This window comes from Spea bombifrons, chromosome 13 (genome assembly GCF_027358695.1).
Source record: "Spea bombifrons isolate aSpeBom1 chromosome 13, aSpeBom1.2.pri, whole genome shotgun sequence".
Lineage (NCBI taxonomy): Eukaryota > Metazoa > Chordata > Amphibia > Anura > Pelobatidae > Spea > Spea bombifrons.
In genome coordinates this window covers 16,021,606-16,145,448 of record NC_071099.1, presented here as the reverse complement: position 1 = coordinate 16,145,448, position 123,843 = coordinate 16,021,606, and the positions used below count along the sequence as shown (strand labels likewise).

The 123,843-nt window shown below is 42.5% G+C and overlaps 9 protein-coding genes across 13 annotated transcripts; 3 read left to right on the top strand and 6 right to left on the bottom strand.

Moving 5' to 3' along the window:
* Nucleotides 1–12,855: 12,855 nt before the first annotated feature.
* Nucleotides 12,856–14,847, bottom strand: CCDC103 (coiled-coil domain containing 103). Its single transcript, XM_053453722.1, has 4 exons — nucleotides 14,770–14,847; nucleotides 14,094–14,248; nucleotides 13,740–13,872; nucleotides 12,856–13,436 (listed from the first exon to the last, which is right to left on the bottom strand). The coding sequence occupies exons 2-4, from the start codon at nucleotides 14,234–14,236 to the stop codon at nucleotides 13,026–13,028; spliced, it is 687 nt and encodes a 228-aa protein (XP_053309697.1). The 5' UTR covers nucleotides 14,237–14,248; nucleotides 14,770–14,847; the 3' UTR covers nucleotides 12,856–13,025.
* Nucleotides 14,848–15,150: 303 nt separating this feature from the next.
* On the top strand, nucleotides 15,151–25,664 carry EFTUD2 (elongation factor Tu GTP binding domain containing 2). 2 transcript variants are annotated; one of them, XM_053453315.1, is made up of 28 exons: nucleotides 15,151–15,213; nucleotides 15,680–15,801; nucleotides 16,037–16,202; nucleotides 16,998–17,076; nucleotides 17,156–17,231; nucleotides 17,406–17,471; nucleotides 17,604–17,639; nucleotides 17,726–17,816; nucleotides 17,932–18,014; nucleotides 18,262–18,428; nucleotides 18,865–18,989; nucleotides 19,502–19,565; nucleotides 19,726–19,816; nucleotides 19,903–20,038; nucleotides 20,310–20,437; nucleotides 20,527–20,720; nucleotides 20,840–20,951; nucleotides 21,359–21,499; nucleotides 21,827–21,928; nucleotides 22,007–22,089; nucleotides 22,257–22,343; nucleotides 22,652–22,778; nucleotides 23,166–23,253; nucleotides 23,340–23,458; nucleotides 24,458–24,552; nucleotides 24,636–24,789; nucleotides 24,993–25,100; nucleotides 25,258–25,664. In XM_053453315.1, exons 2-28 carry the CDS (start codon nucleotides 15,691–15,693, stop codon nucleotides 25,351–25,353), a joined length of 2,925 nt encoding a protein of 974 aa, XP_053309290.1. In that variant the 5' UTR covers nucleotides 15,151–15,213; nucleotides 15,680–15,690; the 3' UTR covers nucleotides 25,354–25,664. The 2 variants fall into 2 exon arrangements, with proteins under 2 accessions (XP_053309290.1, XP_053309291.1); XM_053453316.1 differs by having other exon boundaries at nucleotides 15,172–15,229.
* A 200-nt stretch (nucleotides 25,665–25,864) lies between these two features.
* On the bottom strand, nucleotides 25,865–30,408 carry HIGD1B (HIG1 hypoxia inducible domain family member 1B). The gene is made up of 4 exons (XM_053453317.1): nucleotides 30,194–30,408; nucleotides 29,629–29,784; nucleotides 27,798–27,932; nucleotides 25,865–26,588 (listed from the first exon to the last, which is right to left on the bottom strand). The coding sequence occupies exons 2-4, from the start codon at nucleotides 29,723–29,725 to the stop codon at nucleotides 26,488–26,490; spliced, it is 333 nt and encodes a 110-aa protein (XP_053309292.1). The 5' UTR covers nucleotides 29,726–29,784; nucleotides 30,194–30,408; the 3' UTR covers nucleotides 25,865–26,487.
* A 3,849-nt stretch (nucleotides 30,409–34,257) lies between these two features.
* Nucleotides 34,258–42,936, top strand: GJC1 (gap junction protein gamma 1). 2 transcript variants are annotated; one of them, XM_053453821.1, is made up of 3 exons: nucleotides 34,258–34,366; nucleotides 40,535–40,608; nucleotides 41,605–42,936. In XM_053453821.1, exon 3 carries the CDS (start codon nucleotides 41,619–41,621, stop codon nucleotides 42,795–42,797), a length of 1,179 nt encoding a protein of 392 aa, XP_053309796.1. In that variant the 5' UTR covers nucleotides 34,258–34,366; nucleotides 40,535–40,608; nucleotides 41,605–41,618; the 3' UTR covers nucleotides 42,798–42,936. The 2 variants fall into 2 exon arrangements, with proteins under 2 accessions (XP_053309796.1, XP_053309797.1); XM_053453822.1 differs by lacking the exon at nucleotides 34,258–34,366 and having other exon boundaries at nucleotides 40,376–40,608.
* Nucleotides 42,937–49,789: 6,853 nt separating this feature from the next.
* Nucleotides 49,790–64,947, bottom strand: ADAM11 (ADAM metallopeptidase domain 11). 3 transcript variants are annotated; one of them, XM_053453567.1, is made up of 27 exons: nucleotides 64,733–64,947; nucleotides 62,630–62,817; nucleotides 61,817–61,893; nucleotides 60,988–61,051; nucleotides 60,456–60,550; nucleotides 60,214–60,274; nucleotides 60,048–60,102; nucleotides 59,107–59,162; nucleotides 58,315–58,389; nucleotides 57,821–57,892; nucleotides 56,910–57,076; nucleotides 56,554–56,638; nucleotides 56,124–56,214; nucleotides 55,985–56,036; nucleotides 55,430–55,529; nucleotides 54,584–54,655; nucleotides 54,183–54,278; nucleotides 53,953–54,033; nucleotides 53,764–53,814; nucleotides 53,023–53,086; nucleotides 52,727–52,826; nucleotides 52,517–52,636; nucleotides 52,015–52,183; nucleotides 51,636–51,750; nucleotides 51,111–51,201; nucleotides 50,755–50,772; nucleotides 49,790–50,290 (listed from the first exon to the last, which is right to left on the bottom strand). In XM_053453567.1, the coding sequence occupies exons 1-27, from the start codon at nucleotides 64,788–64,790 to the stop codon at nucleotides 50,275–50,277; spliced, it is 2,289 nt and encodes a 762-aa protein (XP_053309542.1). In that variant the 5' UTR covers nucleotides 64,791–64,947; the 3' UTR covers nucleotides 49,790–50,274. The 3 variants fall into 3 exon arrangements, with proteins under 3 accessions (XP_053309542.1, XP_053309543.1, XP_053309544.1); XM_053453568.1 differs by having other exon boundaries at nucleotides 62,657–62,817; XM_053453569.1 differs by having other exon boundaries at nucleotides 62,630–62,778.
* A 5,647-nt stretch (nucleotides 64,948–70,594) lies between these two features.
* On the bottom strand, nucleotides 70,595–77,006 carry DBF4B (DBF4 zinc finger B). The gene is made up of 12 exons (XM_053452766.1): nucleotides 76,996–77,006; nucleotides 76,471–76,579; nucleotides 75,929–76,033; nucleotides 75,728–75,781; nucleotides 75,585–75,645; nucleotides 75,226–75,293; nucleotides 74,539–74,575; nucleotides 74,350–74,395; nucleotides 74,145–74,267; nucleotides 73,767–73,860; nucleotides 73,216–73,325; nucleotides 70,595–71,873 (listed from the first exon to the last, which is right to left on the bottom strand). Exons 1-12 carry the CDS (start codon nucleotides 77,004–77,006, stop codon nucleotides 70,604–70,606), a joined length of 2,088 nt encoding a protein of 695 aa, XP_053308741.1. The 3' UTR covers nucleotides 70,595–70,603.
* A 602-nt stretch (nucleotides 77,007–77,608) lies between these two features.
* On the top strand, nucleotides 77,609–81,124 carry CCDC43 (coiled-coil domain containing 43). The gene is made up of 5 exons (XM_053452925.1): nucleotides 77,609–77,833; nucleotides 78,937–79,027; nucleotides 79,382–79,517; nucleotides 79,979–80,034; nucleotides 80,445–81,124. Exons 1-5 carry the CDS (start codon nucleotides 77,651–77,653, stop codon nucleotides 80,630–80,632), a joined length of 654 nt encoding a protein of 217 aa, XP_053308900.1. The 5' UTR covers nucleotides 77,609–77,650; the 3' UTR covers nucleotides 80,633–81,124.
* Nucleotides 81,125–83,117: 1,993 nt separating this feature from the next.
* Nucleotides 83,118–90,266, bottom strand: MEIOC (meiosis specific with coiled-coil domain). Its single transcript, XM_053452765.1, is given in 9 exon segments — nucleotides 83,118–83,423; nucleotides 83,632–83,812; nucleotides 84,820–84,954; nucleotides 85,546–87,193; nucleotides 87,881–87,891; nucleotides 88,260–88,368; nucleotides 88,654–88,835; nucleotides 89,157–89,285; nucleotides 90,261–90,266. Coding segments are annotated over 9 exon segments (2,574 nt in total). The 3' UTR covers nucleotides 83,118–83,250.
* A 27,566-nt stretch (nucleotides 90,267–117,832) lies between these two features.
* FZD2 (frizzled class receptor 2) lies at nucleotides 117,833–120,940 on the bottom strand. Its single transcript, XM_053453635.1, has one exon. The coding sequence runs from the start codon at nucleotides 120,477–120,479 to the stop codon at nucleotides 118,815–118,817; it is 1,665 nt and encodes a 554-aa protein (XP_053309610.1). The 5' UTR covers nucleotides 120,480–120,940; the 3' UTR covers nucleotides 117,833–118,814.
* Nucleotides 120,941–123,843: the final 2,903 nt, after the last annotated feature.

Below are 123,843 nucleotides of genomic sequence, written 5' to 3'. Positions count from 1 at the left end.
GGACAATCTGCCTATAACCCCGGGATGATGTGAAGACCCCGCTACCACAGTCAAGTATCCTTTGCAGTAAATTATAAGATTTGATCACTGTTGCTCAGATCCTCAATGGCTTCAAGCCTTGGTATATGGTGTGTGTTTGTGTCTATGCTAAGACGTGGACTTCTGCTCTGCATCAAATGGACCGACATAGTTCCCAATAACCCCTGCCGGCCGATGACCTCTAAAAACATCTTCTCGTGGACTTTAATGCTTACCTCGCCCATGCCCGATTTGTTTGGTTACCACAGTTTGTTAATAAGTGCATGGAAAGAAACTTGAACTAAGATGTCAACCAAGTTTAGTCAACGTCTAGATCTTAATGGACATGTAACAAACATAAAAACAATGTGAAATAAAATATGAGTAATGTTTAGAAGGGCAATAATGGCAACCGTCACTTGAGTTGCTCCCATTATGCTCTGTTGGCCAAGTTGGCTTTGGTGACTCAAGAAAACCCAACAGATTGCTCGTGTGTTGCAAGCTTTGCCTCTTGTTCTGTAATGTTCTGTGGGATATCAGGAGAGCGAATCCCCTGTAAAATATAATCTCGTTCCCTTCGTTGTACAGGAGTGTGCATTTTCTTTCTCGTGTCTTTTGCTGACATGGCGATATGTACCGGCGTGATTTTGACACAAGTGGAGAGTTTGCTTTATTGGCACGGCCAACAAAATATATTATTTTTTTTAAACTGATGTCTTTGGAGAACAGAAGATTATTGAATGTCCTCCGTATCGGGCTCCTTTTCTGACGCTCAACGGGCCTGGCGCCGTTCCACAAATCATTAACTGCATATTTTAGCTTATTAAGCAAAAAAAAACCTTATTTTAGTCTTTCCTCTAAAACAACATTTATGTTTTTGTTTTTTTTATTTCTATGGCGATACTCGTGGCTGCTTTTGGGTCACACGACTATTAAGTGTTCCCAGCAAAAATATAACTTGGGGTATTGACAAATTTTACATCCTTCCACGATAATTTCTTGGTGTTGAACATTTAAGAGTAAAAAGAATGATGTTTCTAATGCTGTATTTAGTTACAAACGTGTTAAACTCATCAGAGCAGGTGAAACAGCACCTTTAAGGCTCACAAACCATCAGATCACTTTGCTCCAGCATGAGATTGAACGCTTAATCTCTAAACATGTTACTTTAAACAGATTGTTCCTTCCTTTGTCATCAGGGACTGATTCTTTAACCCATTTAACCATCGCGTGATCTACTGGTCTTACCTGTGCGGCTCCACGGTGGAGGGAACCGATCTCGGTGACTTGTTATATTTGTCATGGCCAACAATACCATAAAGGCAAACGGTTTGACTGTGTGACTGCATATGGTGCTGAGCTCCTAGGGAGCTCAAGTGTTGCTTTAACTGCAGTTACAATCAGGGCACAGGTGCCCGGCCTGCCAAAGCAGGTACAAGCAGTCATCAAAATGTTTTTTGCCCAATAATGCAAACAGGACACCAAAAAAAACGCAAACAGTTACCTAACGCGTTTTATCCCAAATGGACTTGATCATAGAAGCCACTCTTAGCCAAGTGGGTTTCACTAAGGGTCCAGCCTTATCCTGTTTGTTGGGCAAAAAAAAAACCCATTTTGATTATTGCTTGCCAATACATAGTATCAAAAAAAGTGTGCACAGGGCTTGGGCATCATAAACATTCTAAAACTACAATTCTGAAACCGTATGACCGGCCCGATCCCCTATACTCCTGAGCTCTGTGCAGCTCCCCAGGTTGGACCCGGAGTCGCCGGATGAAGCCCGGCTTCCACAAGTTTGTTGCTTCTTGGTGTCTTAGGCTAGACACCATGCCAGAGAGAGACAGGTCTCTGATTCCTTGCGGATGGGCACCTTTAAATGTATTAAATGAAATGTGCCGCTGTCATTTGGTAGCCTTCCTCTATATGGGAATGACCTATGCGCCCATTGTTTCAGTAGACCGTTACATAAGCCTGATCCTTTACCTTCAGGTAGACCTGGCCCTCTAATCTACTGTTCCTTTCAATATTCCATTGTCACTATTTCCCTGTGAATGAGAGGAGCTGGCACTTATGTGCTGATGAATTGACAGCCGCTGTGTGCCAGCTCTTTGTCTGGCAGGAGCTGGGGGTGAGGCGCATGTTTGATGTGAGGGGAATGTGAGGACAGCTGGTTTCAGCACCAAACACTGAGGTCTGGGGCGCAGCTGTTGCAAGGAGACAGGGGCACTCTGAAGACGGAGCGCAGACAGTAGTGGAGGGCTCTCCAGGGCGATGAAATATGTGTTGTATGGGGGGGGGTAGGGCAGATCTCTGTCTAATATAGAAAGACAGCTTAATACGTTCGAGACTGTGGTACATGGCTTTAACCCTTAGGTATCTCACCTAGCGGCTATTCTTTAACTATGTCTCAGAACCTTCACCACACGTCGTTATCGTTCCTGTGAGTTTTGTCAGGGCCCATCTGCCTCTATAGTCAATTCCTTTGATTCTCCCCAAACTGTCCCTTTAATCACACATAGAACGTGGTCTGTAGCATCTCCATCTACTTTGTCTGTTGACCTACTACCCCCCCAACATTAATGGCACCATGTTGTGGTCGTAAGGACCATGGACCACTTCCCAGTCCTATGTATTAAGAGATTTGGGTAAATATACCTGTTTAGCAATTCCTTGCAAAGGGATAGACCCCAAACAATCTACTCGATTTCGTGCAATATTAGTAGACTGAAAGTGTTATCGCTAGTTACTAAATAGACGCATCTCCTCAACGTTCTCCACCCTACAATCTGATGATTGTCTCCATCGTTCACTGGTAAGTGGCCTTTGTTGGCAGCTGATGGAGAATTCATTCTGGGGTAATAGAGTTCTGTAGCCAATATATTTAGTGTTTGTATTAAAAATAATGCTTCTGGAGTTAATGGATGACCTCAGGTCCTCATCTGCCAACCACCAGTGAAGATGACCACAGAATAGAAGACTGTATCCTCTAGTTTGCCTTGTACGGATTTTTCAAAGTATTCTGTTATTATTCAAATTCATTTTTAGTCAATTTTCAATAAAAAAGATTGTTTAGATGGCGGTATCAACCGGTTTGTAACATGTATCATGTATGTAACAGTGAAAAACTTTACTAATCCTTCTTTTTTTCTGTTGTTTATTTTCCAATAATTACAGCGTAGGGAGATATCATTAATTCTAGGTTCAAAGGGCAAAATTGTGAACCCAGAAGGCCCGGAGGTCCTTAGGATCCTATCTCCCCTCTGCATGATAGGGGCCTATATTACCTCTTATAATATAGATTTAGACTATATTCTAAATAAAAATGTAATTAAACAGAATACAGTTACTTTTATACTTTCGACAGGTGTCTTCCCCGTCAGCCATGAAGGGCATGGTTTTTGCTTGAGATGGTAGTAGCGCTAACCCTCACATTTTTATTTTCTACTTCCGCATGGTTTATGTTCTAGATAATAACACCTCTTTTGGGTTTCTTTAATTTCCTAATCTATTGGCAACAAATCCTTCAAGGTTCTAAGTTCCGAGTGCAACCACATCTACCAGAATACTTTGAAGCAACCCCCCCCCCATTATGGTTGTCAGATACCAGAAAAACCACAGAGGACATCCAAAAAAACAGATGTTCGCCCCCCCTCCCCATTCCGTTATAGTAGAAAATTCTCACACCTCTATCAGGACCTGTGAAACACAGATGGGTGCGCTCCCCACCCTTCAACACAAGAATCTCACGCACCTCGGCTGCATGCGGAAAAAGTACAGCTAGCGCTTGGGCTCATGGTTCAAGCAGCTCATCTACACAGAATAGACACTATCTCACGAACCGCCATTATTCACGTCTAACTCCAACAGCTTTGTGGGCATCATGGACTCCCACGGAGTCTTCCCTGGGGGGCTGCGGGTGGCTTCTCTCTGGCACATATCAGACACTTACGTAGATTCCTGTTGGGTACAATGTTTTCTCATTCCCCCTCCCTCGAGGCCCAATATTAATTCTTTCCCCAAATATTGTGCCAGGTCCTTGTGCCCATGGTGGGAATTTTGTTGCAAAAAGCTAAAAGTGTAAAGGTAAGCGAGAACATTCCGTTCCTATGGTGTTAAATCCTTATTAAGTAGTTTAATAAAAATATTAATGACCAAAAATTGTAGAGTTTACATTAAGACTGGGTTTTCTAGGCCTATTCCGCGAACCGTAGTAAATACATGAGCCCACCTTGTCTACGGCTGACAAAGGTCTACCCATTAACCCAAAACTTTGATATTTTGGTGTCATAAAACAAAGAAATACTCATTTGTGTCCCAATGGATGATCCACTTTTGCTTGTTACATATTCTGTGTTTATTATATTTAATATATTACCTCTTAACATCTCTTTCAAAACTTCCTATCCTCACCCAGTGGTGTAGAAATAATATAACTGATGCTATTACAGACTATGTAATCAGACACAGCACAGTTGGAAACCATGGCTGCACAAAAACAGAGGTAGCTCCAAATTTTGTAAAAATACACAATGTTTTAAAAGCATCTGCACGGAACCAGCGTCTTCTCCTCAAGCCTCAGCTAAAAATATGGTCTATGGGCAAATTTATCAGGACATTACATTCTAAATACAGAGACATTAATATGTAGTTGGTCCCCCCTTTGCAGCTATAACGGCTTCCGCTCTTCTGAGAAGGCTTTTCACAAGATTTTGGGGCGTTTCTGTGGGATTTTTGCCCATTCATCCAGTAGAGCATTTGTGAGGTCAGACACTGATGTTGGACGAGACGCCTGGCTCACAACCTCCATTCCAGTTCATCCCATAGATGTTTGATGGGGTTGAGGTCGGGGTTTGTGTGGCCGGTCAAGTTCTTCCACACCAAACTCATCCAGCCATGTCTTTATGGAGCTTGCTTTGTGCGCTGGGGCAAAGTCATGCTGGAAAAGAGCCTTCTCCAAACTGGGACCACACAGTTAGAGGCATAGCATTGTCCAAAATGTCTTGGTATGCCCTCAATTGGCCAGATAATGCTGGAATCTTGATCGGACAGGAGCAGAGCAACGGGGGGCCACATCATTCTCAGTGACATGGTCTTTCTTCACTCATCCCACCGCCTCTCTCCCTTCCTCACCGACCCTCTCCTCCCATTTCCCTGCGCCCCATGCCCTCGGCTCACCCTCCATTTCCCTGCCCAGGCCAATCTCTCCCCAATGCCCACTTCTGGGTGGACAGTGGTTTCTCCAGGCCAAACAGTTCCAGTTTCCCCAGCAGGCTGAAGACACCAAGAACCTCGCAGTCCTGCCTTCTGTCCGGGCTCAACATGGCGGTGCTGAAGTCTCGTATATTTATAATAAACACTTAGTACAGCACTTAGTGTCAAATGTTGCCTCTCCTAGCTAACAACCTATTTCCTTCTTATTCAGTTGTATCTTGTTATGTCAATCAGAAGAATTCATGTCAGATTCTTATTTATCTGAATCCTACTTTCTATAAAGGGTTGTAAATTCATTTTTCTGGCAACCTGCAGAGGTGGTAGAACACAGACAACGACAGAGCAGTGTTGGCGTCGTATTAATTAAAGACGCATATCTGAATAAAAGCTAAATTAAATAAAAAGTTATCGTTGTACGGGAAGGGAGGCACCGGGGGGGGGTATCTTCGCATTGTATATTAGTAGTAGCGGGATGAGGATCTCTCTGCATTCTTTCCATGATAGCGTTAAACCCAAACAAACCAATTATAAATGGTTTTAATGCGGTAAAGTAACTCCCCTCCCCCTGCCTGGGTCAGTTCCTCGGATAAAATCACTGAATCCACAGATCTGGAGTCCCAATTAAGAGAATAGGTAGAAATCAGATGGGGAGCGGAGGGTTGGGGGGGGGGCACGCGCGCACCGGTGAGATGAGATGTCAGCCGGAAAATCCGATGGGAAGACAGCAATTACTGACTCAAATCAAGCGTCCTCTATAAACCCTGAACCTGCCCGAAGTGTGCGACTCAGACTGTTCTGCTTCGCGAGGAGGGGGTGACTGTCTGTGTGCGTGCGTGTGTGTGTGTGCGCGCGCAGATCCACCTTTACTTCAGGGCAATAGGGGTAGTTGCTTAGGACCCCAAGCCTCCAATTGGAGCCCCAAGCAGCTGGGCCTTGAGCCCCAACATCATCAGCTTCGCCATTTTGCGCCCCAGGCAACTGTAGCCAGACCTAAGATGCAGTTGGCTTGCGTGATTTATCAAGGGCTTGGCCGCAGTATTCGGGGTGTCTGGCAGAGGGAAAAGGAGCCCCAAGAATCTAACCGGAGTCAGGAGTGGGATTTAAGGAGCCAATAAGAAGAACTGAAAGAAACTTAGGTTATGGCGCTCAAAAGCGGAGTCTCAACCAGCTAACCTCCAAGGAATAACCCCTCAAACCCATGGCCAAGGCCAATGTAGTGATGCAGCATTCAGCCGCCAGCTGGATACACATGGCTGTACGCTATACTGGTGTAAAGGTGTATCGCTCGGCTGTGCGTGTCCAGGAGACACTCGCACACCTCCGATCTACCTGTCCGGTCTCATGCCACATCCCAGTCCCGTCCTAGAGCGTCCCCAGGACCACTTAGGTCCATGCGAATATCCTGTAAAAACAAGTATAAAGCAGAGGTAGAAGTAGAGAGTAGATTAAATCGTTAATGCTGGTGTCTAAGCACTTTAATCAAACCAGGCTTGCTTATGGATCTCAGAAGCTTTGTCTAAACTCCTTAGATGATCCTCAACCAAAACACATTCTCAGACAGAAGACACATTTTTTTGTCTCAGACAGTTGAATGTTTTGATTTAATTCAGGGATTATCTGTACGGATGACGATGGCATAAGTTGAATCATTTCTCTTCCGTGAGGCCTCTGACAGCCAAAGGGTTAAGTGTCCCTGGCTGAGAGTCAAGGTTATTTTAAAGCGATGCCGGTGTCTGTCGCCGAGGGGTTATAAAGAGGTGACATTCTCCCTGGGTAGCGATGTATGTCCGCAAATAGGGCGTTAATTGGAGAAGCAAGACAAGTTTTTGTAGAGTGTTTGGCGGCGAGGAGGTACCCATCTGTTACATCTCCGACATGCAGGCGGAAGGAGATAAAAGTCTAGACCTACTCGGAACTTTCAAATAAAAGCTGTCACATTATAGATACAAGTCGTAGGTTTAGTGGATTAGGTCGTCCTAAAATGGTGGTCGTGTCACAAACACACTTCGCAGGTCAGGACTTCAAAGCAGAGCGAAACGTTTTGGAATGTAGGAGCCAGCATTGAGATCCTAGGATCAGACCTGGAAGGTCTTTAACGTCAGCGTTGGGGATGTTACTTCCAATCTCAGGATGGATGGGCAGCATGGTCAACTGGAGCTGATGCCATCATACTCTACTGTGGAACATGAGCAACCCGGCCAATGTACCCCCCATGGAGTCACAGGTCATCCACTATATATTTGGTAGAAGAATAAGATCAACCCTACAAGCCTCCATCTGTTTAATAAATAATCACTCTTGGTCACAACCACAAAGGATTGAGGAACTGTAGCAACGGCAGAACATTCCAAACCACAAGCAATCCCAACTGAGCTGCTAACCTATTGATTCGATAGACAATATGTCCTCCTACACACACATAGACCTCCGAGGCATTGATACCATCGCAAAGTGACCAGAAGAAGCAGCAGAACTCGTATAGGCAACCAGGGGGTAAGTGTGAGTTCATTAGAGATAGCGGGGTCAAGGGGCCAAGCTTCACACAATTTCTTGGTCCTTGCACAAAAGCCTACTCGATGTCAAGGTGGCCTTTAACCTGGTAGCTACCAACCATTCATGGCCTTGTGGACCTATCACTACCCGTGTCCCCTTTTGTACCATCCCCCATCGTGTATTTGAACTTTGCACATGCACCAGTTGATCTATACACTTATCATGCTCTGTCTTAGAACCAAAGGGTAGAAATAATATTAATAAGTTTGAAGGGACAACCACTCAGTAACCAATGAGCCTGAGAACAACTTAAGGAGCCGACCAGTTCTAGAACGCAGTAATAAATTAAGGAAGCGTGTTCCCTTTTACAGAGTGCTAATAACGACATGTCCGATGTTCAGATATTCCTACAAAGGGCCAGTCCTGGGATCCTATAAGGATTCTTTGAGATTTTAGAAGGTATAAAGGCGCTCTAATAAAAAAAAAAGTCTTATTAAAAGGACTGAGTGGGATGAAGAGATCAAGGAACGTAAATATTTCACTAATTGTTGGTGTTTTGATGTGTTTGAAAAACTGTTAAAAAGGGCAATTCTTACTCATCAAGAAAATGATATTTGATATTCATGGATCCCGTACAAATTAAGAGCTAATTGCTGTTTTCTGTTGTGGGTAGTGACAGCGAATACATACATTTTCTACTCATTAATGAAAAAAGAAATGAATTTCTACGGACAAAATCCTGCTAATAACAGGGATACGTGAAAGGGTCAGTCTGACCTAGAACCATCTACCGAATTCCGTTGAAAACATCTTAATTATAGTCAATATTTAAAGATATTGACCGCAAAATATCCGCACTTTTTATTTAATACACATGCTCAATATAGGGAATTGTATTAAAAAAGTACATATCATGTAAATTTGTAAATGTGTAAAATATGCGCCATAAAACGGAGAGAAAAAAAAACTATTATATTTGATCGTTATTCAAATATGAGTTTTTTTAACCATGTGTGGTTATAGACCAAGGTGTAAGATTTATTCCTATTTGTAGATATTAAAGAGGTTTAAATGATTTGCCATTTATCAACGAAGATAGAGCTAAAATAGTTAAGCTTCAAAAATCAGTATTTTTTGGTAAAGTGCTGAATTACGCCAACCAGTAATTAAGTTGCCCAAGGGAAATGAACCGGTAGCTGTTGGCGCATATGATGGGAACCGAGCATACATTAAATATACTCTTTGCTATATTTTTGTGAATTACATCTGTCTAGTAACATTCTATGGATCTTCTCCTTTATAATATCCTTCCATCTAGTCCTTTGTTTAAACCAGGGGTCCTCAAACTGCGGCCCTCCAGCTGCTGCAGGACTACATCTCCCATACTCCTCAGCCAGCCCCTTAGCTGAAGGAGCATTATGGGAGATGTAGTCCTCCAGCAGCTGGAGGGCCGCAGTTTGAGGACCCCTGGTTTAAACTGTTTGTGTTCTGCCATCTTCCGAGGCCATGGTCAGAAGAAGACCATGTTCAGGAGAACCCAAGAGGCCATAGCCAACTGGTCCCCTTGCTATCCACATGGATTTACCATTATGGCATCCAGACGAGAGCTGCCGTAGAGACACTACGCTCATAGTTTCCTCTCCCACAGAAGTTTCTTGAGGTTCGTGAAGAGCGTATTCAATTATTTGCCCCAGGAGCACATTTCTTAGCTGTGTTAGAATTTGGAGCTGTCCAGCCCCGAAAAGATGGTGTGCCAAACTAAATGAAGTTGGCTCTCGTTTTCAAAGAGACCTCGTATACTCCAGAGAGGAGGAGAGTTGTTTATTTATTATCCTTGCAGCGGAGTCCACCAGAGCGTGACCGAGAGCTTTGAAGAAAAAAAGACGAGATGGGTGATTAGATAGAGACATTCAAATGTATGAAGGCTATTGAGAAAAAGGCTAGCGGGAATAAGGGCTTACACTCCGAACGTAAGAGTGGGCTACTGATTAGGCAACAATAGAAATTAATTTTTTTTAATAAAAGAAAAACCTGATTCTGTAATATTGTCATCAATATTGCCTGCTTCTTGGGTACCGGGATAGTTTATATCAAACGCCAAGGTCAATATGTGTATCGAATGCTATAGTCGAAAGTTCCCCCCCCCAAACTACTAATGTAGTTTATTTAACCCCTTAATGACAAAGCCCGTATATGTACGGGCTCAAAATGCATTGTTTTAAATGGGTTTAGGGACTGCCCATTGTCCTTAAGGGGTTAAACAACTTAAATTGGCTGCATTACTAGAAGAATATTCTCATTCTCGCTCCTCCGAGCTCTCGCTGTATGGCTGCGCTAGTCGAAGGGCACTAACACCGCCATCTGCTGGTGAGAAACTGCGACTGCGCAAACAGACAGACGAAGAAACATTAAAGAGTTAACGGCGTGTAAAGAGTTAAATCCTATTCCACCGAAGGTGTTCTAAAGGTGTATAAATAAATCTAAGATCTTTCATATCAGCTTAAATTAAGTTGAATCATCGTTATTTCTTAAACCAGCTGCTAAGGGCCATTATTGATCTGAGATATTTATCATATCATTTCACATTAATGCAGTTAAAAAGCAAGCAAAACATTATATTTTTGCTACATTCTGCATTAGAGACGGCCCCGATATTTGGTCACTTTGGCCCTTTAAAATTTAGATACATTGGCCACCCTGGTTCAATTGATAGTGACTTTATTGTTTTATATAGCGCCATCAAATTCCGTAGGGCAGTACAATGTGTAGACAGGACACAACAAATAGTATGTAACATAACAATATGACTTACAGAAACAACCAGTGAAGAGGGCCTGGCTCAAAGGAGCTTACAATCTAGTTCTTTTCCTGCTCCCTCCCTTTCCTTAACGGCTCTCTGGCAAGGACAGTGCTAGATACGGGTAAATAAACAATTATTTTGACCCATAGAGTCTCAGATTAACCGCCTAAATTCTAAAACCCCGTTTACTGATAATTTAACGATAATTTGTTGGCGAAAGACAAGCGTAGAGATCGGATTGGATTATTTGCGATCATAAAACGGATGTAGAGTTCATGTAACGCGAACCTCTCTGGCACAGGCAAGGTTAATGTGGCTCACCCCGGGCCAGCAGTGACCCATTTATTAAAGCGCAGTGTATATAACCCTGAGCTAAGCCGGACCTGTAGAGTGTGAGCTCCCGAGATTAGGGCAAATCTCTCTGCCTCGTTACAGAGGAAAGTTGGACTGCGGCAATGAGACGCGAGCAGCTAGGGAAGGGGGGGGGTGAGATAGATACTGACAATGACACAACATACACTGTATGTACATGTAACTGGATATGCATACATGTATCATGATCCCATTATACGAAATACGTCAGGGAAACCAGCAAGATCTCCGTCCTTAGCCATTGATAATTCCACTGTGTTTTGGTTCTTCATCTCAGTCTCTTAATAAAAGGTTAACGCCACGGAAGAATGAAACGGCTTTCTCGCGAGGTCAAATCAGTAGTGGATATTAAACCAATTTCAGAGCGGAGTCCCACATATTACGCAATGACATCGGTGGGCAACTTGGCTGGATTCCAGTTTCCAGTGATGTTTTCTGAATCTAGCAAGGGGGGAAAAAAACAGAAAAAGACAGAAATGTATGTTTTTTGTGACGTTTGGTGTATTAAAGCCAGATATGAAGATGACTTTTCCATTATTAAGTCCATATTTGTTTTGCCAGTTCTGCTAAAGATTTTTTTTATAGTGATCAATTCAATGGTTGTCCTTCTGGTTACTGGCGGTCTGTAGATCTTCTTTTTTAAGCCAAGTGGAAAACAGATACATGATTTGACATCACATTTTATTTATAAAGTATATTAGATAAAGTCGTATTATTATTATGAAAATGGGAATACAAAATGAATCGTTATGTGAACGCATGTTGAGAAATACCGGTACAGAAGGAGAAGAGGGTCTTCCTCTTGTGACCTTAAAATCCATTCGAGGATAATTGGTTCAGTGGTGTCCCCATAAACATTTTGATTCCTCAAAATGTCAGCATAAGGTTTTAATAAAGCGGTATTATTGTGGATGTTGTAGGGTCAGGAAGAATTATGTTGGATGGAGGGTCGGTGTCGATTTGAATTACACATCCCAAGAGTCAAGACCTAAATTCAAATATGTCCCACAGGAGAACATTGGTGGCTACCATCTCTACGGACCAAAAATTGCTCCTTTATGGCATTGCTTAAGTCCCTGAAAATGTGCCGTGGCAGATACTCTCCTTATGACACCTCCTTATGAGCTGTGGAAGAAGGAATGGAAGCTATGGAGATGGAGAAGGATGGGAAAGAATAATATGAGGACAGAAAAGAATAGGAGATGGTCAGCAGTAGGTTGTCCAAGGTCTCAAAGTTAAATGCGTCCTTGTTGCATCCAAATGAAAGTGCAGACAACTAATGGTGCCCCCTGAAAAGGTCTAATAGTGTTTGATCAGTGCTTTGGGGGCCCTTATAGTAAGTCAGAACAGCAAAGGCTACTGCCCGACCAGGTATTTGCCCAGTGTGCCCACCAACACATACAGAAAGTCACAGAAGAAAGGCCTATGAAGGTTTAAAAGGCCTCTTTTCACGCAGCTCTCTGTTTCCCCCTGCTGATAGAAAGGAATTGTAATAGATTTATTACAACAGTCCACTGCCCCGCTATAGTCCTTGTGGTAACTTACCAGTCACCCCCATGAAATGTCAAGCAAAAAAACAAAAAAGAAAAGCCGCGCAGAGACGTGAGAGGTATATAAGTTATACTAGGGACCCCGTACATCAGACACCCCAAAAAACCTTTGCCAGGTTACCCAACATATGTGCTGGTCGTTGAAGGTATAATACACTCAGAATATAATGCAAAAGTAGAGTTTTTTTCCAAATGGTAGGGCTGGCTGTGCAAGTAGAGGAAACTCGGGATGCCTTCCTGAAGTTTTGACTCATTGGTAGGTTTGGGGAAGGGGCTCACTTCATCTTCCTACTCCAAGTAGGGCCAGAAAACCGGACTCAAGTTGTAAAGTGACTCGATAGGAGGGTACAGCTGCCTGGCATTACTAGTATAAGGAGCTACTTGAGGAAAGGAGGTAGAATGCAGTTCTTATTTTGTTTTATTTGTTATTACTGTTTGTTTAGATACATTCTTAATACTATAAAAGCAAACAGAAGCATTCAATAGTGATCATATTCAGCTTTACGATAAAACAGACCGCTCTGATTAAGTCCTGAAGGGGTACGTGCATGGGAGCAGTAAAATGTTCTCTACGAGAAGGGTCAATGCCTTGGATCGCTGACTTTGTAAAGTGCCATTACATTTGTAAACAGTTTGTCCCTTTCAGACATCGCGTCTTCATGGTTCATTTCATGAACTTCCATCAGCCTTATGAATAGCTTTTTGCAGCTTTCTTTCTCACTCCTGCTGAGGAAGATAAGGTTGAGGTCAAAACGTTTCGTTTTCGTTAGGCTTTGCAGAATCTTCAGGACCTCTGCCTGGTGAACGCTCTGGAACTTCTCCTCCAGCGATGTGATGAACTCTCCCAGAAGCCCGGAACAGATTTCTGCCGGGAAGAGTTGGGACAGCTTCTCCGCTCCAAGTTGCAGAAGGAAATCATACCTTTTATCCATTCCCCATCGGCGCCACTCACGGGTAAATTCAAAGGCATTTTTGGGCTCTGCCTCAGATGCCTATGGAACAGAGAGAGACTATTTTACAGATGTATTATGTTTACTGGGCAGTAAAAAAAGGTAAAAGGTTTGCATTTCTTAGTGATTGGATGATTAATTCATTGCTTGCATTAGAGATGGTCCACCATAATTCTTTTCAATTAGGACCCATGCAAGCCTAGTGTTACACCCTCCTTGAACCACTGCCCACTAGAGAAAGCAAACTTTTATTTAGTAATCATTACCTGTTGGTTCCTGGCTATGGTGAGGTGTAATAGAGAATAAAGTTAAATCAACCTTCATCATCGCTCATCGCCTCCTCACCTGCGATACGCTACAGTCTGACTCCTTGGTGGGTCCACTAACTGTGGCAGCCGGGTTCCATGGCTGCTTCCTTTCAGTTCCAATCTTGTCCTTCTTCTCCAAAGGTTTGAGGTTAGCGGCCAAAACAAGGTCTCTGTGATCGACAAGGAAGGGATGATGCGATCAAAGACATGCAAGGTGTAAAAAGCACGGGCATTATCATTTATAACGAGCACAAAGTGGTTAAATTGATTATCGGTTGGAACACAGGTTTAACCAAATCATGATTTGCTATGCAAGCCTTAATCAATCATTAGTTTACGGTCTGGGTTTTTGAGAATTTTTACACATTTTCGGCCCCCAGCCGGCGTATACCTGAATTCCTCATAAGATGAAACTTTCTGATGAATGGCTCTAAACTTGGCGTCATTTTCTCTCTTGTACTTTTCATCAGCGGCCACCGCGACAGCGAGCTCTCGCTCCAACTCCTGGAAATCAATGGATTCTGGGGGATCCATTGCAACCGACACCTGAATACATGAACGAGAAAACAATAAATATTGGCGTTACCAAAAATATGCAATTACGCTACAGAAAAGAGGGATTTTTAACATGGATAAGAAAATAAATGACTTTTCGTTTTTTTATGAGTAGCGTATTTATATATCACATAACCTACACTTTAGAACCTAAACTACTTTAGTAATTGCAGACATCAGGGGTAACTAGGGGTAAGTGGTTTCAAGATACAAAACGACAACGCATAGATATACGTATACGATAGATAACAGCATATAAAACAATTTGCCCTATATAAACCACATATATATATATATATATATATATATATATATATATATATATATATATATACACACACTTCCATAGTACGTTATTATCATGGGGAAAGCCTAGGACAAATGATCAAGCTCCCTACATGTTTAATAATTCATTTAATTGGCTATATTATGTTAATAAAATAAGGAGATGCACATGTTCGCATATAATCAGCTAAAATGTATAGGATATAATTTTGGGGGGTTTTACGCACCAAATTACTTGTCGTAATCCAAGTCTCATCAAAAAGCGTCCTTTGGTCGTCATAGAAACAGAGCTCAATCCTCCCTCCCCTAAAATTATTCATTCCTCAACCAATTGAAATTAGGGAGGATGGCGCTCCACGCGTTCAACCAACTGTTTTGCCTTGGGGTCTTACCATTCAGTCAGATTCTCTTTAGGTGTCTGCTGTAGTGCCTGATACTACATTAATTATCCTGAAATGTCGACACCTGTGAAATTATCAATATGTAATTCGTACTATGATTTATATTATAAACATACATTTGAAAGTGATACGGACATTAGTCTGCAAGTAGGTGTGTAGCTGATTGCATCAGGCGGGGGTGTCCCGTGGAGCAGAACGTACAGGCGACGCGCGGGGTCCTTCGTGCCTGGTGTCGCAGGAAGTGCTGTGTGTGGTGAGCGGCGTGAGCGGGTTAGTTCGGATTACGGTAGAAAACAATATTATTTTAATGCAGTAAATGGTAGGATAGAGAGATTATCTAATAAACTGCATATAATGTATAGGAGGCTGAGAAAAGAGTGGTGAAGTTTTATTGTTTCTGCATAAGGTATAGCTTGTAGCAAGACACAGATAACAAAGGTTGAGATTCTATAGGTACAAGATCTATAAAGGGAGGGTATTTAGTTAGTATTTTTTATTTGTTTCGTTATTTTTTTTTAACCTATTTAAGTAGAAGCATAATATTAGGTTATGGGAATTAATGGTGATGTTCCTGATCTAAATGGGCGCTTGTCTTTTTTTACACGGACGCCTCGGGTGTACTTTTTTAATTAAAAAAATTCAATTGAAGTGCTAAAGTATACCAGCGTTACTCTTATTTTGGATTAATGCCGATTTATGGCACCTATTCTCACCGGCAATCTTCTGTTTCCATTAGAATCTTTAAGCATGGACACCGACCTCTATGATGAGTTTGGCAACTACATTGGACCAGAGTTGGACTCTGATGATGAAAATGATGACGACGACATGGGAAGAGAGGACAGGGAGGCCGATGTGGTAAGAAGTTTTATGAATAAACCATAAGTAGACGCGAGGGCCACTTGAATTCCATGTGCCCTTGCCTGAAAATAAGTAAACTGCATTTTTAGTCAGTATGCCTATGATTAAGCTAGAATATCTTTAAAAAGATAATGTGGCCCCGTTGCACCCCTTGACGTCTGGAGTTGTGCACTTCGGGTGTATAGTTTTCTGAACCTCACACTCTGTTTTTGGGGTGTTACGCTGAGTGCAGGCTGAAGACGATGAGGATGATGAATTAATGGGAGAGGCAGATGAGGAACGCACAGGGATGGAAGTGGTGCTTCATGAGGATAAAAAGTACTACCCCACTGCAGAAGAGGTATACGGCCCGGAGGTGGAGACCATAGTACAGGAGGAGGACACACAGCCCCTCACTGGTGAGTCATGCAGTCTTTTTTTTTTTTTTTTTTTTCTTCTTCAACGTTAATTTATAACATCCAGTGCTTGGAAGCCACCCATCGGTCCACTATTGCACTTTTTCACATCATGCTGATGTGTCAGTTGTGGTATCTACACAGAAACAGGCTGATGGGTTTGGGTCAGGAGTTGTGACCGTACTAGCTGTCTCAGGTTCAAGGATAGGAACTACATATTGCTCCATTATACAACTCACAGCTCTGAGACATGACCATAATATGATGTGATTACTTGTGACTCTTATTTGTTTTCTGTCCCCTCTGTTATACTGCTTAAGTAGATTTATATATTTTTAGCTAATAGTTGACTTAGTGATGCATCTCAAAATATTCAGTAACAGAGGATTTGGGTGTCGTGCTCCCATATAGATCCACTCAGAATCACACTGCAGTGATGTACTGGGAGGCTGACAAGCATGACATTTTCTCACCTTTTTAACAGTTTGTTTTCAAATTAAGGACCATTTTCAGTAAAGATATGCATTGACGATTATGATGTTTTAGGCATACTGTATTTATGATGAACATAAAATTAATCCTAAAACTGGTAATTATTGCATCACTTCATCCCCGGAGATACTAGATCACAATTTATTTCCTGTACTTCATATATTCTTTTTCTAACAGATTATGAATGTGTCGCCCTATTCTTTTATGCAACATTAATTTTAGTCCTAAAAACATGATTTCTGGAGCTACTCACAGTAGATGAACTACTATTTATTATTTTCCTTTATTTATAATCCTTCATTTCAGAGCCAATTATTAAACCTGTGAAGGCTAAAAAGTTTTCTATGATGGAGCAAGGTCTCCCTGCTACAGTGTATGCGATGGAGTAAGTATCTGTTTAGACATCTGACTTGCTTGTTGGTGTTCACTTCCCTCGCTCACCTTTGTTCAACTTATTTGCTTAGCTTCTTGGCTGATCTCATGGATAACTCTGAACTCATCCGAAATGTGACCTTATGCGGACATCTGCACCATGGCAAGGTAAGATGTTTTTTCTAAAATAAACAAACAAAAATCTCCTTCTAGCCTCCTATAGGTAGTGTAGTTAGAGAGAAAATTTGACAACTCATTTGAGAGACGTTATGTTGATTTTGTAACACTTACTGCATCCCTATTATAGTTGCTTGTAGTATATATTTTTTTTCTTCCACCTAGACCTGCTTTGTAGACTGCTTGATTGAACAAACGCACCCGGAGATACGTAAGCGGCATGATCAAGATGTAAGTAACCTCTTTAATGTTTCTTACATTTATAGACAATTTATAGACTATTTGGTCTGATTCTTCTCCAATTTTTTTTTTTTTTTAATGGTACCTGATACTTTTAACAAGCTGTTTTTCCCCCCCTTTCAGCTCTGCTATACAGATATCCTATTCACAGAACAAGAGGTAAGCAACAGAAATATTTGCTGCATCTTAATTCTGTCTGGGTCAAGGAAAGTGAAAATAAAAATGCTTTCTTTTTTTGCTCATAGAGAGGAGTTGGCATTAAGAGTACACCGGTGACCGTCGTTCTTCCTGACACCAAGGAGAAATCATACCTGTTCAATATCATGGACACACCAGGTATTTGTTTAAAACCCCACACACTAGTTTTTACTATATAAGTAGCATATATCCTATGTAGGACTATTGAATCAGAAATGTAACCTTGTTGGGTTCTTCCCTGTACCTCTTCCAGGGCACGTGAATTTCTCGGACGAAGTGACGGCTGGGTTTCGGATCTCAGATGGGATAGTGTTGTTCATTGATGCAGCAGAGGGGGTAAGGAACTTGATAAATAGTATGTTATGCAAACACTGAAATGCTAGAATGTAGGTTTTAATATGGGCTAAAATAGTCAATACCATGTTTACTTGTGTTAGCTTTGGATACTGTGAAGAAAGTTCTTTCCTTCCTCTCTCAGGCTCAGTAGTGGCACAGATTGTAAATGTGTTGAGTTTAATTACGATTCTTTAGTAAAATCAAATGTTTGAAGAAAAAAGACAAGTATTTTTTACACACTTTCCAGGTGATGCTGAACACGGAGCGCCTAATAAAACACGCTGTGCAGGAGCGCCTGGCTGTCACAGTCTGTATCAATAAGATAGACAGACTTATTCTGGAACTCAAACTGCCTCCCACCGATGCTTATTACAAACTGCGGCACATTGTGGATGAGGTTAACGGTCTTCTGAGGTATGCGGCTTTACTTGTTTGTTTTAGTGGAAGTTCTTACCTTTTTTATTGGGACAACATAGAAAAGACGTTAGATAAGCTTTGTGGGTTCTTGGAGGTGTCTTTCAGATGAAATTACAGTTTCAGTCTGAAGAATTGTTTCTCTTACAGACAAACCCTTTTAATCTATGGGGCAATGTCCCGTAATGTCTCTATTTGTGATATGCAGCTGCAGGAGGGACAGTTTGCATGTCCTCACATCATTTGTCCATTCCACCACTAGGTGGCTCGTACCTCCTTATATTTTACATTGTTGTGGATAAGATCTGTCCTTTCCATGTCAGGTCTGTCCGTATATACTCTGCACTCTCCATTTTATAATTGAACTTTATCTGGAAGAGAACTGTGTCCTTTTCCATATTTGTCTCTAAACTACCTTTCTCCCTCTCTCTTCCAGCATGTACTCCACAGATGAGAACATGGTTCTCTCGCCCCTACTTGGCAATGTTTGCTTTGCCAGCTCCCAGTACAGTATCTGTTTCACTTTGGGCTCCTTTGCCAAAATCTATGCTGACACATATGGTGAGTGATTCATGTCATCGGTTGTAATGAAGTAGGACCATAGGATAAGTAAAATTCTCTGCGGATTTCTGATGCAGAAAGCAAAATAAGATATTGCAGTGTAGGTTTTTTTTATAGCTTTTTTTGTTCTTAAGTCATAACTCAAAGGGGTCTGCCTTCTATCTGCTGCTTCTCATTTGAACACAAATCTCACCTTATAATTTTCTTTTGGCAAATGAGAAGATTCAGGGAGATTTTTAATGAGTGCTGTGGCTTAAAAGTCTCAACGCCTGTTAGGAAGAAAATTGAAATGTCCTTCTAATCACATATTTCACTCCACGTCCTTTCAGACGTTCCTGACGTTGTGAACAATCGGGCTGACTTTGGAGTAATTAAGGGTTTTTTTCAAATTTGAGGAACTTTCTTTGTTCTTCATCTCAATCAATACAGTTTAGGAAATTTTAGAAAGATGGTACATCATTGACTTTTTTGCTCTTTCTGTTTTTGCTAATCGATTGTACTGTGACCTGCAGGAGATATAAATTATCAGGAATTTGCGAAGCGGCTGTGGGGTGACATCTACTTTAACCCAAAAACGTAGGTACTTCTTATCAAGAATTAAGTGCTGTTAAATATTAAACGACTGGATCAACCATTTTCTGGCACTAACCGTGATGTCCATCTGCTTTCCCTCCACTTGTATTTGTATATGTGCAACACACACATTTTGGTCCTCATTGGTGTTCTTTCTCTCCAGCCGTAAGTTCACCAAGAAAGCCCCAACCAGCAGCTCTCAGCGCAGTTTTGTGGAGTTCGTTCTGGAGCCTCTGTACAAGATCTTGGCACAGGTCAGCCTCGGGATGCACTTATGTTCTGCGCAGTTCTCCATCCTACCAGTCGGTTGTGTTCTCATTATTTCTCATTCATTATTCAGGTCGTTGGGGATGTAGATACTTCACTGCCACAGACTCTGGAGGAGCTGGGTATTCACCTCACCAAAGAGGAGTTAAAACTAAACATCCGTCCTTTGCTTAGACTTGTCTGCAATCGCTTCTTTGGGGAGTTCACAGGTAAATATATTGGGTTAATTGATTCAGTATAGAGAGAAAGTTTATTGTAGGATTGAGAGAGATGACAATTTTTTAAACTTTGCTCTCCTTGTAGATTTCTTGTGCTCTCCAATCTTAATTCATTTATCTAGAAATTATACCAACCTTTCTATATCTCTTCTTCTGCTGTGTTCACGTGCCTTCAACGTTTGGTCTAGCACCCCACTTCCACATTCTAATATCATTACCGTCCCCTCTACCGGTCTCGGTATAACTTTACTCTATTTTACAGGGTTTGTTGATATGTGCGTCCAGCATATCCCTTCTCCCAAAACCGGTGCTAAAACCAAGGTTGAGCACACTTACACAGGAGGCATTGACTCCGAGCTGGGAGAGACGATGGCTGAATGCGACTCTGATGTGAGTACTGGACACCTTGCGTTCTTGAATCAACGATAGAAAACATTTACGATGGTCTGACGCACAACTTTATTGTCTACTCCTTTTAGGGTCCTCTGATGTGTCACACAACCAAGATGTACAGCACCGATGATGGAGTGCAGTTCCATGCTTTTGGACGGGTTCTAAGTGGAACCATCCATGCTGGGCAACCAGTCAAAGTTCTTGGAGAGAACTACACTCTTGAAGATGAAGAGGACTCGCAGGTCTGCACTGTAGGAAGACTGTGGGTTTCTGTTGCCAGGTGAATATTGTCCTATGAGATGTCTTCTGGACCTGTATGGCTGTGAAACAAACATTTAGTTATCATTCGACTTTTTTTTTATATTTTGGCTTTATGATACACTGTTTTGCTTTGCCCAGGTATCACATTGAAGTGAACAGAGTCCCAGCTGGCAACTGGGTGCTCATTGAGGGAGTGGATCAGCCTATTGTGAAGACTGCGACCATCACTGAACCCCGAGGCAATGAAGAGGTAAGAGAGGACCAGGGGAGTTCTGTTTAAAGCGACATGTGCTACTTAAACTTTATTTTAGTTATTTTAGAGGGCCCTGTGTGCCAGCAAGAAAAAAAATCAGCAGAAATTGCTTTTGGTTCTTTTTTTCTACTTCAAATGTGTGTTGTTTTTCTGATGTATTGGTTGGGTGAAGGGACTCATTTAGAAGTGTAGTATGTGGGTAGGAACAGTCTTCTTATACCGCTACAGTCTGTGTATAGTCTCTTCTATAGTTCTACTGTGAAAACTTGTGTGTTTGGACACTTGATGAGTGACTGGGAAAAAACAAAAGCATGAGTGGATTTCTAGGCTGGCATGGACACCCTAAAACAATCTTTAAAGACCTCCAGCTGAGTGGCAATGTTAACAATATTGTTTTTATTTAGGCTCAGATCTTCCGACCGTTAAAGTTCAATACCACATCTGTAATTAAGATCGCTGTGGAACCCGTAAATCCTTCAGAACTGCCAAAAATGTTGGATGGCCTGAGAAAAGTCAACAAGAGCTACCCATCCCTCACCACCAAGGTACCCTTTCTGATCATCAAGACATCAAACCATTTTATTTTTCTTCTCAGAGCGTACTAAAACAAGACCCTCTTGTCACTGTAGCATTGTTGCCCCCAGATGCACCATAAAGTACCATATTAACATTGTGCTGAGGAGTTAGAATTCTTTCTTTCCTTGGCCTCCGATAGCGGAGGACTATGAGCTGCAGTACTATGAGTCTCCAAAGCCACTTGTCTATGAACCCACAGTCCCTTAACATCCACTTCTCTTTCAGATTATCCTTTCCCTGCCTTTATCTTATGTGCACATTTCTAGGTTTGAAGCCTGTATTTGCTTTGGTTGTAGGTGGAAGAGTCGGGCGAGCATGTCATTTTAGGCACAGGGGAACTGTACTTGGACTGTGTAATGCACGACCTCCGCAAGATGTATTCCGAGATTGACATTAAGGTGAGAATTGGGATGTAGGTTTGTGAAGCACAAAGGGGCGAACCCTCCGGACCCGAATAACCGAGCTGTGTTTTCTAGGTGGCTGATCCTGTGGTCACTTTTTGTGAGACTGTCGTGGAAACCTCTTCCCTGAAGTGCTTTGCTGAGACACCTAATAAGAAGTAAGAGCAGTTTATATGCCCCCACCTTTCTGTGCACATTTAATGGGCAACTTTCCAAATGATCTTCCTGTGATTCTTTACGTTATTTCCCCAGTCCGCACGGTTTAATTTTTGTTGTGCATTTTGACCTCTGCACTATGGCTCAGCTGTCTCTCTCTTGCTCCCAGGAATAAGATTACTATGATTGCGGAGCCGCTGGAGAAGGGGCTGGCAGAAGACATTGAGAATGAAGTGGTGCAAATCTCCTGGAACAGGTAACACTTGGAAGCAGAGATTTGGGCTTGTTCCCTGCGTGGTAGTGTGTGAATGGGGACGGACCTTTTTTGTGCATATTCATATACATTAGTGCATCTTGCCATTGCCTTATTGGCCTTTCATCTGAATCCTGGTCTCTCCCCAGTTAGGATCTGTTGTGACATTTGGTTTGTTGCAAATCTTTGTCTTTGAGGGAGAAGTTTGTGCCTCGTGGAGATTGCCTGTCCTCCCCTTTTACTCTGCTGCAGTCCTGCTCGGCAATGTCTTGTATTTCCGCTCTTTAATGCGTTTTTTTTGTTCCCTGCAGGAAGAAACTTGGAGAGTTTTTCCAGACCAAATACGACTGGGATCTGTTGGCTGCCCGTTCTATCTGGGCATTTGGGCCAGACACTACCGGACCAAACATTCTGGTAGATGACACTCTGCCCTCTGAGGTAGGAGTCGTGTTTAGCTGTATCTGGTAATACATGTGATGACGCTGATAACAGTTTGTGTACGTCTGATACACGGAGAAGACTTAATGATATACATAGCAGGAGCACCAGTTATAATACTGAATTCAACCTCAGTACATGGGCTGCTTCATTCCATTCTCGGCTGCTATGCGTAGGAAGGGTTAGATGTGTTGCGTGTGTATTTTTGAGATTTAGAATACAAGGTGTTCTTGTAAACTGATCTCATATCGTAGCCGTATCACTCTCTTGCCGCATTATGTTTTATGCATGTCTGTTACATGCCAGGTTGTGAATCAGCACTAAGTCCACTGCATGTTTAAAGTGTTTACAACATACATGGTCTGATTTCCCAATACGTCTTTCCAGGTGGATAAAGCCTTGCTGGGCTCCGTCAAGGACAGCATTGTCCAGGGATTTCAGTGGGGAACGAGAGAAGGGCCGCTGTGTGATGAGTGTGAGTATTTTGGCTGATTAGCCTTGATTTAGGCTGTACAAAAAAAATTGTGACTTTAAATTTTTTTTCTCTTCTTCACCTCTCAGTGATCCGAAATGTGAAGTTTAAGATTCTGGATGCTGTGATTGCCCAGGAACCTCTGCATCGTGGCGGGGGGCAGATAATTCCCACGGCGCGCAGAGTAGTGTACTCTGCCTTCTTGATGGTAATTTCACACCGTGGATCTTCTTTCCACCTTACTTTCTACCCTTGCCCTGATATACATTCTGTACATCCATGGGCTGTATTAACACACTGTCCCCAGACCCTCTAACATGTATACAGACCCTCTAACATGTATACAGACTCTTCTGCAAAAGGCACAAGTAATGCTTCATGGGCATCAATTCCCCAGCTGCTGTCAGGTCAATGAGCTGTGTGCTCCCTTGTGCAACATGACATTGAATGTTCAATTCAAACCTTTCTGTTTTCTCTGGAAAAACTCTGAGTAAGACTCAGAGTAATCTATTTCCGAATGAGAAAGTTTGTATATACCTTGTCCCTCTTCCTGTAATAGCTCTTCTCGGTCCACTATATAAATCAGGGACTTAATCGCTTTCATTCTACGCACTCCTCGGTCGTGCTTTATATAACACAAGACTCGTGGGTGCGATCTGTCCTGTGTAATTCTGAACATGTCATCAGAAAGGTAAACAGCGAATACGTATCGCACCCGGGTTCTATGCGTTTAAGTAAACGTTAAGTGTAGCCGAATGTTCTATAAGCCTAAATTAACATGTCATGAAATCCAACAAATATAACTCCCCCTCTCAGATCTTTTCCTTTTCTCTTTTTTGGGTTTACTTTTACTTCCACTTAAACAACCCGCGTCTTTGTTCCACTACTTTGAGGGAAGTTGGTAGGAGAGCTGCAGTTTCCCTGATTTAAGTTGACATTATGAATGGCCGCAGTGAGCTTCTACTCTAAGAATAGGTGCATGGCCCTGTATAAAAGCAAGTTTCCCTGCGTCGCCTCATTCATTGATCTATATATGTTATACAGGGCAAACTCGGTCCTTGCAGAGAAATTATCCAGTAACCACAACTTTTCTGCCAGCTTTTCATTCATCCTATCATTTCCCTCTCTAATCTGTTTGTTTCAACTCTTGTGCTCAGTATATCTTTGCATTGGCGCTAATGCCTGTACTTTGTCTTTCGTTATTCAGGCCACTCCGCGTCTAATGGAACCCTATTACTTTGTGGAGGTGCAAGCCCCGGCTGACTGCGTCTCGGCTGTGTACACTGTGCTGGCCAGGAGGAGGTGGGTGCATCACCTTTCGTTCATTAAACACAAAGTATTTTGCGACAGAGAGATCACCAACTGTGCTTTTCTCTTCTTTGTAGGGGTCACGTCACTCAAGATGCCCCAATTCCAGGCTCACCTTTGTACACGATTAAAGCCTTCATTCCAGCGGTAGACTCGTTTGGGTTTGAGACAGACCTGCGCACGCACACACAGGGTCAGGCATTCTCCCTCTCCGTCTTCCATCACTGGCAGGTATGGTAGAAAGTGTAATATTACCGTAATACGTCAGACTTTGCTTTTTGTGCATGGAATTCTAGAACATACGGACAACTCATTGATCTCGCTGGCAGAAAATCATGGAGTTTGTTCCTCTATATCTGGAGACTCCAGGTTGTTTGCTTTTGTAATGTGTGACATCATGACTGTACTAATCTATTTCTGCATGTTATTGACAGATTGTACCCGGTGACCCCTTGGATAAGAGCATCATCATACGGCCTCTGGAGCCACAGCCAGCTCCACATCTAGCTCGCGAGTTCATGATCAAGACAAGGCGTAGGAAGGTATGGTGGCGCTCGCAGTAGTCTATTACTATTGTTTTTCACTCCATGTTTAACAGGTACCCTTCACAGACCTTGTATGGGTCGACAATTTCCCAGCCCCTACATGGGTTAATTTATTTGATTTGTATATAATGTTGCTCTCTTTCACACTACACAGGGCCTAAGTGAAGATGTAAGCATCAGTAAGTTTTTCGACGACCCTATGTTGCTGGAATTGGCCAAACAGGACGTGGTGCTGAATTACCCCATGTGAGAGACGCCCCCAAAAAAAATCTGTACCCTGTCTTCGTTAGTCCATGGAATAACATACTGCGTCCCCCTGTACTGGGTCACCGCGCTTCTGCCTCAATGATCCCATACCGCCAACGTTCCTCTGCTGGAGTCCGGCCTCGGCATAGAAACGTTATTTCAGCGGATCGTCCTAACAGTCGGATGCTCGGTATGGACCCCCAGCAGTCTTGTTTACTGTGGCGTACAAAATGTAAACTCTTAACCGTCAGAGTTGGGTGATATGTACATATTGTCTATTTTTACATTTTAAAATAAACTTCGCAGTTACCTTCATTGTTTGCCGGCTGTTCCTTCCCCATACAGTAGACCATCCCAGCAGATAAACCCACCTGTCCCATTCTCATGGAATAAGCAATTACATCGGCTGATAACGTATTTGATTATTTAAGGTGGTCCGATGTAGGAAACAATCGCAGGGTAAAATCTAAAAAGACACTAACAGCTTGTGGCGACCCATTCGTGCCGTTGTTGGATTTTTATTTATTTTTTGTAATATATTACGTAAAGCAGTATGTGCAATCATATTTTCTGACAGTAACTTATAGTAGTTTATGAAGAGCATTTATTTACAAGGTTAGTCACGTGTTCAGATAAAAACTATTTGATCACACCTCAACGAAACAAAAACAAAAAAATGAAATTGAGACGGAAAAGGATATTTTTGAGAATCCGAGTTCTGAAAGCTATAAAGCTTTAGCGCAGCCCAAGCCTCTCTACATCACTGTCCTGGCATCAATGCCATGAAGCTGTCCACTTTCATACTAACGTGATATGCACAATCGTGTGCCTCTAACCATTGTGAACAACCATATTGCTTTCTTATAAAAGGTACAGTGCTTCCATCATCTCTGGTTTGGATGACTGAGGTTATGCAAAGATATATATTCAAAAATCCGTTTAACATTGCAATATGGTTGTCGCATATGGGATCTCCATGGAAACTGCCATCTTCCTTGTACATCTAGCAGGTCACACGCTACATTAAAATGTGTTGATGTGGTTCAACAGCCAGAGAAATCTATATACACTTAAATTGAAGAAGATTATCAGTGCGATGAGTCCATCCTCAGCCTTGTTAGGTAGTGAGTGCTGCTGTTCACTTCTCCGATGAGTGTCCTCTCGCCTGCTGCTCGGGGACCATTGACTTCTGCTTTGCCAGTCTCTGCCTGTACTCCTTGTACATGGTGTAGGAAGTCCCTTTGGGAAAGCAGAATTATATATGATCTTTGTCTTTGTGGTGTAAACAGACTCTGGAGAGGTGAAGTATCATCTACGGAGTCCTCTTGGCCAGAGTTCCTTAGCTTTGGCCCTCATGTTTCCGTTAGAGGTTTGCTTTCAGGATCACCTGAGATGGCCACAGGTGGATCCAATAGGTCTGACTTTTTAGATCTGTGGATTTAAATTCTGAAGTGTGCTATTTACAGAGCGAGCTTCTAGGCAGGACAGTTTATATTTATAAAAGACCTTCCATTACGTATAGATGTGTGATTATACTGTAAAATGTTAATGTTTGCCTCAAGCAACCACTGGAAATATTTGAGATACTTATTTTTGGCACCTCGGGGATCATAGGACTTGTAGTCCATCAGTTAGTGGATGCTTACTGAAGACACAACAAGGGCAAGTCTATGGGGGCTGTGTAAGATTGTGTAGTTTTATTAATCTCAAGTCCCTTTGTCCGTTTTATGAGTAGCTGTTGCTCCGTTACAGATGCAATCAATTCAAAGATGTCAGTGGGGTGAATGATGTGAGGGGTGAAAGATAGTTTGTGTTCTGGAGAGCAGACAGTTGACAAGCTTTTCTGATTCATGTATGAAATTCATTATTTGGAGAACCAGAAGCTCCATGTGACGTTAATTCTCACGATATACCCCCACACACGCACACACACGCTTACTTCCTGGAGTTCAGCCTGTTACTTGGTTAATGCCCCAGTTTCCATTTCCTGTGTTTGTGACCTGTGAACTATCCTAACATCCCAGGGGCCGACACAGAGCTTGGGGACTCAGTACTCAGACAGCCCCGTATAAACAGGAACCGTCAAACTGTTTCTCTTAGACGCACAGAATTACATGCAGAGCGTGCGGTGACCTTCATAGACAGACGGACTGTGATGTCAGTGGAATTCACATAACATCCCTCCTATTCATGCATGACCCACTGGCTCGGACTGCACCACTCATTTGGCTTCTATATAGTAGCACCTAAAAGCCAACAACCACATACATTCCACTACTTCCCCCACTGATGTACAGCATCTTCCTTATTGGTTCATTCATACACTCACGCACTCTCATGCAGCCACAGAAATCATTCATGTTCTCACACACAGCAACACACGCTCGCTGTATTGCACCCATATGCCCACAAGTCCCTATCCATCACATATTTCATTCTTAGTCTTACCCAGTGCAGTGGCACCCACAACACATGCCTGAGCAGCGACACGGGTGTGAATGAGGTGCACGGACATCTTCATGTCGCCTCTTCCTTTTAGGCGATACAGTCCATAAGCAGCAACCACAGCAAATCCCACCAGTCCTTTGGAGACAAAGAACTTTGTGTTATATATAGACTGGGGTATAAAATACAGCACTTTTGTAGCTGTGGCATAAACGGTGGCAACAGAGGTCTAGATAGCAGAATTTGTGAAAAGAGTGTTAGCTCCGTGGCTCTGTGACATCCGGACTAAGTGTCTGATAGCCCTAAATGCCATTACTGAGCCGCATCACGGTCACTGCTCTAACCTTTTAAATCATAGGGGCATATACTGATTCAGGATACCCTAGGGATGAAGAAAACCTTGCTTACTCAAATCTGATTGGACAATATAAATCCCGAGAACACTATTTAGGTGACATTATCCCTTTATCTAAGCAAAGAGGTCATTCTAATTAGGTTGGTTTGCGCCTCTCATTCTGGGCCATTAACCCATTGATCTTTTCAATGCCAGAAGCACCATTGACCATTTGACGAGAATAGGGTCTGAATTCATTGATGATGCCGGTGTTAATGAAACTGATGGACCTATTCGTATATATATATATATGTATATATATATATATATATATATGTATATATATATATATATATATAAATAAAATAGACATTGTATATGTGTTTTGCTCAGATTTCATATCAAAACGATGACCTCAAACCCCGTTATAAAGCCACTGACACCCCTAGGCTAGTATACAGCTAGAGCGATTCAGTTTTTGCATTTTATTGAAGCATGTTCGAAGCATCCATGTTCATGTAGTGACGTTCAAAAATGTGTGTTTCGTGGGGAATTTTGCCAAAATGTTTTAATATGGACAATATCTACCCCTTCCATGGTGATGACTGGGGTGCAATGGCCAGTTACAGACATAATGGGTATTATGGAAAAAGGCAAGAAATTGTAACCAAATTGTTGGATGTTTCTGAAACTCATTATGTGAGATTATTTACAAATACAGAGGAATGATTATAAACATCAGCTTCCTCGGATTAACATCAGAAGGTGAAGCTATTGTAGCAGATGGTAAAGTGAGCATTCTGCATCCATCAAGGGGTAAAGAGTAGACAATAATATCCACTTTAAAGCAATTCAAACTTTTAGTTGGGTCCCTATGGCAGCCAAGGGTCCCCTTAACCTAAACATCTCATTCATACGCGAGATAACGTACACAGCCATGAATGAAGACTGACATTACAGCTACCTGTATACACTCAGACGATCCGCAGACAGATCCGGACCGGCAAACAATAAACATCCCGATGTAAGTCAGAGGCTTTGGTATAAACACAAGAATAGAGCTGAGTTCCCACACATGATGGATCTGTTAACCCATCAGACACATTCGGGGGTTTCTAAAAGAGCTATTGTGGTGCCACCTGGGGAACTACTTATTGCCCCCGCTTTTCATTATAACTTATATATGACCTCCTTTGTTCTTGCAGAAACTAACCATTTGGTCTATAAATCATGCATCAACAACATGTAATCTGAGAGGGTGGTAGATAAGTAGAACAGCCTCCTGGCAGAAGTGGTAGAGACTGATTAAGCTCTGAGTCTTTACAGCAGGAAGGACCGGCGGACTAGATGGCTGAATTGTACGGTATGTTTCTATGTCATTGGGTCTGTATTGGTCTGTCCCGTATCACTGTCACTGGGTCGCTTTACTACTGTCCCTTTAAACGGTTAACTACGTCACTGCCATCGAGGCGATATAGCGTCATCTTATATTTCACTCACCGACAGGGACCAGGGGGGACTGTTTCATCTTGCGCTGCAATTTGCTGGTGACGCTCTCCTGATCCTCAGGAACCCAGCGGTCGCTGTCTGCGGACATTCTGTTACTGCGACAAAGAAGTGGCCCTTGTGCATATCAGAAAACCAAGAGCCCGACACCTGGATTAAAAACAGACAGTTAAGAGTTAAATGGCATCAAGAGAGGTCAACCTAAACACTGTATATCTATATCACGGTATATACACAGACCCTGACACCTGTCCTATGCAGAAGTAAACATCCCGGCACACGTGGACAATGCACAGACAAAAACTAAGAAGCCAGACATATATATAGTATAGTATATATATATATATATATATATACACACACACAAATAAATTAATATATATATATAAATAAATAGCCCAGGTAAGAGACATTAATTCTTCACACTCAAAGGTAGGGTCACCTCTTTATAACATCCGGCAGGTCGCCGCTCACCCAATTCTTCATGGTTTTTTTATTCTCTCTAATATCAGATTCTTTCAGTTCCCAAAATTCTAAAGCGTTACTGTTTTCCAGGTACCTGTGATACCATTAAGTCCCGAAGCTAGGAAGGTACTGCAGCTCCATCCAGATCCATCAGAAGTACTCCACCACGGAGTGAGTGAGTGCTCCGCGAGCGATGGAAATCCTCTCCTGCAGCTTCTGCGTCCCCCGGGCTGGGACTGGGCTGCCGATCACGTCGGGGTCCTTTATGTAGAAGGCAGACTGGGCTGTTTTCCATGTAGAGCCTGGGAAGGGTAGCCGGGGTCGCTGGCTGGGACTCCATCACATACATGAAAGAGACGCGAGGCGGGGGGGGGCGAAGCTTGGCACACACCTCACCCCCACTGTCACCCCCACAGCCTCACAGGGAGGCATTAAAGAAACGTCCCATCTGCCCGTACAATGCGGCTGACAGCGCAGAATGCATCTTCAGCTTTAGGGCTTTGTTGACTTAACGGGAGTTAGCGGGAGAGTTGGGGTTTCAGTTATGAACGGTCAACCCTGGCATGGTGGGTGATGCCCGTCGCTTGTAGTGCATGGGTCTGTAGGGTGACCTTCAAAAAATCCTAACAATTTGACTTTATTTATATATATATAAATTTATTTTTTTTAATGTATTTTTAGGTAACGATTTATTTTGGCTCGTGTGATGGATTTCTAGCCGCCATAAATTAAATCGGTCCTCTCTCCATGATGTTGGATATCACCGCCCTGTACCAAGGACAAGTGGCAAGTTTCATGGGCAAGTAATCCTTGGTTTAGGAGAACAAAGAGGTGCTTTATTATCCATCATCCCGAATTCCTTGCACCCGACAGGCGGAATGCATGGCCTCGTCCGCAAATCTGCTATAAAAAAACCATCTCTTTTAGCCCCGAGTTTTAGTCCCTCACATCGAAGGGTTAAGGTGAGGGTCTTTTTCTGCGTGTACGTGCATTAGCAGGAAGGATGCGATACGCAGCCTGTGACCCCCCTCCAGCTGTTATGATCTGATGGTTCCCATCGCGTATGACAGCACGTCGCTTTCTCATGTTTATTTTGTTTTGTTTTTTTCTTTGTTTTTTTTGGGGGGGGGGGATCAGTTATTCCAACCTTCCCACTCATCTCCAAACACAGGAACAAAGGGAGAGGGAGAGAGGACCAGGGACAGGAGAGATAACGGGGGGCACATCCGGGTTTGAGGAACCCCCTAATGAGTGGAAACGTCGGCACGCTGACGATAAGAATGTATGCAGGACTGTTCATTCAGATTAGTCGTATTGAGACCTTATCGTCAACTTGAAGTCCTGCTGGGGCAAACCTGTCCCGGGGGGGGGGGTTCTACGAGGTCAGAGAATATAGGTACAGGAAGGTAAACGTCACACTGATTAAAGCAGCTACGGAATAATTGGAGGTTACATCAGGTCTGGCAGATTAAAAAATAAAAAAAAAGTTTGAGTGTCTCATGAACTTTCTCATGGATAAAACTTTTGGGCCAAAGTTCCTAACCCCGACCTCCAGTTGTCTTTGTAGAAGCCACGTGGCAACCCAAGCGAAAAGGTATGTGTTGATGAGATTTATTGGTACCTTCTTTTGGCACCGTACCTGAGAACTTTCTAAATGAGCTGCCCTTGAGTCTCTTTAAATATTAACCCTTTGATAGGCCATTGTGAGGATTCTATGTAGAGACTCGCCAAATGCGCTACCCGAATGGCTCTAATACCGGCCCCCATGGAAACATTGACTTGTCATTATTTAAAGATACGCTTAATTGAGTCACCTGCATTCAAGCAGAGATATCAACCATAACATACTGGTAGCTAAAGCACCAATATGAACGCAATCTGCTCCTTCGCCGTGAGAACCTGAGACTGGCACAAAAACCCATCGACAACCATGTGTCTGCTGCATTCTCATCGTACTTTCTATAGAATGAGACGGGAAAAGAAGAAAACCCGTTAATGTCATTATTTTTCCAGTGATTGTGCGTAATGTCAAGCTAGCATCTGCAGTGCTGCGGTGACACTTGTGACATGACTGTTGGGTCAAAGGCCAGTCGCTCTCCGTGGGAATCTCCCAAAAACTAACATTCTCAGTGGATTTAAAGAGACTTTCTGTGCTTTAACCCCTTAAGGAGATTCTTGATACATTGTATTGTGACATGTCCTGCTATATGTATGGGTGAGTCAGAGGAGATCAAGATATTGATGGATATCAGGAAAGGGGGGGAAGGTATAGGATCTGTGCAGCTATCCATTCGTCACGCCATTCCCAAAACAGGGCATCTTCATTAGGGAGAGTGTATGTGTGTGCTTGAATGTTTGTGTGTGTGCGTGAATGTATGTGTGCGTCTATGTATGTATGTGCGCCTGTTTGTACGTGAATGTATGTGTGTGTGTGTGTGCGTGAATGTATGTGTGTGTGTGCGTGAATGTATGTGTATGTGTGCTTGAATGTATGTGTGCATCTATGCGCGCCTGTATGTACGTGTGTGTGTGAATGTATGTGTGTGTTTCTCATGCCTGCAAACGGCCGTAATATTTCCAGTAATAGAGGCACTGGGGTGAATGGCATGGGGGGGAGGTAACAGTCTGTCTTACTTCATTACATTAATTGGATTTCTGGGTCCCAGGCCACCCGCTGCGTCCAATGTTCAGTCTCTCTATTATTCTAGGGTATTAACCATTTCATGTAACGGAAGAAATACAAAAACTCAAAAAAAAAAAATAAATAAAACAAAACACATTTTCTCCATGTTTCCCCTACATGGAAAAACAAAATAATAAAATTAACAACAGTGAAATATTTTTCTGAAATGCCCCGGCCCCTGCTTATAAATGTATCTGTGTGTTTGTACACATGTGGGAATTGCACAAAAGATGGAATTAAATAAAATAATATTAAATAGAAACAATCTAAGTATAAAATACACATTTCCACATGTATGACAATCTTGTTTGCAGCCGTGGCACATCTGCTTTTGGGTACTACAACTCCCAGGACTCTCATCGTTATTCTGCCCGAGGGTTTCAGAAGTTTAAGCTGTAGTCAAGACAGTCCTTGCCATATTAAGACTGCTGGCAGCTATGCAGAACATTATATTGTGCCCATGCAGACAGCGTACAAAACGTGGGATGTATAAAGATTGGTATGACGTCACAGATGAAAAGAAATAGCTAAAATATTAATATTTTATTGTTTTATATAGCGCCATCATATTCCGCAGCGGTGTAAAATACTGAGAAAAGCAACAGGGCAGCATTCAGAAACTGTTTGGATGTCTGTGCATGCATGCGCAGCCTTTCTGATGTCAGGGGGCAGTTTCGGGGTAGTTGAACGAGCTGCTGCTTGGATTCCGAGGATGCGGTGATCAGCGAAGCAGCTTCAGGAACGAGAACATTTGTAGGTTACAGGGACGTTCCAGCCGTTATATCCACTTTAGGGCATCTAAACTTAAATAAATCATGGGGAAAAAAAGAAGGGAGAGAAATAACACTTCACAAGTGCCCCTTATATTTTCATGTTGTCCCATTTCCAAATGCCCGGGGGGGGCTGCATGTATTTGCCCCCTTTCCATGCAGGAGATAACTTCGGCCAAACGCACTACCACACTTGGCAAATCCCTTTAATAGCCCATCAAGCTGGGGTATCAACCATGGTAGCAAAGCACTATTTGGGAGTCTTATATATGATCACAGTGGGGTAGAAGAGGGGTCATCTTCAGACCCTGAGAATCTGCCCCTGCACCCTGTGATTGGGGCAAAAACACACAGGGGGTAAACCCTGACAGTACCCAGGTATGTAATAATATGATATAACCCTGAGACACAGGGGTAAACCCTGAGAGTCCCCAGGTATGTAATAGTATGATATAACCCTGAGACACAGGGAAGCTGATAAATGCCCTCATCCAGTGAAGCGCAATATATAGAGGAAAGTCACGTGCTCGCCATTACCTGAGCGCAGGACACCTGGTCCGCGTGCTTCAGCCGGGCCGCACGGTGATTGGTGAGCTCGGGGAAAGGCGGGAAAGGGATGCACACAGGCACCTCCTTTTTTCTGCTCTGAGCGAGACGGGGCGGAGAGAGCCGGACGCGGAGGGAGGAGGTTCGGGGAGCAGCGCTGTCACTGAGAGCCATGGAGGGGCGAGGGAGGCAGCGCAGCGCCGCGGACGCTCCCACACGAAGCAGTCCCGTAGGGTCCAATGAGCAGCGGAGACCGCAGCAGCCCGGAGTGAGTACCGGAGGGAAGGGGTAGCTTAACCTGACACAACTATAGGCAGGGGCAGTTATACTAACTCGCACCACGGAGACCGGGGCACCTGTGTCACCTAACTACAACTCCCAGCATATGCAGCCAGCCAGAGGGGTCCCAGGGCAGGGCTTGGCTGCCAGTGCTGAGAGTTGGTATCTGCGCTCATTTAAATGCTTAATGTTGAGCTTATCCCGATGTCTGAAACACCTCGATAAATTAATCTAGAAATTGGTGATTTGAGGTAAAATGCTGGGAACTCCAGTGCCAGGAAATCCCCATAACAGACATTATAATGACTGACACACGGGACTCGTTATACATCCCATAGTGTGGCATTGAGGAGGTCCTCACACTTACGTCAGGCAGGCTCTGAGGAGAGGTTATGTATGTTGTGTGAATGCTATGTGTATGCTTTATGTATGTTACATGTATGTTATGTGTATGCTTTATGTATGTTATATGTATGTTATGTGTGTGCTTTATGTATGTTATATGTATGTTATGTGTATGCTATATGTATGTTATTTTACTTAAGGGCTGATACACAGTGTTTCTATAGAAATGCCCACACATGCAGTGATTAACATGCTATATACACAGTATCAGTGATATGCAGCCCAGTGAACCATACACCTTTTAGTTATTATTATCTATTATTTATATAACGCCATCAAATATTTTCTATTATTTATATAACACCATCAATTATTATTATGTATTATATAATATAATATAGTTTCATAGAGCTTCTTACATACATTCAAAGGGTCTAACAAAACTAGAACTGACAGATGGACGATCCCATACATCAGGTAACGCGGTCTTGGCTCAAAGGCTTACAATCTAAAAGTCTAAGGTATACCTCACATTAGACAGTTAATCATTGGGGAGTTGGACATTTCCGTGATCGCATCTTTAATAATAATAATGTGTTTAAATGGAAGGGAACATCGGATGACGTCAGTGGTCCAAAGCTTAAATGATGAGAAGACAACAATCGGATTTGGCTGTGATGTAACTTGAGATTGGGTGTAAAATGAAGTCATCGTTTATGTGTGAATAACTAAATTTAATGGAAACATCTCAAAAGCATCGTATCCTAAAAAAGCTTAGACTAGGTTTTAAAAATAAAACGTAATAAGAATTTTTAGTTGGAAATTAAATGCCGCAGAACCCTCAGAACCAACAATATTTTGTTCATTCGGAGCGCCACATAAGGCGAATATATAGATTTCTGAAGCCCATTCTATGCATATAATAGTATTAGAAGTATTTAGTATTAGAAGTATTTACTATTAGAAGTATTTACTATTAGAAGTATTTAGTATTAGAAGTATTTACTATTAGAAGTATTTAGTATTAGAAGTATTTAGTATTAGCAGTATTTAGTATTAGCAGTATTTAGTATTAGAAGTATTTACTATTAGGAGTATTTAGTATTAGGAGTATTTAGTATTAGCAGTATTTAGTATTAGCAGTATTTAGTATTAGAAGTATTTACTATTAGGAGTATTTAGTATTAGCAGTATTTAGTATTAGCAGTATTTAGTATTAGAATTATTTACTATTAGGAGTATTTAGTATTAGAAGTATTTAGTATTAGAAGTATTTACTATTAGGAGTATTTAGTATTAGAAGTATTTAGTGTTAGAAGTATTTATTATTAGAAGTATTTAGTATTAGGAGTATTTAGTATTAGGAGTATTTAGTGTTAGCAGTATTTGTGCTCGTTGACCAGTAGCTTCGTCTTGAGCTTCTATATCAGCCACTGAACGCTTGTGGCATTAGAACTAGTATGATTTACACTTCATAGAATACTTTGTGTCTTTGTAACCTTAGCTTGTTTATTTTTATAACATTGGTTTCTATATCATCAACAAAATTATAAAATCAGCCATCAAAAAAATAAACAAAACGTGATGGACATCCTTCAGCAACATGACAGCCGGATGACAGAGGGAGAGAAGTATACAGAGCGTAAAGCACAGAAACCCATCTTAATGCGCAATTATTACTATTTTTTATTGTTTTATATAGCGCCATCAAATTCCGTAGCGCTGTACAATGGGTGAACAGGACACAAGTAGAATGTAACATAACAATTTGACTTTCAGAGGCAACAGGCAATAGAATGAATGCTGTGATCTGTGTTTCTGGAACTAGACTCACTTAGAAGAACTTATTCCGAAACTTTGGTAAAAGTTACTAAGATACTAAGTTTCTGACGCACATAACAGCCGTCCCCGGCATTTCTCTTCATGTATTATCACTGCATTAAAAGCCTACGCGGATAAACACGCGGAAATGTCAAGCATACAGAACACGGCGAATGCCTGCGGGCTGATCTCAGGAGACCGGGAGGCAATAGATTCAGGATTACTCTCCTTCCAGTAACAGTTTTGGGGGCATTTGTAAACAAGCAGCGAGTTCAGCCTTTTTAGTTAATTTCCTGCGTCTGTCTGTAAGATAATGTACCGGCTTTCACAAAACGCCCGATTTTCCCTGACTATTAGGACGAAGCCAGCATGTCTGGCCGGCGGATTCCAGCTTCCTTTTTAATATGTCGACTACAGACAGTGTTTTTAATGGCGCTGATGTCGCTCAAAATGAATTTAGACAAAAAAAGGAATATTGTTGGAATTTTAACAAACATCTAATACTGCAATCCGCTCTGCGTTTCCTCAAAGCCATGATAACTCTTTACTATTAAAAAGAAAACCCGCCTTAAGGCAGATATTTGTACATTTCTGTCAAAAATGAGTCGCTGAATTCCTTTACTTCATTTTCTGTTTGACTTGAAAGTTTATTTGTGGTCTTCGGGTTTGGATGACCTCATAGTGCGGGTTGTCTGGATAGTTAACGTTTCCACAGGTGAATGAATTAGCGTTAGGGGTATTAAGCTAGAATTTGTGATCCATCCAAGGCTATATATTTTTGACAATTTTCTAGATGCTTTGATTGTTTAATAAAATTAACAGTTTTTAAAACATAGTTAATAATACAACCTGACAAACATAGCCACCAGTCTACATTGAGCCAGACCAGAACATCTCATATTCACTCAGCTATTTGAGATGAGCCGTATAATATACTTTAATAAACTCCTCCACTCAAATGCATAAAAATACATCTTATAGATCAAGCGCCTGCTTATTTTCCCCCTGGACAAAATTCAGGGGGCAGTTTTCATTCGGAAATAAAATTCAAAGGCAAAAAACTCCTCCCTCTCCCCCCCTCTCTCTCTCCCCCCTCTCTCTCTCCCCCCCTCTCCTCTCTCCCCCCCTCTCCTATCTCTCTCCCCCCTCTCCTATCTCTCTCCCCCCTCTACTATCTCTCTCCCCCTCTCCTATCTCTCTCCCCACCTCTCATCTCTCTCCCCACCTCTCCTCTCTCTCCCTACCTCTCCTCTCTCTCCCTACCTCTCCTCTCTCTCTCTCCCCCCCCTCTCCTCTCTCTCCCCCTCTACTCTCTCCCACCTCTCCTCTCTCTCCCTACCTCTCCTCTCTCCCCCTCTCCTCTATCTCTCTATCCCCCTCTCATCTCTCTCTCTCCCCTCTCCTCTCTCTCATGTGAAACAGCCTCCCACTTAGAAGTAACTTGAGGTCCAGCAACCCCCCTGAGATCTTAATTTTTCTTTTCCCCTTTCCAATATAAATTGGTGTTTTGGTTGAGATTTTTAGAGACATTGAGTTTAGTTTTAGAGGATTTTTCCAGTATATCTTCTGCGTCTCTGGCATTGCAAATGTTAAGTATAGGCTGTGTGTCTTTTACCCCCTGTCCTTGATTGCTTGCTGTGGAGTTGGCGTTTGCTAAAACTTAATAAGCAGCACCCGTTACATTGATTATTTAACACATGTACCCACTTTGCACCTAAACCACATTTTCTAGGAACGGTGCCAGAAATGCTCATCATAGCTTTAAGTGACCCCAGATGAAGCCACGTCTTGTAATTACTGGCAGCAGCCTCAGAAATGTGTGACAGCAAACTTATTTAACGACATTTCTGCGCTTTTGGTAATTTTCTTAGTTGGGATCTCCCTCATTTCTGGTGATTTGTGTGAATGTCGTTTAAAAACAAATCTGTACAAATCAGAATGCAAATGATACCAGTTAACAATAACATGAAGACACATTAGGACACACAGGAGTAGATCCGACAGTCTGTTGGGAATGGTGAATACAAATATACTGTGCCCATGTTTTTAGTACTTTTTAGCAGAGTCCACATATTTAAATAATAATTTGCAGGGTTCATAATCCTGACTGTTTTATAGAGAAAACTACCTTAGTATGAGTTTCATTAGGGTGTTAAAGAGACACTTCAGCCATTATAAGCACCGAGCAATGAAACAATAATGAAATGTTAGTATCGCAACACACCTTTATCATGATTTAAAAAAATAATAATAATAATTACTCCTTTGACAAATGGAAAAAACTCTGCATTTCCCCCCCAGTTACCACTGTTTTTTTGGGACTGTTGATCATAAAAGATACCATTCAGTTTTCAGTTTTCCGCATCCTGACGATAAGACCGGCCTCTAGGGATTTGTAGGCATTTAATATTATTTTTTTCATAGATATAAAGAAAGTTTGGGTTTATTTATATCCGGTGCTCAGTGTTTTTTTTTTATGGACGCAAATGGAAAATTTTTGTCATATGACCTAAATCACGAGGCATTTGCCATTCAGCCAGGAGGGTTTCTCTGCATATATAATGTATAGAGAGTATAGAGAGTTTGTATATACATTTTAACCCTTTACCCCCATTGCTCCAAAAAGGCTTCACTTATTTAAAAGATGTGAGAAGCAACCTCATGTCCCAGCGTTGTTTTGGCAACTAAACAAGGTTGTACTCCAGCTATTTATTAAAAAAAAACAGCATTATCAGGGGCGTTCTTATTTACAGAACAGCGCGGTAATTCTCTGGATATAGGCTATTTTTTTAAGAATCTACTTTATAGCCATTTTTAATGCAAACTCAGCAGTTCCAGGACAATGGAGGTTTAGCTGTCACAATAGCGCAGCCTCACCAGTTTCTGAGGAGACTTTCTGCGCTAATTAAACGCGATGAAATCGGTGTCCGATGCCGTTTTGTTTTGCTGTTTTTGACAGGTGTCACTATCAATGCATTCATCTGCAAAAATATCGCACTAATATAAGATCAAATGCGTTCCCAAATTGAACGTATAATGCGACTTGGCATTAGATTTCTCTATATGTTTCCTGCACGGCTGGTTATTTACTTCGGCTATGTTTTGTTTGCTTGTAGGAGTTGGTTACTTTTTCCCCCCTCTTTTCTTCGCATGACCGACGCAGATTTTTAGATTGTTTATACATTCCAGCGAACTGCCCCGAGGAAAGAAGTATACATCTTGAAAGCTTGTCAAATATGTGCTAAATTAACTTAATGCTAATTCAATCCTGGATTTCCTTTCCTAGTTATTTATAGATCACTGCAGCCATGGCCAGTCTGCACTCCAGATCCCTCTGATTTTAGCCCAGTTTCTTTTTTTTGTTGAGATTTTGTCCTCTGGATTGTTTTAGTTTATCTCAGAGGAGAAAACAGGCCAGAGGATGGAGACATTTATATGTATAACTTTGATATATATATATATATATACACACATATATACTTTTATAGATATATGGTAAGACTACCACAATTACAAACACAACACTAGTCTGTTCCCAGGAGAAAAAACTTTGATTGTCTGTAAATGTGAGAGTGAACACGCAGAATTTTTTTGCTAAACACTTTCAAGCTCACAATTAAAGCTGGCGTGGGACCCGAAAGTACGAGTAATCCTTTCAAAGCCATAGACCCAGCGCAGATAAACCCGTCTCATCGATCAACGTAGAAGATGTTGTAAGCCCTCCGATGTACTAAAACCTTTTGGGGTAAACACCTCTCTTAACAGTGGAGTCCAGAAATGACTAGATGCAGTGCACCGTTTTCTCGTAGATCCTTTGTTTCCAGACCGATTGTTAAAATGATTTGTGGCTGAAATACTGAATTACGGTTATTGTATTTTGATCGATCACAAGTACCGCGGGTGATCCGCTGTGATCTGATTAAAGTGCAATTCTAGAATGATATCTCGAGAAATGTATGGGGTTTCAATGTATGGTTGGTTTGTTTTCCAGTGCGATGTCTGAACGATCCAAGAGAACCTTGCATGACTCAGAAAGCTGCAGCTGACAGGAGCGCTTGGATGCTGGTACGTTTTACTCTGTTGTTCAAGTGTTTATTGTTTCTATCTTTAAATGTTTTAAGTGCGGCTGAAATGTGCATGAGGCAAGTGCATTGCATTAGGCGAGGCGTAATAACGCCTTTTAATCTTGCATGAGTTCTTTAGAGGCTCATTGGGGGTCCTTTAATTTTGAGTCTGAAGACTGTCAATAGCGATGTAAACCTCATAGGTCTTTTCTTTAAATGAAAAGGCGGCTAAGGAGACCCTGATCCAGAGAACTAACCTAAAGCGATAATCCATAGGAAGAGCGGACCCATAAAACAGACAGCGACATTAGTGGAGCCTGGAAAATGCTACAAACAGGACGGAATTACAAAAGTTCATAGTTTGATATCTGAAGAAGAGACCTGTTTTTTATGTTGACCAAATAAAAGGTGTCACATTCAGCTAAACATTGGATCATCCCTTGGGGGAACACGGCAGCGCCGCTTTGTTTTATCTTAGTGTCGCATAAAACTGATTGAAGCCATCTTTCTTGGAGTTGAAGATGTTGCTTTATTTTAATCCCAAAGCTGTACTGTGAAGCACCTTCATTAAAAACATAACTTTCCATATCTTATTATGTTGGCCCAATAAAAGATATCAACGTCTACAGAAAACTCCATTTCTCTTGGACTCAAATATCACCTATGATCCATTCAAGGGCCTTTGCTGAAGAAAAAAAACTTGAGGACACATTTTGCCTCTGATCCTGTTATTTCAGTAATTTAGTTTAATTTAAGTGCTGAATGTTGACACTGTAAAGATTGTGACTGATCTAACATTAGTATTCAGATTATGTTGAAATCCTTGCAGTCTTACTGTGATAATATGTACTTCTTTGTAACGTGAATCTGTAGGCACATGTCGGTGCATTGAATATGCTGTAAGGTGTGCACTAAAATGAATATACGTGATGGATAACCACTTTTAGGACGAGGCACAATCTCGGTATTGACGGTATTTCTCTTATTTGTGTTGAAGGAGGAGCGGGCAACATGAGTTGGAGTTTCTTGACGCGCCTTTTAGAGGAAATCCATCATCACTCTACCTTTGTTGGGAAGATTTGGCTAACGGTGCTGATAGTTTTCCGCATCGTCCTGACTGTGGTGGGAGGAGAATCCATTTACTACGATGAGCAAGCCAAGTTTGTCTGCAACACCGAGCAGCCAGGCTGTGAGAATGTGTGTTATGACGCCTTTGCCCCGCTTTCTCACGTGCGTTTTTGGGTTTTTCAAATCATCTTGGTGGCCACGCCGTCTCTCTTGTATCTGGGTTACGCCGTGCACAAAATCGCAAGGAGGGAGGAGCGCAATGAGTACGATAAGAGGGCAAAGATGAGGTCTTTTCCTTTGCGCTGGAAGCAACATCGCGGGCTAGAAGAAGCCGAGGATGACAACGAGGAAGACCCAATGATGTACCCAGAAACTGAACTGGAAAGTGAGAGAGGCCATCGGGAGGCGAACCGCAGCAAAATCAAGCATGACGGCCGTAGACGGATCCGCGCTGATGGGTTGTTGAGAATTTACGTTTTGCAGCTGCTGGTCAGAACATTTTTTGAAGTGGGTTTCCTGGCCGGGCAGTTTTTTTTATACGGTTTTGAAGTAATTCCAAAATATGAGTGCATTACGAAGCCTTGCCCTCACATGGTAGACTGCTTTATATCCCGTCCCACTGAAAAGACCATCTTTCTGTTAATTATGTATGGGGTGAGCTGCCTGTGCTTACTCCTGAACGTTTGGGAAATGCTCCACCTTGGCTTTGGGACCATACGCGATGCGCTTAATAACCGGAGAAAGGAGGTGGATGATTCCTCAACATACAATTACCCGTTCACCTGGAACACCCCATCAGCTCCTCCTGGTTACAACATTGCAGTAAAGCCAGATCAAATTCAGTACACGGAGCTCACCAATGCCAAAATGGCTTACAAACAAAACCGGGCCAACATTGCTCAGGAGCAGCAGTATGGAAACAGGGCGGACAACCTCACGACTAACCTGGAGCACCTGCACCGGGAAATCCAGGTTGCTCAGGAACGGCTAGAAATGGCCATCCAGGCCTACAACAGCCATAGCAACACACCCATCGCCAAAGAGAAAAGACTCAAGAAAGGGTCGAACAAGAGCAGCGTCAGCAGCCGGTCCGGAGACGGAAAGACCTCGGTTTGGATTTAATCACCACAAACAGGTTGTGACTCCTCGTCTCCGGGAGGAACTGTCAAGCAGAATAATAACTTCCATTTCTATAAATATTTTGGTTCAGTTCATGTTTCAGAGGCACTTGACAGCATGAGCCTGCGCTTTAAATAAATATGGCTGCACAAAGATCTTGCCTATATGTATTCTGCTGAGCATTAGCGTGTGTCATGACGGCGTTATTAGCCCTGCAGTCTGTCAGAGGTTTCTCCGTATCGCGGAGAGCGGACAGTAGAAGGACATTCCAGGCCGTTAAATGCATAACTCTTCTATGGAACGTTTAATCGCCGGCAGGTTGCTGGAATGATTGGTTTTATTTCAGCGTCACATGAAACTTTTATGCACTTCTCCTCGTGTAAAGGGGTAACGGGCGGTTTCGGATCTCTGGAGTCTTTGATAAACCTTCCGCTTCCGTAAAAGGGCTCGTACCGGCATCTGCACCGCAGGTCTCTTTGGTGAAGCGACTCAAGGATTAAAAGTGCCTTGTTTTGTCAGTGAACAGAGAAATCCTTTTTTTTGTTTAACTTTTTTTGCATCTTTTTTTTATACCGCATAGAAGACCTTATTGGAGAAAACAAGCTGCCTGGGTCTGTTCGCTCGGTGGACAGACACATATTCCTCTTTTGTATTAATGTTCAAGCAAAGAAGTCTGATTAGGAGGAAATCTTCCAACATACTTGATACAAAGCAGAATTGTTCTTTTCTAGTATATTACGAAAACTCCTGTTCCCAAATTTGTGACAATTTTGTCTAAATACCTGTTTTGGCCCAAGTCCTCGTCGGCGTTATCTGCTGTGTTGCAGATCCGTTCCTAATACTTATGATTTAAGACATTTTAGTTACTAGGTAACCAGATCTAAAAGTATTAAGAGAAAGCTCTTGAATACAATTTGATACTGATTAATTGTGGTGAAGCACAATGTTTTTCAGTTATATTTAGTACGTAAGAACTTCATACATGTGAAGCCACGGTTGCTGGTTTAAGGTGTCTTTTTTGCCTAAAAATGAGATGTGTTACTGTAGGTTTTGCCATCAGGTGCTCGTTCTCTGTAAGGACTTTTTTTTTTTTGCCCGTGAGCCTTGATCTGGAATTTTTTTTTCCAGTAACCGTCAGTCCACTGTACAAGTCAACTTTTGTTTTGTTCCATTAACGTTACAAACGTCTAGATTGCAAGCTCATCACATCCTGTTGACTCCATCATACAGCGCTATGGAATATGATGGCGATACATACACATCAATAAATAATAACGCAATAAAGTGTAAATATGACAAATGCAAAATGGTTGTAAACAAGAAAATGTGTTAAGAGCTACAAAATAAATGTTTGAATTCCGGTTTCTTAGCAACCGATGTTGGCTTTTTTTGTATTTTTAAGGTTTTTATTTCTAATGATAGCTGTGCGGTCCCTTTAAATTCTTGCATTCTCTCTTTTGCACCGGGGCATTTTGCAGAATCCCGCCATATACATTTGCCCCTTTCCCTACCCAGCCAGCCATTTGTCTTCAGCCGAACACATCTTCCCGCACGTGATATATTTAACCGCCACTCAGCTCCAACACTTGTTAGGAAAAGCCGCGGGGTCTTTTAAGACCTCTGTACGCAGGTGGAGAAACCATTCCCGATGATTTTAATGGGAGCCCTTTCCTGCCACTGATTGGCTGCTGTAACTAACCAATCGGTGGCAGGAGGACAGCTTCTCGCTCAGTTAAATATCCCGTCTGTGAGTGCTTGATCATGGTAGACTCCGTCTGGGAGCAAAGTGAAAACTAATGTATGACATTCCTGTCCAGGTAGTTCATTACTTATTGTTTATTGTTCTGTTTTAAGCTACATATTTTTAGTATAATATATAACGTCCATCATGTTGGTGAAATGATTTGATTTAATTTCAGTGATATGAAGTACTTGCCAAGTGTTACGGGATTTATAGCCCATCTGTGGAAAGCGTTTACACCGCTAAGCCTGCTCATTCCATTATCCTGATGATGTCATTTCGTTGTGCCTAGTTTACACAATCTTTATGGCTTGTGTGTATATATATATATATATATATATATATATATATACAGTGCATATCTGTAAAGCACATGCAGCGTGGCTCAGCTCTTCTTGTTGGTTTATGCACATTAAATGTGTATATATGGATATAGCTATTCTGTGTGGCCCCCTCAAACGATAAGAAATATGAAAGCTATGAAAAATATTAACCAGAACATTTATAATGAATCTCGAATGAATTCTGGTTAATAAATGAAGTCGCTGCACCTTCTATCTGGATTGAGTATTCAAAGGAAGACTTTTCTTGCATCGATCCAGTGTGGTTTGCATTTTCTTTTAGACTTTCACCGAAGCAAGACTTCAGCTAAAAATCTGCATTTTCTCCTTATTTGGTAACAATTGGGAAAAAAGCAACATCATAAGGATGAGGTTATTATGCGTGTCTCCCCCTCAGCGGTAAAACAGAAAACAGGCTGGAGGAGAATGAGGGTTGTTTGCGTTTAGGATACGTTTGCGTAACGGCAACAAACGAAAGCCATTCTGTGGAGGTGGAATCCTTGGGAAACAGGAGGAACGATTACATTTATAGAAAAGAGGGTGAGCCCTTGGAAGAGTTTCCCAGGGGAGATGGTAGACGCTATTCTAGTGGATACTTAAAAATATACTCTGACTAAACCCACTGCAGACTATTGACCTCTATTTGCGTCACATAATAACAGCACTTGAGTGACGTTTATATACATCGAGTGGCAAAAGAACTGCTGTTTTGGACGTCGTTGGGATGGGGAGTGACTTACTGGATCCGTGATGATCCAAGCCGATCCCTGTTGGTTCCATCTGTGATCTCTTTTTACAGCAGATCACTAAGAGTCAGATGCCTCTCTCCTCATCATGCCAATGGCGAGCTGTAGGCATTAAAGCGCTATAGCGATCAAATAACTACCAAAACGGAGGCCGTCTTCCTCTGTGTTAGTGGGACAGTTTAATGACCCGCTTATTGTCTCCTTGATTTTTTGTGTTGGAGGGACTGGCTTATTTGGTTGCATTCGCTGACTACCTACCATGGCCTGAGAGGAGGCCGGCATCTACATTAGCCAACAGCATTTAATCCAAGCCACTGAAGTTCCCCTCCCTGCAGCCATCCTGTGCCTCTCTTGTCTGTCACGTTCAATTTGTCTTCATGCTCCGTTGAGTCCTTGTTGTCACGGCCTGAGCTGTAATTACTGGGAAGAACCAGCGGCAAATGACTTTGGATCTCCCGAGCATGGGGGGGGGTGGATTCCCCAGCTAGAGAAAAGTACAGCAGGTGCCAGCGGGTCCAGCACGTTCTGTAATCTCCAGACTCTTCCTCGAGGCTTTCTTCCCTGCTTCATGGGTCTGATATCTCCCCCCAGTCTAGTAGATGTGAGTGTTAAGACTTTGTGGGTTGGAGGGAGGGGGGGGGGGTTTGCAGGGGAAACCAAATATTTGGATTTCAGTTGAAATGTTTGGTCACAAAGATGCTAATTTCTACTAATTTGGGCAGACAGCAAAGTGCTTTGTGCCGAACCCCGTATGTAACAATAACACAAGTCTTACAACAGACATTGGTGTTTGTATAGACAGTCTGGAAATAAGAGATGAAGCCCTCAGAGTCCTTCTTTTAGGGGTCCTAAGAAACATCCAGGGTCTCAGGGTCTCACAAGAATGAGTAATGGCCCTCTGAACGAGTGAGTGGGAATCAATCTGCGGTGGTCCTTTCCATAACCCCCTCTAGCTGAAATCACCAAAATCATAATCATTGTATAATAATTATAATAATTTTAGGAATTTCTCAATAAAGACTCAAACAAGGAGCAAATCAACATGTTTGGAGTCGTTTTTGGGTGCATCAGAGTCATCTCGGCTTGCACAGAAATAATTCACCAGGGTTAACCCTTTGTACGGTATAGTTAAGGAGATTCACTGTTTACAGTGTTTCTCCTCCCAAAGCAGAGATCATTGTTTAAATAGTTAAATGGTGTGTTAATGCTAGTTATATATGCCTTCAAATAGTTAAATGGTGTTAATGCTAATTATATATGCCTTCAAATAGTTAAATGGTGTGTTAATGCTAGTTATATATGCCTTCAAATAGTTAAATGGTGTTAATGCTAGTTATATATGCCTTCAAATAGTTAAATGGTGTGTTAATGCTAGTTATGTATGCCTTCAAATAGTTAAATGGTGTGTTAATGCTAGTTATATATGCCTTCAAATAGTTAAATGGTGTGTTAATGCTAGTTATGTATGCCTTCAAATAGTTAAATGGTGTGTTAATGCTAGTTATATATGCCTTCAAATAGTTAAATGGTGTTAATGCTAGTTATATATGCCTTCAAATAGTTAAATGGTGTGTTAATGCTAGTTATGTATGCCTTCAAATAGTTAAATGGTGTTAATGCTAGTTATATATGCCTTCAAATAGTTAAATGGTGTTAATGCTAGTTATATATGCATTCCAAATTAAGTGACATCAGGAATGTAAATGCATTTTGCTCTTTATATACCGGTATATTTATATGTATGGCATCGGCGCCCCCTAATGGTTCTTGATGATATACATTTAGCAGCACTTTACGTACATAACACGTAACATTCTATTTAGTATTTGTATTACTTTATCATCCGCAAGCATGCTTGGAACGTGATTTCTCCTCAATCATATGAAGCTGGGATAATAACAGCAGCTTCTGTCCATTTCTAGTAAGACAACAGAGCCAGATACTTCCCGGTGCTTTTCCAATCTGGCTTATTCTACATTAACCCCTTAAGGACAATGGGTTTTCTTTCTTAAATGTTTGTCTGGGACAGGAGCCATTGTGTTACTTTAGTGACGTGTGCATTCAAACAGAATTGTTTGTTAGTTATTTTGTTAGTTATGGATCATACATTGAAAGGAACCAATTTGGACAATTTTATGTGATGGGCCCATGTCTGTTTTTGGACCCCCTGGCAGTCCCCAAGTTTAATTTACCCCATCTTTGCAATAGTAGACCCCCAAGGCAACGTGGCATTTTGTGCCTATTTTTAACCATTTTCTGCCTACCTTTTTGGGTGCATTTTTCTTACACAGTGCACTTTATGTGAAAATTACAGAAAAATGATGATGTGTAGGCAACGGGGTTAACAGGGGGCAGCAGATGGAAGTTAGGGATGGGCAGCTGCTGGGGGGTGAATGGGAGCTGCATGGTACTCCGTAAAACAATCGCCGACACAGAATCCCGGCTGGGAATAGCAAGAAGGACAGTGTCCTTCCGCACACACTCTGCATTCCTTTTGGGGGTTTCTCTTTTTGATTGTTGGGGGGATTTTATAAATAAAGTGGGCTTCAGCAGCCCTTCCCACTCCTGGAACTGCCGAAGGGCCAGGTGCATCAGAAGTCAACACCCCGGAGATCAACCGGAGCTGAAATTGGAGAAAAGTTTTTGCTCCGGGGTGCGGCTTTTTAAAAAGCACTCCTTCATGATAAGGTAAGGCTGTAGCAGCTGGTCTGCCGGGTCCACGCCTCCCATATGCTTATTAAAAGCCCCAACGCACGCCGGCTTCAAAGTAACCCCAGCTCTGCCACGGACAGGAACGCGCATAGTGCTTTCGTCATGGACGGTGCTGCGCATGTACACATCCTTCCTGTCTCTAAACTTAAGTGCCAACAGAGTATTCCCCCTTATTTATAAAAAAAAAAACCTTAAAAATCCTAAAACTAACTCCTAACGCAAACAAATTCTACCTGGATATTTGGGGGAAGGGTACCTAAACTACTACTAACAATTTTTTTTAGATTTTTTAAAAAAAAGCAATAAAATAAAGATCAAACCCAAAAAATCTAATCATCAGATAAGAAAATAAATGGAAAATAGCAATGGAATCCGGAGATAATTGCTCAGTAACAAACAAAGCCTCCTCTCGCTCTCTGATACAAGACCAAAGTGAAAGTTAGGAAGAGGTTGGGCTTTGTTGGGTCACTGAGAGGTCATTTTTTGGGATGTGACCACTGTGATTGGTTTTCACAGTGATCACGTGACTGTTTTCAAAAAATATTGCATGGTCTGCCTAAACTACCAAGGCAACCAGGATCAACCAGGATCAAATATGCACCTGTGAAGAAGGGCTTAAAAAGGGACTTCCGCTTGCATCTCCGGGTGGTGAAGTACATAGACTAGAAGCTTTAGGGATGCTGCGACAGTAATGGATATGGTGGGGTCTGATAGAGACACCGAGATATGTTCTGATACGAAGAACCTGTAACGCGCCAAGAGCAGCCTTTACCGGCTTTGAGAGAAAGTGGAGTCTCAGAAAGCATGGTCTTCCCTCTAACATTCTGCCAAACATAAATAAGGCCATTCCCCCCACAACTCAGAACCCCCTCAGCTTTACTAAGGGGTTATCTATGGCTTCATTATTCTATATGTACAAGAAAAATGGGTTGGTTTAGATCAGGGGTTCTCAAACTGCGGCCCTCCAGCTGCTGCAGGACTACATCTCCCATAATGCTCCTTCAGCTAAGGGGCTGGCTGAGGATTATGGGAGATGTAGTCCTGCAGCAGCTGGAGGGCCGCAGTTTAAGAACCCCTGGTTTAGATGCTAGACTCCCCAAGCCGTTCACCATGCTGAAAACCTTTTTATGGCCGCCTGCAATATTTGTGACCAGAGAATCCTGTGATGTATCTACAGTGATAGTGATTTGATTTAAAGTGCTTTAAAGGTAAATAACTATAGCTAACACACACTTTCATTTGGAATTTGGAATTCATTTCGGATATTGTAATTGTGTTGACAAGTGATGTCACTGGCGATTACTAGGGTGTAAGTCTTATTCTACTCACCCAGGACCAAAGTACACCAGTGACATTCACCATTGGAAATGGTAAGTCCCTTCTTGATCCAAGATTAATAATGACTGGTATGATTGACCATAAGCCCCACCAACCTTTACAAGGGATCCCGACAAGTTTAGTTCCCCTTCAACGCAGTTTATTTGTGGGAAAAATAACATGTTAAAGGGCCAGTCCCTGTCAGGACAAAGAGGATTAATGGCAGTGACATTTTCAAGTGGTCAGTCTCTCCCGAGACCAACATTTTTAACGGCAGTAACGTTTAAAGGTTCACTCCATTCTTTCGTATGAGGTTCTGCCTTTCCATGGCCAGCAGGACCGACGGAAGAATGATTTCTTCAAGGCTCCCAGATGTTAAGCATCTATGTTGTTGCTTAAAGGTTAGTTTGTTACCAAAAGGAGAGGCAGTTTATGTGTTCCGGAAGACAGGCAGACAGATCCCAATGAACCCATATTGTGACGTTTGTTCTGTGGCTCCTCTTCCATTCTCCAGATAGTTTATTTTTATTTTGCTTGTTTCCTTAGCAAGGCCTAGAGGTGTCAGGGGAATGATTGAGAAAGTTGAAGAATGAAGAGAGAACGCACAGTAGACATTCAGACGCCTATCCTCCTCCGGATCTGAAATGTAGAACAAGAAAGTAGTTAGTATTAGAAACAACCGTTTTTATTATTAGTCCTTGTGTTCACTTCTGCGTTGTGGTCTATTGATACGCTTTAGGCTAACTTTCGACCTTTGTGGGATCTTTCTGTTTGCATTGATACAAAATCCAACAAATAGCTTAGAAAATACCTACAAAAGGTATGTGGTCACCTTAACTACCTGGGGTCTCCTACATTAAGGGCACCCAGACTTTCCATCTATTCCCAGGTTATGTCTTCATCAAATGAACACACATTAACACATTACTGATACCAAATGAGAAGAGAACCCTTTACTGTATGTTAAGAGGCAGCCTAATACGGCCCCAAATACACCTTTCAACTTTTTGGCTTATCTCTGTCATAACCCGTGTAGTAAGTGAAGTATGCAATAAATAAACTATAATTCCAATTTTGCATGCAGGTAATTTGTAGATACATACCTTCCTCTTCGAATGTTCCTTTTTAGAAAGATTTAAAAAAAAAAAGAAAACATATTAGTAAGATTTTAAAAGCTTTGCCCCTTACACTGCAGATAATATATATATATATATAATATATAATATATATTATCAATATCACTGATTTAACATGAAACACAAAAGGTACCCACACTGATAAAGTAATTGTCCGTGGCCGGTCATGTACTAGAGGTGACTAGGTTTGGAAAGTTATTGCTTTCTTTCCCTATCCTCCAACACAAAAGCCCAGAGTATGAGATATCCAAATTCTAAATTATATTTATATATATTATATGGCCATGCCACAGCTATTCACATTTACTTGGTGTAAAACTTACTTGAAGCCCCATCCTGTTCCCCCGAGTACAATGGCAGCAATGAGCACAGCTCCTGCGATGGACCCAATGATTATATTCGTACCGCTGGGACCTGGAGAATAAGAAACGTAGATTTTACCAAAAAATGCAAATGTGTAAAAATGCTAAATTGCACATAAAATGCTATAGTAGACTTTATGGAACAGATCTCAGGTCCCATTGGCACAGCACTGCGGAAAATGATGTCACTACATAAAACAATACATAATAATTAGCCATTGATGACATAACTAATCTAGTTATCAGTGTTTTCATATCTCACAAAGAGGCTAAGGAATATACTGGTAACCTGTCCTATACATAGGCATTTCTTAACTACACAAGAAAGACACGACCTTGTCTTGTTGGATTGTGTTGCCTCGCTGTATTCCGACTACTCTTGATTAAACTTGATGCCCAGTTTACCCAACTACATTCTTCCAACCACTACTGATACCTGGTTTGATTTACTGATACGTGGTTTGATAAATAGATATAACCGAGTACCTTTATATCTCTCCCCCACTCCTGTTGGCTTTGGGACAGGGAGTGGATCATATACACTGCAGTCCTTCCCGGTCCAGTCTGGGTGGCAAATACATTTGCCTTCATTGCTGCATACCTGCGGGTATAGAAGGCATCAGGACTGCCACATTATGTGAATCTGGAACTTGTTCCCTTTGCCTTTCTCTTAAAACTACACAGTGCCAAAGATTCGAGCAACACAATGCTGACTGCTGCCATGTCAAATACACTTTCACCGTGTATTAGTAATAAATGGCGCTCATCCACTTAACCAGCAAATATGTTGTCTGGAGAAAGTAAATGGAAGCAATGTATTCTCCTGTTTCCTGACTCAAAACTCTGGCAATCCCTCACAACTCACCCCGTGGTCCGAACAGACCCCACCGGTCAAGCTGCTGGGACAGGAGCTGAAGTTAAAGACTGCAGCAGGGAGGCACCTCCTGTCCAGACACATCATGTTAGGGCCACATGGTGTCCCATCGTCAACGTACCCCAAATACGAGCCATCTGGAAGCACCACCTGCCCTCCTCTAAATATACAAAGGAAAAAAAAAAGGCATTTAACACACGTGTAAATCTTTACATATCACTAAATTATTTTTTATGGATTTTGAATTAAAATAATGCCCCTCCTCCAATAATTATTTTCACGTAAATATAAATCAGCAGTTCTGTTTGATGATATTAATTTTTTTTTATAGATTAAGTAAGTATCTATTATCCAAACTAGAATTTGAAAAATAGGCACCAATGAGGGTGACGCTATCCTACCAGATATATTTTGAGACATTTATGGCATAACAGGGTGGATGTATGAGATATGTTTATCCAGTTTACTTTTCTCATGCCTGTTGACGTGTTACCTGCAGTCCAGGTAGCGGTTTTGATGATAAAAGCTCATACTGGTGATGTCACCATTGAGTTCTCCGATCCTTGGGGTTCCGGAGATGTTGGAACACAGGAGGTATCCACAGAGGACATCCCTAGAGAGAAAAGCATCACTTTTTTAGGCCAACGTATCATATGAGTGTCATACCAGCGTTAACTCAGGTATATATCACCCTTTCACTTACTGTTTGTTGCATTGTATCCATGTTTCTCCATCTTTCCCACAGTTTCCCTTCTCGGTCCCTTCGATATTTAACTTTTCATAGCAAAACCTGTCGGATGCACCTGGCAGAGAAATAATCGTGGCAAATTGGGATCTTTTCACAATTATCAGCCACACGGGCTTATGCCACAGATGGGCCACAGAGTTTTCATAGCTAGGGGCTTGCCATGGTCTAACCCTATGGCATCAGGGGTAAGTATCCATAGCAAGCCCCTAGCTATGAATAACTACTATCAAGATTGATAACATAATACTCACTGCGTCCCCACAATGCGCTGCACTGGCGGTCTCTGGTCTTACATCGCCCGCCATAACAACGGCCCTGTAAGAATGATATAAGGGCTGTCAGCAAGAGACAAAATAATTAAACTACCAGGTTTAAGTACATTTTTTATGGAGTCAAAGTTTTCAGGACCTCAGAGTAAAGAGGGGCCACAAAAGCTTTCTGGACATCTGAGCTCTGTTCCTCAGATAAAATCTGAATTCTTTTTCTGACATTTTGTTCTAGATTGGTCCAATAAAAGGCATCAAGACCCCATTTTCTCTTGGACCAATAAGGCTATATACATTATTCTTCTAATTCTTCTAATGGTTCTAACAACTCCATGACACTAGCCTTTATGAGATTCACTGGTGGATTTAAATGAGACGGTATTTTCCTGAGACTTCTTCAGGCTTTCAGTGAATAAACTACTGAAGATCAAGTGATGTCTACAGGTCATCATTTACCGGACATACAGTATGCCCTGACTTACTGGCTACACAGAAGGCAGCGTATCCCACTAAGTCCTAGGTGACTGAACCTGGTTATGCTCACTGGTTATACAATCACTAACTGGGATGGTCCACCAGTGCCTTCCATACGTTGATCACTTGAGTGAACTTTGGAATTCCACCCATTGGAGATTCTTGGTATACATTGTATTTTGCACACACACTACACTCTATGCTATCAATCACGGCACACGCTCTTGATGAAGTTATACACTAGAAGGTCACCTGTTCGTTGTCACAAAAGTATCCATCTTGCTTGTGTAGGTTGGGAGGGCACTGTGTGAACAAAATGAGGGTTTTTTAGTGTTTTTGAAAAATATAACTTGTGAATTTAAGGCAGCCGCTTTCACGAGTCCTCCCTGACACGAGATTACCCCATGGTTTCCATTTTGGAAAGCTGTCAGCTTCACTCACCACGCTGGAGTCTCCCAGGCAGGTCTCTGGCACGTCGCATTCATTAACAGGCTCTCGGCAAATGGTCCCTCGCGGTTCATACTACGGGGCAGAAAATCATTTTTAATCACCTTTCTGAGAGGGAGATGTGGAGGCAACGGCCATTATCAGTGAGGGAAGACCTATGTATAAATGTTTTCGTGGTTTCCGCCTGTCCGTTTCCGCCCCACATGTGGCCACAGAATCCTTACCTTGCAGCCTCTGCAGCACAGACCATCGCTGCACATGGCGTCATGGCTGAGTGTGCACTTCTTGCAGCAATTCCCGGCTCCTGACTTCATACATTCCTGGAGAAAGTAGAAAATGTCTTCCGCTAAATGATAAGAGCTTTTTGTTTGGCTAAAAAAACTTTGGACTGTTCCTTTGTTACAGCGTAGATCCTATCCAACAAAGAAGGGTTTGGAACCCCAAGTTTCAGGACATGTTTTGCCAAAAGGCAGACTTCTGCAATGTATTTGGGGACTCAAGGCTTTTTTTGTCTGCCCCCCTGTCCTCTCCTAATCTTCAAGTACTGAAGAGCGTGTTGGTGCTTCATAATTTAGACTTTCTATACTATAGACTCTAGAACCCCCCCCCCTAACAAGATACTCACAGCAGGGGACCCACAATCACATTCCTCCCCGACCTCCACGAATCCGTTCCCGCAGGACGGGGCATCGAAAAGCTAGAGGCAGAGCGAAACAGAAAAAAAAACGAGTAAAGGGAGAGCTGACTGACTTCAGTTCATCCACGGGGCTGGGCAATCAATATCCGTGCAGAGTAAATGCATGGGGATCGATAACGATTCAAAGTAATAAATATTAGTCCAGAACAGAGGCACTTAATGCCGGAGACAGGCCAGATGATAGCTGTTCTGGTGGAGGCATAAGCAGGCCATATTAGTTTAGGTAAACGTATCGCTTTAATAGGAGTTAATGAGTTTTATTTATGGGAAGAGGCATGGAATTGGTAGATATGGAAAACATATAAGTTTAGGGCAGAATCTTGCTACTAATTAAGGTTTATGTGCCCAAAGGTAAGCAGTACTCTACCATACTATTAGTAGCAAAATATCTACATTTTTTTATAAACAGATAGGGGATAATTATTCAATTATTCCCAATCCTTTCTCCCCAATAAAACCCTATGGGTTCTGTACCAGGTATACAGAACAGAAAGGTGGATGTGTGATAGTCCTGTCAATGGGTACCTGGTCAGGACCTCTTTTGTGTAACCATGCCACTGCCACTGCCTATGTTAACCCCGTTTAACTGGTGAGTGCGATGAGGTCTGGTACTTGGGTTTCTACGTGCGAAAGTTTCATTGCCAGCCTTGGAGATTTATAGAGCTTGGCCAGCCCTTAGGTGTGGCGTGAAAGGTAGAGAGAATTTACCCCCCCATCAATACAGAGTCATGCCTTAGCATCTTATAAACGAGGTGTCCATTGTCCCTCACTTACCTTTAGAGGTTTATTAAAAAGACAGCTTCCTCCCCCGTCTTGCAAGAACTGACTGTATTCATCAATACTGCAGCGGGAGAACTTCTGAGGGAGGTAATACCTACAGAGACAGAGGTGCCATTTACATACTGACTTCCCCATAATAAAGCAAATTATATATAACGACTTAAATGCCCAGAGTAGCTACAACAAACAAAAAGACATGACTGTAGAACTGTATCATCTTATAGTGAGAAACTCCAAAAAACCATACTTAAATATTTTGGTAAAAGTGATCGGATAACCGGTACCTCTTAATTACCGATTCCCGGGAGCAAAACAGATATACAGCAGAAACAAAGGGTTCACATCACGTCTTACAAACAGCAAAGTGTTCGAATAAACGATCTGTTAGGTACATGCGCAGATGTGCGTGGATCACGTTCATTGACATGGATGACTTTTAGTATCACTCAAGGTCTCTATAAACAAATATGCTAGCAATCCATTGAACTTTGGGACAGAATAATATGCCCATTGGATGATATCTTTAATTATTATTGTTTTGACGCTTACCCGGTGTCCTCCATGATACACCCCAGCCAGAGATCCGGGCACTTGCAGTCGCCTACAGAGGGGAAGCCACATTATGAACTTCACATAGAGATCAGAAGGGGTAATCCAGTCTGAACCGTTCCCCATACTGGGCCCTTACCAGCTGATGTGCGCGGTTTATTCCACATCATCCCAAGGTTCTGCCCCAGGGTTTGTGCTAATGTCACGGCCATTGAGTTCATGCTCCCATACTGCAGAGAGGAGAGTAAACCATCTGCACAGTTAATACACTGAGCTAAAGGAGAATGTAGTAACGGTTTGTGGTAACATTGTCACAAGTCGTTGTATTACAACAAACTCTTATTAATATCTTATTTCTGATACAAACACAGAAGATGTTTCTTATTGACCCTAATCTGTTAAAGTCCAGCTGAAGATCCCATAGTCCTAGAAGCTTCAACGATATACTCATAAAAGTCAGATCTCGGTAACGAATGAAAGTACCAGTAACCTAAAGGTTGAGAAGATCCCTACATTTTATGTACTGTACTATACGCACACCCAAAAAGTTTTAGATTTGTTATACTGACCTCATTCACTCCACCGCCAAGGGTCGGAGAGCAGATCCCACCAAAATACGCTGCCCCGCTGCGGCTGCTTTTGAATGTGCGACCTCTAAATAAAAAAGGAGTCTATTTAATGTTTGCAAGAATTATAGACCGGTCCCTGCGGGAACAATGATAACTAATGACAGCGGCGGGATTAATGGGGTAAGCAATGCGATCATTAACTTATTCTTCCATCATATTTAGTCATAACGCTTGCTTACATTGGTTACTCTGTATTTCTGCTTTATAACCCAAAATTATAGCAATGTGGTCTACTGAGCATGACGATGAGTTGGATGAGTTATATAATAAGGTGTTGCTAACCCTATAGGACTCACGAGAAGAGGTGAGTAGCGTCGCTGTGCTCCGAGATCTCCGTTCTCCGGTATCTCATGAAGTCCGCCAGCACCTGCAGTGGCTCGTCGGTCACCGATATCTTGTCTGCTGTTGTCCACGTTTCCATGCCGACCAAGACAAGCTTGGTGTTCAGCTGGTCCCTAAAAATCTTGGGTTGTGGAGTAAGGAATGAAAGGGGGGTTGGGAGGGGGGGGATCACAGGGGGGAGGGGGGAACTGATTAGGGAATCTACGGAGGCAGAAGGGGCAGAGAGGTGCAGGACACTGACAATCCCAAATCAAAACAAACCAGTTGAGAAAAGTATTCCGGGCTGTTAACGCAGACCCTCACAATGCCGCTACCCAGTTTGCTTCTGAATAACTTACTGTAACGTATAAAAGTGATTCTGGTGCAAAGTTAAGATTAACCAAAAGAGGTCTTGTCACCATAGCAACCAATCAAACTGTCCATTAAGCAGTAACATTCCATTGGAAAACTTTGCACCAGAAACAAATTCATATTCATACCCCTGTGTTCCTATGTCATTGGAAAATAATCCCCCCCTCCCCCCATGTATGAATGAAGAGACTTAAGTAACATTTAAGGAAATGTGGGATTTCCAATAATTAATACTTAAACTCCATTTTCTTAGGGGCATCATAGGAGGCAAGAATTGCTGACTCTACCCCTTCCCGTTCCACCCACGCCCATGCTACAAATATTTAATGTTCAATCGTTTGAAGGGGTGCCTAAGGGTACAATGTGTATCCGGCCGTGATTAAAGGGTCAGTCCCATCTAGAAACAAAGCGATTTAAAGGCAGGAATGTGGTTAATGGCTTAAAGGGGCAGTCTGTTTTAAAAACACCTAAGGACAGTAAAAGGAATAAAAAAAATGTTTGGCGGGTTACTCACGGCATCAGCGACATTCACCACTGTTTTCACAAAGCCACTGGTGAGACTCAAAGATTGACGCTGCTGGTCATACTGAAAGGCAGGACAGAATAAATTGAATTAAACCACATGTGAATTAAACTGCAACCATCAAACCTTAGATACCGCTTACACGGGTTGTACCCATTGGCAGGTTACTTTGTCATGGACTATTGAAGGGTTAATGCTTGCAGAGTCTGGGGAACAGCTTATTTAAAAAGTTCCCCATACGCCGAAATAATTTTGAGTCCTACAGATAAAGAAATGCGGCCCCCCAAAGGCCAATCGCAGGGCACACAGGACAGCCAACAGTGCCAGCTGATGGCTGGTGGCCAGGGTCCCAATATTTGGGATATGTTGGGGGAGGGGCAGATAAGGGGCATTACTATATGAACCAGCGTATGAGGTCACATGCCGTAATGTTTCCCCGGGAAGGGAATCCAAACGGTAAGCATGCCTTGTACTGTGACACTCACCATTTGTCGATCATTCACCACCAGAAGCTCAATGTATTTGGTTTCAGTGAGAGCGGAATGGACAGTCCGACGGACCTACGGGAATCAAACAATAAAGTGACGTTCACGTCCGTTTACTAACCGGCATGAAACAATCTACACATATACCCATATTCTGAATACTCTCAGTATACTCAGAATACTGAATAGTCGATGATATATCCCAGAATGCAACTGACCTCTATCCCAATTGGCTGCTCATTGCCCATCTAGTTGTATCTCCACAATATGTTATATAATTGGTTCCATAAACAGGGAATAGAAGAAGTCCCAAAACGAGTGCCCAAAATGACCAAATCAGAACCGAATTCCCAAAACATACTTTTATAACACGTCAACAGTTTATTGGATTGAATGTCGTTGAAAGCAGTGTTGATACATTTGGTAGATAAGTCAACTGTATCAATAAAGTCAGGATAGTCCCAACATCTGTAGGTCCGCGGGGCTGAGCATGCATATAGGAACCCGGGTGTTATATGTGGTGTACCATGATGCCTTCCACATAATGTGGGCTCTACGTGTCACAACAGCGCTGACAATTAGAAAAAGAATTCTATAGATGTTCTACAGCTTGATTAAAAAGTAGTAACATTACTGTCCCTCAACTTGGAGAAATGTGTCCTAAATTTCAGACCAAGATATATCCAAGGAGAAAAGTCTGATTAGGTTTCTCATAATATGTAGTCCATATGTAGTATGGACTACATACATACATAATACATACATTAAAATGTTACGGTACAATACGCTCACCTGTCTTTTCCTGCGCGTTTTTGGGCTGGGAGGAATTCCCTCGTGATGATCGCAGCCTATGGAACATAAATGCCATACGATGTTGGTGTGTAAACTTGTACCCCTCTTGTTGTATGATAACGTACATTTACATGATAACATATGTATCCTGCACGGTGTGAATGGTGCATTTACATGCACTGGGTGTATTAGGCGTCACATACAATAAACACGGAGAGTCATGAGTTGGCACCCAGGTCTTATTACACAGCACACGCTGAAGCGTGAACTATTGTAGACAGTCTTACCTGATAAAAGTCTTACCTAATAATCAGCTACCTGGACCTGGCCTTCTGCTTAATCTATTGTTTATATATCCCCCTCGTTTTCTTCCAAAGACCTCTACACCTCGAATTAAAAGGGGGCATGTAGATGATACCCCTCCTGCCAACTCTCTCCACTTCCCTCCCATGGATTCCAGGTGATCTTGGGAGTCACTCCCAAGAGTCACGGGGCAGTGGTTTATACTGGCCCAGGTTGACTAGTCCTAGGACAACGAGTCTAAAGGGTCAGAAGCTCCTCTTGGACACTTGGGCTCCTGTGGTGTTTCTTAGTCGTTAAGCCTCTTGGGAAATCTTTCTTGTTACCATCCCATTCGTTCTACAAAGGTCTGTGCCTGGCCAGCCTCTTATACCTGACACCTCGTGTCCTTCTCGGGAGGAGCACCCGGATATAGCACCATGTCCCAGCACTACGCACGGGAGTGGGCAAGCAAGACGGCAGATAGGTATCAAGGGGAAGATGGGAGCATTGCAATCACAGACGATTCTCCATTCTTGATGACCCCTTTCCTGCTTGACATACACATGGTATTGTATGTATTTATCGCACGTGCCATGACCCCTCTCTAGTGTTCCTATATATATACTATTCAACAAGCAGCAAGAAACAAGGCTGTCTACCTGGATGTGAGCATCTACTGATTCGCTGGATCACGTGAGGCCATCGGTCTGACTCCTAAAAATAATAAAAGAGATAAAAGCAAAGAATGTACATTAGATTGATGTACAAGGGTATGTTCACTTGTGTTATATCGCATTCTCAGCGCGCACTATCAATATCACATACCTCCTTGTTATGTTCCATAGGGGATAGCGTATACGTGTATAGTCCATCAGAAAACGTTCCCCTGCAAAAACAAAGCAAACACACAAACGCGCTACATACAATGTGTGTGTATGATAAAAAAAAAGGTGAAGGGACCGTGACATTCTAAAAAAAAAGGATCTGGCAAGATATTTGTATGCGGAAAGAACCTGGACAGAGACCTGAATATCAGACAGGAATAGAAGATGGATAACTGCACTCACCTGAGTCCATGGCAGGTAGATATGGCAGCCCACGATCCCTCCACCCCACGCACGTGGCCCTGATAGTAGCAATGATCAGCGGCTCCCACAGGATTCTGTAAGGAAGGTTGGACATGTTATTATATAACCTCCTTATAACATATATACATATCCCCCCGTATAACAGTTCCTATTAGGGTATAGCAATGCTCATTCATCAGTTTCCAAACAATGGAAAGATTCACAAATCCCTATTTTACCCCCAGGCCGCATTCTATGGGAGGCGAGCGGACCCTCAAATTCTTTTAGTGTTATTTATGCTCCACTTATAAATGTGTCTCCATTATGTAACATAAGAGCATCGTCTCTGCATGACTGCAGCGCTGGCCAGCCGCGTCGGCCGCCGCCATGAGTGACACTGACGGTCCAAGCGTCCACTTGTGCGTGTGTCACACAGTGAGAGCATTCCCCACCCTCCATTGTGTGTAACAGATCTAGGGCACTTCTAATTCCCATCATCGTCATCATCATTATCATCATCACCACTACTTACCATTACCCTCGTATTGTTTTGGTCACTGTAATGAACTTCTGCATATCTTGACGACAGAAGATTACTAGAAGTATAAAAATGATAATAAAAATAATAATAATAATACCTCGACCCATACACTTTGATGCTGTATGGTTAGGATTATTTGAACAAGCAGGGTTGTTGATCGACATGTGATATGGAGGTCATTTAGATTGAGACAGTTTGGCAGCTTCTGATGAAACATTTCTAAATATTGACTCTGGGGACAGACGGAAAGCTGTAACGAAGAGCCGCGTGGGTCGCTTGACAGCCGTGGACAGACCGAGGCAATCTCAACAGATTGCTCCGGAGATCCAGTTGTACGGCAGGACCTTAATGACAACATAGTCACAATATACATCACAATATTTCAAAGGGCCATATAGGGCCACTTTGTGCTTTAGGAGGTGCAGTTAGATGCATGGCAGCGGGTGAGACTTTTTATGTGACTTTTTATGTGAATTTATGAGCTGTTGGGTGCCATCTATATAATAGATATTGCATTTCCTGGCATTTATGTACACATTATCGGGGCTTTTAGGGCTGTAGATCCCTGTGAAACCCTCATACACAGCAAACTATCTGAGCTGCTAGCAAAGAGGGGCATCAGGGGAGGAAAGCAGGGCAGAAACATTTGGTTCCTCTTAAAGAGGGACATTTGGAACGTTTGGGTCCCCACCAATACGTTACAATCTGAATGTATAATACACATGTATTTGTAATTACTTCACAGATAATAATTATTCATGTTGCCAGAAACAAAGATGGGTTATGAAGTTACATATTAAAAATGCCCTTTCTAACTTACTGGTTCAGCTCCAGGTCCAGCACGATTTTCTTCCCGAAGACCGGCACCAGAAAACTGGTGCTCGCTAGATGGGCAGCCTGGAAAAAAAAGGGATTATCATTTTTTTTACATAATATTTTTAAACAGATATAGTGGGATCATCCTCAATAATTCATGAACTGGCCATAGGGCACAGGGGGGAAAAGAACGATATTATTAGAAATCCCAGAAGACAAATAATTGTCTTCAGATGGAAGGAGTCACTCAAACATAGAGAACTAATAAGCAATCAGGAAGTAATCTAATAGCATAACCAGCGATATGTCTGTGAGTCGCTGTCCTAGGGCTGACCCAGGCCGCCCTCGGACCATCCTCGAGAAGCATCGCTTTCTCACACCACAAATTGTTTGTCCCGATTACTGGGAAATAACATAATATACCGGCGCTCAACCTAAGGTCGGCATTGGGGAAGGAATACTTTGGAGGTTTGTCCCTAGACCTCTGATCTTCCCGACCGGCCCGATGGACAGCATCTCACTAAGGAGCCCAATCTCCCAATAGGGAGATCTGCCCCAGTAATGCACGCAGGGGTGCTGACCCCCAATACGTCCATCATTCCCCCCCCATAGCTTTCTATAGAAATTGAAATATTCTGAAAATACTTCCTAAACTGCTTCCAAGAGGATCATGGGATTTGTTGTCCATTAACACCCGGAGAGCTGTGAATTGCTTTCCAGCGCAGCAGAGTCAGGATACGAGATGGCACACTTTCATACTAAATATTAAATGACGCTGCAGAACATTAATCCAATACATGGGACGTGGGAGACTTACTAGGTCACTGGCTGTTCCGCTTCTAACCTGGGTGTCCAGCTGATATCTGCGGGTTTCGGTTCCTGAGGTTTGCCCCACTAGCCGGCTGGGGTAAATTATTTGAGGGGGATCCAGGGGCTGGTGCCATGAGTTGGGGGCTTCCTGTTTTGCTGTATTACGGGGTAAAGTAGAATTCACCAGTGGAAAACCTGTCGAAAAGGGGGCAATGAGAATGAATAAAGGGGAAAAGGAGGATAGATACAGAGATGCAGAGAAAGGGGATTATTCTTAGGAAAAAAACAGGATTTCTTAAAAGTTAAATAACAGAAGTAAAGAGAGACAGGAGAAGGGTACAGTAACAGCAGAAAATAGTGTAAAAATAAAAGTAAACAAATATTAAAAGAGAAGCATGAATGAAGGAGATAAACGGTACGGGCAACCAGGAGAACGATGCAGGGGGGTGAGGTCCATGTGATAAAAGCGGAACATTAAGATGAAAATGGAAGAAAGAAAAAGACACCAGATTGTAACTGCAGATAAGATCTTCACAGCAAAAAGGCACAAGTGACTATACATGCACTTCTCTCCCACAGCAAACCAGCTCTCCACGATCAGCAGCAGCCCTCTCCCCTCCCTCCGCCGTTGCATACATCTACCTGATGCATTGCAGTAGATCTGTTGATGTTACAGAATGCAACGGGGAAGGGAAGGGGTTGAGGTCTGTGCCCTTTTGTAAATAAATTTGGGGAGACCCTGCTCCTATAAACTAGTTTGTGTGAAATGTCTCACTAGCCTTGAAAAAGACATCAGCTTAAGAATGTTCTACAATTGGAAATAATAATGTTGCATCAAAGGGCTAGGGGTAGATAGTTAGGGCACTTAGGGGAGTAAGAAGGTTATGTTAAAGGATTGCAAAGAGGAAAATGTAACAAGGTATCAGGAATGCAACAGGAAAGGCAGAAAGGTAGGTATCAGGTAGTAGAGATGACAATGTTTGAAAGGTAGGTATGAGGGATAGGAAAGGTAGATACTGCAGGGTAAAGGTGACAACGTAGGAAGGCTAAGTATCAGGGTATAGGAGAGGTAAGGATCAGGGTATATGAGAGGTAGGTATCAGGGTAGAGGAGAGGTAGAGGAGAAGTAGGTATCAGAGTATAGGAGAGGTCGGTATCAGTGTATAGGAGAAGTAGGTATCAGTGTATATGAGAGGTAAGTATCAGGGTAGAGGAGAGGTAAGTATCAGTGTATTGGAGAGGTCGGTATCAGTGTATAGGAGAAGTAGGTATCAGTGTATATGAGAGGTCAGTATCAGTGTATAGGAGAAGTAGGTATCAGTGTATATGAGAGGTAAGTATCAGGGTAGAGGAGAGGTAGGTATCAGTGTATTGGAGAGGTCGGTATCAGTGTATATGAGAGGTAAGTATCAGGGTGTAGGAGAGGTAGGTATCAGTGTATAGGAGAAGTAGGTATCAGTGTATAGAAGAGGCAGGGAACAGTGTATTGGAGAGTTAGGTATCAGGGTATAGGAGAGCTAAGTACCACAAGGTAGAGGTAAAAATGTAGGAAGGGCAGGTACAGGTGATGGGAAAGGTAGGTGTTGGGGTATGAAGGATAGGTATCACAGGTTAGAGATAATTTTGCAGGAAGGGCAGATATCAAGGCTAAGGAGGGTAAGTATAAGAGTCTATACATGAAGGTATATGGAGAGTAGGTGTGAGGGTAGCAGAGAAGGCATGGATCTGGTGTATGGTATAGATGGGAAAATAAGGAGAAGGGCCCTGGCTGCAGAGATGGAGATTGACACCAGGAGGTGCAGCAAGGAGATGGGGTTCATGAGAGGAGAAGAGGGACAACCAGAATAAATGGGGGTGAAGAGCTGGTGCAGCGCTGGGTGCGAAGAAAAGCCTGTGATGACCAGGATAATGAATGCGAGAGTGAGAGAGAGGAGATTAGGAGGAGATCTGAGGATGGAGTGAGAGAGGACCAGGGACTGCGGTGATGGAGATGTGAGGATGATGGAAGGTACAGGAGAAGATTACACAGAGAAGAAGGCAGGAGGGTGGAAGGTGCAGATAGGAGTGGTACAGGCGCATTACCTGCCCCTCTCTGGGGTAAAAGACTCACCCAGTTCCGGCATTGCAGAGATCACAGCAGCTACAACCCAGAGCAGCTCGAAACGCATCCTTCATACATAATAATTCAGCCCCGGGAGCAGGGGGCAGCCTCACACAGACATGAGCCCTGAGCCTGGGGACAGGGGACATCAGCCCGGGTCCTTTGTGTCCCTGTCACCATCAGGGTGCAGTGGAGGAGGCTGCGTGCAGTGGAGGAGGCTGCGTGCAGTGGGATGCTGGATCTGCAGTGTGTGCGTGTAAGAGGCTCCAATATTAACATACAGACACGTGAGGGATATTCTCCTCCTTCCTCCTTGCTGCTGCCATCCCTCTCCCTCCCCCCTATCCATGCACTCTTCTCTCCCTCACCCATCCTGCACCATCTCACTCATCCATCTCTCCTGAACTCTCTCCCGCATCTCCTTGATCTATTTCGTAGATGGTATTACATTGTATTATAGGTGTGTGTTAATACACAGCACCATGTACACTGTCATATAAACCCACAGAGTCAGAAGGGATGGACCATATCCCTGGCCAGACTATGTGGGCTGATGGGGTCTCCTCACCTCTTACTGATGGGTACCAGAACTCCCATATAGATGCTGAGTTACACATGGGCTGCCAGTACTGTTTGATGGAGTGAAATGGGATGCATGCTGTAGACTGGGGATGATGCAGAATTAACTGTGAGAAATAGAATTTAGTAATGAAATAATTTATTAATGAAGATTGGACTCTGATTGGGCAAATTGAATTATTAACCACTATTTGGTGCTTCTTCCATTGAAGCCCATTGATATCTCTTTCAGATGTCTTTCTCTTCAAGTGTGGTTTTCACCCTGTTCTTGAATTCCTTGTCTCTTTTCTTCAGTGGTATTCTTTAGAGGTCACACAACCCATGGTGGAAAGTCCATGTTGCTCCTACAAGACCATTCTACAAGCACGTTTTACCACTCTTAGATACAGTAAAATATTCTGAATCAAGTTACCTGTCTTCAATCAGTGAATACACCTATGGTATAGGAGCAAGAGAAGCATTTGCCAGTTTGAAGGCTGAAGGGGTATTTAGAAATCGGTACATAGAGTGAAGGCACCTCCTGTCAAACTAGGTTATCCTAGGAATCTGCCCATTTGCCCCAAGACTGGGAGGGTTGTACTAAGACTCAGCATCCAACCCTGGGAGTTCCCACCAGATAATGGAAGCAGTGCCTTGGTCCTCCTTGGTGCCGGGTTTAGATCTCTCCAAACGAAAGGCATTCATGGGATGGAATAGGAGGTGAAGGAGAATGATGGGTGGATTGTTGTGGCAAAGGAATACGCTTGTCAATTTGATTTTAAGCTTTGACCCATCCAATGGCAGATCATGTACTGACTTCCATGTCTACTGGCCCATGCTGGGAAATACTGTGGCTTCTTGACATAATCATTTCATAATTCCTTTTAGGAAAAGATACAAACGTCCAACACAAATTTGTTAACTTTATTCTCCTACATTTTATATATTCACATAGACCAAGCGGTTGCGAACATAGCGGGATGACTGTAGACGTAATACAGCCTAATGACTGCATGCCAATTAAATGTGTAGATGGACATATGAAGTTTCACAATTTTCGGCAATAATATAAACTTGAATAAGATTTGTAAAGTCGTGACAGCGCCTAGTATTTCAGAATATTTTTTTTTTGATAGATTGATTGGGAATGCAAACAGAACGTTTCCGGCTGTGCTAGATGCAGCCCACACACACTGGAAGGATCCCTTATTAATGATCATGTATCTATCTGAAAACTCATCATTAGCGAATGTTCTTAGGAATCTTACACCGTGATAAGCCCCACATATGTCTCCGGCACAGGCAGACGCAGAGCTGACAGTTTACTGAGGCAAAAAAACTGGGGACTGCGATTCCTACAATCCTTTGGCACGCAATTAGCAATAGGCAGCTTGTGTGCTACTGGACAATGTGTTGTCATCCTACAGATTGATGCGTTTTGCCCCATAGAGCTATATAGAGCTTATAACCTGTCCATATAGCATCTACTATTACCCCATATAACCCCCTATATCCCTATAACACAACTTATTACTCAATATAAAAACGCCTCCAAGCATTAAAGTCCCAGTTTTGTAACAATTCCGAGCCAGCAGAATTAATAATGCATGTTGTCCTGTATTAAAGCGCCCTGATGGTTTATGGGTTAATGCATACTGGTAAATGAATAATGAATATAGCCAGGGAATGGTTCCTACCTGCGAGACGTGAATAATTGATTTCTAATGCTTTGATCAGAATGTATTTACCTGCGGAGGGAGCATAGAGCTCCCACTGAGTGTCCTAGCAGGGGGTCCTGCTGGATTCTGAATTGTCGGAGTAACAATGGCCGAGCGGACACCAGTCGCACCAGTGCCCAAAACCAGTTGGAAGGTGTAAGAAAATCACAAATTCCAGCGATCCTCTGCCTTATCATTTCCGGCTCATCATAAGCAATCCGTGGTGAAGCAAAGAGATCTTTCTTTCTGCTCTCTCATCCGGCCGAGGACACAGGGGCACCAAACACTCAGGGGCATAGCTAGAACACAAAGGGCCCTCTGTCCCGAAGATGTTGGCGCCTCTAGCCAATGCACTTTACAATTCTGCTCCAAATGTACATCTTTTTATATAGGTGAAATGTGTGATTCTGTCAATATCACATCCCCAGCAATATCATCCTAAACCAAGAGAAGGAATGAAAAGTACTCATTCATGTTTAACATGATGGATGAATTAAATGGCGCAACCCAGGCAAATAAAACTAAATGGTTACGAAGTGAAGGCGATATGAGGAAGACAGGTATACAAACCCCCCAAAATTCCCCAGAAATCATATTGTTATAAAGAGGAACCTTCAATTCCTGTGCGTTTAGCAAAACGAAACTTCATTCATTAAAACTACTTATGGTGTGATGAGTGAGATTGTTTTGGAGATACTTGGTTTTAAAGTTCTCCTTATAGAAGGTGGCTCCAGCGGCAGCGCGTGCCAGGGCTAGCATTTTCTAATCCATTTCTTCTCCTTAAGTTAGGATTAGCCTTCGATTAATAATTTGTAGATTTAAGTAAATTCATATTAATGTTTAATATCCTTGCAATACTGCCGTCGTGGACGGATATGTTTGGTTCTTTCTGTATATGAATGGGAAGGAGTCATTAGAATTATGAGAAATGAAATGAACAATAGTAATAATAGTCAGGCCTCAGATGGGTCGCAGCTTCGTGGGTCTCTGTGCCCGATTGGGGTGGGCGTAGGGATCACATTACAGGGACGCTCTGTTCTGGAGCGCAGAGATTTGAGGAGGGGGTTAATATATGCAGGGAGGATGTCACAGACCTAATTGTCAGCACAGAACAGTTTCTATAATGCTAGCCCCCTTCTGGCATCCTATTACCCCATCCCTCGTGTCTGTCCACCAACCCACCGCACCCTTCTCCTAATAATGGGACCAGTATCTAGAGCGGTGGGAGGACGGGCCGATGACCAGACGGGTCAGGAATGCACAGATGTTTGCGCGTAAACACGCCATCCGTAACGTTATAAAGAGACATTATAGGGCGAGAAATTACCTATAGATCCATACGACCCTCAAAATAAGAAGCAAAACATGTCTGTGTCCCCGATTTTCCACATTTTTATGTTCTTTGTGGCAGGACGATGTACCTATCCGCCGACCAGACCAGTCCAGGTCTTCTCTACAGTAGTAAGGGGTACCTGCGTACATTGCTCCCTCCGTCCACAAACACCGGACCCCAGTCCTTCTTGTGTTTTTACATTGGATTTACGTGTAACGGGCGGCGGAACATTTTAGTGTCTTCTGTTTTGTTTCTTGATGTTTCTGATCCCCCATCCAGTTATCAGATCCTGCGAGCAGCCCTTTCCCCTGCTGTCGATTCATATGTTACCGAAAAATACCATTCGCACAGCTGATCGCATCGTTACGAAATACCGTTGGCTTCCAAACCGCAGTCACGCGTAGGAGGAAAAAGAAGTCGCTTCTATGTAATCGCGCGTTCAGGTTTCTATCCCTTCATCGTTGAACTATAAACACGTAAAATGTAGGGTCTGATACCAAAGACTAGCATTTTAAGGGAGAATTTGGGGTAAATCTGATGCCTACAAGTTATATAAATGGTATATAACAGCCCTACCATTGGCCAGACTAGACGGGCCGAATGGTTCTTCTCTGCCGTCACTTTCTATGCTAAGCCAACAACTGTTTTGTTTCAGTTAAAATTCTTAGTTAGGTGAACCCGTTTAGGCATTCAAGCCCTACACCATAGAGCTGCATTATGAACCGTAATATGTCATAATGCATGTTTTTTCTAGAAGTTATTGTACTTAGAAAAAGTATTTTCAGTGACCTCAGGGACGGCTGAAGATGGAAAGGAACAGCAGGACCGCCAACGACCAACTACAACAAAGATCTCTGGATTTTTAAAATCCCCTCTCCCTGATCTTAACATTTTTTGTTGGGCCGAGACTAACGTTATCCCGTAGTCATGTGGACTAGGAGACGGCACTGATAGGTCCAATTATGTGTTACTATGGCAACAGGAAATAAAAACTACAGCTGCTCTTATTGATGTGTTTAAAAACATGATAAATGACCCGTTAATGCCTTATTTAGGTGAAACAGCCCCTTTGAAAGAACGACATTAAAATAAATGTGACACTCCTATGTTGCGGGCCAAAATGCAATTTTTAGTTTTAAATACACTAGATCTGATCAAATCTATAGTGATTTTAACCAATACACAAGCCTTAAAAAACAGATACATTTTATTAAGACAGCTTGAAGAAAAAAAAAAAAATACAAAATATAATATTTACAGTAAAAACTGAGGTAGAATACACGGAGGACATGCCGAGACAGGTAACGGCAACTAACAGACCACAAGTCATGTGCTAGACCTTAAATAATAAGACGCAGAGTCAGGACAGCGACAGATCAATGGATTAACGGGTCACACGGCGACCACGAGACAAACGGACATTAACACAATAACACTCAGCTCATCAGAAGTGAAACGATCGACGGTGCGATCAGAAAGGTTTCCCTAATCGATTGCTGAATACCCTACTTATACAGCATCGGTAAGATATTTCATAAACAGCAGATGAAGGTATGGGTCAGTTTATTGAATTTATGCTTAAAGCGGGAAGTAATGGGTTAAAGGGAACACAATGTCAAAGTATTTGGCCACAAGGTGGGACTGCCTCTTTACTACATTTAAAGGGACAGTCTTAGGAGGCACCGTCTGTATGAAACTCTACATTGATATTAGGTCCTTGTCGAGCTGACCCCGTTAATTTCTTACAACCCCTTTAAACGGAGAAACATACTTCACGGACATTCTTTTTCCGCGTTGGGGGTTAAATACCTCATGTGATCACTTTCAGCCTTTTTTAGGGCTGGTTCTCTTAAGATCTCTTTTTTGCTGACAGCTCTCGATGGGTTTGAGAACAGGATGAGTTTGGAGCCTCGCGCTCCTGGCGGGATCAGAGGACAGACATTTAAATTCTACCTCAAACTTCTCCAAGCCATTAAGAGTCATTAAGAGACAGCTAAAGAGCTCTGGGCAAAAGCAGAAGGATCTCTGACATAACCGTCCCGGAAGAACGGTGGGGGGTTGGAAACACCAGGGACGAGGATGTAGTCAACGAGGAAGAACGTGAAAACACCAAAAGACAAGCAGCGGGGGGGGGGGGGGAAACAAACATTGGAATGGAGTGCGAAGTAAAACCATCATATAATAAAGCGAACCATGAAGGTCATTTACTAGGGAAGCAGAATTTATCCCAGCATCTTTTCAATAAATGTCCTGCTTTCCAGACATAAGTCCCTACGTGGGTGTGATGGGGGCACAGTGCGTTGAAGACGAAGCCCGATCGCAGGCCAGCACGGAGCAGAGCCGTTTGCCGTACCAACTCTCGTCGAGGTTTACTTGGGCGGTCCGAAGTTGGCCGTACTGCTGGGCGTGCTGGGAGCTTTTCGGACGATGGGGTAGCAGCTGGGCATCCCAATCGGACTCAGAGGACACGGCCTCCTGGGTCAGCATAGGTATAACGCAAGACAATCCAAGGCCGTCAGAACCCTCACCTTTGTCCCACTTGGTCCAGTCTGCCCAAAGAGGAATTGGGGCTTCCCGTCCATATTCCCATATTTCCACCCACATGGGAAAGGCCACCGCCTGGCTAACGGAAGCCTTGCCCGTATCGAGGGGTCTCTTGGCAGGCGGGGAGGTAGGTGACCCGCAGTGTTTGCGTTTCGTTCTGTGACAGCTCGTGCCGGGAGTCCTTGTCTCGGCGGGTAGAGGGAGAGGAGTAGGCTGGACTGGTAATAGCCGTCTCCCACGAGACAGCCCCGAGCATAAAGTGTTTAATGGATCGTTACTAAGGCTGGCTTTTTTCTCTGCTTTTTGGCTGAAATTAGTCAAACCACCTGGCCCCAAGTTGCTACCCATGCGCGTATGCGACTTTTCTGCGGTATCCAAAGGTTTCTCCTTTGGCACCAAGGTTATTAAATCACTTAATGCCACCTCAGTAGCAACGGCCGCTTGTTTTTCCTCATGCACGTCTTCAGCAACCTTCAACAAAACATTCTCGTTAGCCTGGCCGGCGTGGCTCCTCACTGGAACGTCCACAGCAGAATCATCGAGTGCTCGCTTACACAGATCTGCAGGAGAAGATGAGTTTCCACTCAAATTCACTGCAGTCAATGAGCCAGACACCCCTGCCAGGGGCAACGGGAGCTTGGAGTCCACAGGGACATTGTCATGAAGATGCGCGGCCGTGTCCGCCGGCAGCTCAGGAGCCACGTTCACCGGCGGCATCTCCACAGAACCCAAACCTTCCATCACTTTCCGCCCGGAGCTTATTTCATTGGATCTGGTTTCACCCGCCACGTGCAATCTTTCTGCGACTTCAACGCCCAACGGCACAGGTCTTCCCGTCAGCTCTTCACGTCCAAGAGACACGGCTTCTGCCACCTCGGGGCGAGGACTTTCCAAAGGAGCCTGCACAGGATCCAGTTGCTGCCCCTCTTTTTCCATCGGCCCGCTAACGTCGTCCGGTGCATTCCGGTTGCCTCCTTTTTCATAATCCACAGAAAACCTAGAGTACAGAAAACGGCTGTCGTTAGACTTCAACAAAAAGGCGTCACAGCTTCAAACAGAAATAAACCAGAATAAGGGAGTTGCAGCTGGGAGCTACAACACGTCAGGTATTAGCAACGCATTACACAATGGGTCAGACTTTTCTAATGTTTTCCGGGGGGCCATTTAGGCAAACTTTGTTGTGGGCTCGGAACTAGGGGCGCATGTTTAAGCTCTTCCTGGCCGCGTCACAGAAGCCACACAGACTGCAGCCCCGTAGAGGCAACTTACAAGGAGGCTGGGGGTAATTATTTCACTTCTTTAAAGTTCTGTACATAGACGTTCTACATAAACCGACCCGTAATAATAATCCGCTTCCTCCTATGGAACGTCGCGAAAACCAAATTATACCAAGAACCTTAGGAGGAGCGGAAGCGTTCCTACAAGGTGAATCGATGAGGTCCTGACAAGATGCTACAGGATAGGGTTACTTAACACAGTCTCTGCAAGGCTCTGGGACGTCTGCCATACGATTTGGGCGACAGCCAAACAAGCAATTAAATGTTATGGAGGTAAAAGGCAGAGATTTAAACACATTAAGGATGATTGGGGGGGGGGGTGAAGAGGCATCTGAACTTAGGAAAACATCTCATGGTGGTTCCTATACAGTAACAGCAAGGAGAGGAATTTAAATGCTGCGAGAAGGAGTGCAATCAGTCATCCATTACTCATAGAATATAATGCCGGAATAAATGGATGCGGTTATAAAAAATTAAACATATTGTATTTCTTTATTCCGTTGTTAGTGCATTAAAAAGATAAATGGCTTCAAAGTGAGTTGATCTACTGTAGATGTTTTATACGTACTATAATATTTATATTATATATATATATAGATCGATCTCTAAAAACTTTAGGCGGACGAAATGTTTACAGAGTAAACCATAGTCATATAAGCTTTGAAGACCTCGTTGGTCTTATTCAGATTCCAGGCAGGTACGTGACATTTACGAGTTTAGGGTCTTGCACACATTCGGTAGGAATGGTGGATTTTGGATAGATTGTTGGGTTCAGCAGCATGACAGCATCCGTAGATACAGCTCGTCCCGTGATAAGGGCCAGCCCTGCCTAATCCATCTTTAAAACCGGCGAGAGGGCACAAGAGCCCACCGCTCTAACTATACATTACTGAAGGTTAAGTCAGACTTCCCTGCAATGGCCTGAAATAACGCAGGGTCGCAAGGCTCACTCTACCAAAAGGGTCTGGTAAGGGGCCGGTCGGCCAGTGAACGGGGTAGAATACAGGCGGTGTAGGAAGAGAGCGAGTAGTTACACAGATAACATTCACATACAGCACCTACCCGTCAGGCAGCTCCACGAAATCAAAGGCGAAATTGGCGGTTATGTCATCGATAAGCTTGTAATGCGAAGGAATGAGAGCGAACCGGCAATGGCGTTCACTAACCAGGTGCTGGGGGAAAAGCGGAAACGAGAGTAAAGAGCAGGATACTGAATGCCTCCCGCGGCCCACCATCCTTTGCAATGCAGAAAACAGCATATCTCATACCCGGTATACTACTCTACTGCATAGTGCCTGCCACAGCGCCTGCGACTAATACCCCACTAACCGCATTAGACACGGATACTGGCAAGGCTGCCACCAGAGATATAATCAGATAGGTATTGCAGGTGGGCAAAATCTGGGGGTCCCAGAACCTCTCCGAGGCTGGGTCCACTACAGCTATACCCCCAACGAAGGCCCTGCATACACGGCTCCTGTATCCCACAGACTGCTATTGAAATGAGTTACTGCAGGAGTCCATTCATCAAAACCACACTTTGTGTGCAGCCGCCCCTAACCCGGCCATTTCTGCCTTCTTCATGGTCTTTTTTATATTGCTGGTTCATTTACCTCATTGAGATGTTCGTAGGTCTCATCACAGCATTCACAATATCCTTTCCTCTTCGTTTGGGGTCTTTTCTCCCCTTGATCCTCTTCTTGTTCACTGATAATTGGTAGAGAAGATGCCTTAACATTTTAGGCTCGATTTAAAGTGTCGGTACAATCCCAGCCATAAATAAAACAATAGCTTCTGAACTGAATTCCCAGAAGAAAGATACCGCTCAGTGAATTAGGAACCGGTGGAGCATTAACAGGGTAGGAGACAAGGACTCGAGATGGCCCAAGTTCCTCGGTTTACGGCAGCATTATTATACAAGGCCGGAATTCTTTGATCACACTCATGGTCATTCATGGTCTGCAGCCGATGTGAGTGGGGGTTCTGCTTACCCTGGCTCCTTCTCCTTGTGGGTGCTGTTGGGCGTTTGGACAGTCTCAAAGGGGCTCCTGTCCGAAGACGCATATGAAATGTCTGGAAAGCTGGAGAACGTACACTGTAGAGGTCGGAACTTTCTATAGGGAAAGAGAAATTCATACATTAACTTGAGTATGATGGTTCTGATGGTTGGTGAGGCGAGCAAGAAAGTAAACTCACCTGCTTTGGTCTTCAATCTTCAAGAAGAGACCTCTCAGTTTACCAACTGGGTAGAGAGGATTGTAAGCGGTTATCAATAACATTTCCGATAAATTTAAAAGTTAAAGACGTGGTTGAGATTCACTAAAATCTAGCACTTCCACTTAAAAGGAGATTGAAATGCTTTTTTTTTGGAAGCCATGTCCTTACCTTTCCGGCTTGGCTTTACAGAAGCATCGGCTTTTCCCTATAACGAGAGTACATGGAGATATTTTAGTTTTTTTGCCCGACAATTAATAAATCTCATGGTCCCCAGACCACATACAGGGGAGTATCCAAAGCACTGCGCTAAAAAAAAAGTTATATTAGAGGAAAAGAAAGAATATGAAGGCCCTAAACCAGTTCTCCTGCAAAACGACAGCTCCATTTATCCTCAAATCAGACCAGGAGATCTTTGAGGCAAACGGCACCGATCTGAAGCTAGAGGAAGAATGGAATATCGGGAAGCTGCTCCCTACTTGCTTCGTTTCCCGTTGCCCTCAAATTCAAAGATTAAGACACTGAGTCTTCGGGAGTGATTCTTAATGTTAACTGGCACTTCTTTCACCCATTTTTGTTAGAACGGTCACTGAAGCCCTTTTCTGCTCTGTCAAAATTACCAATCAAGATCTATGCACGCGGTGCGAATCCGATTCAATGTCACCGAACGTGCTTTTGCGAGACGGTAAAAGGTTTACGGATACTCCCTCTGGAGTCAGAGTGCAAATCGATCAAACTCATTACTGTTGGTACTTGGCGGAGTTTCCACAACCTGGAGTCATACAAATGTCCGGCCGACCCTGTCTCGGTGGAAGAGATTTAGAAAAGAAACCACACATGCGAATATGCAGACCTCACCTCTATGGGTCGGTCACTTATTCCGTTTTGAGGTTGACAGTCCAGATGCTCGAGGTACTCCAAGACCGCTGGCAAGCAAGAGTCAAGGGAATAATAATAAGTCATTCTAATAGAAAGCTGAGTGCCTGCCTCGACAAGGGGCAATTACCCCGGTAATCAAGAATTAAGCCACATATCCCGCTGTAATATTTGGTACCTGTGTATAAATTCTCCGTAACAGCAACAGAGATGAGGACTATTTCCTAATCTTTGCAACAGCCTGGTTGGTCGTTGCCTTACTGCACCTTCCTGGTCAATGGTACCCCCATAACGAAACACGTTACCAAATGTACCAAAAATCATATGGCAAGAAAGGATACCATCCACGTGGAGGATAGAGACACCCCAAGAACAGGCATTGGTGAGAACACTGCTGCAATCCTGTAAAGAAGAAGAGGAGGCATGAGAAGAGAGACATGACCCAACCGCTAGCGCCTTCATCAACCTGGATGGGGTAACATACCTGGTTCTGAATGACTTTCTTCAAGAGCTGTTTCCCACGGCTGTAATGAGCTGACTGAAGGGGGATAAAAGAGGCCATCAGATGGGGTGATGGGGTAAGTGGGGGTATAGGAAGACCACAGTGAATGATGGCAATTGTGCGAATGGAATGGAAATGGACGGGGAAATTGTTCTCATCAAATAGACCAATTCCTCTTCTAACCTCAATCCCTCCTGCATTCTGGTATCTGGCGCTCCCTCCTCCGGTCACCTTCTTGTTTCCAGTCACCACGTAGTCAACATCTCTGCTAAGGAAGCTTTCAATGACCTGAGAATTGTCCAAACAGTGCTTGGTTTGAATCTGACCTCGCACACTCCTACTATTGGCTCCATGTAGTCATCACCAAAAGTCATATTATAATTGAGCTCAAAGGCTAGCCACTGCCACAGGGGGAACTCACTAAGCCTCCATAGATAAGCTAAAACATGTGGGCAACTTGCAGGAGGTGCTGGTCGGGATGCTGGGCAAGTTCAGGGTCAAAATCACAGCACCCAGATTCACATTTACACGTCTCCACAGAACTAGGAGAACAAAGCATGGCTCCTCTCTGCAAGACGAGACAAATCGGCCCTTTTACGTATTTAGGGAACACGTTAGAAGAAAAGCTCTTGGGAGAATCTGATCTCAGGTCTACCATCACAGAAACCCATCAATTACTGAACCGGCTGGTGGAAAGGAGCATGGAAACCATTGAAGGTACTCACCCCTCCCAGCCTGCCAACAGCTTTCGTGAGGAGCTGCGTTTGTTTGTTGGGTGGAAGATCCAGGTAGAATAATTTCCCGGAGAAAGAGAAGCTCCGCAACTTTTGTTTCCTATCCAGTTGTAAGCCAGGCTGTGGATGCCCCCTCGGACCTGCGCACACACATATATATATATATATACATATATATATATATATATATATATTTATAACCACCTCCTAGATAAGAGGGTAACACAAGTAGCACCAGATTCTACAAATTACTTACCAATCTTAGATGGGTTCAGGTCAGCCATGGACACTAAGAAAAAAAAAAGAGGCAGATGTCATTACTTCTCCACTAATCGCCTGAATAATTCTAGGCCTTTTCTCTCCAACCTGAAGCCGGTTATCGTCCTCCCTACATCAGCCTCCACACTTCCACTCCTTTCTACCCCCGTATCCTCCCTCCACTCATTCTTTGTGTCCTTGCTTTGGCTCAGACACTGTTCTATCTCGTCGTTGTTGCCCTAGCATTCATCAGCTCACCCTTCCACCATGCTGCCTCTGCCTTTACATCACCAGCCCGTCACTCAATCCTGCCGTATTATCCGGGTTCCATCATAACATTCTCCCCCCCTTGGTTCTATGCGCCTCCCCACCAGAGTCTCCCCCCCCCCCCGAACTCTGGAGATTTAGTAAAATAAATGAGAATTGAGGCAATAGGGAATATTCCACTTTACCTAAATAACAACATTCTACAAATAATGAGCAAACATCCCATTTAAGTGTCCATTTTTTAGAGATGTGCCCCTCTCCTTCACACTGCTTAACCACAGGTGTAGTATTCAGACCAACCCATGTCTCATTATACTACAACTCCTATCACTGAGATCTGTAGTTTAACAAGAGGTAAAGCTACAACCTGGCAATGGCCACACTGTCTGTTCCTGACAGCCCGTTACCTCACAGGTATCCTTGGGCTCCTTCTCTCTCTCACACACCTCCTACTAGGCTGCAATTCTCTATTGAAGGATTTAAACTATCCAAGTGGCGCCGATGGACGGAAGCCGGGTGATGTCAAACTGCTAAGAAATACGAAGCCGGCAAGGCAGCCGCAACTGCGCATGCGTACACGGAACTGCTGTCGCTGCGGCGCCCCTAGACAGCCCCGCCCCCGGGAAGGACCCAGGCTGCTAGGAAGATGGCGGCGCCCAGCGGCCAGGTGCTGGCCGTGGATTTTGGGTCATGGCTGGAACAGCGACTGGAGGAGTTGGGCATGGACCCGGCCGTGTACCCGGCTTACATCCAGGGGGTCCTAAGGGAGGAGGAGGACAATCATGAGGAAAGGGACGAAGCTCTGAGAGGGATCTTAGCTGCCTTTCTGGTGAGCCAAGCCCGGGAGTCCGGCTTAGAGAGGGGTAGCGGAGGGTGATTTGGGAGCGAGTGTTATTCACTAAAGGGAGCGTTCGAATTCACAACACTTGGAGGTTTCTTAAGAGAAGAGGCCTGGGCTGGCCCTGTATAATGTGTAATTCAGTGGGTGAGACTGAAGAAGTCTCACTGATTTAACTATACATTATACAGGGCCGACCAAGCTCTTCAGCAGTAGCTGGCTGGTTTTGGACCCTCATAATGTATAATGACGTCAACAGACCCCATCTGGTGTAGACTGGAGAGAGGGTGATTAAATGGGTTAAAATGACCGCTGTACGTGGAGCGAGAGCGGAAGTTTCCCCCGTGACCGCTGTCTGTGTTTGTTTGGAACGGCTCATTAATTTCCAGGTTGCTTAATAACAGAATTCAGCTGGAAATCTGACACCGAACTAAAGATTTCCGCCCCAGACATGAAAGCCGCTGCACGATATTTCCAACGATCACGACTTATCCTGACTTAAAATCTAACTTCGTAACTTCAGCCCGCACCGTTCCCGCTCTCCCGGCGGTGTTCCCGTTAACACGCGGCTGGTTTAGGCGACACGTTTCCTGTAAGATATTTATAGCCATGCGTCTCATCGTCGCTGTCATGGATGTCATATTTGGCTCTTAAGGCTCTCATTTCCGAGACATCTGTGTGCAGTTCCAACACCGCAGACAGGGGGCGCCATCATGGAAGCCGAATGAGAGGCGATGGATCTCCCAGCAGAGGATGGAGACACCGATGATGAATCCGGTTACTTTGTGTGACATCATATTGTACATACCTCTGACATGACCGAGCGCAAACATACCTCCTTCATACATAAAGGGCATTCAGTACCTTAACGGCCTCAGACGGTAAATCAAGATACAAAGTAAAAGCAGGAATCCAATAAAGACGAGAGGAACGTATATAACGTAACACGACCCAACACCCCAGCTAGCGATAATATTGTTTCCAGATGAGAATACGTGATGAATAAAATCGTATTTGATCAAATCCCTACTCTGCGAATTAAAGTTCTTTATCTAATCTGCTGATGCGTGTTTTCGTAAATATCTTTTGCCCAGGAAGAAGACTCGATAGAAGAAGTCTGTCTGGAGATCGTAACCAAATGGAACGACACTCAGAAAGCAGCAGCTGCCCAGGCGAGCCAAGAAGGTGACTCCTCACTGTGAATAACGAGTTATAATGTCTGGGTGTGGGATATATAGATATATATATATATAATATGATATAATATAAGCCTGCGGTGAAGGGTCCTGTCGGGAGATGTGAAGTATTTGATTGCACTAAAGCAGCTAGAAGAGAACTCTAGAATGTGAATTATTGGGACAATTCACGTGGTTTTATATAGTTTCCCTGGAGATGTAGGCTATACGTGTGCAGTATATATATATATATATATATATATATAATATATATATATATATATAATATATATATAACGGACCCCTGGCCTTGCCGGTTCTCACGGTGTATGGATGATGTCATTATATGATTTTTCCTACCCAGATGAGGTCCAGGCCCTCGCCAGCATGATTGAGAAACAGGCCCAGATTGTTGTGAAGACCAAAGAGGTTTCTGAGGAAGAGCAGCAGAGGAAGGCTGCCGTCCTGGCGCAGTACGCCAACATCACAGATGACGAGAAATATCCTTTGCTTGTGAGTCAGAGCCGCGTGGAGATATCCAGAAGGAGTATTAGTGCGTTTATAGCGATGGTTGGTTTGGCGCGTTACGGCGTTCTATGGAAATGTACCTTTTAAGTTGGGGTCGGTGTCGTATGGCGATGGGTATTTTCCGCTGTAATGTAAGGGAATCTATTTAATTCTCGCTTTTAGGAAGATATAATCTTTGATAACTCAGATATCTCTCTCGGTTTATAGAAAAATATCATGCGAGAACGAAGGAAATGATAAAACGTGGCTCTCCTGAGCGAGTTCTCACCATCACGTCGGCCATTCTCAGCTAGTCTTCTCGCTCTATTATATATTATGTCTCTCGATCTATACATCTGTGAATAATCTACTGAGCATATCGTATGGCTCGTTATGGGGACGTGATGTAAAAGCTGCGTGCGATAATTCTGCTGCACTCCTTAACTATTGATACTGAAGATGAAGATGTGGAAGCCGAGACGGCCGCCTCTCCGTTCAGCCCAGATAAATGTATCCTTTATTTATGAACGTGATTCAAGCTTTATGGAAAATTTTCATTCCAAAGCAATACTCCCTCTTAAAAAGTCTGTTTTTGATGGGCAGATCTGGCCCGTCTCCCTCTATCAGGCTCAGCCGGTGCTGTCTGTGTCTTCTGCCCCGGAATCAGTGTCTTTTGATCTGTTGTCAATACTCAACGGGGAACGTTCACCGGGCTTAAAACGCCTCATTTGTACGTGATGGGGTAGGATAGAGCGGTTGTGCAGAGACGCGGATCCGGGAGGGAAGGAATCGCGTGTTTTGCGGGGCAGTCTTGACCGTTTTTGCGGTCGCTGGGTTAGTTACCCAACGTCAGGCTGACTTTCCTGGCCGCACGCAGAATTTGAATCCCATTTAGAGTACAGACTTTAACTGCTATTCAGCGCTATTCAAAAACACCAACCTGGAAGACCTGATGAACGCAAAGAAACTGGAACGCGATTCCCTGAAAGAGGCGTCCAGCAAGAAGAAAGAGCAAGACAAGCAGCAAAGGGAGAAGGACAAGGCGGCCAAGCAGGAGCGCAAAGACAGGGAGAAGAAGCGCACACAGAAAGGGGAGCGGAAGCGATAAATCGGAACATCTGAACACTTTCGGTCAGGTGGGGGTTAATGGAGCGGAGGACTGTTGAGGGTACATCTCTTGCAGTAAAGGGGGGGTGAAGCTGACCGGCCGCTTGTACAGAAGTGAGGTCCCACAGAGCTGATCCGCTGCTACCCATCCACTTGAGGGCATTTCCCCAAAATACCATCCAGTTATCCCAAAGTGGGTCGGCGTTGCTCCTACCGGTGACCGGTGGACTGCACGCCCTGGATGTACGCTGCCTCCCTGCCTAGTGGATGGAAGGGCTGTGGATTGACTCTGGGGACCCACTGGATCGGTAATCTGCTCCCTTTGCTGCATGAGGAGCCCTTAAACACTGAAAGCCCCCAGCAGTAGGGGTATCAGAGGCCCGACATGCTCTCCCCAAGCCACTGACCCGTTTCTGCCTTTCCTCAGCACTGAATAGAGGATATTTATACGTTTGTAACTTGATGTCTCTAATAAACGCTACCAGCAGAACAACTGTCCCGTAACCAAGCTTTACTGTACACCCGCTACGTTATCAAGTCATAGAATCTAAGCCAGATCTTCAGGACTTTATAACATTTCAATGGGCTGCCATTCAGCTCTATCTAAAGAAGGTCTGCGCTCTAACACCACCACGGTATCGGTGACCAGACCAGTCATCCACCGTCCAACGCGAGCATCGCACAGACGCGCAGGCACACTTTCCGCAGATACCCACTAAGCTGGTCATCGTAGGCCTTCGTTATAAGCAATGCATAAGAATTATATCCGGAGTAACCCTATATGTCACTCTACTGAATTTGCAGCTAGGCTGTCACTGGGGTCCCACTAGTCGCGTCTTGGGTAGCCAAGCGTGAGCAGTTGTTGGCCAGAGTCTGGGCATTGGGACCCAATCCAGCGGTTAATCTGCCCCATAAGAGCCAGAGCTGGAATGTTATTAAACACAACGACGCGCAGACGTCTATCTCTGCGACATGCTGCTTTAATGTGGATTTGGTACAGGCAGGGTTCCTCTTTATTATGTGAGGGGTTTAAGGAATGCTGGTGCCGGCGTATTATAAATCACCGGCAGCTCCAGATACTGTGGGCTGTCGGGGGCGTTATACGGCCCCTTTACAACAAGTCATTCTTGAGGTCTAATGTCTTAAAGTCTAATGCTACCTTACCTCTTTTCCCCAATACCAGTGAAGTCTCCATTTCCTTCTGGGCTAATGGGGCTTTCCAGCTTTCTTCGTGAATTAAACAAGGACAGGAAACATTTCCATGAACAAGAAGATATTTATTTGTAAGTGACTACAGTCCACACACCGCTCTAAATATTTAACATGTTAATTCAGTTTAACTTAAGACACATCAAAAGTACGTCTCTGCCGCGAGTCCCTAGTTCATTCTGGCTGGCAGGTTTATGAATCAATGATCACATAGTGCCTGTGTACCTTCGCTACGTAGATTCTTCCTCACATTATCCAAAACAGGCTAAAACGAAGCGCATGAGGTGGAAATCTTGGAAAACGAGAATTCTTTAAAAGATTACTGTAACAAATAGTTCATTACGTTTCCCTCAAATCATCTAGAACCCGGTGTAAGAAGCGGTTAAAACGGAAGAACCACAGATTGATAATTCTCAGAGGAATATGTTACGGAAATTCCAAAGAATAGTAGAATGTAAACTGAAATTATACGCACCTCGTGCATAATGACAAAAATATATACAAAAAATAACGGGAAAATATTGAAACCCAACGTCAGAAAGCTAAATATATAATTTGGGAAATGTTTTTTCTTTCTTTCTTTCACCATATGGTACGAGCAGTCATTATATCCGCAGACTTTCCAATACATTACTCAGGGCTGTGAGGATATTGATTTTCTGTTTACAATTTTAAAACTGGTAAAATACAGCAAATGGATTTGCCAAAACAAAAATATATAACACCATGTACAGCTTAATTAGGCATGGTTTCCAATATCTAAATTAAAAATCTACGTTCTTAATCGCTACTCTAAAAAAAAATAAACTGGCATGTAAGCGGTGCTCTTTGTTTAAGTTATTCGCGATCCACAATTATTGATGCTCGGACCGGGTTGTGGATTTTCTGTGAATAAATACATTAGGTGCGTTAAATTAATTTGTACATTAATAGCAGAAACGTAATTCCGCAATCCATTAACGCTCTTCGCAGACGGCAGTTTTTGGTTTTTCCAAATGGGCGCAAATCTTTTTCTGCGGATCGGGTGATCAGTAAATAAAAGTTTGAGTTACTGCAGGAACCGCACGGGACCGGCAGACGATATGAATAATTTCTACGCTGCGTTACTACCGGTGATATCGCCGTTCGATGACGTCTGCTCCTTTTCATCTATTGCGGAATTTTTTACGTCTTGAAACAAACTAAAAACTGGTAAAACGTGACAAAAAACCTACAGGCTATTTCATGAATTACAGCCGATCCTGTCTTCTCTAAGAATATGGTGTTTTGCATTATTACACGGACTACGATATCGATGTGTAAACTATTTAAACAGAATATTTTTTACAACTTACTTAATTGGGAAAATTCAAAATCTAAAATCAAATACTAGCCACTGGTAGTTATTTAGTGGTCCGTCTTGATAAAAGGTTAGGCGTTCTCATACGGATTCTCGGTGGTCTGTGGCGCCAGCTCTGAGTTCCCGGCGCTGCTTGATGGGGGCATTCTGGGCACGGTCATCTGCATAGCGCACCAAAGGGCTGTCCGCGCCTTGCGAGTAGCTGCAGCCATGTCTTTGATGGAGGAAGCGAGCACAAAGACGTCTGAAGCAACAAAATCGGAACAACGTAATTGCTTGGTCACACATTCCATATTTTAGTATAGAATAATTAATATTATTAATAAACATGCAATATGAAAATGATGCAAAATGGCCGGGAAAAACTAGCCTCACTAGGACTGAACTGCCTATTGACTGAATTTATATCGCCATGGTAACTCCTGATTACCTAGGCCATCTATATGAAGTACCTTTATCATCCTGGTGACGAGGTCCTCCTTGTCTCTGGCGGTTTGATGCATTCACCAGCTCATCCTTACGACGTGCCTGTACGATATGAATCGCCTCCAGCAGGCGGTCAAGGGCTGTGGGGATGTTTGCGTGGAGAGGAGAGCTGCGGAAACGCTCCATTTTCCCGAGTAGCGTCACCACCTAAAGTTACGATTGTACAGAGGAGCCTGTTATTTCAGGAAGCGAATGAAAGGCGATCTACCAGGTCTGTATGTGAGAAGCTTCTCAACCAAGTCGTGTGTCAGAAGCCGTCTAAAGCTATCCAAGCTACAAAATATTTTCATTTCAAGCAGACAGTGAGATCATTACTAAAATGTAGTAGTAAAATCTCCAGATCTGATACTTTAAAATCATTAGAAAAGCAGGTAGCAGGAAAGCATTGGCCTCCTATTCCATGAATCAAATTGATTACATTATGCTAGTTAGTGGGGCACGCCAGTTCCTTGCTGTTTCTGATGACTTTGTTACACATGTCGGTGTTGGGCAGCATCCCTTCTTTTTTGGCCAGTATTGGATTACCACTTCTCTACATCATTCATGGAAAGATGTATTGTTGGAATTGTGTCATAATGTCAGCGACTCAATTACCTCTCTTTTTTTTATTTACAGCACAGGCTTCTTTTCTAAAGCTTTGGGCCACCAGCACACAAAACACGTGATGGACATCACATAATAACAATCCTCTGATTCCCCAGATCTGGATTTTTGTTACAAATGACTATTTAAATACGAATAACTTTAGCATTAAACTTGAAAAAAATTTTTTTTATATATATAATCAATAATAGGTGCCACACAGATTAAAAACAAATCCACACATACGGCTGCACTGTATGAGGATAATGAGGCATACAGCCCTGCAAAGAACAAGTAGGTGCCTAGTAGTCTTTGTACTAAAACCACAATTAACAAAGAGCTCCAAAGTAGTGTTTTTCCTGGCCAAATAAAGAATGCTGGCCTGCGTTTCTCACAAAGCGAATAATGTTTCTGTTGGCTGTAAACGTGTTTTTCTGCTGCGCTGAACGAGTTACTTCCGTGAGGTCTAATGCATCGCATGCCTCCGGCACAGAAGAAATTCCAGGTACGTTAAAGTGTAACGGCGCATCCTACCGTGAATAAAGTAATTATATGTGAAGTATCCTGCTTACTCTGGCTTGTTCCCGCAGCTGGTCCACAACCAAACGATCGACTCTGGAAGGGTTAGCAGCCAGCCTCGGGATAGGAGTGTTGTTTGCGCTGGACACTTTCTTCCCTGGGTAATGCTTCAAAAGTATTGACTCCGTCTGAAAGAAATAAAAATCATTAAAGAATCCTTAATTCAACAAAAGCAATTCCATTACCGGAGAGCAAACACTAAATACTCAAGCTGGGTTTGGATTCCAGTTTGTAATCTCACTTGTATACTTAAAAATATATATTTTTTAAAGATCCCGCTATATGTGAAATAATATACTCTTTTCTAAACACAAAAGGGGTTACAGTAAACCAGAGAAATTGTCCTCACGATTTCTAGTGCTAGCTTTCCTCAACAACCTATAAATGCACATCCCAGTCACTATATGCACTTAAATACATACAATAGCTGAGAGGCCCCTTTAAATGTACGTGATGCCCCCCTTGGAAGTGCATAGGGGGACTCTGCAGATTTTTTTAGTACTGCGTCACTGTGAACGGTCATCTTTATTTGTATGCTAGCACTGCGCCAAAACGGTACCCCTATTTTTACTACACTTCCCCAAAAAGTTATAGACCTAGCAGGGATTTTTATTACAAACAAGAGCAAAATGTTGGGTAAATAAACATTCCCAAAGCTTAACATCGTAAACCAGCCTCGGTTATGTGGATTCCCCCCCCCCAGCCTCTATTCTACATACCCTTTTCCTCTCTTTTTCCATAGCCCTCCACTGTTCATAACACTCTTCCAGGCGGACGTGGAGTTCACTTCCAGGCACAACCCTTGACCTCATAAACGGCTGATTGCTAAATATTGTTGGCAAGCTGCCCAAAGAGCCATCACCACGTATCAAATCACCGAAATGGGGATAAATCGGTCCAAAGTCTTCGTATGTGTTTGTGTCACTCGACTCGATGAAGGGCGAGATGGAGCGGCCCACAACGTGAGGAAAAGAAGACCTGTAACTGGTAGAAGGAGGCTGCAGGGAAACGTTACGTCGCATGTCCCCCATCATAAAGGTGTTTGAAAGACACCCGCTGTGTAGGAGCGGCAGTCTGCCGCCATTCAAAGCATCATGATCGCCACTTCCCTGTCTGTTACTTGTATAGTTCACGGCACCGTCCAGCAATCTCTGATTACTTTTGTGGGCACATCCTAGGTTCTTTTTCTCTATGTTATACTGCATGCCCTGGGGTTTCTCCGGAAAGGCCCTGTTCCCCGCGATATCTACGGGAATCGAGTGGTTTGACAGATTTTGACAAAGGCCATTTAGCTTTTTGTTCTTAAATGAATCAGCAAGTCCTTCGTCTAAATTCTTGTATAATCCCTCCGGTGTTTTTTCTGCTCCATTATAAAAATACTCAAATACCGGATAGCCGTGGTTCTCCTCGCAGTATCTGCGGAACGGAGGAGGAGAGCAGACAGAGGGATAGCCGGTGTTTTGGGCACAGCTTTTGTGAGAGGTGGATATATGGCTGCCTGTCTTCGTCATCAGACTCTTGTTATAATACAGGGAAGGAGAATCGCTCCTCTCGGTATGACCGTTCATCCAGGGCAGAGATCTGATTGAAGCGGCGCTGGCTAAAGGTGGCACCAAGCAGGAATCTTTCAGGAAACCGGAATTTCGGGTATCGCCGTTCGCAAATTCACTCCCCCCTTTGCACACAGAGAGTCTTTTCAATCCATAATCTGATTTAAGGTTAAAATTCGGTAGAAATGGGGATTCCTTTTGGTAAGGCTCATCTGATAATAGATATGGAGTCTTGGCAAACTTATAATTCTGCTGGTCTGGCATTACATTTTCAGGTTTTTGACAGCTTTGCGTTGCTTGGATGAATTTAGTGTAACCATCTATATCCAAATCGGGCACATTTGATGATCCATTCAATGCATTTATGCATCCCTGAAAGCTGAGGCTGGCGTGGTTTACTGGCTTTGTTTCATATTGTAGAGGCTCTGTATTCCCAGCGTATCGGTTAAACTGAGAAGCAAGAGATTCGGCCCGTTTTTGTGAATAGTCTCTCATGGCATCGGGCATCAAGGCAGAGGTGGAAAAGCTGTTCTTGTCAACCGGGTATTCCTGGAAAGGCACCTTGGTGTCCTCATTGTAGCTGCCGGTGTTATTCACCTTGTTGGAATGGAGCCACTGTCCATCTTGTGCCAAACTACTCAGCCCGTGGTATAATCCATCCGTTTTCTGGGTCTCCGTAGCAGACGCCTGTCCTGTGCCGTAAAGATTCTTTTGGAAAACGACAAAATCCCCAGACCTTTTACTGTCTGCGAGGAAGTCCTGGTGCTCGGTTCCTCTGTTTGCACCCAGGGGCCACGCTGATTTGAGTTGTGAGACACTACAAAATACAACATGAACATTAGATAAAAAAAAAGAACACATTCAGAAAACAATCACTTCCCATAAGCCTTTCCCAACCCCTGCTGCAACTACACTGGTGTTTACTTTGTAAGATATATCGAGTTGGCCCTGTTTACTATTCAAGAGATACAAATTAGTCTTTTTTAGAACACAATTTAACACAGATGGTTTTAAAAGCTCCTACTTTAAATATTAAATGTTCGAAAGGAAAACAGGATTACTGTTTTGTTTGTAAATGGTGTATTCTGCTGGTAGAAGTCAGTGGGGTGAATTCACAAAGGTGGAAATTTGTTGAACATTTCAACTCGCAGATATAATTATGCAATATGCAAAGCCAACCCGGCACATCTTGCGGGAGAAGCTCACTGCCCCTTTATTTATTTATGGTATCAAGAGTCCAAATGTTCTAATGTTCTGCAAACTATCCGGTTAATAAACACACCCCAATACTGACAATTGGTACAGTTTAGGGGTTATTATACAGGACATGCAGAACATCTAAAAATGGCCGAGTGATACATTTATATCAGTTAATGCTTTCACAAGATTATAAAAGAATCAATATCCTTGTAACACTTAGACTTAGATTTGCAGGTTTGGAACCTGATATAATCACATAGAATCTTAAATTTAGTCCTTTATGGATTTTGACTTTGCCTCCTACTGATCCAGTGACTAAGAACACATCAAGATGCAGCGAGATGGCAACGGCTAATATGATTTCTGCTTAACTGTAACAACCGCATTGCGGAAGACGGAATGTGCTTTCAAACTTTTTACCCGGCCCCACCTTTACAATATAAAAAGTATTCATTTGTAAATAGATTATTTGTGGGTTTTTAACCCCTTAATGACAAAGCCCGTACATGTACGGGCTCAAAATGCATTATTTTCAATGGGTTTTGGGACCGTCCATTGTCCTTAAGGGGTTAAACAAATATTTTGATACAGAAGGAATAGTTTACACTTTTAAGAGGAAGAAAATGATCTTTGTATGTCTAAAACAAGAATGGTACTTAATGCAAATCCATGGAAAGAGATACAAACCCTTCGGTAAAATAGGACTGTGCCTTTTCTGGTTCTTCCAGTATATTGGATACAAGGCCGTATAAATCTGTTTCACTTCCAAACTCGTTTCTTTCAAACGGAATCCTAGCGTGGATGAAGAAAAAACGTAGAAGCGTAGAAGTGAATATGCTGTAAGTAGGGGGGCTGCGGAGCTCTTGAATGAAAGGGGCAATCACACTTTTTTCAGGGATCAGTAAAGTTCAAGTTTGCTTCACTGTTCCTGATTCTGTCAAGATTCTGATTCAAGTTTTTTTAATAGAATTAGCAGAAGGTGAGAAATCTAATTCTACAAAATATTATAACAACTCCATTTAATTTGTTGTCACACAAATCTTTTACATGTCAAAAATAAGTAAAAATGTTCATGACCTGTGACAGGTATCACGCGCCTTAACTTACTTCGGCATGATCTGCGAGCTTCCAACTTGCCTCATCTCGTCTCCGTAAGTAGACCAAGGCGGGTAGTAAAGTGAAGGATCCAAAGTATTTGAACAATGGTCAAAGGGTGTAGAAGATTCATAGTTCTGACTCAAGTCTAAAGACTCGTCACTCTGCATAGATAGATATTACCACAATAAAATATATAGCGGATACATGCTGTGAAACAATCCATACATCTAGCGAATAACACTCTCAGATACTCTTCTCCAAACTATGCTATGAGGGCTACAAGATATTTATGCTGAATAAACGAAAAGGTAGAAGATCATAAAAATCACTAATAATAAATAATAATAAGTTTACATTATCAGAAATTGCATACATCTTCCTCCGTTTCTAAAACTCTTTTATTAGGAAAAAGCATTAGTGCAATCCCATGTCTGATATACCGTAACACAGAAAAGGACACAAAACATGACTACACAACGTACCTGAATTTTGTACGGATTGTAGAAGGAATTCACGTTGCACATGCTGTTTGCGTTACACATGTCCGCTAGTTTGCTGCTCAGATCCAAGTTACTCCAGCATCTTCCATTTACTCTGCTGGCGGTTTTACACTTGAAGAGATAGAGAAATGTTTGAATAAACGAGACTACCCAAATATACATGATGTTCCTTACAGATGTCATAGCGTCCAGTTAGCCTCCACCGCATGTCAGCGACAGCAGAGCTGTACTGGTCCCCAGCGAGAACTGAAAAGAAAAAACGTCACCGGCATCACTAGCCAGGGACAGACATAAGTGATCCGGTCTATGCACAATCTCCACATTTATTTCTATATTAGATTTAAAAAAGGTCAACAAAACCAGCAAGAAAGGGAAGCGAATGACAGCCATGAGCTTAGTTAACACATATGACATTATACTCCTGTTCTATGTGTGTGTATATAGGCATCCATGTCATTCCTTTGGAGAGATTTCATCTGATGGTTCACCTCATGGAAGCTCAGACCTGTATTTAATGGCAAAATGTCCATATCTAATCAAGGTCCAGTATCTAAGAGTTAACTCTTTTACTCATCAGCTCATCCTTACAATGGGCCAATCAAGATGGAGATCATGGGGAGGAATAATTATGCAGATCCTGGGAAGTCAGGACCACTGCTCCCATGATATACACATTAGGTGGGTTTCTGATGGTCTGGCAGATCATTTATAAAGCCTCCCACCACATCTCACAGATTTCTTCACACATGACTTTGAGTCATGTACTGGGCATCAATAAAGACTAATCGCCCGGGACTTGTGATCCTTTCCGGATCATAACCAGACCAGCGGCTAGTACCCCCCCCTCCCCTCATTATGATGGGCACAAAATGATGGCCATTCCGTGAGTTTCAGCAAACTATTCAAACGCTGGAAACTGAACTCAAGATATAAATGATGTCATTGACCGTGCTTCTAATAACCAAGCGCCTGAATATCGGTGGTAGATATTTTACGCTTATGACATGAGATACAGCCTATAGACAGCCCCTGGATGAGTGATTACATTGGTAACTCCTACTGCTGGCAAGGCCCAAGACCCCTCACCTCCATGGCGAGGAACTCCGTTATTCGTCAGTGCCGCGGTAGAGGAACCTAGGTAAGCTACCGACCACTACCTCTCCTACCTGACAGAATTCACTGAGGTAAAGCTGGCTATCCGTTACATCTAAGTGACCAGCGCGTGACCTCTGCCTCTGGGCCCAGCAACCGCCTACTTCTTCTTAAATGCCCATTGGTTGGCTGGGTAGGTAAGGATAGAGCCATCAGCCAATCAGTGGCATCGTGTTTCCTGATAGGCTGCGCATCCTGTACGTGGAGGAAGGCTGCGCGTGCATCGTCCATCGCCTGCTTCCCGCCTGAAAGGGTAGACAGGAATAGGAATGGAGGTAAAGCCTTTAATGATTGGCTAGAAACTCCGATGGGGTGGGGCTTAAAGGGAGGATAGGTTTTTCATTGGACCAGCGCAAGTGAGGCGCTATGGTTTTGGTGAAGTTTCTTATTTCTTCGGGTTTCTATTGGTGCTGGGGCCTGCTGTCTTTTCACTTTTTTTGTACTTTAACCAAATATTAGAGGAACGGAAAGCGTATTACTTTATCTTAATAAGTCTTAGGTGGCCATAGTTTTGAAATATCATATAGGTATATGTATATATATATATATATATATATATATATACACACCCTTCGTACCTTCCAAGATTAATTTTTGTACTTGACGTGATTAATGGAGTTGCTAGGGGGTCGGGCCTAAGGTGGACGTAAGACATGAATCTATTTACGCCATTTAGTTCACAGACACATTGCCATTATATGGACGTTAATGCTGTAGACCCTGTGGTACCCTCACACCCAACAAACATTCTGTTCTGGAAAAGAGAGAGGCATCAGGAGTGGAAAGAGCGACCGAGGAATTTGTGTTCCAAATAGGAACTGTTCTTCCTAAAGAGGGACACTTGAGAGGTATGGAACGGATATAAATCAAAGAGGGCGGAAGGAGGCCATGTAGCAGTTTTAAATAATACGTTTTTAATAATAAGTCTAGTCTAATAAATCTAAGTCTAGTGCTTTTATTTCCACTGAGAGTCCCGTTTCTCTATAGATGCTGAAATGTTATAGTGGTTAAGTGGTTGTAATGCAATACATGCGCATGGCCATTAGAGGGAGCCAGATCATTGTTCAGTAGTTGGCTTGTGTATTGGTGATTGATGTCAGGAAGGACAATATATATATATATATATATATATCTATATATATATATATATAGATATATATATATATCTATATATATATATCCTTTCAGAAGCTAAAGTTATGGGTATTTTAATATTGCTATTAATTTGAATATGATGTGCATAAAAATGTTTGTTCTCTTCCAGCTGCCTGGAGCTCAGATATCAGGATATGATATATATATCGACCCAGATGTTTTTGAAGCTAGGAATATAGCAGGTCAGTGTTTAATGTGAAATGTTAACATGAAATATCCTGGTTTCTCCATCTGCGTTTTATCAGAAGGAGTATAACAGGGGGTACATTTTCCATTTCGAAAGACCGAAGACAACATCTAGGTACAGGAACAGAAGTTATAACTGGAAATGTAATTATAGCGTATTCCCGAGGCGCACGGTAATGTTATATCAGCATCTGTTATCAGAATCTTATGTCCGTCAGCACCACATAGGGCAGGCTTTGATCCACAGATGTGGCATATACCACATCAGGGGATTTTAACAGCAACGGCAAAATCCATGATTCATAAACAATATTGTGGTATCTCTAAAGCTAGTAGGAAATATAGATACTTTTCAGCTAGAAAATTAGTACAAGGACCATATAACTGCAAACTGCAAGGCTATCCAAATTTGATTAGGTCCCTCTTTTAGTGTATTTTATTTGTATCTAATTATTTATTTTTGCATGGAGTCAAATTGGGAAAAAAACACAATATTGTTTTACAGCAGTTTATTGAGAGGAAAAAAACTCCCAGATTCCTAGGGAAAAGAACAATCTGTACCAAGGGGATGTACAGTGGCCAATGGTGGATTGGTAAAGAGAACGACCAACCACAAAACTGATGGAAGGTGGCTCAGAAGCCAATAGAATAAGACTTGGGCCTGTTACAGTACTAGATTTCCTTGATCTGTGCCAATGACCCAATTTTTTGTTTTTTATCCTCAATACCTTTACCCATAATAATGGTAGTTTTTTGTGCCTCCATGTGGCATAGGTCAGCTGTGGACATCAATGCACACAATAAAAAAATATTCCATATCCCCCACCACACACACAGAAATTAATTATTTTGTGCTCACTGTGTACTTATCTATGTTGATAGCAAACTTTCCAACACATTTCTGTAAAATGGTTGTTTTACTTGTCTGTCACCATACTGCACTATTGGGGGCAGGTAGTCTAAATGGCTGACTTCCAAGGTGCTTGTTAAATACAGACACACTCAGATTTATTTAATACAAGCAGTACTCATCTGCATATCCAAAGGTAACAGATCAGTTTCAACGTCTGAATGATTGCTTTTGAAGGACATGACAGGTAAGCCTTACCATTCTTTAACAATTGGCTTAAGGTTAACTGTCCTTTTAAAGTTTAATGGAACATTAACACCTAACATTGTAAAGGGTCATGTTGAGCCAGTTAAAATTCTTTTGTTAAAAAAGGACTGTAATCTACTAATAAACTAGTCCTCTCATTCTGTAGATGGTCACATGGTCACTGTTTGTTTATGCAGGTATGTGTTAAAATCAATTGTAGATAATAAATACAGATTGACTTCTTCCCATCTCTAGTTTGCCTCCTTCTCATCTCTTGTGTGCCATTTTCAACTCATATGCGAAAGAGGCTACATCCGACTCCTCGTTCCAGGTAGCTGCTGGTGGCATGAGCAATGTCCTCCTTGGGTGTTAAAGATTAGAGTAGAAACAATATATTATTTTATAGTTACTTTAGGCAAAGAGGGCAGACTGCACCAACAATGAACGCTCCCCACTGTACGAGCAGAATTCCACCAAATCCCCACAAACGGTTACACAAATTCAAAAGACGCTCAGCAATGGGATAAATGGGTGCAATTTTATTCCAAAAGTATGTCGACGTTAAAATTATACCTGCCAGATTCAATGTCACCTAGGAAGTCGTGGACACAATTATGTACCATGGGAGCTACAACACTCATGCTCTGTCCTATTGGACTACTGGTTTTCGAGCCTGTTTTCAAGGACCTTCAAAGGTCTTGGGTGATTCTCAATTCTAGCAGCATTGTTATCGCTTGGGAACTGCAAGATAATCACTCACAGGCATTGGTGAATGAAGTTCATATTCTTTTATTTCCTAATTAGATCAGTAAAAATTGCTACCTTAGCTCACCATGAAGCTTCTTATACACGAAAGCCCTCCGGGACAGAAAGGAGGTCTGCATCGGATGGTAGGTCACTTTGCATTTTGTATTGATTCCCTTAAAATAACAACATAACCAACCTTGCTTTCAATATTATTAAGTTTGCTTAAATGTTTTCATAACAATTATTATTATTCAATTATAATAGTATTATAATAATTATAAATAATTATTAAATTATTGTTGCTTAACAACTGAACCTGGCAGGGCTCTACAAACCTTTCCAGACCCAAAGCCCTTGGCTTGGACACAGGGTTAGATCAACAAGATAGACAACAAAGGATCAGACGGCCATTGTTGGGAGCAAATACACTAAATAGTAAACGTGTTTAATGGGTTAAAGAGCTGGTCCCATAGACACAGAAAACCAAGCCAGAAAGAGGGAATTTTTTCACTTCTCCTCACGTCCATCTGTTCTGCATTTGAGGAAAGAAAGGAGGGTGGGGATCGTATGTGTCCAAGAGTTGGTTACACCCTAGAAATATTTGTATTAAATTTTTATAGGAACATGGATTAAGACAGAAGATAAGAAGCAATTGACCCATTGAGTTGGTCTTTTTCCTGTCCACTTCGTATCTTTTGTTTGTTGTGATAACTGAACGCTTATCTCAGCCATTTTGTAAGAGATTTTCAGCCAATGTTTCTGACCAAATGCTATTTTGCGTATCAGCTTCCATCTGTAAAATATTTACATTTTGACAAACTCCAGCTTTAATAATTTATTAATGCGCCATTAACCCAGTATTCAAAAAATAATTTTATAATTTGCAGAAGAGAGGAGTCATTGATCTCTTTATTTAACATTCAAGTGGAGTATGTATTGGTGTTATTCCAATGGATAACAATCAGATAAAGTTTTCACACCTGGCCGATGAATGTATACATCTATAATGTATAAACTCCCACAAAGTTAGGTAACTTCATTAGCAGTTCCTTTCCTGAAGGGTTAGATTGGAAATGTGAGATATAAATACGCGGGAACTTTGTAAATCAGTTGACCCTTAAACTCTTCAAATATTATCCCTTTAATAGTCAGTCTCAAAGATTTTATTGTACCGACTACGCAACTAGTTCTAATAAGACCATAATGAAGACTTTTTTTTTTCTTATTTCAGATATTTTGAATTAAGCCACATTTTAGTTGTGATATACCAGAGAGAAAAAACACCAGCCAAGATATTCAACTATCGTTAAATCAAGTACAAGAAGTCAGCTCCAGATTGTGTGACCCTGAGATTCAACTAATTCACCGTGATATTAAAGTGAAAATCTGGTACGTGTCTAGGTATGCATATATATATATCAAGCCCATTGCTACCATAAACCATATATATATCGTATTTGCTTGATTATAAGAGTGACCCCCTCAAACTTTGAAAGATGTCCCTTTTAGAAAAATAAAATAATTTCTGCTTTTGATTCCTCTCTCACTCATTCTCTCACACTCTCATTCACTCTCTCACGCTCTCAATGTCCTTACCTTCTCTGCCGACTGCTTCTGTGTCGCTGTCTCCTTTACCTCAGCTCTGCTTATTCTGTTGCCTCTTATTGTTCTTCTGTCTTCTTCCTTCGCCCACTTCTTCCCGGTATCAGCTCCATTATCCAGGTACTTCCGCAAAAGGGCAGAGCCTCCGTGCACATCCTCTCCCCCGACTGGAGTATTGGGGTGCGCTCTGTGGCTCCGCCCTTTAGCGGAAGTACTCCAAGATGCCAGAAAGTTGCAGAGAAAGAGAGGTGCAGAAACACTTCTCTTTCTCCGTGAGCATGAGAGAGTGAGTGAATGTGAGTGACAAGCCCCTAGGCTTAGTGGCTGTGCGGCTTTGCCACGGATCTGAGGTGTGAATAAAAGATGACCTCGATTATAAGATGAGTTCATTTTTTTCAGGTGATTTTTTTCTGAAAACATGTTCTCATAATTGAGCAATTACAGTACTTTCACTTCTTGGCACATTGTATAAAAGGAAATATGCAAGACTTTATTTCAGATGATAGGACAGCACTGAATAATATTTACAAAGAGGGAAATTCATAAATCACAAATAGGTTGGCTGGTTACACTGAATTCATTGGAATTCTGGTAGCAAAAATATCTAACGGTTACCTACAGGAAAGGCAGTCAACTGTACTTTTTGTCAGGTATACATAATTAAGTAAAATTACTTTTCCCTTCTGAAGTGATTGATGAGAGGGCCTTGTGAACAAAAGCCATACCTAAATCATTGGGTTCTTATTTTTTTAAGAAGAAGCTATCCTTGCTGCTTTACACTATGCCTCCCCTGGTGTATGGTATAACAATCAGCTTCTTATAGTATTGGATATAACATGGTCAACCCAGCAAGCAGCAAACCCTAATCATATACATTTCCATATGTAGCAGGAGGTCTGGTTTTGCATTATTAATATTAACTTAAAGCTGCTGTAGTGAAGCACATACGACCTGATGGCTTCAGACTGGACAACACATTGTACAACATAACAAAGATATCTGGATTATGATTTAGACTTTACCGGGGGGACCTGATTTCAATGTCTAATGTAGGTAAAGAGTTGAAAGAGGGGCTGTGATATTTTTTGCTCCTGTCTCATTCATGGTGTTGTTATTGTGACCGTGATGGTGGTGGGTGTTTGAAATTTTAAATTCTAGGCAGTCCACATGTCTCTCATTAACCCCTTACCCCCCCCAGTCAGTAATCTTTTTAAATATATCCCTCCCCCCAACTAATAAGAGCAGAGCAGTGATCTGGATAGTCTCATAGCAGAGGGAATAATTGGGCAGATTAGGTTCCTCTTGGTTAAGTTTGGGATTTTTCTTTCCTCTCTCTTTATCAGAATTATTTCCCCCCACAAGCCATTTCATTCTGTTTCTCTTTTTCTTTTCTCAGCCTACGTTTCTCTTGCTTGTCTCTTGCTTGCCATATGTTTACAGGGGGTAGATTCTATATCACAAAGGGCTTATTCAGGAGAAAGCAAGCCCTAGCAAGTTGACTACCATGTTTCTGAAGAGTTGCTTTGGCTAGAGAGACGCCAACCATATCACACCGATTAGTTCCCCACCCAGAAAAAAAATCTGCTCATTCATACACGTCACACTCACATTTTAATGTGCAGCCGAATTAGATATTGACAAATGTATCTGTCGGTTTCTACAAAATCAACAAACATTCATTTTCAATTAGGTGACTGACGCGTTTGAAGGATACTGAGCTGCTGACTTGATGTGAGCTGCCGTACTTTAGAAAATAATGATACGCTACATGTGTCCATTGTCAGCAAAGAAATGATCAATTGCTGTATATATTGCAATCTATTTATTATGGGTGTATAGATTCTCAGCATCATTATACGGTACTGAGTTGAACAGTAATTCTTTCTGTAAAGGTCACTGACAGCAGGAGTCTCTTCAGATGACTAATAAAACAACCTCTCCCTCCTCTGATATCGTTCTTGTGCTCTGCCACGCTCACTCTTTCCCTCCCTCTCAGCATGCCTCCTTCATTCCTTCTCTACCCCTCTCATTCTCTCCCCTGTGTCTCCCCATTTTCAACTTCCCTCCCCTCTTCTTTCTCTTTTACTCCTGCCAGCTAAGCTCTGGTTTCTTCTCAGCTTGGAGAGAAATCAGAGGAATATCTTGGCGCGTTTAACCAGGGCGAGCTGAGCCAAAGCAGGAAGAGGGAGATGATAGCATCTTCTTACTAGCAGTGAACTCCGCAATAAGGCACCTTTAACTCTATGCTGACACAAAGTCTGTAAAGTACAGTCTGGAAAGTGATTCTACCATGTTACATTATATGGACCTATCCCAAGCACATAGGGTGATAACATAGATGGTGTAAGAAAGTAATTTTTACTGTATATAGATATAATCAGGTGGCCATTTAGACTCATTTGTGGTCAAAAAGTCTTGTCTTAAGCCAAGCTTTGGTAGTAGTTTGGAGAATACATCTGTTTACGTTTCCATTGGGCCTTTGGCTGGGTGCAGAATCGGGGCCCCAGTGCTTTTCGAAGCATGTTAAAAGCAGGGTCCCTAGGCTGTATACCCCTGTGAGTAATTGATCAATTCTTTACACAACTGGATCTGTTTCAGAGCGTTCTCATTTAGAGCTTTTTGTTCATATACTGCACACAATGACACAGAACACGGATCCCAAACTCTGTATTATTGTGGAAAGTGCTAAATGCAACAGTCTTCTACAACAAAGAGGTTAAGCAATCACGGATCATTGTGGGGGGAGTTGCAATGAGGGGGGAGACGTCCTCTGTTGTGGTCAGGGTAAGAATGTGCAAAATTCCTATGTATCTGCTCCAAACCACAGTGCTGCTTCTACCTGCCTAGAACAACTTTCCAGCCCCCAACCACGTCAGCCACGCCATGAGTCATTAATTAACTTTATAGGGGGATCCTACATACAGGTCCTATCTCTATGACTTCATACATTTGCACCAACGCTATCTTAGTATTACCAAGTCATGCTGTTTATATGCATGATGGCACCATTAGGTAGGCATCATTATTAATCGTGCTGCGGCCATCAGATGACTTTATTTCTGCTTTGACTCGTTATGCATTATGATGGGCCAACACCATGAACTTTTTCTGTAAGAAAGATTGAGAACTTGCTTTATGAATAGTCAACCTGGGGAGATTTCTCAAGGAACTCGCACTGATCAGACTCACAGGGCTGCATAACGCATTGCGAAGTCAGTGTGTCTATAAACTCCCAATCTACCGATACATATACACACACACATAACCATTCAAAAGTTTCATGGGAAACAAGGACATTTCTCGCTTTAATGTGCCTTGGAGAAGACACCTGAATCCCCCATCAATTCCACCAAACCTGGCAGCTTTACCAGCGTGGAAGAGATAATATAAACCTGCTTTACAGCCGTGCTAAAACAATAATGCCGTCCAGAAAGTGAGTAGGGTTGTTTTCCTTTTGGTCTCATTGTACCAAAAATATTTGCGTTTGGTAACAAAGGAACCGGTTCCCGTGAGGGCTTTTTGTGATGAGCAGCGACTGAAAGGTTTGGCCGAGCGGGAATGTGCCGTGAGACGGCTTTCTTTACTGACTGATAATGAAAGTATGTTTTTCCTCAGTTGGGTGGGGAGTAGAGCTGCAGATCTGTAGGTTTTCCACGCCGTACAGTTTACCAGCCCCCACAGGGGAACATATTTTTCTTGATAGATGAGGTGTTTTTGCACTCCAGAGTTTGAAAAGCCCACAAAGAGTTGAGTGTTCACATCTAACGGCAGGGCTTTGGAGGAGGGAGAAAAGCTGGGTACACGGAAGATTTCCATGCGTAAGGCTTCTTTCCTCCTTGAGTTAGATCTTCAACACAGCCCGCCAGATGTTCTCATACGGCTATTCCCAGCATCCTAACAGTGAGAGTTGTAGTCAAACATCTGTGGTAACCCCCTCCCCCCCAACTCCCATCAATAAAAGTTCTTAGATTTGGCGTGTCCGGGCTCATGAAAGTGCCCCACGCGGCTTAGCGCTCCAGGCAGAAAATGAGTTTGGCCTTGAGGACCGGCCAGCCCTGCCCAACTCATCTCGAAGGGTCTGTTTCTACAAGCCCTGCAAATTAGCAACATACCTACTGACTTTCTCCACCGTGCAGATTACTGCCATAAAATATGCCTAATGTGAGCTGGAGCCACGCAGCGGCACAAGGAGGATTCTTTTAAAAACGATGCCAGTTTTTACTCGTCAATGTACCATTTCACCACCCTATTAATGCCTGATAAATATACTGGATATTAAAATATATATATATATATATATATATATATATATATAATATTCTGGTATTTAATTACTTATTATACCGGTAGGTAACAGTTTGGAGAAAATAAAAACTACATTGGTTTTCTGTGATCCATAAGCCTTGACATATTTACCTATGGGGCCTCCCTAGGCCCGACCAATAAAAGGGGCTTCATAAGAAATGAATGGCTTGGATATGAAGTCATTTCCCGGGGCGCCTGTCTTCAAGGCGTCCTCCAGTGACGTTAAATGCTGGCTGGTTGTGGCTCTGAGTCTAGTGATCCACAGAGAAAAGAATGGTCAATATTTATTGATGAATTAGAGGTATCCAAGCCACCTATTGTGTTGGAATTCTACAGACGTGTTGCTTATATTGGCATATGCATTATCCTCCAGGTTCAGGCATTGTTTGGTAATGAGCCGCCATATTGACTTACGTCATGTCTATTGACCTGATTGGAAAGACTATAGCAGCTGTAATATAATATCGATACTAGAGCTATCTACTAACCTGTGCTCTAACCTGACTGTACTTATTGTAACTGTACTGAAACCTGTACAGCACTAAGTACACCTGTCAGTGCCTATTAAATAACAATATATATGCAAAGCTCAGTGATTCTTAGGGAACTCATACAGTATTATTATTATTATTACTATTCTTTTATTAATGTAATGCCAACAATTAATGCAGTGCTTCTTACAGCCCATATATTCAAGGAGTATGAACATATTTATTTAATATAGAACGAACTATTTGTTTTATGAAATCACATGTCTACAATTTAGGTGTTAGTTGGAGTTGATGAGGATAATAGTACGGTGCCATTCCAGGGGCATTTGAGCCATTTGCTTTCTTTGTGATTAGACCCCACAGGAATTTCTGTAGTCTCTTTGATATCTAACACTAAGGGAACGGAGGGTGTTGAAATATTTTAATTATAGGCCTCATAAAAAAAGCAAATCCCTCCTTCGGCAGCCACCAACAACAACATATTCTATATTTATTTAAAATACGCAATCTATAGCGCCATAGAATGAGACAGAAACACCTAAATCAGAATAAGTCACCAGGACATACACTTATAGATAGTTTGTTGACCCAGCTCTCTCTACAAGGTTATCTCAAGGTTAATTATGTCACTGAGGATGACTTTACAGCCATGTACCTTGGGGTCAATTCACAAATAACGTTTTAAAGACCACTTAAATCGCTCAAGCTTGGGTTCCTGTTTTGTGGGTTTCATTCCATTAACTATAAACAGGCTCCCGGGCCCAATGACACACAGGACAGGAGTGTAAGGGCCGGTGGACCGGTGCCTAAGAGTGAAATCTATCAACCCCTGGGCTGGTGTATTTAAAATACTCAGACTTTGCTTTTGTCCCATTAATCCCAGATCATAATGACTTCTACTACATGTACAGTATAGGCTATCTGCCCCGATTGTGTATCTGTTTCGATATTCGAAGCCCTTAGTCTGTGGGTCAGTAACATGGAGTAACCAGGTCCTTATCTCAGCGCTCTGCGGGAAGCCGCTTGCATTTTGGGTGTCCGGTAAGTTTAATTGCTGTATGTTTTACTTGCCTATTCTTTTACATGTCGACCGTACGTATAGCAACTAAAAACAACGTTTCCATGGCTAACCATCAGCCCAACATTTCAAACGGGCGAATAGATATATAGGGTTGTGGTAATATAGGCGAAACGTGGGGCGGGGCTTTAGCTAGATCTTTTATGTGACTTTATTGAGGAATAATTATGTATGTAACTTAGAAACATATTGTTATTTCTGTACAACTGATTATGATTTCTAGGGCTGTAAAACCCTGTGATTCGCTCATACCAACAAAAGACCTAGAAAAGAGGAACATCAGGGAAAGAAAGGCGGTCAGCGGGATTGGGGTCCTGAAGAGGTCCGTCACTCCATTTGTTACACATAACATGGTCATATTTGGCTAGCAGCATTCTGGTTTCATACTCAGAGTTTGAGAAATCAGTTTATCTCTATCTCTCCACCGCAATCAAAACCATTTGTGTTCATTTAGGAACGTTATTAATTCTACGCACTGCTTAGTGATTCGTGCACATGCCGCTCGACTTGACACCATGTGTATTTATAGGCAACCGTAAAAAGTGTAAAAACTGAAAAGTGATTTGCATTATTGCTATTATAGGATAGACACTTATTACAACGCAGGAACCCTCTCGTGGTAAAGAAGCCTCCAGTTATGTATCAATAATTTTGTTCAGGCTTTTCACTGCCTCGAGGGTCAGGAACCAGGGATAGCTTTTCTATACCGCTCCAGTGCTTGAAGGGTTAAGATAAAGACATACAAAGGCTGGTTTTCTTCTGGTCTTTTTTGCTTTGTTTGTCCCAGAGGTCGGAATTGGTTTGGGGGGGGGTAATGGGGAAAGGCCTGGCCCACCTAATTTGGACCCCCCACAACCCCCCTGTGCTTCCTGAAAGCAGTCCAGAGGCTGAGAGCCTAACAAAAAGCAGGTGTCCTAAGTGAGCTGGGGGATGGGAGAGAAGGGGGCTTACAGGGGGAAAATGATCCCAAACCAGACTGCCTGATTAACCCCTTTAGATCCACAGTTTCCAGTCCGCACACACCTTTATGACATTGTCCTGTATGACTTAAAATACGACATCATCATCATGTTATGCACACACGTGATTGTTCGATAACAGATGCGTCCTTTAACCAAAAGTATTAATACAAATGCACCAAGCAGGGCAGCAAAGATAGTAGCTGGTTGTTAACGGCATCCACTGGAGGGTGCATTATTTTTTGGTTGCCCCCGTAGATGTTTTTTAGTGTCTCCGTATTTATATAACATAAGTCTACTATCTGTTATTTTGTGTCGCTGGGATCCCTTCATAATTGGGGCGCTTTCATAATGAGCCCGCTCACAGCTGGTTCTAGAAGAAGCTTCCACCCAACCTTGGGTTGTCCAGGGGTGCATTTTAGGTACTTAATGTACAGCTGCTTTGGTGGTCTTCCCCCTGAAGGCAATCACTTAGGTTATCAAGCGTCTCCAATACTGCTGTCCACGTGCCACAAAATGCTCAGCGACCTACGATGTCACATAACATTGCGATTTTATGTTGGCTTAACTTAAGTCCACCAAGAAAAGTCATATTATCAGGGTTGCCATATTACCATTCATCAGTATTTGACTTGGGAGTTTGGTAAGACATTGTGAAATGGCCAATAACAATCCTAGGACTTGATCACATGACTCTAGGACTTTCCAGAAGTCTGGCCACCCTATACACATATTTAAGAACATTTTACAAGCAAGCAGGGATGAAACTTGCTCCTTCAGCCAGGTGCAAGCAGCAATCTTATTTAAAATACGTGCTTTAAGTTCTTGTCAGCTCGAGCTATAGGTTCTTTCTTATCGGCGTTATGTTTTCTGTGGATTAAACCAAATCTTATTGGATATTTTCTCGGCTCCAAATGTTGGGAGGTGGGGGTATGAATCAAGACATGCCTGTTTTATTGTCCAAAGTGGTCATTTGACATTTTGGCAGCTAAGCAGGTAATAATCATGACCTGGGGGTAGGGTTTATTAGAGCTGCTAAGGTTTTTAGCAGCTGTAAAAACACAATAAAAGTAAAGATTTTATCACTGATCAACACATGTACAAAAGTGGCAAAGTAAACACTCATTGATGCATTCATTTGGACCATAACATTCCTTCTTAGAACACTCTGTATCTTCCATCCACAGACGATTTATTAGTTTAATATGTGGTAAATGGTATCGAGAGCCTGTCCGGTGTCACATGCCATTAGCGTGCTGAGTGACCCCTTGGTTCAGGAACTTAGATATCTTTAGGAGAGTGTACGTTCAAGGGCCCTTTTCCTGACTGATAGGGATAACTCATTGAAACGTAGGTGCCTTCAGAAGACATGTACAGCCCTAAATCAGAACTTAGCATTGGCAGTATATGCGTTTTCCATATGTGTCCCTAGAAAACATCAGTTGGGAGCAAACTAAATTGTCAATTTCTGTACCTATATATTTTTATATGAGCTGTTACATTATGATCTGTGTTAGATGTGTATATATTGACATTCTAACTTGTTTCCACGCACCCTAGTCAAATTATCAAGAGTAAAGAGCTAAAATTTGGCCTGAGGGGCAAAAAATCTTTCCACTCGCTGCGGCTCCAGTGGAAATGCAATTTCCCCCTTGAAAATATCTCTTTGTCTTGATCGACTATATTGTAAGCGTACCAGAGCAGGGCCCTATTGTACCAGTATGTGTTATTGTGTGTGATTTTAAATTATTTTTACTGCCTCTTATTGTAACAGCACTACCAAATCTGCTGGCGCTATATAAATAAATGTAATGATCACGTCTGCCTCCTATTCACAAACCCTCCAGATTGTGTTTAAGTGTTAATGGAGCCTGTGACTCAGGCCCTTTCAGACAGGGTTAAAAATCCCAGACCCTGACTCAGTTGCTCCCAAACACACACACCATGCCATATGGTTGCCTAAGCAGAAAGGGGTTGGAGAGATTTAATTTTAGTGAAGACTCTTGTGCTTTTTAGGTTATTCTGCAGATCTCTGCCCTCTGTGTAGTAAAAGGTAACGGGCTGCTGAGTACAGAAGCCCCCCGCTTAAAATCATTGTAATCCTGTCTACAATTTAAATAAGAAACTCACTTCTTTCTTCGATTGCATCTCAGCAGACATGACCTCCTGGCAAACTTCTGCCAAAATGACAGAACTTACGATGATATCCTCTCCCCCCCAATCAGAGAGGAGGAGGTCACTGGAGGCTCCCCCATTTTCCCCTAAAATAACCCTGTGTAAACGTCTGCCAACATGGTGGAGATTCCCGTGACATCCTCTCCCCCTGATTGTAGGATCACGTCAGAAGATGTCGCTGGAAGCCCCACCATCTTGGCGGAACTTTGCCAGGAGGTTAAGTCTGCGAAGATGCTGGCGAAGAAGAAAGAGAGAAAAGAAAAGACAGGAAAGAGCAGAACAAGAAGATGCAAGGCATGGAAGTGGAGCGGTGAGACACGGGAGCAGAAGTGGTTGGCAAAGAAGGTAGGGAGACATTCAGAGAGCATGAGAGAGTGAATGAATGAAAAGAAGAGAATGAGAGTCTGGGAGAGTTAGTGAGAGCTAATGTAGGTATAATTTCTGAATTTAAAATGGCCCCTGATTTTCATCTAAAAGGAATGAACAGGAAATGGATTTCGTCCAGAAATGAATGGGCCAAAAAAAACCCGAAAAATTTGTCCGAATCGCTTTGGCCCAGTTTCACACGTCTAATATGCGTCAGCTAAGTCATTCCAAATACCCCTTCATCTAAATACACGGTGAAACTGGTTCATTTTCTTCAGATTGACATAAACTCAGATTAATACTCCCAGTCAAATAAGAGACCTTTCTTCAAACCCAATTTCAAAAGAAACCGTGTTATGATTGCTGTTTGCCACATATTCCCCTTGACTATCGCACAGGATCTGTGCTTTCTTTAACATAAAAAGGTCAAGCAAGGTCAGATCTCTGCTTGCTTGTGTCAAGAGTCTGCCTAGTCGTTTTTTAAAATGCCCCAACATCTGCTTCCCTGAGCTGTTCAACAGGTTTCACGTTGCCAATTGATTTAAGAGTCATTAAAATCCCACATAATTGCAGCCTGCCCAGACTGCGCAGTTCTGACCATGTGTAAGAGTAACTAGATTACAGACTCACCGAAGCTGGGCAGCCTATATATAGCCAACTTTAACTTACGGCGCTTCCCAATAATGAATCTATCATATCGCCCGCCATTTCAAATGGCCAAAGAGACTCTTGTTTGAAACGGCGTGGTTAGAGGTGTAAGTAGGGTTCAGAGCTTCGCGAAGACTTCCTATTCCCTGACCTATCGATAGGTATTGTGTTTAAGGGTTTAGAGGAAGAATGGTATATTTATTGACATTTATTGCAGTTTATATAAATCTGATTACGACTTTTAGGGCTGTAGCGCACCGTCAAATATTCGGACACCTTTAAATAACGGACTCCAGGGGATGAAAGAAGTGCAGAGAAATTTGACCTCACGGCGAGGGACTGTCCCTCGAAAAAACAATGGATAATTGATCTTGTCTTGCACAGTGAAAGTCAAATGTCAAACATAGATAGCTTTTTGGGTTGTGCGCTCCCCTTTCTGTGTATTTTTTGTGCGTATTTGCAGATTCCTTTTCTGCATGCTTAAAAATCTCATGACTTGTGGCTCTGAATCTTGCCTCAGGATCTTAATTGGGCGCCAAGAGGCCACCTTCCCACCCTGGCGACATGTAAAGAAAAGATAACCAAAATGATAAATGATGTCATTTCACTTGCCGTCTGGTTTAGAAAAACACAAACCCTCTTTATCGCGCCCCGTATACAGTCCTTACGGTGCTACTCAGCACCACTTATGGCCTGCAGACCACAACCGCATCCAACTGGCTTAGCTGGGGTTCCTTCGTTATTGTTGGTCAGGAGAAGGACAAATCCCTGGAAGCACCGAGAGAACATCGTTCTGACATAAAACTCATGCTTTAATTGTTAGTCCTCTATTCTTGTAATAGTAGACGCTGCGATGAGGTTCTTTCCTATAATCGCATACAAGTTCATTAAGGAGGGAGCGCCGGAAACATCGTTTTCTTAGACCGCTCGAAACCGTTCACAATTCCTTTCCGAGGAAATATATTTTCACTTGTGGTCTAAGTTCTTCTGGCCTTTTTTTTTTTTCTTTGCACAAGCTTTTTGTCCAAAGTCAACGTCTGTGGAATTCAAGGTCAAGGAATGTTTTAGAAACGCACTCCATTATCGTAAGCATACCGGAAACGCAATATAAGGAGAAATCGTACGCTTGCCGTGGTATGTCCTGTCCAAGCCTTTTCATTAAGTTGAGGATCCGGCCCTCCATATATCTCTCGAAACTAGATAACGCGTGAACACAAGGATATACCATAACGCTGAAAGCATTCACAGGCCCACACCAGGGCAAGATTATTCTCTGGGAAAGTAATGTTTTTCAAACTCCGTCCAGCCGTGGCTACTTACTGACATAAGCCGTTCACCCGGAGTTTATTGACCTGACTTGAAATAGCAACTAAGTACCTAATGACACGGTTTGTCCAAAATATGAGAAAGCACGTTACTCCAGACTGCGTTTTATCTCTTAAAATGCTTAGGATTGTTACCAAGTTCATGCAAATGGTGACATTCAAAAGACACAATTAATTGAGTATTTACTTAACCGAGAGGGTAGTAGATAAATGTAACAGCCTCCCAGTGGAAGTAGTTGAAGCTACTGAATCTAAAATAAGAGCAAGTACTGATTGCGGCTTGAGTCTTTACATCAGAATTAATGGGCAGACCGGATGGGCCGAATCTTAAATGAACAAACTCTGTGTTTCTGTGGAGCAAAGAGAACTGTATACGGTAATTTGAAATTCAAAGCAATAAATATTTGGTCGCCTTAAAGGGATACTCCAGCCATCATATACAGTTTTAAGCATGTGATGGCTGTCCCTTTAGGTTTTCGTGGTGTCCCCTGAGCTCCTGTCCAGAAACTGCTCCCAAATGCACTCTTTACTGTGGCTGTCTCTTTAAGGGGAAAGAATTGAGGATGAGGCAAATCACTGATACAACATTTTTTGGATCAAAACCAATTCCATTGTCAGAAAATATACAACCAAAGTAAGGAAAATTATTTTGTAGGAACAAACCCTTGTCCTTGTTCAGTGCCATTTTTGTTTTTCTTTCTTGAAGGCGAAAGACCTGGCGTAGAGCTAACGCCGTAGAGCGATTGCAGTATTGTTGATAGAATCTTCAGCATATTATCCTGAAACGGTTCTGCTGCAGTTGAAACACCATATGGGGGTTGTTTTTATCTCCATCGACCGTGATGGGTTACAAATGTAGTAATTGACCGTGATTCCTCCTCGAGTTCTATCTGGTAATAACGCTTTGTTCAGAACTAATTTTCAAAAAGAAAAAAAAAACATGCTCCTGTGAGTTTACTTTTGATGTCACATTTTGTCTGTCCCAAGATTAATATGTATACTTGGCCAGCACACGTCAACACACACACTTACTGTACCGCTTTGGTTTGGAGACGCAAACAACTGGTGATACGCAGGGTGCTGGAAATAATATGTTTTCAATTATGTGTAAGTCTTATTTCATCTTCTACACCACATAGAACATCTAGGAGATCTGGCTGCTGTGATGTGTAATTTTTGTGGTGCTCACCCCTTTGCATTCTCCTTTCCTAATGTGTGACTTTATTACATAACATTTATTGAATTTCAAGCTGGTAAGCAATAAGTATCTTAATTTAGATGGAATGAAGCCATAGCATGAATGATTAATGGTTTTGTAGGATCTTTTATGGTTCATAAGGCTACTTTGTCTAGAAATTATTGCTACAGGAGCTTCACATTTGTTTTTGTTGGACTGGCTCATGCACATGCACATGATAGGACCTTCGCCATATGCCTTACCCGACATGAATTCATACGAAGACCCTGCCAAATAGGGGAGGAGAGGGGCTGCCAGATTATGTGTAGGGGGAAAGGAGGTGCTGCCAGATCATGTTATATGCAGGAAAAAGATAGGCTACCAGATAGTATGGGGGAAGGGGCTTCTGAGTGGAGTTGTGTGTGGGAGAGAGAGGTGCTGATGCCAAGTGTTCTGTGCAGGGAAGAGAGGGCTGCCTGATGGTGTTGATTGCGGGAGGAAGGAGGCTGCAGCATAGTGTTGTGTGCACAGAGGAGAGGTGATGCTTGATTTGGGGGGTCTAAACCAGTATATGTTAACAATCGTATGCAGCTTTTAAGCAACAAGCTACTTGCTTTGACCACCTTACACTCATTGGACTCGTCTTGTGAGAAACATGCTTTCATTACAGATTACCGGGAATCATTAGTTCCTCTGTACTGATCTGCTGTGGAAACATGCCTTGATTTCCTCTCTGTTGCGGGGAGGTAAAATATTAAAACCACATGCAACTAATAGCAAATGTTAACAATGCCCCAGTTTTTAGAGCATTTAGTAGACAATATCTTTGTACAGTTTGTTGCTCTTAAGACCTAAGAGGAATGGACAATACCTTACATATACAGAATACATGAATACTGTCATATTTATTGAGGCAGTGAAGTTCAGCGTGTATCTGTGACCTCCATCGGTCACTCGGCTTGTCTTCCTGACGGAAGTAATAATAACACTCTAGAATCCAGTCTAAGGCAGGCATGGATTTGTGGCCGTCACGTGAGCAGAGGGAGCTCTCACCTCCGGCTGCGTAACTGGTAGACAACCCATCTCATTTCTCAGAGCCTCTCTCATCTCTACACATTACGCTTTTTAGCACTCAGTACGAAGGCTTTGTACATACCAATCATAACACACAATGAGTACGAAGTCGTTATACTTCCAAGCACCAAGACCTACTACATTAGGCATCCAATACATGGCTGAGACATGATTACGAAATGAAACCCATCCTTATATAGTCTAGATATACCGTCTCTCTAAATCTCTAAGACTAGGGAAATATCGATAAATTATGTCACAGCAGCTAAGCAACACTTGCCAAGCGAGGTATTAAAGAAAGAAGTCAAATTGTAATATAAATATGTTTCAGATTAAGACGTTTTTAAATAAAATGCAGGGTAATCAAGCATGAAAAGTATTTTGCTTCTTTTGTTTAAGTTAAATCTACTGTATCTCTAGACATTAAAGTTGACAGAATTTTATGATATGTGGGTGCCAGCCCAAACCTTTAATTCATACTATCCTAAATTATTTACGGCATATGCTTTCCACATTAGTCAGGTACTCCTTATGGGCAAGAAAAGCCAAAGCACCATGATGTTTACTACACAGGAGTCAGAGGATTGCCTAGTCCAGGGGTGTCCAACCTGCGCCCTCCAGCTGCTGCAGGACTACATCTCCCATACTCCTCAGCCAGCCCCTTAGCCGAAAGAGCATTATGGGAAATGTAGTCCTGCAGCAGCTGGAGGGCCGCAGGTTGGACAATCCACAGTTGTCACATTGGATTTGGATAAAACTGATGTGAAAACGGCAATTACCCTTCATGAAGTACTAACAAAGTATCATGAGGTATTACTACTAACAGAACTACAGGAACCCAAGAAACCACGCCAACCCAAAGTAGGACTGGCGGAACAGAAAAGGGGATACACAGCAAATATAATGCATGAGCATATCAAGACCAGCCTAAAAAATATGGATGAGACAATAATTATGTGATCAGGCCGTTGAGAAACCAAATAGGACAGGAACTATCTTAATGCAGTGGTTTAGCCACAAACATACGAAGGGAAGCTGGACCTCAAAGGGTTTTAATGAGGAATTGTTTAACGAAGCAAAATTTCATTCAAGCCGGGGGATCGTATCATTAGCGGAAATCGACTTCCCGGCTGAAATAGCTTTCTTTGAGCCAGGGAGATGCACTTGGACAAGTCTCAAGTCCCGGCAATTCCTGAAATTATTCCACCGCAGGAAGTGTATTCATTGCTAATTGGGACCTGACCTGTTGATATATTTTTATAGACCATTATAAGGAGGATGACATACTTTGGAAGAAATTTGGAAGGATCAAAAACACCCAGAGGCACAGTAACACTAGCTAACACGCTTCCTCAATGGACATGAGAATAGACTGAATGTGGATTGATAGAGCCACTCACTCAATGGGCAAAATGCTCAGAAGAGAGACTGTGTATGTACATCCGTGTGAAAAAGAAAGTACACCCTCTTTCAATTCTATGGTTTTACAAATCAGGACATAATAACAGTCCTGTGTTCCTTAACAGGTCTAAAAACTAGCTAAATACAACCTCAGATGAAAAACAATACATGACATATTACACCATATCATGTTTTATTCCAACAAAAATAAAGCCAAAATGGAGAAGCCATGTGTGGAAAATGAAGTACACCTTATGATTCAATCGCTTGTAGAACCACTTTTAGAAGGAAAACTAATTAAAGAAATGTGTTTAAAGCTCAGAGCGGGAGAAGATCAGGGCCTTCCATATATGTCTTGCCCTAATGACTCTTAAGACTATGATGTCACCAATATCTGTAGCTGTGGTTGGCATCTAACCCCCTGACATCTGTAAAGGTTGGGCACAGCTATCTACTGTATTTAATTTGGTTATTAGTGAGAAAGAAGGGCTACTTTGACCTTGATGTCCTCCATCTTAAGTCACATCTGCTGAGTTAACCCCTCGATGTACAACTCAACTTCTTATTGACTCAACAGTCAAACAGAACAGTGCATTGCGACCAGCACACAGAGCTTTCCGGATTCACGGACTATACTCAGTGTTACTTTCTACGTGAAGTGTTTATTTTGCAGCACGGCATGATGGGAACTCCAAGCCACAGGGGCAAATGGCTTCAGAAAGGGATTGGACCACTATGAGACGGGTATGGCGGGGCCACTTTCTGCGGAAGATACCAAAGTGACATAGAGTCACATTTTCAAGTTAGAGCGGGGTGGAAAAAAGGTTCTGCCTCGCAGGGAACACTAATTTGTCTTCAGAGAGATCACAAAATTACTTTTTCATTTTTAACCCGAGGCAATAGTGCAGTTTGTACTTTCCCTGAACAGTAAGCTGGACAATTATTTCCTAAGAGAGCAATCGGATGTCCGGAAGTAAAACAGCCGTTTCCAGATGCTTATTACACCCAGCCCGTGAATATGTTTTGCAATCACTTGCTGTTTATTTAATAAAAATGTGTGGCGCAAAGGGTCTCCCTGTCCAGAAGGAAACCGCCGATCGTCCCGTCAGCTACAATCACCAAAAATCTATAAATGAGCTCAACCCGAGGCAAACATGCATCGTATTGTACCTACAAGCCGTTCTAAATGTTACTAGTAAACATAAAAATAAATGATTGTATTCAGGGATTTCAGTGGCGGATACCAGCGACAGAGGTTACCTGGGATATCATTAAATGAGTCAGCTCCGGACTGTGTGACCCAGAGAATCTACCCCTTCACCCTGCAACTCCGGGCAAACACTGAAAGATCCTGGGAATGCCCGATATGACAAAGTGGCAAATATGCCAACAATGCCAATAGAACAAAAATAAACCATAAAAAGTCTGAACTAAAAGAATATAGAATTATTTTGTGAAAATAGAATCATTTTCGGACTGGCTTTCACGCCAGACAGTCATGCTCCGTCCGCTGAGGTCATTTTTTATGTTTTTCAAATGCCGGAGAGAAATTCCAGTCGCCGGATGATTTACGCGCCCCAGAAAGTATCTCTTCCTGAATGAACAGACCGCGGCTCCGTGGACACTTAATGCCGCGGTGTGACTTCTCAGCAGCAAAGTACTCCTGGAATGTTTTCTTTTCAGGTTGGCATCTATATAGCAGCTCTCAGTAGTGCCTATATATATATATATATATATATATATATATACACACATCTGCCCGTGGGTGGCAGAGCAGACTGTCGGCAGAGTTTGTACAAGCCAATCTTGCAGCCAGCCGGCCACAGTGTTTGTCTTGAGGTCTAAGTCCCTCTTCGGATCCTAATTCCTTATTAATTCTCATTCATGATCCCGTGCTTGTTTTGTGCTGAATGGATTTTAGCTGCAGTAGCTATTTTTCTGTACAGCTCCCATCTTATCTATAAATAACAATTCTGGTGCAAAACGGTAAAAAAAATATGCAGTGGCTAAATTTTGCACTATTATAGTTAGTGGGAGTTTGGGACACCCCGTATACCCCATACATTGATATAAAAGAGAGAGGAAGCTAATCATGCTGATAAAACACCGTATAAAGCGTGCCTTGTGGCTAAAGTACTTAGTGAGACCGTCACGTTTCTCAGATTCTTCTCCTAAATATGTGATGGTGTTATAGTATAGGAGAGGCAATGGATGGGAGCAGCCATATTAACATCTGTTTCCATGATCTGTGTGGTTATTTCTCCCCGTTATGCTGTCTCTCTGGTTGTTGCTGAGTAGAAGAGAAAAAGAAGATTGATTAGAAATGCAAGCTGAGCTTCACTTCGGCAAAACAGCCCAACAGGTAAGCGCAACAAGCTTTGGGTAATTGGAATAAATTAACTTAACAAAGCTGCGAAGGGCTTCGTCTCTCTTACTATTCAAATGGTAACCAATCACGCATGGAAGTGCTGACTATGCAATATAAATAAATGATAATAAATAAGGAGGGTACGTTGCAGAAGAGGAGGAGGGCAACAAGAGAGAGATGTGTGAAAGTGAGTAGGAGGGACAGAGGCCCAATTACAGCTGGAGGTGGGGACTTTCTCCATGACTTGTGAAAGGGGGGTTGGCAAAAACTTTAGTGTTAAAGACAAGAGAACAACTGTGCCCCCTCCCCACCTCAGATCCATCTGTCCCCTTAGGCAGCTGCTGCTCCTCCCTGCCCTTTCAGGAGTAGCAGTATGCTATACTGCGCAGCGTGCAAGGGGTTAATACAGTGACCCCGAGGTCATGGAGACACACTACAGATATGTATATAGAAGCAAATACTCTCCTACTCCATCCCTACGTTCTTCCCATGGGCTAAAGCTCTCCTCCTCGCTTATCGCCTCTTCCTCTTCCCCATATCTCTGGAATCTGCTTCCACCGAACCTTCAGCATTCCCCCCTCCCTCCCAACATTCAAGAAACATCTCAAAACCCACTTCTTCAGAGAAGCCGCGCCATCTTAGCTGCTAGAACTTTATCTGCAAGTTAATAGCCTGGGCAGCTAACCCCAGCAGTTCTGCCAAATCCTCCTCACTGCAGACTACGCTTCCAGTCCATCACCAAAGACAGACAAATATCACAAGGCTCCATATCCTCAGAGTTCTTTTGACCTTTACCTGTTTCTTCACTGGGAGTGGGGTGGCAGCAGTGGTAGAAGTTATCGGTAAGGGACGCAGGCATCTATGGGGTCGGCATAAAGGTATCTTAATTATTAGAAGAGGTAAACGATTTGAAGTTTTACAGCCAGAATTGATCCTGAGAAAACAAAGCCAAGATCAAAGTGCCAAGCTCCGGATCCCCCACTTCCATGCCATCCTTTACCTTATCCACTATACTGTGTAACAAATGGTTAAAATTAAACGTTATGTTACTATCATGTGTCGCGCTGTACAAACTAGTATATCGTATCCTTATTAAGAATTTAATCCTGACTGGTATCTTAAATAACATTTCACACTCCTAGCCCAAACAGTAATTATTATTATTATTTATTATTAAAAAAAACAAAACACTTACTTGTTGCTTAGCCATGGTGCAGGTTGCGACCTAAACTGGAAACATGATGAAGATAAAAATATATACAGGGAAATCTGAGCAGAACCAGGCCTTGGATCTCATATGAATGTAAAATGCACAGAACAGCATTTTCATAAAAAAAACACTGAAAAACTTTTATCCACTGGGAGTCATTATTGAATCCTCGGTTTTCTGCAGTACTGGCACAACCTGTTCATACTCAGGTTTTGAGTAACCAAATGCGACTGCTTAACATACATGTTCGTATCATAGATAACATACAAAACTGTAGCTTGACCAGACATTCCGGCCATCATATGTCCTTTAATGTATATGATTGCCGAGTCGTACCTTTAAAATATTATTTACTCCCCCTTGCAAACACATGGAGGGATTCGGCAGAATCTTTCGATATGCATTTGCCTCGTTCCCCACCGTCCAGCTCCTAAACTTGCCAGGAGGGAGTGGTGCTTAACAGTTCTGGAGCTGCAGCTTCTCCTAAAGGTATGTGTTGTGGTATATATATATGTATATATATATGTATATATATATATACCACAAAACATACCTTTTGTACTTACATAGTACTTTAATATGCATTCTTTGCTGGCGGACCTGCAGTGGGCACTGGAGTCTCCTTTGAAATGCCAGTAAACTTTATTTTTCACACTTCGATCCCGGCAGCACGTATAGACACTGCTGCCATCCATACTGTTGATGAGAAAAAATTACCCCGGGACCCCCCAACTTCAACAGCTGGTCTATGCCATCATTTCCCCTTGCCCCCATTTGGGCAGACATATGTAAACACACAAACTACACACACTCATACTAACCCACACATTCATTCTAACACTCAATCTCACCCCACTTACATATACATGCTCACACACACACCTACATATACACACACTGAACTGGTACACGCCATCACACACACACACACCATTACACATCCATGCTCACACACTGAACTGATACGAGGAGACAGGAATGGGGTTGTTGCTGCGACCCCTGTAGTTATCTTCTTTAAACAAATTGTGTTATTTTTTTTTAGAGCGCAGAGACTTTAAGGAAAATGTAAGTGATACGGGTATGAAATTGTACATTTGAGACTCAGAAGGTCATCAAAGTGGAGGCTTGACATAGAGACCATCTGAGCATCATGGGAATTGTAGTCCACATCCACAAGCTGCATTTCCTTGTTCATTAACCAGAGCAGACATATACTGAGTAACTCGAGCCACGCATGGCCGATTCCCTTACATAGGACTCCAGTCATTCCCAAGTCTCTTTAATTGAGTGCAGCTGCAAAAACACAGCTTGCTTTCCAGGATCTGTGACCAGGTTTGGGGGGAGAGGGGGGAACCTGGTACCCTTAGGCATGAGATAGTGGGTCGGGCCCACCGTCCACTGCCTTGCTTCATTAACCCATTGGGTTCAAGAAGCAACTCTGCAAAATATCATATACAGGCAGATTAGGTAGGCAGGATACAGTAACACTAATAAGAGAAACACGACTTACGTTCCAGAGGTAGGTATCTGTAGGTATCCATACACTGACAGCGCTCTTTGTAGCAGGACTTGTAGAAGTATATGGTGCCTATAGGCCATTTAAGTCAATGTAGGTCCATGACAAAGCCTACCCCATTAGTTTTAAATGTTGGAATAATTTTATATATATATATTTAAAATGGTTGTTATTAACATTGCTTGTTACTTTTTTCTTTATATCCCAGTTATTCTCGTGTCATACAATCCAGCCTTTAAGATAGCTTTATCAGAACACTAAGGCAAGGGTCATCTGCCCATTCTCTGCGAGTTAAAAACGCAGTCAGAAACGCTGACTAGGTATTTTCCTACGGCATACTTTTTAATGGCGATCTAGCTGGTTTTAAGCGTGTTTGGCTAATAGCGCCACAGCCCACTCCATCCCACGTTTCCCCATAGTTTAGTTCCATGACTTTGCCCTGAGATGAACTCCTGACTTGAGTATTCATTGAAGTCATTAGAATCTTAACCAGGTTGAGAAGCAGTTTTTCCCATATGGCGGTATCACAACTAAGAGCCAAAATATAAAAATGGAGTGTGGCTGACACTTGTATCTATTGATTGTGCAAAATCACAAACACAACTGTCCTTGTTTTATTCAATGTGTCCAGAAAGTTTTTTGTTTGCATAAGTTTTGCATAGGTTATCTTTGGCTCGATCTACTTGACAAACACACTGGGTTCTTATAATAGTGCCTTGAGTTAAACAATAGAATGTGTCTGGCTAAATCAACTCAGAGGGACACCAACTAACTAAACTCAACTCTGAGGGTGTTGAGTTTGGACATCAACCAAATATCACCTATTTCTACATTGGCTCCTGCCACCTTAAGATACGCGTGTATATAGATAGATAGATAGATAGATAGATAGATAGATAGATAGATAGATAGATAGATAGATAGATAGATAGATAGATATAGTATATATAGGTTTGGTCTATCTGGCCCTGCTTCTGTGGAGAAATATTAAGTATTTAAATCCAGGGGGTTTAAAGCACCAGTGTCTGTGCTCTCAGGATTTTACCGTTAAAAGAAAAAAGGTGGCTAAACACCATTTATTACTATCATCCAGAGTAAAACAAGTGAGATTCGATTCATTCTCATAGAGAAAACAATGTATGAAGGGTGAGATAAACTCACTCACTTTCTCATAGTGTACCCAGACATTTAATGAGTTTAAATTGAAACACTTATACCTGGGAGCTGCACCCCCCTTCTGAAAAGCCCCTTTGAGTTTCCCTGATACCGGCCCATTTGGCCATTTGGGCACACATACGCGGGGTGGGGTGTCTCTTCTCTTCTCTTGGAAATCTTGGGTCAGGCCTAACGTTAAATGTGCTAAAATGACAATATATGAATCTGAGCAAAAACAGAATGTGGATGGGAATAATGCCTTATTTATATAGTACATTAGCTGTGCACGGGGACATCAGGTTTAGGGAAGGAGTGAAGCCCCATAGTAGGATCTATGCCTGGAAATGATCAGTTTGTTAGTAAGTCTCGGGGTTTCTTCCATGGAGATAAATGGACGGGTTTAGAGATCACTTCATTGCGATTCAGTGCGCTGTGAATGTTTAGTCTTGAGACGTACCCTAGAGCTTGCAATCACGTATCATCTGTGTACGTAAGGAACAGACAAGTCTTTTATTCTCTTCTACTTGCGCAATGTATAGATGTTTTGGTAACTCTTTCCTCTATTCTAAAGCACTTAGGAATGGGTGTGTTTTATACGCGGGTCCAAAACATGTTATTGTATGCGGTGTTTCCTTGCAACTTTACTTTCAAACGAGGCATGCTTTTTATACATCGGTACGGATTATACCTGATATTTTATAATACATGGGCCTATTCTTTTTGCACATTAGTATCCCTTTAAATAAATATATAAAAATTATACTTACTATGACTTGTTCATTCAATGAGAAGAGAGAGATTGTCTGATCAGTGCAAGTAACAAATCTAAATGAGTTTATGTTTTGCTTAATACCTACTGAGCTTTGATTTAGAGAACCATTAATAATTCCTATAATTAATAACTATATCAATAAGATGAAAGTTAGGATTATATAGACTTGCTGCTCTGTATTTTTTAGGGTTATTCTTTAAGGTTTGTGTCTGTTTGGCAACTTCTATCCTCCTAAGAGTCAAAAAAAAACATTTTCTACCTGCTCTGATTGCAAACAATTAAGTCATTTCCAAAATGGAACACATTTTATAAATGTTCTCACATGAATATAAATGTAAAGTTATGGCAAATCTTTACACTCCTGTTTGTATTTTTACTTTACATTTATATATAATAAACATTTAACTAGGTTTTTTTCTTGTTATTTAATTGTTTTGGTTTTTTTTGCAAGCCGGTTTTATTCAAAATCGACGTGTGTATCCTGTGACTTATCAGAAAATCAACCAGATCGAGATTTTTTTTTCTACGATCTTTAGCAAATTTGCAGGCCTTTGACTTCATTTTAAAAAAAAATCAGATAGTTTGCTATTTTTTTTCGTGTTTTCTGATTTGTAAACTTACAACAGCACTAAAATGATTAATAAGTGTTCATATACAATACTATACATTAGACGCAGATGCAATTATAAAAGAGAAGAGGTTCTTGATTATTATTAACAAAAAATATTGTATTTTTTTATTTAAAAGAAAACCCAAAAATAATAAAATTACATAGAAAAAAAAGCATTAAAACACATCAACATAATTATATTTATCCAAGGATGGGGAGTGGAAAGCTGGTTCTCAGTGGATGCCCATAAGGCTAAGTAGTGTCTCGTAGAGTCTTCAGAACTTAATTAGTGAATATCCTTCTCCCTCAGTCCGTGAGACACCAGTTTCCTGCAAATGTCTGGATCGTACCACCAATCCGTACATCCCCAGGTCAAAAAACAATGTTTCCAGTCACAAAATGAAATGTATAGAGTTGTTTAAATGTGACTGTTCTTTTAACAAATCATGCATTACAAAAAAAAAACAAAAAAAACAAGGAGAAATGGGGAAAATCCAAGGGAAACAAACCTCCTCCCCTCCCCCCCTAAAGGTGCCCTGCTCGGCACAACCAGGGCAACTCCTGTCTTACGAGAATGTCAGGGTTCCATTTTACACACTAAATTCAGATGAATCATCAAGTTCTTTTGTGGGATCCCAATAAAAACGTTAGCGACCGAGAGGAAATCAATACAATTCCCAATGCTTTGTGGTGACAATGAATGAAAGGCATACGGTATGAATCCACTAGGAGCCAAGACGTCAGTCTACATGACTCCAGTTATAGAGGAGGCACTGCCAAGTTAATGAAATAGTTGGAGGAGGAGGGAGGTGAGTCTTCTTCCTCTGAAATTGTGTGTGTGTCCAATTTACTAGCCCCATGTTTTAAATAGAAATATATAATTTACAAAAAAATCTATTTACAGTCAAAATTACAACTCCGATGTGATGCAACTAAACATATCATATAGAAAATGACAGACCATATGAGATGTCAATGAAGTGGGATCGAGATAAAACATGGTTTGACAGTAAACAGTCAATGGTGGCCCAGATCACAGGTAGGACAAATTCCCACCAACAGTCTATGATTCTCAAACTGTGGTCTCCCCATGTTTGCTGTTGGTCAGTCTGGTGTAAAACTTTCTCCATGAGTGTAGAGTCTTGCCTGACCAGATCCAGAAGCCAGAGGTGATGCCAACAATGAGGGTCATCAGATACTTAATCATGTAGACTGTAAAGTCAGGGGTCATTCTTGGGGTGTACTGAAGGGGGCAAGGGATAGCCAAGCTCTTGCAATTCTGGCTTACCCAGCTACGTTCCCAATGTTCCCTGAATGCCTGTTCATAGAAGTAGCATGCAATTACAATTGTGGCTGGAACTGTGTAGAGGACACTAAACACGCCAATCCTCACCATAAGCCTCTCCAACTTTTCTGTTTTAGTACCATCATGCTTCATGATTGTTCTGATTCTGAATAGGGATACGAAGCCAGCCAGGAGGAATGAGGTTCCAATGAAGAGGTAGACAAAGAGAGGGGCTAGCACAAATCCTCTCAGGGGATCGATGCTATTAAGTCCCACAAAACACACTCCACTTAGGAGGTCTCCATCTATCTGCCCCATAGCCAGGATCGTAATGGTCTTCACAGCTGGGACTGCCCAAGCAGCAAGGTGGAAATATTGGGAGTTGGCTTCTATTGCCTCGTGGCCCCACTTCATCCCTGCTGCCAGGAACCAGGTCAAAGAGAGGATCACCCACCAGATGGAGCTAGCCATGCTAAAAAAGTATAACATCATGAAAAGAATAGTACATCCCTCCTTCTTGGTTCCCTGCACCACGGTTTTGTAGCCATCATCAGTGAAGGCCTCGTTGCATACAACCTTGTCCTGAAGCACAAAACCTGCAATGTAGGCCACTGACACCATGGTGTAGCACCCAGACAGGAAAATGATTGGTCTCTCAGGATACCGGAACCTCTGCATGTCCACCAGGTAGGTAGTCACTGTGAAGAAGGTTGAGGCGCAGCAAAGCACAGACCAGATGAGGATCCAAACTCGCGCAAACTGTATCTCCTCCTGGCTAAAAAACATGAACCCGTCACTCTTGGATGGTTCACATGGAGCTGCACAGTCCTTCTCTCCCAGAAACCTATAGTTGAGGTAGCTGGGGACCTTTAGCACTCGAGGGCAATGGAAGGGGTGATCGAGTGTCGCATAGATGGCTGGCCCTGGTGTTCCATGGAGGGGGGGACTAGTGGTCAAAAGTGTGGGACCACCATCTTCTGAGTGGTTCTGCCCTACACAGATCTGTTCTGTGCCTTGGCGAGGAAAATTTTCACACCTCAGTCTCTCTGGCCACTGGAAGCCAAACTTGTTCATAAGGGCCTCACATCCATGACGCGCCCGCTCACATATAGACCTGCACGGAGGGATGGCCTGTTCCAGGACTGTACAGACTGGCGCATACATGGAGCAGAGAAAGAATCGCAGCTCGGAAGAACACTGGACCTTCACAAGCGGGTAGAACTGGTGGACCTCAAGCCCAGCATCCTCTTGGTTTGTGTGACCCAAGAGATTGGGCATGATGGTTTGATTGTAGGCAATGTCTGTGCAGAGCGGAATGGAGATTGGTTGGCAGAAGCCATGCTCGGGCACCGAGATACCCTTTTCACCATGAAGCTGGGCTGAGGCCAGGAGGCACAGAGCAAGAAGGTGACATAGGACTAGAAGAGGGGTGACTCTGGTGGCACCCTCCATGGTTGCTCAGGAGTTAATGCTTTATGAGGAGTTTTCTTTGTCTTCAAGAGATTAGTGGAAATAATTTGAGTCAGCAGTAAAGTCAGATGGAGACACCACAAACAGCAAGTCCACGTCTGCCGGATCTGATTGGTTTAAGTCTCTAGATTCTGTTGCGAGAGAAGAAACTGTCCCAGATCATTAAGTTCGGATTAAATTTAGGTCTGCACGTCTTCCTTTCGCCCTCCAGATTTCATTGAGTTGTCCCGGGTCACTCCATTCCCGTGCTGCTGGCCAGGGCTGCCCCGTGTCCCCTCACCTGGTTCTGTTGTGAGTTCGGAATTCCTCCCTCGGATTCTGGGAGTCAGATCGGTGTCTGCACGTCCAGCTCCAATCTGATCACTCGGGATGTCCCGACTCCGCTCCCTTTAGGTTCTGCACCGGATCACTTTCTCTTTGTGCTTCGCTTCTCTACTCCTCACTTCTGGACAATCTGTTTCAAGGCGCCCTCTGTCCCGGGACCGAATTCTCCTCTTTAGCCAAAAGTTAGGGGCCGCCTTGAAACCGCCCTCCACCCCCCTTTCCAAGTCCCAAAACCCTTCCCAAAAAAGTCCCCTTCGCCAATCAGATGCCAGCACTGAGACCGAGGAGGGGGGGTATGTCTCTCCCCTCTGGATAATCAGCAGCATGTCTATAGGATCAGGGAACTCTCCGACCCTACCCCCATCCCATAAAGTACAACTAACCCGTATCTTATTTCTCTCCTAATACCCACCCTATACAGCCCTCTCCCTTCACTCCATAGGAATGCGATCTCTAAACTACCCCAATGCACCCATCACACACAATTCCACCCAGCCACTAACCATAACTTTAACCAGTATTCCCCCATCCCGAATCTCCCAGTCAACTTCCAGCCCTTATCCAGGAGCAATACCAGAAAAGAACAGAGACCCCCCCCAAAACCTCCAAACCATCCTATTTCACACTCAGTCCATTTACTGATGAACCCTGAGCCTTCCAGAGCCTCCTACCAGTTTGTTATACTTGGGTGGTCTTCATTCCCAACCCCTGTCTGTATATATAATCTAAATACTACATTATCTCTTATATCTGACATCCATTACTGGACAGTCTATATATGTCTCCCTATGTATATATCACTGCATACACTATGTATATATATATATATATCTTTAATATATCATTGTGTGTATATATAGTAGTTTGGAATAAGTTTCTTATGATAATACCTTTTTATCACAAGGTATTATCAAAGGTATTATCACAAGAAACTTATTCCATCTGTTATTTGATATATATATATATATATATATATATATAATTATTAGTATTTATTGTTTTATATAGCACCATCAAATTACGTAGCGCTGTACAATGGGTGGACAGGACAAAGCAAGTAGTATGTTACATAATTTGACTTACAGGTAATTATGTTAACAAAATACCTGTATTTCGTAGGTATTTTAGCTCAATAACAGTTTAGCAAGAGAAATATGTAATTCCTGCATTTCTTTAATCATCTATTATTATCATTATTACTGGTATTCGTTATGATTGATAACGATACATTTTATTTACTAAGTATCAGTAGATGTATACATAACTAGCAAAACAAAGAAAAACAAACTAAAATAACAAATACGTATGTATAGAAGTGCCAGCAATAAATGTGATTTGGGTGCAAACTTTGAAAAAGCTGTCTTATCGCCATAGCAAGCGATGGATTTACCCAATCAAGGGGTGCTTTGCAATGCAGTCATGGATGACCCTGCGTGTATATTTTTAGTTACTGAGCGCTAATAGACTTGGTTATCACTTTATAGGTTACGGTATAAGGACGAGGAGGTACAATAAGTTCAGTCATAAAATAAGTAACATAGTGTACAAAGCTTTTGGGGAACACAGGAGAGTAGGTCCCTGCCCACAGAGCTTACAGTCTAAGTAGTAGTAGGGTGCTGGTAGACATACGGAGACACTCAGGGGGTGGACGTTCTGATGTGAAATAATGTTTTGCAAGTGGTAGGGAGTCCCAGATATATGAGAGTGAAGACCTTTAGATGTGATGGAGCAGTAGCTGTTAAAGGGGCAGAAAGACGCCCACTATGGATGGAGCGTAGACGCCGTAAAGGTATATGGCAGGGTATCAGAGATGACATGAGAATGAAGATGAGGGCGGAAGAGCCTTGAGTGTTAGGAGGATTTTGAAGGTGATGTGCGGTGATTAGACAATATTTATAATTATAACACATTCCATCCAGAAATGTTCCACCTTCTATGCTCCAGCATAGTATGGAGACCCTGACACTCAGAGATAAACCGGAGTCCTTGGTTTGGTTTTAAAGGGATGTGGAAGGGACTTTAGGAATTTTGGCTCCAGCGAGGCTGCTGTGTCCTCTTAGAGGTAAATTAGTCCTTATCTCAAGCAGGAGTGCGCAGGACGGAAGACATTAAATGAAGGTAATGACTGTTTTCAGAATGCGTTTACCTGAAGATGTTAGATAAGGGATGCAACACAGGAGAAAAGACCAGGCGCTGGTCGTTACAGCGAGGATGTGAAAACCTTAAAAATAGGATGTCAAATATATATATTTGTCCTGGTTCTTTTTTTCTGTCCGCCTCGTTTATCCCCCAGACTGCTTGGGGTGATGTATGGGGTGAGACGTGGCTGGTGTTTATATATAGGCTGCCAGCGTCCTGTTTCTGATTTGCAGACCCTCGGGCTGTGTGTTAAGGTTTCCTCATATCCTCCCCCTCCTTCGTAGGATGTTGTGGAAAGGATGCCTGAGGGGCTGATGCACAGAGAGAGAGAGATGTGTTTACAGATAAACTGTTCTGCAACTATTATGACTTAAATATATCCTCTTATTCTCATATAACTCACTATAATGTATATTACATCATGTGACCCCTCCCTATAACTCCTCCTATTACTCATATAGCCCTCCCTATAACTCCTCCTATTACTCCACATAACTCCTCCCTAAAACTCCTCCTATTACTCCATATAACCCTCCCTATAACTCATCCTATTACTTCCTATACCTCCTCTAATACTCTATATAACCCTCCTTACAACTCCTATTACTCCATATAACCCTCCCTATAATTCCTCCTATTACTCCATGTAACCCCTCCTATAACTCCTCCTATTACTCCACATAACTCCTCCCTAAAACTCCTCCTATTACTCCATATAACCCTCCCTATAACTCCTCCTATTACTCCATATAACCCCTACATATAAATCTTCCTATTACTTCCGATACCTCCACTAACACTCCATATAAACCCTCCTTATAACCCCCCCTTACTCCATATAACTTCAGTGATTATGCCATATAAGCCCTCCCTATAACTCCTC

Excerpts from the sequence above, each read along its gene's own strand:
- FZD2 (XM_053453635.1), bottom strand. The coding sequence starts at position 120,479 with ATGGAGGGTGCCACCAGAGTCACCCCTCTTCTAGTCCTATGTCACCTT.
- CCDC103 (XM_053453722.1), bottom strand. The coding sequence starts at position 14,236 with ATGGATCCCCCAGAATCCATTGATTTCCAGGAGTTGGAGCGAGAGCTC. Across the intron at positions 13,873-14,093 it reads TCATCTTATGAGGAATTCAG|AGACCTTGTTTTGGCCGCTA; the intron begins GTATACGCCGGC and ends TGTCGATCACAG. Across the intron at positions 13,437-13,739 it reads CAGACTGTAGCGTATCGCAG|GCATCTGAGGCAGAGCCCAA; the intron begins GTGAGGAGGCGA and ends TCTGTTCCATAG.
- GJC1 (XM_053453821.1), top strand. The coding sequence starts at position 41,619 with ATGAGTTGGAGTTTCTTGACGCGCCTTTTAGAGGAAATCCATCATCAC.
- DBF4B (XM_053452766.1), bottom strand. Across the intron at positions 75,782-75,928 it reads AGAATGCAGGAGGGATTGAG|TCAGCTCATTACAGCCGTGG; the intron begins GTTAGAAGAGGA and ends ATCCCCCTTCAG. Across the intron at positions 73,326-73,766 it reads CCTACGAACATCTCAATGAG|CACCTGGTTAGTGAACGCCA; the intron begins GTAAATGAACCA and ends CTTTTCCCCCAG.
- CCDC43 (XM_053452925.1), top strand. The coding sequence starts at position 77,651 with ATGGCGGCGCCCAGCGGCCAGGTGCTGGCCGTGGATTTTGGGTCATGG. Across the intron at positions 77,834-78,936 it reads GGATCTTAGCTGCCTTTCTG|GAAGAAGACTCGATAGAAGA; the intron begins GTGAGCCAAGCC and ends TCTTTTGCCCAG. Across the intron at positions 80,035-80,444 it reads TCCGTTCAGCCCAGATAAAT|CGCTATTCAAAAACACCAAC; the intron begins GTATCCTTTATT and ends ACTGCTATTCAG.
- HIGD1B (XM_053453317.1), bottom strand. The coding sequence starts at position 29,725 with ATGTCCGCAGACAGCGACCGCTGGGTTCCTGAGGATCAGGAGAGCGTC. Across the intron at positions 27,933-29,628 it reads GTCCCCCCTGGTCCCTGTCG|GACTGGTGGGATTTGCTGTG; the intron begins GTGAGTGAAATA and ends TTGTCTCCAAAG. Across the intron at positions 26,589-27,797 it reads TGTGGGTGCCACTGCACTGG|GGACTTCCTACACCATGTAC; the intron begins GTAAGACTAAGA and ends GCTTTCCCAAAG.
- EFTUD2 (XM_053453315.1), top strand. The coding sequence starts at position 15,691 with ATGGACACCGACCTCTATGATGAGTTTGGCAACTACATTGGACCAGAG. Across the intron at positions 23,459-24,457 it reads TGTACTCTGCCTTCTTGATG|GCCACTCCGCGTCTAATGGA; the intron begins GTAATTTCACAC and ends TTCGTTATTCAG. Across the intron at positions 25,101-25,257 it reads TCAAGACAAGGCGTAGGAAG|GGCCTAAGTGAAGATGTAAG; the intron begins GTATGGTGGCGC and ends CACACTACACAG.
- ADAM11 (XM_053453567.1), bottom strand. The coding sequence starts at position 64,790 with ATGCGTTTCGAGCTGCTCTGGGTTGTAGCTGCTGTGATCTCTGCAATG. Across the intron at positions 57,077-57,820 it reads TGGTGAATGTCGCTGATGCC|ATTTTTAGGGACCAGCTGAA; the intron begins GTGAGTAACCCG and ends CCACAACCCAAG. Across the intron at positions 55,530-55,984 it reads TGTATCATGGAGGACACCGG|GTATTACCTCCCTCAGAAGT; the intron begins GTAAGCGTCAAA and ends CTGTCTCTGTAG.